This window comes from Mustela nigripes, chromosome X (assembly GCF_022355385.1).
Source record: "Mustela nigripes isolate SB6536 chromosome X, MUSNIG.SB6536, whole genome shotgun sequence".
Classification (NCBI taxonomy): Eukaryota; Metazoa; Chordata; class Mammalia; order Carnivora; family Mustelidae; genus Mustela; species Mustela nigripes.
The window spans coordinates 122,246,413-122,354,582 of record NC_081575.1 but is presented as its reverse complement, the minus strand read 5'-3'; the positions used below and the strand labels follow the sequence as shown (position 1 = coordinate 122,354,582).

Below are 108,170 nucleotides of genomic sequence, written 5' to 3'. Positions count from 1 at the left end.
TTTTTTTTTTTCTAAATTTTTTTTTTTTTTTTTTTTTTTTTTTTTTTGCATTCCCTATTCTTTCCTTTGCCTGTTTTTCTAGGGGGGTTCCATGTTTTTTTGTTGTTGTTGTTTTGTTTTCTTCCGATTCATTTGCAAGAGTCTATCTACATTCTAGATACGATTTCTCTTTCTTATATGTGGATGTTACAAATAATGTCTTCTACCCTTTCAACCACTCGTTAAACTTCTCCATGATGCCCTTGACACAAAGCCTTCATTTCAATGAAGAAGTAAAATTCCTCAGGATATTTGCTTTCAGGATCCTGTTTAAGACATCTACACCCACGCCAAGGTCAAAAGGATAGTCTGCCTCCTTTTACTTTATTTGATCATCCATACGTAGGTGTTTAATTCATCTAGAGGTCATCTTTGTATGCACTGAGAAGGTGGGGACCCTGTTGTGTCTTCTGTCATAGAGTGAACCAGTTTCTCCAACACCATCTTTCCAACAATTCTCCCCTTCCCTTACAAATGCACAAGGTCCTACTTTTCAAGCATCAAAAGGCCATATCAAGAAAGCACCAATTTGGGGTAACTCCTCTGTGTCCCATTTTTGTTTTGCTGCCCTCACCACCAATGCCTACCTGTTCTTGCTACTTTGGTATTTAGAAACTCCACCCTTGTGGGACAAATCCCCCATGATGGACTTGGCTTGTTTCAGATGTGGTTTGTTTGTTTTGTTTTTTTCCCCCATATCCTTTAAACTAGTTTAACAATTGCTCAAAAATATCAGTATCTTCCCCGGTAGTGCATCTGTATTATACATTCATTTGAAAAAGAATGTTCTCCGTCATGGTAGCTTGGGGTGCCCCAAAAGGACAGCATGAGATACAAGCCGTGTGTGGGCACACTATTGTGGGATGTGGTCCCATACAGCAGACTTGAAGAACAGAGGGGCAAAGCAAAAGAGGAAGGGCCAGCAGCGGGACGCTTCTCTGGTTTGCCCATCACCATGGCCGGGTCCCTTTGGGATAGAACATTCTAAAGAATGTAATGGCTTCTGCCATGGACTGTACACTTTTTGCCAAGTATGGCAGAAAATTAACTCCTTTTAAAGGCTCCCTGGCATCTTGCCCCACTCTATCCGGTTCCCTAGGCAATAGTCTGAATGTGGCACACACCACCCAACCTACAAGCAGGGAGCTGGGGAAGTTTTAGTTCCTTTCTCCTACAAACTCCGCACGTCACCAACCTCTGCACTTAACCACCGTGTATTCTGTGAGAGTTCCCGGAGTGTCCCTCTCTTCTCCAACAAGACATGCCTTCCTCCTCTACAGCACGCACGTCACAACTCAGCCGAAGTCACCCAAGTGCAGAGACGGGCCTATCCATTCTTACTTCTTGTTCTTCCCACATTCCTCTACAGACACTGAGGTTCTGGAAATGAGCTTCTGCTGGACCTCAACTGTTGCATTCTCATACAAAGAGGAGCGTTTCATACTCTTGTAGAATCACCTCCCACCCCCCCACACACACCATACATGAAATATGCATCATTACTAAACATGACTTGTTAATTTTTTAAATCACTCTGAAATCATACCACACCTTCCTCCAGTACACAAGCCTGGGGTGTGTCCTCTCCTCTTATACTATTTCAAAAGAGCACAAAGATGTATTCTTACTATAACCTTCCTCTCACCATAGAGGTTTAGAGTAGCTTGTTTTTTTAAGCATGGCCTTGGCCGCCATGGCATCAGCTAAGACCAGAAGAAGAACAGACAGAAGAAAAGCCAGAGTAGAAGGTAAAGCCCACTAAACTAGGGTGGGTGACCCCTCCCACATGGACAGCTCGTACGTCCTCCTCTGTAGGATTCACTGATTCTGCCTCTTCTGTCTTGTGTATACAACTGTCGCCAACACACGGCTCTCTGTGTCTCTAGCACCCTGAACCACCTGGTCACGTCTTAGTTCCTGTCACTTCCCTTCCTTCTTCCTACCTCCCTTCCTCCAGAACCCGCACTGGTGAGCCTTTTGACAACTCACTTCTGTTTTACAGCTCATGGCCCCACCTGCCACTAAAGTATTTCAAGTGAACATTCCCAAGTCCCATGTCCACTGGTCCTGAAAGATCGTAAATCTAAGGTAACCTGAAGAGGAATCTGTCCCATCATTACTGGTCCAAACTTCTTCTGTTGACGAAAGCCATGGTTGTGGATTGGAGCCACCCAATCCAGAGGTCTCCATGGTGACCATAAGACACATACTCTGGCTTGTACGCTCTCTTTTCTAGAATCTCAATAAAAACTCAGGTCCCCTCAATGCTCTGTAGATGCACACGTTTGTCTCAAGCAACATCTACCTCCCTGAAAGCAGGTATGCTCTTCTCTTGGTGGCCACGCTCAGATTAAATAGAGCCTTTTCCTTCTGGGTCACGGATGTACCAAATCAAAATGTCACGGCAAACGACAGGCCGTTGAATTTATTAATTCAAAATGCTTTCTTTGCCCAGAGAAATAAAGCCCACCTGTATAAATATGAGAAGGTCAGGTGATGGTGTTCCATCACCATCAACATCAATTCATATTTAAATCCATGGTGATGGCAGGACAAGGGTGAGAACCCGATGGACAGAGATATAATAAAAGAGTTATGAAATCACTCACAGTACCTTGTCTGGTAGCTACTCCATGTACGACCAGCAACATTTAGGGTTTCCTGTGGGCAGCGTGCTATGCTTGTTGAGAATGACCGGCCCTCGTAGACACAGAAGTCCGATGAATTTCTTCTTCCTTCCATGTTAAGACTTACTCTGCCAAATCTGGGATAAAAGCCAACCCCCCATATTTTTGCACTGTTAGCAAAAGGATGATTAGGACATCCCGGGTGGATTAACTTACAATGTCATGCTTCGGGGTATTTTATAGGATTTGTTAAGATTTGTTTTCCTTAAGTCGATCTTATTTAGACATTTTTTTCTGAGTAAAAGCATATGGAGATCACAGGACGATTGCCCATTTGTCCCAGACAATTTGCAGCAATACCCTTTGTGGAGGGCTGCTGCCGGTTTGGCTCCCAAGAATACGGGATGCCCGTGAGTACCAGTATATCCCAAACATTACGTGGGACATACTTATCCTTACCATGAATACACTAACCAGTTGAATCAGAATTTGGTGAGAATAATAAATGATTTCAAAGTATAAGTAAAAGTTTGGGGAACATGAGTTATTTTTACAGTTATTATAAGTATGTTCCATGTAAATTTGGGATATACTTACGCTTTAAAAATATTTATCATTTTCAAATAAAAGTAAATACATTTTTCAAATGAGTAACTTTTCAGAAATTTATTATTGTGTTATATTAGTCACCATTAAAATACATCACTAGTTTTTGATGTAGCGTTCCAAAATTCATTGTTTATGTGCAACACCCAGTGGTCCATGCAACACGTGGCCCTCCTTAATACGCACCACTGGGCTCACCCAACCTCCTCCCCTCCGCCCCAAAACCCTCAGTTTGTTTCTCAGAGTCCAAAGTCTTTCACGGTTCGTCTCCCCCTCCGATTTCCCCCAACTCACTTTTCTCTTCCTTCTCCTAATATCCTCTGATAGTAGAAGTATGCCCCATGCAAATGTGGGGCAGACTTCTACTTTAAAATTATTCATGATTTACCCAAAATCCAACTTGAAGTTGGGACATACTTTTACTTAAAAAAAAATTTAAAAATCATTCATGACTTATCCAATATTCAAATTTCACTGAGGCTCCTCTATTTTATCTGGCAAACCTACCTTTATGAGCAGAAACTACAGCTTTTCTTTTCATTTTTTTTTAAAGTGGCAGATGATACTGTAGTAACAACACGTTGGTGTTGGGAGAAACATTTAAATATTGTCCTTCTGATGCTCCTTGTGGACAAGGAGACATTACGTTGCCTTAACTGTATGCCACTGCCCATCAGGGGCAATTTGTTCCAGAGGTATCTTCACTGGAAGCCCATGCCCGTCGCCAAATGTGTGACCATCTCATGGTGCACTATGACGGTCAATCATTGTAATTCTCCAAGATGAAGCTGACAAAGAGAAAAGGAACAACAAAAAACTCTTAAGGCTGCAAATGGATGTCCCATGTATTTATACTTGGGTCAAGCCCTACACTCCTGACAACCTCATTTGCTAAGATCGCCCTGCCTTGTAATTCTCTGGCAGCTTTTGCCCAAGCTTGTCTGAGCTGGTCCCAGACAAGAGAAGGCTCAGAACACCACCATGTTCCATCACCAGAAGATACACTCATGGATCTCACAGAGGGGAGCTTAACAACAAACATGGTCCCACCCCCACCAATTCAAATTGGGGAACTGGCCTTTGATTCTCTGAGAGGGGACAGAAAGGGGCTCATCTGGTTCCCAGAGCCATCACGGAGGCATTTATGGAGGGGTGATTCTGTAAGAGTTGCCTACAGACATTGTTATGAAAAAAAAAAAAATTAAGCAGGGAACCAAAGTGTTGTATCTCCTCTACTATTCAGGAGTCTGCTATTTCTTATTGAATAAAGTTCTGTAAAGTTTGGCCTCTTCATGAGCATCCGAAGCTCATGGGTTTTGCAGAGCGGAGGCCACTTACTGGGGAGGGTTTAAACAGGCAAGGAGCCCTGTTGGACTCTGGACATTGTGGGAGCTCTGGATGCTGGGAGAAATTCTGGATTCTAGCTAGTTTGGTAGACCGGAGCTTGAGAGGAACGCAATCTGGAAAACATACCCGACAACACCCCTGAGTGGTTCCTGCAGAAGATGTGAGAGAGAGGGATTTGGAGACCACCTTGTCTCCATAACCCCGGTCAGCACTGCTACCCATTCACAGAGGAGACACATAGAAGGAACAAAAGTGGCCAGAGGTCAGCTTGACACCAGCCAGGAAAAAATAAAACATCTATCCGTTGGTTCCCAATGTCCTTTTTGGATCCAAACAGAAATTAAATTACTTTCCACGTCCTTCTGTGGTGGGTCAAGGAAATGTAATCAGATACTTCTAATAGGCTCTCAACAGAAATGGTGCAAATTGCTTTTGGCGTGAGAAGGGCCAGTTTCTGGAACCAGAACCGATGAGAAATCACAGATCCTTGAATAATGTAGGAGACACAAGGCTTATGTGTCTTTCTAGTCTTCACGTAACTGTGTGTGTGTGTGTGTGTGTGTGTGTGTGTGTGTGTGACTTGCTAAGCATATCACCATTAATGGAAGACATATGGACCTCAAAAGCACTGGGAAGCCACCATTAAGCTTAAGACATTATACATAATTATAGGATCTACCTATACCTACCTAGATGTTGAAATGATTTATTTCCATCATGCTGTCCCAGCAGCTGGGGCGGGGGAACCCCTTCCTCCCACTGGTCCTTTGGCGATGGCTAACACTTCCACCATGAACCACTGAGACCACTTCCGAGCGGTTCTCTGTGTGGACGACACACACACAGGGTGTGCTACCTAAACTCACAGCTCTGGTCTCTGTGATCTCCAGTCTTTCCTGTTTCCCACCCATCTGTGATCCCTGCACAGGGAAGAGAACGCCCCTGACAAATGTGTCGGACCTCATCATCATCGAGGACAAACCAAAGCCCTGGTGGTCACAGGACTGTCCAGAACGGAGTTCCGCCTATACTATGTGCAGCTCAGTATTATTCATCCCAAGTTGTGCAACTGGTTTCCTTGCTGGGAAGCATTCAACGGGACTGACTCACAAATAAAATGAAAAACGTGGACCCACTCCCCTAAAGCTACATGCACTCGCCTAGTGGGACACGGATATCCATTTGTGCATGTCGGGAAATATTAACTCCCGAGTCGAATTTTTTTTTTTTTTTTAAACACTTGATCATGGCTGCTGCCCTTTGTTGGAAGACGTATAGAACAGAATGCTCTAAATCTCGAACGCGTGTCAAGTTTTCCCTCCAGGCTCCGTGGCGTGGCCCCGATACTACAAAAGGAAGAACCCATCTTTTTTTTTTTTTTTTAAAGATTTTATTTATTTATTTAAGAGAGAGACAGTGAGAGAGAGCATGAGCGAGGAGAAGGTCAGAGGGAGAAGCAGACTCTCCATGGAGCTGGGAGCCTGATGTGGAACTCGATCCCAGAACTCCATGATCATGACCTGAGCCGAAGGCAGTCGTCCAACCCACTGAGCCACCCAGGCGTCCCAGAAGAACCCATCTTTTAAGCACATGCGTGAAGACTTGCCGTGCAACGGAAATAAAATTATTTTAATTTTAAAAGGCTCCACGTCCAACATGGGGCTTGAACTCGTGACCCCGAGATCAAGAGTCCCGTGTTCTACCGAATGAGCCAGCCGGGATGCCCCAACCTGAAATATATTTTACAAATAAAAGGCGCTTTCCACTCCTGGCACCTTTCTGGAGTACAACAAAACATAGGAGTCTGTGAGATGACACAGACACCAGCCTGTGACCCCAAAATAGACTCTGAAATGATGTGGCTTGAGGCGTTGATGAAATAACGAGCAGACTTCAGATGGGATAAGCCCTATTAGAAACAGAAACCACGAAACCACAGACAGACAATGGTCACTCTTCACCGTTTAATGAGCCAAAATGGAAAAGTGCACGTCTCCCCCCAAAACCGGTCATTACCTGGCTGGTAGAAAAACAGTGTTGTGTAATGCCCACGTGGGATGCAGAATTTTGCGGACGGAATGTTTGCGTACCTGTCATTTTCCAGTTGATCTGACATGAGGGGACTCCTGTACCTGTTTTTGAGGTGTGGAATGTGTTGTTCCCCGACAGTCCCCTTTGGCGTGTGTGATTGTAATGCCTCCCACATGTCGCACCTGACTCGCCGCGGGGTCACACAGCTGGCAGGAGTGGGGTATTCATTGCAAGTCTTTGGTCACGGAAGGTGTGACCTGCACATGTCAACAGTTATGACGTTTAGAGACGGAGCTGACATGATGTTGGCAATCGATGTACAGGGCACGAGAGGGTGTTCCACCAACGCCCCAGACACAGGGGTCTGCTCAGGTGGCCGTGCACACCAGTGGACGGTAGGGATATTAAACTTCAAAGCCCAAACAACAGAGCGGTAACTGAGAATCTGTTAAAAGGTGTCCCTGGTGACCGGCCTCAATTTCCCTCCACGGCCACCTGGTTCGTGTGTTCCAGACCCTTCTTACGGGCGCTGGTTTGCACAGATGGACATGTAGCTTCTACACAGGCACTCTCTGTGCTCCCAAAGCAGGCAAATCCCCTGGATTTGGGGAGTCACTTTTATTACAAAAATGTTTTTAAAAAAACAAAATGCAACATTCTAAAAAACTCCCCAATTTATTAATTTTATTACAAAAATGCTTTTAAAAAAACAAAATGCAACATTCTAAAAAACCCCAAATTTATTAATTTTATTACAAAAATTTAAAAAAAACAAAATGCAACATTCTAAAAAACCCCAAATTTACTAATTTTATTACAAAAATGTTTTTAAAAAAACAAAATGCAACATTCTAAAAAACCCCAAATTTATTAATTTTATTACAAAAATTTAAAAAAAAAACAAAATGCAACATTCTAAAAAAACCTCCAAGTTTACTAATTTTATTACAATTTTTTTAAAAAAGCAACATTCTAAAAAACCCCAAATTTACTAATATTATTACAAATTTTTTTTAAAAGAACAAAAGGCAACATTCTAAAAAACATAAAATGTACTAATTTTATTACAAAATTTAAAAAAAACGCAACATTCTAAAAAAACCCAAATTTACTAAATTTCCTAAAAAATTTTTTTAAACAAAAGGGGAGTCACTTTTTTACATGTCGATATGTTGTAGACATCTTCCCCTGACCCCAAATGAGGTTTTTCCTTTCTGTTTCTTTTTTTTTTCTTTTCTCTTCTTTTCTATTTCTTTCTTCCTTTCTTTCCTTTCTCTCTCTCTCTCTCTCTTTCTTTTTTATTATGACTATTGCTTCTTCCGTCTGTTGGACTCACTGTGGCTCATTTTCAAATCCAGCCCTAATTCGATGGTTATTTCCGATGCTGCTGTATTCTTGTCTCGGTGACTTGCTTACTACGTTTCATAGAAAAGAGTAAAAGAAACCCAAAGGTCTGAGAATCCCCTCACAGAGAAACTTCCACTGCCCTCTTGTTTTGAGGGATGGATGCCCACGGCAAGAAAACCCAGGCATGTGGACATGATCTTCTCGATGGAGCTTGCCTTGCAAATACAAACCAGGACGAAGAAAGAACCCATAGAAGGGACAGATTCCATAAATAAACATTTCACACACTTGAAAGCCATATGCAAAAAGGAGCTCTGAATCATAGGGAACAGACCTGAGGGTTGCTGGAAGGGAGGTGGGTAGGGGGCTGGGCACTGGGGGTCATATAAGACTGAAGAATCCCAGACCTGTACTTCTGAAACCAATATTTTATATGTTAAGTAACAGAACTAAAATTTAAGAAATTAGTTTAAAAACATGCAGAAAGTAACAGATAAGGGACGGTGAAGTTGGTTCAATTAAAAATGCCACTGTTTTTTATTAAAAACCACGAATTAAGCTGAAATCGTTTTTGTCTACAAAATGGGCAAAAAAAAAAAAAAATTCTTTGTACGGTGTACTATGCTATCAACATTCTGGGGAAAGCTTGAAGAAAATAGTCCGTGAAGGGGAATCAAAAGGAATATTTTCTGGAGGTTCATCAGCCCGTTTTGGCTCGAATTGGACGGGTATCTATAAGGAGGGCATTTGGAGGAGAAGGGGTGGGCATTTCTCTATTTTGTATTCATGTGCGAAGGTTTAAAGGTAAAATGCTGGAGGCAGGGGGATGGAGGAAGGGTGGGGAAGCCACATGGGGGTGCTTCAGAAGTGGGGAGACAGGGTGCATGCTGGCCCCACATTCCTCCATCTTCTCCTTGCAGGATGGACTGTCTATGCAATGGGGAAAGTACACAGACCCCAAAGGAAGCCCCGTGAGCTACCACATGCACCAGGATCAAGTAAGGAAGAGCAGATGACTTGTCCATGCTTCGATGTCCCTCCAACGGGACACTAATCCCAACCAGGACCTGTGCTCCTTCCTCCACTTTTACTTCCAGTGTTGACTTGTTCAAGCGCTCCAAAACAGAACCGTGCCCATTTGCATGATCGTGTGAGCCCAAACGGTTGGTACCCTGCAATCCATCATGGTGGGACTCAGTCTTTACACCATGGAAATGGGCGAAAACTGCAAATCTGGGCATTATTTTCCCAGGAGAGGAACTAGCTGACCAGCACACCATTGCAGGAGACCTAAACCCATCTGCAACCGAGTTTCAAGGAAAGCACATGGCGGTGTGGTGTCTGCAAGCCATAAACGGGGTTTCTCGGTGCGTATGGGATATGCTGGTGCTGGTGATGGGCGTGACAGGCGCGAAGAAGAATGTGCAGCGGAAATCTGGAAGGCCTCTAGGAAAAATTCCGAGCTACCAAGACGTCCTGAAAGTAAGCTAGTAGACCCGTAGCATAAACACAAATTGAGGAGACACATGCCTTCTGCTGCCAACTTCTACTTAGACACAAAGCAGACGGGTAAACCTGAAAATGGGAACATTTGCAATGCAGAAACTCAGCCCACTGCAACTTCCCTGTTCTTTACAACAACTGCCAAGAAGGATAATAATGTTTTGCAGAAGATCTGCTCATTTACTTTCTTTCTTTCTTTTCTTTACTTTTTTTTTTTTTAAAGAATTTATTTATTTATTTCATAAAGAGCAAGAGAGCACAGAGGGAAAGGGAGAAGCAGACTCCTCGCTGAGCAGGGAGCCCGATGCAAGACTCCATCCCAGGACCTGGGGATCAAGACCTGAGCCCAAATCAGAGGCTTAACTGACTACACCACCCAGGCGCCCCTCTGCTAATTTACTTTCAAATGCTATAGAAATACACTGGGTCCACACAGGCGAAGGAACCTCCCATTGCTACACACAGACTGTACTCCAACATAAAGTGGCCGCCAATAAAAAATGAAATTAATAAAAGTTTTATTTGGCATCCATAACCTAAAATAACAAGCAAGACCCTCGCGACGGGATCCGTGGCCAAGTTCAGAAGTGGAAGGAACGGTGAAGAGTGATTTATAATGATTTCTTTATAATGCTGGCTCCACAATGGGACTCCACTTGAGAGTACATATTTCAAGAAAAGAGAAGCTAACCATCGGGCTGGCAGACAGACTCACAGAAGCAAACACAGACTCGGACTCTGGAACAGTGGGAAGCTGGAATGTGGAAAACACAGAGTCTTTTACCAAAACAGGGAAAAGATGGACTGAGGGAAAAGCAGAGAAGAAGAGGCAGAGCAAAGGTCCTGGGGCAGGAGTTACCATGGGATGTTCTCAATGAGCAGAAGCCAGGGCATCTGGAACTGAACTGACAAGAGGGAGTCTTGTATGATGGAAAGCAGACTCAGGATGGCTTTGTGCATATTGTGAGGGTATTGTCTTTTGCTTGGAGGGCAGGAGAAGCCACTCCAGCATTGGGATCAGAAAGACACAGACAGGAATAGCTGTCATCACGAATGGAGACATGGCAGTGCAGAGCAGCTAACTTGCCCACCATCTTGGCTCCAGATAGATGTAGAATCTGGACTCAAACCCAGGTCTCTAATAGTCCAGGGTTCTTCCAATGACCCAGCCTGACTCCAGCTCACGACTCCCCCACATTGCTGTTGTACATACGTTCGGCTTTGGAGAAGATCTAACGCTGGTGACATTTAGAAGAAAAGTTCAAGACAGGATCATGGGGGGAAGTAGAACCCATCAGAAAATGCAAAATGGAGATGCCACATGGGCGTCTCCAACATCTCTTTTCTCTCCTACTGAGTTCTGCGCCCAGAGACACGTTCTGTCTATCTGTGCATTGGGGGCTCTCATTGTATGAACTGGTTTGCCATTTTCTCTACATGGTTTCTCCCATTCCACGCAACTGGAAGGCCGCACAAGCCAAGCTCACACTCTTGCTTTGGTGCATTGGCACCACCTGTCCTAGCTTTCACCGTGTGATGACTCGGGATCTCACCCTGGCACCAAGATCAATCTTGTCATCCACGTTGAAACAAAGCTTGTTTCTCTCATCGCTTTGCTGTGTGAGCGACCCTCAAATGCTCCCCAATGTCAAAATAGTCTTTAAGGCCATCGTTTTCCAAGAAATGCAGTCAAGAAATGGGCCTAACACCTGAAGAGATATTTCCCCAAAGAAGACAGGCAAGTGGTTCACAGACACATGGAAGAGAGCTCAACAAAGATACTGATAGTAGTGTGACTCTCTACGTGGTTAAGTAGGTCTTGTTTCCATGCTATGTTTAAGATGCAGGTGCACCGTTAAAATTTCCTAAATTACTCCTTAATAGTACAATATGTACAATATTAATTAAATACAATGCTATCTACATATTTTAATACTTAAAACAGTTTTTCAATAATTAACTTTAACTATTCAATATTACCAGTGTGAGGAGTGAACCATGTGCCGAGAGAAAGAAGGAAGGAAGAGAAAGAAATAAGAAAGATTGATTTTTAAAAGTGGGTTATCCACATATATCTTGCCTGGCTAGAAACTACATCTACTACTGTATTGGAACCCTACCAGGAGGTTTACTGATCATTACTTAAACAATGTTTTTTTTATTTTAATTTTTTGAAGAATTTTTGAAGATTTCTTTATTATTTCTTTATTATTTATTTATTTATTTATTTATTTATGTATTTTAGAGAAAGGGGAGAGGCAGAGGGAGTCAGAGCTTCCCAAGCAGACACCCCGCTGAGTACAGCGCCCAACACGGTGAGATCATGACCCGATCCGAAATCAGGAGTCAGACGCCCAACTCACTGAGCCACCCAGACGCCCCTCAAAGAATAGTTTCTCGAGGTCAGAAGCCAACTTTCAGTGAAGACCAAGGCACAGAAGAGAGGAATCACCAAAAGAAGGAAAATACACACGTGGGGTTCAGACACAAGGAGATGGATAGTATTTCGAGGTCCCCCATCCTGATAAGGACAGGCTGGATTCTTTGGCCGTAGAAGCCAAACCTCTATCTTCAAATAATAAGACAAACACCACAAGCACCTCTTTCTCCTTGGAAAAGAGAACACACCAGTGTCTCGAGAAGTCCAGTGCCTATGGGGTCCTCAAGGAGGATCAGGGAAGGTTAGTACTGAGGGGCTGGTGGCCCCATCACCAGTTGCCAAGGGCTGACAAAAATATCCCACCACCGTTAGGAAGGGAAATCCATCCAACTGGATTCCCAAAGCAGACTGTAAAACACAATGCAATATCCGATCACTATGGCAATTTTGACCCAAAGTTGTTGGGGGTGGGGGGGGGGGAGTACAAATTTACTGAGATTGGAGTAGGAACTACAGAAAAGAAAACATGACATAGTGACGGCCCATTAATACGGCCCTATAAAATAAATGCTCATGTACTGCACGGAGGGCTGGTGTGTGCCTGTGGGAAAGTGGGAATGAAGAAACAAAAATAAAAAAAGGATTCCAGTTTTCAAGTCACAGACATCATGGGAAAGATGTCAAACGGTTTCTTTTCGACCCCAGCTGGCTTTCAATCCTTCCTTAAATGAGTAATACTAAAGGCGCCTGGGTGGTTCGGTGGGTTAAAGCCTCTACCTTCAGCTTGGGTCATGGTCCCAGGGTCCTGGGATCGAGTCCCGCATCGGGCTCTCTGCTCAACGGGGAGCCTGCTTCCCTCTCTCTCTGACTGCTTTTCTGCCTACTTGTGATTTCTGCCTCTCAAATCAATCAATCAATCAATCAATCAAATCAGCAATACTGAGTTCCAATCTCACCCAGAAAAGTAACGAGATTCAAGGCAGGCAATGAGGGTCTGCACAAAACAACTGCTCTTCTAACACTACGCAAGATGCAAGAGTAGGTCACACATTCAATCCAGTGACTCCCCACTAGTACCGAAAATAATAACTTGAAATGAAATGCTGCTGCATTTAGACATTAATAAAGCCATATCTGAGAACACTCTTTGTACGTTATTCCTGTAATACGTTAGAAATGTCTTCTCAACTTTTGTCTCAGGTGTATCTGTGGGGGAGGGATTCTGGATAGTTCTGCCCAACATGTCACAGAGAGGGTTTGCAAATCACGGCTTGCAGGATCTGGTGTTAAGCCCCAATGATGTTTAAGATTATATTCTGTGGCTAAAATTTATTTCTTATAGTTTTTTTAAAAGATTTTATTTATTTATTTGACAGACACCGATCACAAGTAGGCAGAGAGGCAGGCAGAGAGAGAGGGGGAAGCAGGCTGCCCGCAAAGCAGAGAGTCCAATGCAGGGCTCAATCCCGGTACCCTGAGATCATGACCTGGGCTGAAGGCAGAGGCTTAACCCACTGACCCACTCAGGTGCCCCTAAAATTAAAAAAAAAAAAAGAAAAAAAGAAAAGAAAAGAAACAGCAAGTGTTGGCAACGATGGGGAAGAAGAAGAACCCTCGGGCACTGTTGGTGGGAATGCAGACTGGGGCAGCCATTCCAGAATGGAGGTTCCTCAAAAAGTTAAAAATAAAGTTACCATATAATCCAGTAATCCCACTACTGGAGATTTAACCAAAGAAAAGCACTAATTCAAAAAGATGTGTGCATGCCTATGTTTGCAGCAGCCAAGATGTAAGCTAAGAAGCAAACCAAGTATCCATTCATAGAGGAACGGATGAAGAAAATGCGATGTCTAAATACACGGGAATATTACTCAGCCCTAAAAAGGGATGAGGCGTTGCCCTTTCAGAGAACACGGATGGACCTAGAAATCCATTTCGCTTATGTTAACTGAAATAACTCAGAGAAGCACAAATACCATTTCACCCATATGTGGAATCTTAAACAAGTGAACAAAGACACAAACAAAAAGCAGAAAGAGACCCACAAATGCAGAGAACACCATGATGGTTACCAAAGAGGAAGGTGGGGAGGTGGATAAACTGAGAGAAGCGTGTGGGAGACACAGGCGCCCAGTTATGGAGTGAGTCACGGGGATGAAAGGCAAAGCGTAGGAAATGCAGTCAAAGGTATTGTGACAGCGTTGTATGGGGAAAGATGGCGGACACACAATGGTGAGGACAGCATTAACGTACAGAAAACCATACAGAATTACTATATGGTACACTTGAATGTAGTGTAACACTCTGTCGTCAACTAGACTCAACTTTTTACATTTTTTTTTTTTGAAGATTTCCATTTATTTATTGGAGAGAGTGAAAGCGAGAGAGATCACAGAGACAGAAGGAAAAGCAGAGTCCCCACTGATCAGAGAGCCTGAGGCAGGGCTCCATCCCAAGACCCTGAGATTATGACCCAACCTGAAGGCAGACACTTAACCAACTGAGGCAACCTGGCGTCCATCAAATAAATGTGAAAAAAAAAATACATCCAAAAGTGGCACAGATTTCCCAAATCTGAACCTCAGTGTCTGCTCCCCTTAAGACAAGGGACAGTGTAGAGTTCGGTAGGAGAGACAAAGGAACCAAGAGAAAGAAAACATGTCTAACCATCTGTTGACAGTGAAATGGGTATTTGGGAGCACTCTAATGGATCGGTCATCATGCCAAATTTCCCCATCCTGGCCTTTCAGACATCTGGGTCATTACTCATCCTCAAAACTCAGCATGGTGCAGAATGACCAAACAACTCACATCTCTGCCAGGCAGGTGACCTTTGTGCAGTTTTCACTTACTGGACTGACCTCACTTTTTAATCTTTGCCTTTTGTGGGGCACCCCCTGCCCTTTTTCTAAGGCACTGGTTTTAAGCAGCCTGCACACAAATTCTGATTCATTACGAAGATTTGTTTTTTGGCCAGTCGCTTTCCGAGACGTTGCTCCCAAGGGCGCCGTAAGAGCTGGTTTTGCACCGGGCTCAAAGCCAGATGCTTGTAACGAGACACTAAAGCCTGAGTCTTTTCTCCATGATGTCCTTGAGAACTAAGATTTATTTCGGGTGGAAGTCAAGACCCAGGCGGGCAGCTCCCTGCGTTGGCCAACTGTTGGCTGGGGGAGAGACTGAGAAACGGGTTGTTGTTGTTCAACGAGCACGACATCTGGGTTCTGCAAGGTGACTGTGTTTCAGAGATGTGTCGTCCCACACCTTGCCTACAGTTAGCTACACCGTAGAGTGCACTGAACATTTTGTTGAACGTAGATTTCATATTACGTGTCCTTTACCACCAAAACAAAAAAAGTTTATCTCCGCTTGTAACTTCACAGCTCATAAGATGGTTTCTTGCATGAACTTTTGGAAGGCAACTTGCCTGTTAATATAGACCTCAGATCAGCTGACTAAGCGGAGTTTAAGTAGATCATAGTTTTCTGCCCAAAGCAAAGCATCAAATCCCAAATTCTCCCATGAATACAGTCACCGTAGGTCTTCAGCATTTTGACTTTTATCCGGTGTCCGATGTTCTCATCAGAAGAACACAGAGAATCTGGTTCTTGGTTTAATGAGCATCTTGTTAGTTTTAGTGTGAAACATCGTCACATGGTTCGCTGGAATGAGCAGGAACCACAGGGTGCTGAAATCTGAGCTCTGTGATAGATGAACTGTGAGCTCTCAAATTTCTGGGGCTCCATTCTGCTACCTTTCAAGTGGGCAGACAGCCTATGCTTGGCGTTATTTTTAAATACTAGATGATAATGGAACTGCTGAATCCCATGAAAGCTCCATCTTTAGTACCTTGAGGAACCGCCACACCGTGCTTCACAGTGGCTGCACCAGCGTCCATGGCCACCAACAGCGCACGAGGGCTCCAGTCTCTCAGACATCCTCGCCAATGCTTATCTCTCATCTTCAATGACAACCAGTCTAACAAGGGTAACATGACATCTCACTGTGGTTTCAATTTGTCTTTCAAAAAGATCTGCACACTCCCATGTCCACAATACCACTATTTCCAACAGCTACGATATGGAAACAATGAATGAGTGGTTTAAACAAAAAAAAAATGTTACATCCACTCAAATCTTTTCCTTAAGGTTTTGGGGACAAGGTTATCTGATCCCTTGAATGAAAATGCAAAATGACCATGGCTTCCAGGGAAGTGAGACCTGCATAAAAATAATGTGTGGTTTAGAAAAGAAAAAAAATAAATACAAGGAAAAAGAAAAAACCCTATGAGGGTATCCAAAAACATCAAGAACATGTTCCCTGGATAATCTCTATCCATCCTTCAAGAACCTTCTGGCTTTCCTCCAAAATGTATATGCACATACACACGCACATACACACACATCACTCCCTCTCCCAAAGCAGAATGTCACCATGTGAGCACCTACTCTACAGGAATTCTGGAACAGTCCCTGCCCAGGTTTGGAACCAGATCCCAAGTTGCCTTGCTTGTCCCCGTAAGATTCCTTCTTGCAAGGGATTTCCAGGAGGAGAACTGGACAAGCTTGGTCGCCAGGTTAACAGGCTCCGGTGGGACCCTCAGTCTGCTGGGATGTTCTGCTACCCGGCTCTAGCAGGTGCTGTCAGTGTTACCGATGGCAGGGGTTGACCTGAGTGATGAGGCAGGGTGGTTTTAGCCAGCAGAAGGTGACTTGGAAAGCTGAGGGTCGAGCTATGTGAGTAAAGACAATACGCAATCAAATAACTTATTTATTTATAACGATGAAGATGGCACATTTTTAACAAGCTGCAAAAGTGATGTGCAAATTCATCCTCTGGCACGGGATTAGAACCTGGTAAAGTGTGGCCTGGGCAACAGATCCGGCCCCTGAACTGTGCTTTTGTTTTAATAAAACTTTATTGGAACACAGCCTATTTGTTTATATACTGTCTAGGGAAGCTTTTGTGCTCCTGACAGACACAGTGTATCCAGCAATATTGAAATATCTACCATCCTGCCCTTTGCAGAAAGAAATACAGTAATACTGTATCATATACTTGAAACTTGCCCAGAAGAAAGAATTTAAAAGTTCTTGTCACAAGAAAAATAAGTTCACAACCATGTGTGGTGATGGATATTAACTACACTGGTGGTGTTGACCATTCTGCAATTTATAGAGATAAAATCATTATGTGGTTCACCCGAAACTCATACCATAGGTCAATGATACCTCAATAAAAAAATTAAAAATTAACAAGAGACAATGCTGACTCCTTGAACTCATTGAACACAGACAAACTTGTCCCATAACCAAAGGAGCAGACCATAATCAGGCGTCTTAAAAGATACAAAGTTTTATTAAACAAACCTGGAATGAATAGTATTATTACATAAATTAGGCAGCAGTAAAATTTTCCTAGGGTATATATACAAATCACAGTGATTTTCATTGTGCAAGAATTGAAAGAATTAGCAACAGACTTTTTTTTTTTTTTTTTTTTTTTTTCCCACATGAGAAGCTGGGATGACCCCACAGGGATCCCAGTGCTGGCTCGCCGGGGCTCACCGCACCCGCAAAGGCACTCCGTCTCGTGTCTGCGGCATCCCACGGCCAACCCGGGGCCCCCCGGCCAGGCTGCCCATAGCACGGCGCAAGGAAGAAGGAAGCTATGACCGTTCTGCAGAGCTGAAGACCCATCTCAGAGGACAAGATGCCCTGAGTGTCAAAAGGCTTGAAATCCCATCTGCTAACAAACACATAATGACTTTTAAATTAAGACAGGTGTCCACCACGGAAAAGTCAAGGAAAGCACAACAGAATGCATCACAACACAATAATTTATAGGAAAGCATGACCGAGCGTTTCCCTGTTACTACGAAGGACCGTTAAGCCCACGGGGTCTGCAAAGTCAACTTGATAGGGAAACATGATACTTGGAGAAAACACGTCTCCCACATCCTTCGCCACCAAGACATACACACACGCGCACGCACATACCCCAAACTACCCAAATACATGATTAACACAACAGTTCATGTGCTTATCTTCTTGTTTTTGGTAAGTGGACTTCGTCCACTGGAAGTGAAGTGAAGAGAAGGCCTTCTCACCTCCATAAGACATAGGGACACACAGTATAGGTACACAGGACTTGCCCAACGCAGATAAAAACCCATAGTCTCGGTGGATGGGCCTCCAGAAAAAGAGCAACTTCGGCATCATCTTCTCAGTCTCCACCACGGAGCCCTCAGGGGCTTCTGTGAATGTATTCATTTTGGGGTATAAAATCTATTGCTTGGGGGAAAAATCCAACCAAGTATTTTTTCCTGCACTACAGTAACCAAGTGGCTAGAATGAGAATTTTGATGTGGTCTTGGGATTTGATGCAGTCTGAAGCCCTCCCCGGGGTTGGGTAGCTCTCGGTGCCTGGAGACTGGAGGGCACTGGGGTCTTTTTAGTTGATGGCACAGAGCCCTATTTTCACAGTTAAAATGGTCCAAAATCTAGAGGCAGCTGAAGTCATACAAAGAAATGGCAAACGCATCGCACGTCACAGGACTGTCTAGTGGTACTGGTGTTTCTGTCGTTGGTACCAAGGGAGTTCTTAGGCAGAGAGCACAGAATGAAACAGTGCCCTGTACCAGACGGACAGGTGGGTGGGCAGGAATGGGACGAGGAGTGTGAAGCCATCACAAGGACATGAGCTCGGCACATGAGTCTTCTTGCCGGGCTTTCTTTTGACCCACCATCATGTCAACAGCAGAAATCACAAAGTGCCCATCGCCACAGCAGATACGTTTACGCCAAGCAAGTTTCTCGCATGTGTTCTGCAAGAAATGAAAAGTTGGCTGGCCCCAACGTAAGATCTGCTGGATGGCCAGCTGTGACTCAATTTCCTTCTGAGCTTTACAGTTGTGTGTTCAAGCAGGCTGGTGATAGTCCCCTTAGAAAAACAGCAACCGCCCCAACACATTTCTTTGCAAAACACGCGTTTCCTGAGGAATTATTTATTTTTTTATGGTATCTGTATTTAAGAAAATATTGCCAACTCATAAAATTGCATAGAACGAAAAGGAGTTTATCTTTTTTTTTTCTTTTCTGATGCAGATTTTGCGAGTAGTTCCATGACATTTCTTCTTGTGACTTTTGCACGCAGATATCCGATCAGATACCTGAAATTTTCAGAGAGCCCCCGCCGAGCAGACTACTTTTCAAGGATATACCATGAGTGTCCCATGTGTTTGGGACTCATTTTGATTAAATCAGTCTTTGCATTACGTCACCCTGCTTAATTTAACAGTCCAGCCACGGGCCGTTAACACATGGCGTGTGCCACCTTGAATATTGAAATGGCAAGACTGAGTTTAACACCATCTGGTATTCTTGGAATTCCTTTTAGTTTTTAATTTGTTTTGCATGGCTCACGGCCGATGACCATGTTTTTAAAGAACCATGTGATCCGTGCATTCCAATGTTGGCGTGTGTGCATGTGTGTGTATGTGTGTGCATATCTGTCCAATATTAAGGCATCTCATTTCATGCTTTCTTCAGGCTATTTTCACATCCTATATTAATTCCGGGACAGTGAGAACTAAACCTGAAAACATGCATAAGGGTCAAAGTGTCTAATACAATGCTTTATCACGTTCAAGAAAGGTGTTTCATTTATTTTTATTTTTTTAAGCACAGGGCTCCAAAATAATAATTTATTTTTATAAGTCAGGGGACGTGAGATATTTGCTTTCCCCACGTGGGTGCACCATCCCTTTGCCGATTTAGGCTTGTAACAGTCGATGAGGAGGCAGTTAATTGTCAGCGTCAGACTTGTAACAGCCCATGATGAGACACTTTGTGCTGAAAGCGATGCCCATTCTGGCTCCCTACTTAATGCAAACCAGCACGGGGTTTGCTCAGTCCAGACTGAAAACACTGTTTCTGTTGGGATATCCTTACAGCTCGCCCTTTAAAAATAATTTTCCTTTGAGTTACTCATTGCAAACCATTTATTTTACTAAATCTTGGAGTTACCCTGACCTTACTCATTGGATTTGTATTTGAAGAGCAGGTGATGTATGAGAAAGGGGGAAATATGGCGTGGCTTTGATTTCAGGGTCTTTTAAAGCTCGGGTGGGTGCACATGTTCTTCAATCCACCTTGCAGCACACAGAACCCCAGCCTTCTGACTTGTGAGTGGGATCTGGCCAAATCTGGTAGGCGACTATGTAGCCTTTGACATTCTGCTGCTCAACGAAATGTAGGACTTTCCCACACGGCGGCTCTCCACGTCTACATATGTGATCACAGAGGAGAGGTACAAATGGTTACACGGACAGAAAAGGTCTTTCCAGGCACAGCACTGGAGAATAATAATGTCTACGACAGCCAAGAATCCACAAGGAGACTGGAGAACACATGAGCTGGAGAAGCCTTGAGAGGGTGCCCATATTTGCCTCTTCCCCGCACCCATTTCAGGAACACATCGCCCAGGGCAGGTGCTGCTCCCACAGCCAGTACCCAAGGAGGTGGACTTTTTTGGGCTAACCATGGGAAGAAAGGAAGGGTAGAGACAGGGTCTTGGGAGTTCTATGTGGATGTCCCTCTGTGGTCACAAAGGCTCTGGCACCTACTAGTTAAGTGCACAGACATCCCTGCAGAAGGTCATGGTTGAGCCCTATGAGCAGACACAATGCAGATGTGAGCAACTCTGTTTGTCCAGCTGAGTCACGGCCAGCAGAGAGACAAGGCAATGCATCACAGAGAGTACAGACGCCCAGGGCCTCTTTGCATGCCTCGTTTTCTGGAAAGACCCACACCTAGCCATACTCCCACTGGAGCCCATTCTGCACCCACCCTGCATTAAGTCAATCCCAAGGGGAAAGCATGGGCAGGGTGCTCTCTTCATGGTACTTTCACAATCAGGTCCAAACAGGAAAAGACAAAATCTCACCCACTAATAAGTCTGTACAAGCCCATCCTGCCTACGAGACAAGAGTGTGCTGGACACACCCAAACAGAAGAACCAAGAGGGATTAATTTCTACTACATTGAACACGGACACCCTATAGCTCATTTGCATCTTACACTTCCCACAATGGAAGTTAAAATAAAAACACGCTTGCATGAAAGTCACCTGTGCAACTGAGCCAATGTGGAAAGTCACTTGTTAGCTCTGCATCTGGCTGGACATAGAGCTCAAATGGGATATTATCAGGTAGACACCTGCCACTTCCCCCATCACCACCACAATGGACTACGGAATTTCCGGATGTGATGCAGGAAATTTCTGGACGGCATTCCATGCCTTGAACAACGTTCATGGCCACTGGTATTCTCAGACTCAAACTCAAATGGACGCATCCTTGTCTTCCCTTCTGGTTTCAAGACCTAAAGTCACCAGACAGGAAGCATGAAAGATACGGGACATGGACCACCACAACAGGTTTCCTCACAAGCTACAAAACCACAGGCTCTGCCCAAGTATGAAGATGAACATCACGGTGCAATTCCTGTGCACCAGTCCCACGGTCTTTTTACACACGCACACACGCATGCAGCACACACACACACACGCACGCGCCATGTGTGGTTATAACCAAACACGTTCAGTTCAAACTCATAAAGTTAAGTCTACGAGGAAAACCAAGACATCACAGTAGGGTCATCACACGGAGAGATAAGATAAAAATCTACAACCAAACAATTTTCCGAAAGGTCCTACTGTGCAGTAGATTTCCAGTTGCTTAATGATGCTTAATTTCCAGTTGCTTAAATAATGCCAGATCCGTGACTTTGTACGGATATGCAGTCTCTTTATGTACATCCGGACTTCTAGAATACGGAAATGTCCTTATCCCATGGACGCGACCCTTCTTCACAGCGGATGTGCAGCTCTTTGTTCCCAGCAAGTTCAAATCATCCTAGTTGAGACACAAATTAAAAAAGGGCTTTGTTCGTTTTCAGAATAACTGGGTAAGTTTTATAATAATCATACTAACAACTCAAAAATAACTCCATAATACACAAGAACAAACATTCCTTTGCAATTCTTCTTGCAAAGATCCACAAGCATGAATTCTATGAATGTTTATTAATAAAATCAGTAAGCTGTGGGATGCCCGGGTGGCTTAGTCAGTTAAGCATCTGAGTCTTGGTTTCAGCTCAGGTCCTGCTCTCAGGGTCGTGAGATTGAGCCCCATGTTTGGCTCTGCTCAGCGTGGAGTCTGCTTGATTCTCCTCCCTCTGCCCCTCCTGCCAATGCTATCTCTAAGTATATAAGTCTTTAAAAAAAAAAAAAAAAGGCTAAGCAGTATTTTAACGGTGAATCTCAAATAGGATATGATGGCTTCACACATAGAATTATCCATGTTCATCTACGCAAAGAGAGGACAGTGATTCCACAAGCAAAACCAGGTCTTGTCTCAATGTGTTCACAGCAGAACTTTCCAGCTAGAGAGAAAATATCTCAAGTCAAACGCTAAAGTCAAATAAAAACCCAAATGGAAGGTCTCTCCCTGCCAGGCGTCCTAACTGTCCCCTCCATGAGCTAAAGAGATGGGAGACTTTACTTTCCAAAGGTGAGTGGGTTAGTCATACAGCTGTTAAGTGGCTCTGGAGAGTGGGCATTAAGCTGAGCTTGGGCATCATCAATGGGAGACCATTTTGCTTCACGAAGAAATAACCTTCCCTCACGGATGGTCACGCCTGTTTACTCGGCACTGAAAACGCCGGATCTGCCCCATCCTTTGTGCAAAATTGGGGAAAGAGAGTCAAATGTTAAGATATCTAGCTGCTCCAGCAAGAGACCAAAATCCAAGGTTGTGGAATAAACACAAAGTCATGTGATCATGACATGATTTCTTGATTTCCCCAGGTTCATCGAGAAGGTCATCAAACAGCGTCCCCACCACTGGCCGAAGTCCATCAAGGATGACTCCAGGCACACAAAAAAATGCCATTTATGCGTATATTCCCCAGGATATGCCCTGCCTTGAGAAAGTTATTCCTGTTTCCAGAATCTGTTAAAAACCTATCTGGGGCTGCTGGGGTTAACAACTGCCAACCATGAATAGAAAACTATCCCCCAAGTACACGATAGACCCCATCAGATGTCAGATTTGTGTCTCCTTAAGTAAATTTAACAGTATCCCTGTTACAAAAAGGTTGCAGTCCTCTGGCTTATCAACTAAGTGTCGTGCACTAGAAAACATAGCACGTCTTCCATCAAGATGGAAGATGGATCACGCCTTCCATTTAAGGACGACTGGATAAAAATCATTCACAAAATATTACAGGCAAATCGTTCAAAATTGAAGCAAATGAACAGAAGAGAAAGCAAAACCCCAATTTAGAAACACCTCCTACCTTTAAAACTCATTAACTGGCCTTCACGAGCTTTGCAGAAGCTGTTAAAGCTAAAGAGAATCTTTTTTAAGAGAACCTCAGGAGAATGGTCATGACGTGCTGAAAACACTAAAACCCATCAAGCAGACATGTTCCCTTCTCATCCACAGGGACACCTGTCTTCTCTCTCACTGAATTTTTGTTTCACATTTTAACATTGAGGCAGGTTTCTCCTCAGGATCTGCATGGCAAGACCAGCAGAGAGTAGAGGTCTCTGGTACACAACGTGTCCCTCCTTGCAAGGGTTCTAGAACAGTGTCAACTTGGATGTTGTATTGACCAGTTATTTCTCCCATTCTGCATAAGTACTGTTGGGGGAATAAACAGAGCCCCAAAAAAGAACCAAGGAAAGTCAAGGAGGAGACCTCTCATTGGTTGTATCTTGCTTCTCTTCCTGCCATTTTTCTTGCCTGCATGTCATGAGAAGAAAAAACCAAGTGCTATACATCACCAAGCTCCTCACAGATCTGGGAGTAACTGAAAGGTCTTCACTACCCATGTTCAAAAGATCCTTCAAAGCCATCACTTCCACACAGAGTCACAGACCTTAAAGGTTCCAAGAAATGACTCAAAAATCCATTCTTTTAATGGTCAAATGGAGTTTAGCCAATTCCATCGAGGTGTTCACTGCCGTCAACAGTTTTTAGAGAAAGGGGGTCTAAAAAAAACCCTTCCGAAAATATTTAGTTGGTATCTGGGAGGAAGCTGGTCTGGAACTCAGGGTTTCTAGAACACAAGGACTCAGGGATTTAATTTTTTTTTTTTTTTTTTTTTTACCAAAGGGGCTGTGCCTTGGGATGTGCAGGTACACACAGATTTCACAGGGGTCTTAGCTGGATATGGATTCTGCCCCAACAGGAGTGTCTGGGGAGTGGGACATTGGAGGCAACGCTGTCTCTGGGCCACACCACATGTCTTGTGTAACAAACCCTGGGCATTGACTAAGCTGATGCTAGAAGGACTCCATCTAGCTCTGCCTCACTGCTCAAGTCCCCGGGGACAAGGGAAGCCCTGCTTGGCCAACGCCAACATCCCCTTGATAGGGGGACACACCATCTTCACTGATGCATAATTAGTATATCTAAAGATACACCTTCCAGATGAGGATTCCCATCCTCAGAAATTCTTGAAGACTTCCAAATCTTTTGGCGACACTGGAGGGGCCGTGTTCCAGTCATTCTCGGGGTACGCTTCAAAGTTCGAGGTATCACCCTCACCGCATAGCTTCGGCACGATGGGAGGCTAAGTGACCAGGGGGAAACACAGAGGCAAAGTCAAGAGGAAACATTAGGCACCTGGATGGGACGTGCATCCCTTTTTGTCTACAACTTAACATATCAACAGACATGACTTGGGAAAACACAGAAAAACCAAAGTTGGCCTTGCATTATTTATGAACATGGAAAGTTCTGAACCAGAAATACTGTGAGTAAGGTGTCCACCAATGGTGCATTATGAGGAACAAAGGGAGAAAAGATGGTAGCCAGCCCTTGCTTCTTAAATTTGAGACTGGAGAACCACCCAGATTCCTTGTTCACGCAGATCCCCAGGCCTGCCCAGGTCTGAGTGATACTGAAGTAGCTGGTCCAGTGGCCAGAATTTGGAAAATCCCAGAAAGAAGTCAACAAGAGCAGGCTCCACTGATAGTATCACCAATGCCAAGCCTCAATCCAGCATCAAGAAAATGAGGTCACTGGCACTGAAAAGGTCAACCAAAGGTTCCCGTAGAGAGCCAGTCAGTAAATATTTTTGGTCTCGCAGGCAGAGGAATTTCTTTGCTTAATGCTCAGCTCTGCCCTGGTGGGGGAAAATCAGCCACAGACGACATGTAAATGAATGCAGGTGGCTGTGTGCTAATAATAAAACTTTATTTATAAAAATAATGGGCTTTGGGAGGAAATAGAGCAAGAGAATAACACTCAGTAATGCACATCTTCTAATACTGATTTGGTTTTTGAATGATGAAAATATGTTGTTTATTTAATTTTAACAAATTAGTCACTGAATACATTAAAACACTTAAAAACAGTTCATGGAGACACTGGTGGTCTGGGCTGAACCCTACATTCTGGGTTGGGGGCCAGGCATCAGCATTTTTAAAGTCCAGGCATCAGCATTTTTAAAGTCCTTCCATTGACTCTAAAAGTCCAAGGTTGAGAATGTCAATATTGAATATTCCTGTCAAAAATACATTTCAGGGGCATCTGGGTGGCTCCACTGTTAAGCAACTGCCTTTGGCTCGGGTCATGATCCTGGGATCCTGAGGTCAAGCCCCACATCGGGCTCCCTGCTCAGCTGGGAGCCTGCTTTTCCCTCTCCCACTCCCCCTGCTTGTAGTCCCTCTCTCACTATGTCTCTGTCAATAGATAAATAAAATCCTTAAAATATTTTTTAAAATTAAAAAAAAAAGAAAAGAAAAAAATACATTTCGATTCTCGGTCAAGTGTCCAGCTGTAGATTTTGGCTCAGGACACGATCTCAAGGCAGTGAGCTCAAGTCCCCCAGCAGCTCTAGGAGTCAGGCTAAGATTTTCCCTCCCCCTCTGTCCCCCCTCACATGTGTATGCTCTCTTTCTTCCTCTAAAATAAATAATTTTAAAAAAAATGTGTGTGCGTGTGTGCTATGTGTGTATGCACATGTATATATTCAGTTCAAAGAAAGGTGACCTAGAAAATACTACCACCGTCACTGTATAATATCCATAAATGTTGGACAAACATGTGATCTGTGTTACAACATTTATCATTCCCAATTAGAAATTGGTGGGATAGGACTCATCCTAGTCATAGTTCAAGTGAGGGACAAAGCCAGGTCTCAAAAAACCCAATTGTAAAATGTGGGGTCTTAACCCGTTACCTCTACGTGTCTCTGTAGCAGTAAGATTTTCACTGAAAAGGGATCTTGGCTTATTAATGATTTGAGCTGATCAGCTGTAGTATACAAATAAATAATGTATCAGCTATAAGTAAACAAGTCATAATCAGACTCTGCCCCTTGCTGAGGACAGGTAACAATTCCGAGCCAACAGTTACCCTCATACATATGTTGTACCTTCAGTTTCCTTTGTGGGACCGCCTCCCAATCCACCGTTCGAAACCACCGGTGTCGCTTTACGTCATCCGCTCCATTCTTCAAAAGAAACAGGCACCGTCAGTAGACAGAATTTTGACAGGACAGGGAAGAAAACAGTCCAGAGAATCTCTACTTAGTAGAGAATTAAAAAGTAAAATTAAATGTAAAAAGTGTGCTATGTTTTGAGTCATTGTCCCTGGACTGTGACCTAGGAGGGAAAATATATACATAAAGGTGTTGTGTTCTGTTCACTTTCATTCAGAGTAGAAAGAAATCCTGTCAGGACCAGTCTGGACTACACACAGAAGTAGGACTTTGGCTCAGGCTCCTGAGATACAAGACAGACAGAAGGACATTTCTGAGTCTGCCGCCTGTTTTTATCCCAATGGTTTTCTTCAGAATTTAGCATCTTCATCATACAGACCTAGATGGTGTGATCATACAGACTAAATGGTGTCATTGGCTCAATACTGCAATGCTAGTAAGTCACATGACTAGGGCTCAAACCCGTCATGTCCACATCAGATATCTTAACAGCTACGCAGCGGGACTTTCCAATTACACTATCCATGTTTGTGTAATAGTAATGGTTTCTTATGATCTGTCTGCTTCACTCTCAAGGCTAACACCAATGGCCAACTTGCAGATGTCAATGGCATCATGGTCTTTGAAAATCCTAACCCTAACCTAAACCTAACCCTAACCCTAACCCCAACCTCATCGCCTACCCTATCCCTAACCCTAATCCCTCCCAGGTGTTGAGCCTTTGACCCTACCCATCTCATTCCTTTTTATGGCCCTTGGAGCAACTTTTTTAATTCACTAAATGTCGGGAATTGTTAAGACAGAAACACATGAATTATGTGACATAGGAAGAAGCCAGTAGATCTGAACATAACATAAAGTTTGTGAAATGTCACCTGGTACCTATGCAGAATAACTTATTTGGACATAGAGTCTTGGCACATCTGATTAAGTGAAGGATCTGAGAAGAGCTCATCCCGAATCAGGGTGGCCCTAAATCCAATGGCAGGTGTCTTTGCAAGAGACAGAGTAGGCGAGACACAGACACAGAGGAGAAGCCACATGAAGACAAAGACACAGATGGGAGGGATGTGGCCACAAGCCCAGGGATGCTTGGAACCCCAGAATCTGGAAGAAGCAGGGAGGACCCTCCCCTCGGAGCCTCTGGAGGGAGCTCCCTTCCCCACCTGGATCTCAGTGGTCCTGCCCCGCCTGGATCTCAGTGGTCCGGCCCTGCCTGGATCTCAGACTCTGCTCCTTTGTTACAGCAGCCACTGGACACAAATATACCCACATCAACAGATGGTCCTGAGAGCTTGGTGTGAATCAAGCCTCACGCACAGGTCTACTGTGTCTCCCAAGACTACGGCAGACAAGACCAAGGTATGGACCCATGATTAAGTTCCTCCATGGATATCCAGAACCAGAAATAGCTGAGAAGATGTTCCCAGATTCTCTTAGACTCAGTGGTGCCACAACAGAACCAAAATGAGCATATAAGATATTATACCATTTACACAATCATCTCTTAAATATATTCCCCTCCACATGAAAAGTTTGTGAAAACCACACAGGAGGTACACTTTCTCAAATGATTAATTCCCACACAGACATGCATGTCCACGGTTATGGCACTATTCAGAAGAGCTAAAAGGCAGAAAACAACCCAACTGTCCCTCAGCGGAGGGATGAGTACACACAGCGGGGTCCATCCATGAATGGAGTGTGATTTGTCCTTAGGAACAAAGCACTGACACCTGCTAGCATCTCCCTGAAAACATGGGAGGAGCCGGACACAATACATCACTTATGCTGTGATTCATTTACAGGAGAGCCCAGAACAGGGAAATTGAAATGGCAGGATGGATGAAAGGATTGAGTAACAACAGCACAGGGTATGGGGTTTCTTTCCGAGAAGGAGGAAACGTTCTTCGACACTGACTTTGGGGATGGTTCCCCAACTCTGCAAACATAGTAGACGGTGCTGCACTGCACACTCAGAATGGGGAGGCATGTATGGTACGTGAGTTCTAGGTCCATCACGTTATTTGAAACGTCGAAATAACTAAGGAAAATACCGACATCTTGGAGGTGACGGTTGAGTCATTTACGCGTCTGGAGGGAAGAAGAGATGCAGTAGAGACCCAGGCGGATTTCGCATGCCCAGACACCCACATCTGAACTTCAGCCAACAATTAAACACGATCACTGTCTCTATAAATAGAAACGTATGTATGGTGCCACGTGATGGGAGTGTCTCGTGCGTAAGACGTAGGAAAACAAACACTGACCTTCATGTTTCCAAGGCGTCGGGTTCTGTCAACGACCAGCAATTTCCTAATGAGGTCTCTACATGCGGGAAGGAGACAAAAAGAAGATGCATCTTGATACGGACCCAAGCAAACACGGCCGGTCAAGGGCGATAAAATCCGCCCACCACATCATGCCGTGGAGGGAGGATCCATTTCCATTTTGCCTCCACATTTTCTCACAATTTGTTTCTTCACCGATGTGAGTTTCACTTAAAATGTACCTGTTGAGTCTGTCCTTGCCCAAGAGAAGACACCGGCTTTTACCAAAATGAATGGCCACGGTTTGCCCTAAAGAGCTACTTATTTATGGGATTCTGGTTGTATGTTACCTGCTCTCCCATAACACACAGACTTCTGGGAGTTTCTTAAACGCTGCTTCCCCACCCACTTCAGAATACAGGGCCATTACGATCTGATAGTTTATGTCAAGACATTCCGAAGACAGGCTAGCTCTAGAAATGCAAGGTAAGGAAATAAAATTTGTGCTTGTGTGTGTCTCTGCACATAACACATAGAATACATTATGGACAGTAATATCTAGAGACTTCAAATATAAATTGAAATACCCCAGACAAATCAAAAGACCTACGGTCCAGCTTCAAAAAACCCATGACACAACTTGGCAAAACTGAAAGGAACCTTGTGCCCTGGGTTAAGGAGCACACCCCCAGACTCACGCCACAGACTCTGGAATCCCAAGGCCTGTGGCAATATATGGGAAGGTCCAGGGTCCCAAGATCCCCAAATGCCTTATTTAGAACCCCAATAAAAAAAAAATTAAAAATAAAATATAGGGGCGCCTGGGTGGCTCAGTGGGTTAAGCCGCTGCCTTCGGCTCAGGTCATGATCTCGGGGTCCTGGGATCGAGTCCCACATCGGGCTCTCTGCTCAGCAGGGAGCCTGCTTCCTTCTCTCTCTCTCTGCCTGCCTCTCAGTGTACTTGTAATTTCTCTCTGTCAAATAAATAAATAAAAATCTTTAAAAATAAAATATAAAATTGAAGACTTACAGAACAGCACAGTCCCAAAAGCAAGGGGTACGGATATAAAGGGGCTGTCCAATACGGCAAAGCCGTGTAGGAACTCTGGAGCTGCCTGCAATCCTGGGACAGGCTCTGTGGCAAACCCTTGATTCTATCCTGCCTGGCTTCTCTCTGACCACTCTGAGACAGGAAGAAACACTGGGAAGGTGTTTGGACTACCACGTTGGCAACACGCCCCAGAGCTCTGATGTCCTTTCAGCTGCCTAAGATCCTACAAGGAATCTTAGTGACAATCCAAAGACACATGTGCCCAGGCAGGAAGGTAACACAGTCAAATGCCGAGGTTGTATGAACCAACAACAACAGAAGGCCTTGAGAACTTGAAAGTAAAAATCCGACCGTCATGGCACCCAATGGCAGTGGTTTGGATACGCAAGACTCATTAGGGTCCTGCTTCTCATCCAACTTGGGAAGATCTAGATAATAATGGGAAGAAGTGAAGTTCTTCTCAACCACCATCTGCAATCAGCAACTGCACCAAAGGATCCCAGGTTCCTGCTCTGGCTGAGCCCCCATGCTGGGGACACAGGGGTCCCAGGCAAGAGAGAAGAGGAGCCTGCTCAACGAGGAGCATTCTAGAGCAAAGGACAGCAGGGCAGACCCTGATGGGTCTCTCTCAGAATAGACTACAAGGAAAAGAGGCATAGGGAGTTAAGACACCAAATGTAGATTAAACTTAATATTTGTTGTAGTCCCTTTTTTTCCATGGGACAGTATAAACGTAAAATGTTCATGACCAACCTGAGCCCTTCCCACCAATGAAGGAAGAAATGACCTACGATTTTATGTGTTGTCCGTTCTCTGGGGAAACCAAGAACCAGCCAGCTTTTGGAAGAGTTTACGTCATTGCTTGCAAGAGGAAGGGAATATATCCCCCAAGGTTTTGCCCAGCCTAAGACCGTCAGAGGGTTCCACAAGGGCTGACTTGGAGAATGCAAGAGACAGTCCACACTCTATTGATGGGGAGCAACAGCAAAGCCACAGCTGTATACCTCAGCATGGACTCTGCCAGTGTGCATCCACACAAGACAATGGATACCCACACCCCTTAGGAATGTCAATGGTCTACGGTCACCACCAACCAGCTGATCGGCCAATGGGCGTGAGTAGATTTCAATCAAAGGCAACCACTGGCAAATGTTGGCATAACCATGTGACATAATGTCACTCAAGTCTAATGGGAGTTGGACCCGGGGGGAGAAGCTCTATGTAGTATTTTCCATTTCTTTCTAGAGAAAAGAAAGTTCTGACGGCTCAATCTCCCTTCGTGCCTCACTGTCTTACCATTCAGAGTGCCCGCCTTCTAGATGACTATTTTTCACGGAATCTAGTTTTCTTGCTTATCTTCTAAAACTTGCCTGGTGTGTCAAACACACCACCACCTCTGAGGCCCAACCAGCCTGGGAAAACACTGTCTTCTACTTGGAAAGAGAGCCTCTGTGGGAGAGTGAGATGACCTTCACCAGTGAGAAAAGCGACTGGCAGCTGTCCCAGTGTCATGAAATCAGTTTTCTCTGTACTCCCTGCCCATGGCTACTTAAAAAAAAAATAGCAGAAAGAGAGAAAAGTTTAGTTCTTGACTAAACTCACTTAACTACCTTGTGACCAGCCAGGCTTGGTTCACTTGGGAAATGCAGAGAAAGAACTACAAGTCACGATACAAAAATGTCTCCTAGGTGACCAGATGGACGAAGGTAACTAGAATGCCACAAGTGGTCTGAGATTTTTAAAAACTTCAGTTTTCTCCCCGCCGTCACCAGAAATTGAATGACCTGCACACCCAAAGTCACCAACACTGAAGCTGTAGAGAAGTCCTCCTAGAAGAGGTTCATCAGCCTTAATATCAGCATGAAAAAGGAATTTAAGAATGAAAGTAATTTAAGCAGGAGGAAAAAGAGACAGTCTGCTAAAGCCATCAATAGTCCTGCCAACGGCAAAACCAGCTAGAGGAGGTGAAGGGCTTTTGGTCCAATACCCCAATGGTTCTCCTACTCGCGGTGATTCACAAATGCCTGTATTGGCTAATTGTAAATGTCATTTCTCTCAAGGCCCATAAAATCTGACCAAGAGTCATGAAAAGGTTAAGTATCATGACAGCAGAATGACGACCACCTTTTCCTGTCTGGTGGAAAAGCGGACTGTCCAGAGGACACGGAGCACAGCCTGGTAAGAACACAGTATGTCGTCCTGCTCAGCGGATGCGTGCTCTGTGATTTCTTGTCTGTGACTTTAAAAATAAACACCCCTCCCCGCCCCGCCCCGACGAGGAGGGGAACGGTTTACTTACTTTACACTGAAATCCAAATGTCTGGGGAAATCTATTTTGCCTGCAAGGATTTTTTGATAAATGCCAAACGGGTTGTCATCGAAAAACGGAGGGAACCTGTAAGAAAAATAAACAGCTATTTTTAGCGGAGAGCAGGCACACAAAAAAAAAATCTGTGCTTTGTAGCGAACCGTGTTTCTAGAAGCTCGACGCAGTCAGGACGTTCACGAGGTCACCCCCCATCAGAGCAGGAGGGAAGTTCTTTGCACTCTTCAAACATAGGGTACTATGTGGCACGCAGTAGGTGCTCAATAAATGTGAGCAGGGCAAATGGAGGAGGACGTGTAACACTGTGTCCTATTCTTTTCTCTTTGGTCCAGGTAGACCGTACGTCTGTAAGCAGCCAGCATCTGAACCTCCATATTAGATGAATTCCCGTAGGTCACACGTACGGAGCTGGACGAGAGCAAGGCTGGTTCCTAACGTGTACTCTGGGCCACAAAGATGTAGCGCATCACAGCCGGCAGTCTGTTTTTATAAATAAAGTTTTATTGGCAACGAGGGCCTGCTCACTCACTTAAGTCTTACCATCTATGGCATAGTTATCAGAAGGAAAGACTGTCGTCCTAGCAAAGAAACCCACAGACATGTCTTCTCTAATACCTTGAAACAGGAGGGAAAAAATCTGAAATAAGTAACACAAGAACATACTGAAAAGGGCAAAGAGCTAGAAAAATCAAAGAAAACACAGAAGTTAATAAACATGGGCCAGATACCCACCCATATGCCCAAGGCACAAGCTGTACTTCTGGTATCTGCTCAGAATGCGGAAGGCAAAGACCCTTAACTCTTATCCACTGGTAACTGCATCCTTTAGAAGGAGAACATCTAATTCCCTGAAAGAACCACTGGCCATAGCTTATAAAATGGCATTTTCAGGGGTGCCTCGGGGGCTCAGTGGATTAAAGCCTCTGGCTTCGGCGCAGGTCGTGAAGTCAGGGTCCTGGGATCGAGCCCCGCATCGGGCTCTCTGCTCAACGGAGAGCCTGCTTCCTCCTCTCTCTCTGCCTGCCTCTCTGCCTACTTGTGATCTCTGTCTGTCAAATAAATAAATAAAATCTTTTTTAAAAAATGGCGTTTTCAAGGGGTGGCTCAGTTTACAGGTGTCCCTGTGAGAGACAGAAGAGGAAAGACAAACATAGGAGAAGCCACATGAGGACGGGGGCAGAGAAGGGAGGGACATGGGCATAAATTCAGCGACTCCTGGACTTCTTCCAGAAGCTGGAAGGAGCAGGAGGACCCTTCTTGGAGCCTCTGGAGGGAGCACAACCCTGTCCTACCTGGATCTCAGAGGTCTGACCCCACCTGGATCTCAGAGGTCCGACCCCACCTGGATCTCAGGGGTCCTGCCCTGCCGGGATCTCAGAGTTCTGGTCTCCAGAGCTGGAGGAGGATGAATTCCTATGCTTTTAAGACACCTCGTCTCTGGTCATTTGTTGCAGCTGCCCCAGGACACTCCTACGGATACTTCCTGGATCTCTTGGCTTCTAAGTTTTCAGCGACACCCATTTCTTTGTTCTCTTTACGCAGGCATCACTTCTGGATGAAGAAAGACTCGGCACCTGTTTGGAAATGGGACTGCGGGTGCCATTTTGGTTTATGGTGGACCCTAAATCCAATGATACGGTCTTTACAAGCAACAGAAGGAGAGATTCAGAGAGGAGAAGCCACGTGGGGACAGAGGCAGAGACAACGAGGGACGCGGCCATCAGCCCAGGGATTCCTGGAGCCCCAGAAGCTGGAAGAGGCAAGAAGGACCCTCCTTGGAGGCTGGGGACGGAGCCTGACTCTGCCCCGCCTGGATCTCAGCAGCCCTGCCTCACCTGGATCTCAGACTTCCGGTCTTCAGAGGTGGGAGAGGGTGGATTTCCGTTGTAAGCCACCATGTGTTTAGCCATTTGTCCTGCCCAGGACCGATATACAGAAGAGACCCATTAACTCTGCATTTACGTTACAGAGAAGTGAAAAACTGGAATACTGTAGAATATAAAGTTCCACAAAAGGACATTAAGGGGAAAGCTGAGGAAGAAGAGGGAGCTGAATAAGAATAATGGAAGACACTGGGTCAACGTGAACGTGTAGCCATGCATGACAAAGGCGTGGAAAAGCTTTTTTTTCTTTGTGACATTTTAGCTATTCATGGAGACGCTCTGGAGAGAGCAGAGGCCCCGTGCTGGGAAGGCCACAGCAGAATCTCTGAGCCGCTGGTTGTTTGGGTTCCGTTACTCCAACTACTTTGGCCACTGTTGGCTTCTAGAGTTACGAGCTTCTCCATCCTGAGACACTGCCCAGGCCAGGCTCGGAGGAAAGGTCTATATGCCCCCGCCGACTACGCCTTCCAGTTCATAGCTCCCGAGTCGGCTGTTTCTGGTCGGCCAGATGCTCTAACAATGGTTAGAGGGGTCGGACTGCTTTCTTGGGTGGCAGCCCTGTCTCAGGATTTCATCAGGGCTAAGGCACACATTGACAAACGGCCCGTTAAACACCAGGAGAAAACGTGTCCTACATACCTAACAGCCTTTATTGGACAATCCTTAAACAAAGTGTTCTCAGGAAGCAGGCATTACGGGTCTGTATCATGGGGAAGGTATGTTAGCCGTGGTTTAACGAGCGGGAAAAAATGGTAATAAATGAGCAGTACCAGATCTTGCCCAAAGGAAGAAGCAGAGAGAACAGGGATCTGAGAATGAGCCGTGCCCCAGGCATGTGGAAAGTACCCTAAGAAATCTTCAAATTTGTCTTTTATCCAACAGAATCCTTCCAGTTCTCCAACAAGCACCGAGCGCTCGTTACGTAAGTGAGCTAAAGAGATCAACGGAGCCAGCGGCGTGCCGAAGGACGACTTGCCCGTGGGCACGTAGGAAGGTCAAGAGTTTCCTCTCCCAGCATCACGCCAACTTGGCTGCTGTTTCAATCCTCATGATGACTTGGACATAACTGCTTGACCCACCCACACCTTCCAGGAGAATGGATTGTCCAGAAAGAGGCGCCCTAGCGGTGGTCAAGGCGGGCAATTTGGACACGGACTCAAGACAAAAGAAGGAAGAGTTTCTGGACAGAACACAGAATGGGGACGTGCTACTGGTTCACTGTTTTTGACGTCTTCCTCGAAGACCCCCTGCTGTGGTACGTGCCTAGAAAACATAGAGCCTGCGTCGTTCACCAAAAGGGACAAGCACAAAGAGCCAGGCTGTGCAAGGATGGACGGCAGAGTGTAGGGTAGGAATGAGTCCCAGGGACACCTTGTCTTAAGTATGGCGGCCATGATTCTCCATGTGGGGTCCCACGGAACCCTGGGGTTCCACGGGTCTCGTTCATGAGCTCTGGGAGGGCTTTCCCCTCCCTCCCAGAATGCAGCTCTGAATGTGGATGCATTTTCTTCATGCACCTCCAGCAACCGTGGCCTGATTGTGTGTGTGTGTGTGTGTGTGTGTGTGTGTGCGTGCGCACGCGGGATACTTCCACCTGCCACCAGGGAAACATGGGCAGGAGTGGAAGCAGCTGGAGGGGACAGTGAGGAAAATTCAGAGGTGGTCCAGGGGAAGGTTGAAGGTTGAGTCTGACAGAACTGCAGAGGGAACCACGAGGGACTGGCGCATCTTGTGGTATGTGCACGGACTTGTGTCCCGCAAGAAATCCCTCCGGAAAGCCTTGACCCCTTCCAATGAGGAATGGGTAAATGTTAATACATTCAGCGTTTTGGCTGGGATGGGGGGTTTTAACGATTCATCATCAATTATTCTAGTCAGAGCCTCATAATGTATTAGATCTTACTTCATTACTTTCTGTTCTACACCTTATATTGTAGCGTATTATATTACAAATACACGATGAGACTATTAGGAACATTCTACTTCTACTATTCTAATAGAGCATATTCTAATATTTGAATGAACTATACTATAATATTCTAATCATTCCAATAAGTATTTTTACATAATAATCCTAATATATTTACTCTAATACATCCCAATATTATATTCTAATTTTATTCGATTTTAATTCTATTTTAATTCCAATACTTTCCTTATATTCCATCAATATTGTTTTCCAAACAATTAGTAAACAAACTGTGTTTACTAACAATAGCTCACAGTAGTATATTCTCTATGTAGAAGATATCCTACTTGAATGTACGGTTGGAATATGGAAAAAACAGAGCTCAAGAATTTCATCTATGAAGCTCTGGCCACCGGGGGTTCATTTATCATTAAACAATGCTGACCTCTAGTGGTCAGTAATATGAAGGAAGGGAGATGGGTTGCAGAGCGTCTGAGGGGGAATCTGACGAAGACGGGCACATCCACATTCCCAACCGTTGTTATGGTCTGGATGGATGGGCTCCGTGTGTGATTCATGCTAACCTTCTGCTCAGCTTGGGACTTCACGGGCTGGGGGTGTCTGTCAAGAAATTCAGTTGTGTGTGATTTGCTGGACACATCTGGGTGAACAGAACAGATGATGGATGGATGGATAGATTGATGGATAGGAAGGACAGACAGATAAACAGATGACAGACACATAGACACACAGACAGACGGATGGATGGATGGATGGATGGATGGACAGATGGATAGACAGGGAGTATGGATGGATGGACAGGCAGAAGGATGGATTGATGGATGGATGGATGGATGGATGGATGGATGGATGATGGATGGACAGACAGAGATGATGGATGGATGGATGGATGGATGATGGATGGACAGATGATGGATGGATGGATGACAGAGAGCAGATGGACAGATGGATGGATGGACAGACAGAGATGATGGATGGATGGATGGATGGTTGGATGGATGAATGGTTGGATGGATGGTTGGATAGATGGATGGATGGATGGATGGATGGATGGATGGATGGATGGATGGGCAGAGAGGATGGATGGATGGATGACAGAGAGCAGATGGACAGACGGATGGATGGCTAGACAGGCAGACAGAATAGACAAGTGATGGATGGACGGACGGATTGGTAGATGGACAAATGGAGAGACAGACAAATGGACAGATAGATGTGATACAGAGGGGTGACAAGAGATGACAGACACATAGATGATAACAGATAGATAGATGAGTAGATAGTTGATAAACAAATAATAGAGAAATACAGGTTTTCACAAGACTCCACTCTGGCCATACCCTCAGTGCAGAAATACACCTCTTTCTATCATTCTTTCCAACTGAAAGGGAAGGTTTCCAGGCAAAAAGCTCTGGTCTTGCCCTGCAGGGAATCAGACGTGGAAGTCAGATGGGCTTTGGGTTCAACTGGGGGTAAACTCTGAGCACGTGCTAAGCACCCCAGCAGGAAACTGGCCTGAAGGAGGAGGACACAGGACAGGGCAGGGAGGGCGGAAGGAGGCAGAGGGGCCGTACGTCCAAGGGCCCCCAACCACTGTCTTGGCACCTCGTAGACCAGCTGGCTGTGAGCTGCATCATCAGAGAAGAGCCCTTCCTCCGTGGAACCCGGAGGAATCCCCATATCTAGGATCTCTAAGCAGGGGATGCATGCTTTACATTTCTGGTAGAGGAACATCACACCTGCCTCGTGCCTCAGCCAAGCTGGACTCCTCAATCACGGTGATACCGTGATGCCCATTCAACACCTCTGCTGTCCAGATGTGGGGAAAGCAGAACCTTGCTAGCCTCAAGTACGGGCACACGCTCTCCTTTCCGGCATGTGACTCATTCATAACGTCCTAAACCATATGTAATTTATGTATCTTTATCAACACGTACAGTCATTACCTGAGCTCTCTGCCTTGCTCCAAAAGAGCCCATGCAGAAGACTTAATATTATAGTCATGGGAGGCAGGGACATTTAGACAGGAGAAAGGTTCCAAATGCTGGGGCTTCCCGTGTGTCCCCCACTGCTGTGCTGGCACGGGGAAGCCAGCACGGGAAGACACCACGAGCATCTGCCACCAAAAGCACTAGATGTCCAGCAGCAGGGGAGGAAAGCACTAGAGAGGACATGCTGACCCTCCTACTCACCCGGAGTGCATCTCAAAGATCAGGATGCCGAGTGCCCACCAGTCCACGGCTCTCCCGTGGCCTTTGCTCTGGATGACTTCAGGAGCCAGATACTCAGGCGTTCCACAAAGGGTCCACGTCCTGAGGACAGAGAACGGCATAATGGAGACTTAGGAGTGCCGGGTGACTGCGTGTATCTCAGAAGGACTGAATGTGACAATGACAATGGTGATTATACGATGCCCTATGCCCACCCCGTGGACACACCGTGCTGGACAGAGATGCCACCGTTGTCTAAGAGGACTTGTTCCCTTACAAACACTCATTAACCCACACATAACCGAAGGAACATCCTTGGTGTCCCAACCTCATGTGGTGGCTGTCACTTACCGTGGTTTACTCAAACACCGAAATGCCACGGTACCTGTTTTCCCATGAAATGATATGGGGAAAAAGTCAAGAATTCACTCACTACACCGTCATGAACCTACACGTCTGCTCCATCAACGAGCTAGTGCTCGCCTCCAGAGGAAAGGCAAACCCACCGCTAATGGCCCTTTCCACCTGCTCCCAAAAACCTATGAAGTGTTTTCAACATTTCTGTGGGTTCAAGGTCATTTTCACCTCACCAGTGGCTTCTAGAAATCCTTAGGTTAAGGAACACTGGTATATTTAGGATTTAAACAGGATAGGGGGCTTTTTGAAAGGACTGTCTCTGCAGAAGGGCAGATACTTGCCAAAAATTTAGCTTCTAGCCTCACCTCGGGGACTGTGGGCTAGAAAAAAAGGGATGCTGACCCCTCCCACCACCACCAAAACTGGACCCAGCCCAGACAGTGCAGCTTCTCCTGGTCAGGTGTGTTGGGTTTTACTCTGGTCACCGCTCCCCTGTGCGGTCTCAGATCTCTCTTTTCCCCAAAAGGTAAAAATGGAGCTCCTTTCCTCTTGTCCTTACAAGAGAATTCTCCTTATACTTAAAAAGAGGCACTATGTTTCATTAAAACATAGATGTGTCACAGGTGTGTCACCTTTCTGCCGAGATCTCTAAATTTTGTGCTCTATGGAAAACACAAGACCGACTGTCTTCATTTTCTCCCAGTTCACATGCCTCAGCATGGAGGTGAACCAGAACTCACCTGTAAAAAAGACTTTTTTTTTAAAAAAAAAGGTAAAATTCTGAGTATCATATAAATAAGCCCTGAGATGTAACGAACGGCATGTTGACTGTCTAATAAGACCTGTTTCACATCTGAAATTTACCAAGAAGACAGAACTTATGTGGGTTCCCACCACCGCAAAAAAGTGGTAACCAGGTGAGATGATCAGATGTGATTACAACCTCGAGTGTGGTAATCCCTTTACAATCGGTATTAAATCACACTAGGTACCTTTCGAAAAACCATATTGTATAATGTCAATATGTACAATTTGCCGATCATACCTCATTAAAGATGGAGGAGGAAAAAAAGAGATGAGGACATGGACACACACAGAGGGAAGACCACTGGTGACCCAGGGACGGTGCCTACAGTCTAGGAACCACATGAGGTGACCTGAAACCAGGACAGAGGCTCAGAATAGACCCTTTTCTTGGGAGCCAATGTGGGACCACGGCTCTGCAGACACCTTCATTCCAGAACTCCCAACTTCTAGAACCGCGGGAGAGTACCGTTGACCGAAGCCCATCAGTCGGGGAGCTGTAATGGCAGCCCCGGGGAAGGAACGCATTCCCCACCACACTGTCCACGCACACACTTTACCCTCCCTCCAAAGCACCTGCGGGCTTGTCCCCGCACGCTCTATCTGGCACACTGTGTTGTCTGATGGCGGGGAAAGGCAGACATTGGAAAATACCACTTCGGAGCTCAAGATGGCCGAACTGATTTCCACGTCTGTTTCTGAACAGCTGACCAGCCCTCGCCCTGTAAGACTCTGACAGATGAGAGCCCGTCTCTAAAGTGGGCAGTGGTGGCTCGGGAAGAGGAAGGTATGGGGCTTCCGCATTTATGGAGTTCAGGTCCTCCTTGTGCCTTTGCTCCTTGGTAGACAGGAAGAAAAGAGTCCAAAATGGAAACCATGTAATGCCCATTGGGATGGGACCCATAAGGGCCAGCGAAGATGTGGGGAACAGGGATCCCCCAGGCAAACTGGTGCAGCCACTGTGGAGAACAGTATGGCGGGCGCCTGCGAATTGAAACCCAGCATCGTCATACAATCCGTGACGCCTTCCAGTGTACACCCGAAGGAAACAAAGGCAAGAATGTTGAAGACATACTTGCCCACCCATGTTCAGACCAGCGTGACTCATCACGGTGGCCCAAAGGCAGGTGCCAACCAAGCGCCCATCAGTGGATGAATGGATCAAGAAGACGGGGTCCAGTCACACCACGGAATGTGATTCAGCCTCAAAAAGCCATGACACAGACCCCTGCTAACAACGTGGATGAACCTGGAGGACATGCTGCTGAGCGACCTCAGCCAGACTCAGAAAGACAAATATTGTACGATGTCATGTGTACGGGGTCCCCAGAGCAGGGAAATGCACAGACAGAAAGGAGATGGTGGTGCCAGGGGCTAGGGGAGGGGATAGGGAGTAAGTATTTCTTGGGGACAGAGCTTCACCAGGGAAGGGTGCAAAATTGTGCAGAGGGATGGCGGGAATGTTGCAGGATACCACAAATGCATCTGATTGCACTGAACTGTGTCCTTCAAAATGGGGAAGACGGTCAACTTTATCCTAAGTACAATCTGCAACGATCTTTATTAAAAAGTGCAGAGGCAGAAGAGGCCAGGCAGAGCAGGGTGTCCTCCAAGGAGGGAAGATGCAAAGACAAGTGTCTGATGAACAAAGTCAAGGGAAGGGAAGCAGGACCTCGGCAGAGGCAGGACAAAGGCTGGGTTTGGAGAGGGCGTAGGAATCTGTCACCCTAGAGAGACGGCTGTGTCCGGTTGGCACTCCCCTGCCACGGAGAATGTTGCGAGGGTTCTCCACTTAGTGACTGAGACCTTGAGCTCGAGGGCAGACATGCGCCCTTTATGCCAATGTATGGGGTAGGTCCTTCATGCTGGACTCCCAGGCTGGTGGCACGCCCAAGGCTGCCTGAAGCTAGCTGGAAATCGAGCTCTGGGCTCATGTTAAGAGCAGGTTGAGGTGGCCGCAGGTTATTATATATGCATCAGGTACAGCGTCTCCCCTTGCATCTGGAAAGGTGCGTTTCTTTCTGGCTCCGTCCTAGCATAAGAGGCACCGGGGGAAGGCTTGTGGAACCTTCTAGCTTCTGAGCTTCCCTACATAGCCCAAGACTTGTCCAGAGGAAGGCCCTCCTGCAAACGGCCCCGGTGCATCATGGGTGTACACAGAGGCATAAACATCTAGAGAGCTTCGGACGGCGGTCAACATGGAAAGATAAGACAAAGAGCCCTGTTGTTATTCAGAGGCCGCGGGTCCAGGCTGTGAATTATCCATGTCCCCAGTCTAGAGAGCAGGCAAGGTTACACCTGATGTTCTCAGTGCTCACTGTTATCAGTTCCACCGTGGCAGGGGTGGGAGACTGTGTTAACGAAAGAAAGAGCGGATTCTCTGCAAGGTATGTGTGTCGAACTGCTCGTGTGTTCTTAACTTTTTATCGGTCTGCCAGGGCATCTATACAGGGGCAAACCCTGTTCCCCCAAAAGTCCTCAATGCCACAGCCTGTGAATGTGATCTTATTTGGAAATAGGGTCTTGCAGATGTAATCAAGTTAAGATGAAGTCACATTGGACCATGATGAACTAACTCAGTAAGTGGTGTGCTTGTGAGAAGAGGGAGAGACAGAGAGATCTCTCTGAGATCCCTACCCCACAGTGAGCGGGCAGTCATCTAAAAACCAGCAAGAGTCCTCACCAGCAACCAAGCTGCCCAGCACCCTGAGCTTGGACTGCCAGCCTCCAGAACTGTGACAAATCAATTTCCTATAAGGTAGTCAATCCTTTCAGATTAGGACCCCACTCTCTTGACCTCGTTTAACCGTAATTACCTCCTAAAAGCCCTATCTCCAAATACAGTGGCCTTGGGAGGGTTAAAGGTTTCATACATGAATTCTGGAGGGACATCATTCAGTCCATAGCAATGATGGTGATAGTGATGGTAGTGATGATGGTGTAGGTGGTGATGATGGTGGTGGTGGTGATGATGATGGTTTAGGCGGTGATGGTGGTGGTGGAGATAATCATGGTATAGGCAGTGATGGCAGTGGTGATGGGGATGATGGTGGTGGTAAAGGTGGTGACGAAGGTGATACTAATCATGGGGATGATACAGTTAGAAGCACCTTATGTCTACTCAATGCTTAGTATGTGCCAGGGAGCTGCTGGAAGGATTTCTTTCCAATTAGCGGATCCACCCATTCTTAGCAACAATCCTACAAAGTGGGAACAATGCACACCTCCCAGATGAGCAAAGCAAGGCATACAGAGGTGCGAGACACCTGGGTGGCTCAGTGGTTAAGCAACTGCTTTTGGCTCCGGTCATAATCCCTGCATCAGGCTCCTGGCTCAGCAGGGAGTCTGCTTCTCTCTCTGCCTGTCTCTCCCCCCACGTGTACTCTCTCTGTGTGTCTCTCTCTGACAAACAAATAATATTTAAAAAAAAAAAAAAGACAAACAGAGGCAGTTATATGCCTGACCTGAGTAGCCCAACAGTATCGCGGCCCTAGTGCAGCAAGTATCCCCACAGCTCCCCTCTTCATTCTTCATCCCTGCTCTGATGTGATGCTCCCATTACATCAGAAAGAAATCGGAGCTGGCAGTCACAAGGTACCATCACCCGGCAGTTGTGGGAATGTGGGCAAGTCATCTTCCCCTCAGCGCTTCTGTTTTCTCATCCATACGATGAAGACGTGGGGTGGATAAGCTCTAAAATAGTGTGTATGTGTGTATGTGCATGCACGCTCGTATGAGAGAAGCAGACAGTCTGACCAATTCTGAGCATGTCCCACCCCTGCTGCGTCTACGTAGCATCTGGGAGTAAACTGGTGGTTTCTGACACCGGTGCGAGGGGAGGCAGGAACACCATGAGGCAGCACGAGCAGAAAGGCAGGGCTCAGGACAGTATGGGGACATGGCCCTGGATCCATCTATCCTGCCTTCAGGCTCTACACTTTGACAACACAAGGTAGCTCATATATGTGAACTCACACACTACATGGCCTTTTGTGTCCAGCTTATTTCACTTGTGGTAACTGCTTTCCAGGTTCACGGATCTTGTGGCTTTGTTACTTTTCGTGCCTGCATAACCATCCGTGGGATGAATATACCTTCTGGTTGGTTTTAACCAGCTCACACAACAAACGGTCTAGTTTGGGGGTTGCAGTCCAAACTGTGTCTGGAAATGGCCAGATGGTGAATATATTGAGCAGATGATATATTTTTACTGCACAGAGACTATAACGGTATTAAGAGGTATGCACTGGGACACCTGGGTGGCTCGGTCCATTGGGCATCTGCCTTTGGCTCAGGTCATGATCCCAGGGTCCTGGGAACAAGTCCCGAATCGGGCTCCCTGCTCAGCCAGGAGTGAGCTCCTCTCTCTCCCTCTGCTGCTCCCCCTGCTTTTGTGCTTTCTCTCCCTCTCTCCCTCTAACATATAAATAAATAAAATCTTTAATAAATAAATAAATATAAAAGGCATACACTGCTGTCTACAGGAGCCAAACCATGTCAAGAGCCCAGATGTCCATCAACAGATGAATAAAGAAGATGTGGTGAGTGTGTATGTGTGTGTATTTATATATGCATATGTGTGTATATATATATATATATAATATGTATATATTATACATATATAACCATACACACACACCTACACACAATGGAATTATTACTCAGCCATCAGAAAGAATGAAATCTCACCATTTGCAACAACGTGGATGGAACTAGAGGGTATTGTGCTGATCGAAATAAGTCAATCAGAAAAAGATGATTATCATATGGTTTTACTCATAGGTGGAATTTAAGAAACAAAACAGATGAACGCAGAGGAAGGAAGGAAAAATAAAGTAAGGCCAAATCAGAGAGGGAGACAAACCATGAAGAGACTCTAGGGCACAAACCGAGAGGGTTGCTGGAGGGAAGGGGGTGGGGGGAGGGGCTGTATCTGGGGAACAGGCATGAAGGAAGGCACGTGATGTGATGAGCCCTGGGTGTTAGATGCGACTGATGAATCGCTAAACTCGACATCTGAAACTAATAATACACTCTATGCTAACTAATTTAATTTAAATAAAGTAATTTTTTTTAAATGGCATGGTCTGCCAAGGGATGCTGTCTTGTTCTATTTACTCCCAAGCCCCTCATTTACTTTACAAATAAAGTATTATTGGCACACAGCCACATTCATCTGTTTACATATTATCTCTAGCCATCTGTCTCGGCAGAGCTCACAGAACCCTGCTCCTGCAGCATGAGGACTGCTGTAGACAAGACGTAAACAAACTGTGTGAGTGTGTGCTAATAAAACTTTATTTACAAAACACAAGTGGTGGGCCAGATCCCATGACCTGTTCTTTGCTGAGCCCTGGGGCAGAGGAATGAATGAGGGGGAGAGAAAGGGTTGGATTTCAAAGCCTGGCTCTCATCTAACACTCAATCTTTTATAGGTTTGGTTTTTGTTTTCATGAAACAAAGTCCCTCACCAGTTCCACGACTTAACTTGGGCTCGGTTCTCTGGCTGGTTTCCTAACAAAGGGATTAAAACATCGGAACCCACATCTTGGGTTGGAACATTTCAACTGCAGGGGTGCATACCAAGGTCAGCTATGTGCAGTACTGTAAGGACTTGCTTCTGTGATAAATGTCGTGGGTAGGGAGGGTTTCCAGGTAAGCAAAGAGGTACAAGAATAATTCATAAAAACTAAGTAAAAACCCATGGCCTTAAATACAACTGCTGAAGTCTGGACTCATCGTTTGCTTTTCTCTTGAAAATTTAAAAAAATAAGAAATGTGGTTTTTAATTCTGTCCCCCAGGAATTCTTAGAAGCAATGAAACCCCCACAGTGAGGAGCACCTCTTGTGGGGTCTTTAAATACTATTTCCCACCAACAGTGCCCAGAGTTCCTTAAAGAAGTGGTGTCTCCAGGACAGAGGAGATGCACATACAGCAACCCGGGGCTTCCTCTAGTCAATGAAAGCGAGTAAGTTGTCAAAGCCAATGGGATGCTGGCAAAAGGGTCCAGGGGCTCCTGTTGTTGCCTTTTTAATCAAAGCAAAATTCGCAGAACATAAAATGTGCCATTTTATTAACTTTTTGAAGTTTGTTTTTTTTTTTTTTTTTTTACTAATCTCTACAACCAATGTGGGCTCGGACTCATGATTCCTGAGACCAAGAGCCGTGACTGATTGGAAGAGTACTCTTCTAAGTCAGCCAGGCACCCCCAAAATTTGCCATTTTAAAGCAAGCCATTTGGGGGCATTTGGTGCATTCAGAATGTTGCACAACCACAACCTGTCTAGATCGTTCAAAAACCTTTTCATTGACCCAAAAGGAGAGTCAGCCATTATGGGGTCACTCCCTATTAAGAGGAGGGCAATTTAAACATGGAGGGGAAAAAAAAAATTACTTTGAATTAAAAACTCATGCGATTGTGTGTTTTCTGAGTGGTAACAGTATTTTTAAAAAAATGCAATCGCCCCATTTGAGGTCACTAAGGGCCAAGGTCATTACTCCGGAAACCCTTAAATAAGCTGAATGAATGCAGGACAGCCTCCCTGCTCTCATGAAGGGCAGTGTTGGAAGGTCACCCAGTGAGTGATGAGGGGAAGGGGCTCTTTATAGACAACTTCCACCTGAGAAATGCAAAAGGACTAGCCAAGAGACAGCATCAGCATTTTGTCATTTCTTTCAGAATGGGGGCACAAGCAGTGCCCCTGGTGGAACCTAAGATAAGACCACAGATCACCCGGTGATGCTGACAGAGTGGACAGTGGGAAGGGAGGGTGGGCAGGGAACAACCCTTGGACCCACATACAAAAGGACAAGCACCTACTATATGCTTCTTGCTATCAGGCAAAAGGAACAACAAGAAACCCATCACCGTCTGTTTCTCAAAAGCCAAAAAGAAAGGAAGGAACAGAAGGAAGGATCCAATGAGTTTGAATTTAATCTAGTTCAAAGATCTAACCACTAGCTCACAAGAAACACCGAGGACAGAGGAACAAGGCAAAGCACACCATGAAGAAGCAACCCACCCAATCTAGATCACGGGGCTTCCTATGGGGCTCAACTCCAGTTATTTCACAAATAAATGGCATTGGTCCAGTGGGAAAGCTGAAATGGTAGTTAATGGATTTAATGGAGCTTGGAGACAAACCGGCCAAATGCAACGTAGACACCTTGCTTAAATCTTTGTTTATGGGGAAAAAAAAGACACTTTTGAGATTTGGGGGAAATCTGAGTATTGACTGGATGTTAGATGATCTTAAGGAATTTTTTTCTCATATTCTGTAAGATGCAATCATGGCACTGATGTTATTATTACTTCTTTAAATCATTATCCATGAGAGCACGGTGGGCACTTGCTTTAAAGTAATACCAAGGATGGAAATTTGGGAGACATAAAGAGTCAGGTAAGGTGCCAGAGCTTTGATGTCTACTGAATCTGGGTGATGAGCACACAGGATTTCAGGTAAACTATCCTCTGCTTTTGTGGATGTTTGAGAACATTAAGTAACAGTCGTCAAAGATGGGGTGCAATGTTGTTTATCCCTGGCGAGAGGCCAGGTATGAGAATCTAAAGGATAGCATTCAATGTCTCATTTAAATTAAAAAAAAAAAAAACAACAGAATAACTAAATTAAATGTATTGCTGCTTTTGTTTTAATCATTTTAGAAAATGAAAAATAACCCCAGTGTGTCCCTTACTCTGTTATGCAGGCTAGGTGCACAATAGCACGTGTGTGTGCCAAATACTTCTGTACAAGAAAAGAAGCAGTCACTGTAATTAAACAAGAGTTCCACAAGATTATGTTGGATGAGGAAAAATCCATCCGTTATCCAGAACCTAGGGAAAACATGACATTTGGAGTTACCATGAGGAAATGAGTATGATTGGTAGAGGGAAGAATACAGAATTTTAAGGTGTTTAACCACATTGTGTGCCCTGCTGTTTAAAAAAAAATGTGCTTTTCTCAATTATGTCAATTATGTGTTCAAAAATATTACTGGAGATGAAGCTCTGTTTGGTTCCATATGTTTTCTGGGGACGTTTTCTTTCCATGTTTATGGAAATGTCATGTCAGTTGTTGGAATCCTGAACTGGACAGGAGGCCGGGCATACGTACCCACGGGCATCACGTCACCTGCACTGGCCCAGAACGGAGAGACCTCATCAAGCAAACCAAGAAAAATACACAAAAAGAAAGAGGGAATTGTTTTTGCAACTGACAAAACGGTGAAAAAATGAAGTTCTTTCTAAAAGTAATAGGTCAAAAATTAAAACAAAAAATTTTTAAAAAGCAAGATATCAACATGCTAATGGGGCCTCTTTTCCAAAGTTTAACATCTTTTTTTTTTTTTTTTTTAAAGATTCCACATATTTATTTGAGAGACACAGAGAGAGTACAAGCAAGGGCAGAAGCAGAAGGAGAAGCAGACTCCTCACTGAACAGGGAGCCCAATGCAGAACTTGATTCCGGGACCCTGGGTTTATGACCTGAGCAGACATTTCACCGACTGAGCCACCCAGATGTCCCAAAGTTCAACGTCTTAAGTTCATTAATTGTTTGATGCTTTGTACAAACTCACCATCATGCACTGCATCTTAAATCCACATACCAGATTTACTGCAGAGGAACACAGATCCCCAAACTTATCCTCATGTGAATTTGTGAAATATTTTACATCTGGTGGGTTTGAATCAGACTTTCAAACTGAAAGGACTTAAAAAAAAAAAAAAAAAGACGTACCATATTCCATGTGCTGCCAATAGGGGGCAGCCTCGACATTATAAACCCATTATTCTGTGTTAATAAGGTCTTCCTTCCTAAGGTCATGGAAAACCACTTCATTTTTACGTGCTTTATTCTTAGAAAGGGTAATAGATGACATCCTATAGGTCAAAACCAGACTGAATTTAACTGCCTCACAAAGCATCCCTAGGACGGCCGCTTTCTTAAAAACCATCAGAGACATGAGTCACTTTGTGTAAAACTGCTCACCCACACAATCAAGTTTCTCATTAATGCAGACGTTTCCATAATACGAGAAATGCAATTATCACCTTGGCCAAGCGCATGTCATCAAAAAAACAAATTTATTTTTTTTAGTTTTTATTTTTAAGTAATCCCCATACCCAGTGTGGGGCTCGAACTCATGTTCCTGAGACCAAGCCCTAAGCTGAGATCAACAGTTGGATGCTTGGAGCGCCTAGGTGGCCTAGTGGGTTAAGTGTCTGGTTTCAGCTCAGGTCAAGATCTCAGGGTCCTGGGATGGAGACCCCATCGGGCTCCCAGCTCAGTGGTGAACCTGCTTTTCCCTCTCCCTCTGCCCTGGCTTCTGTTCCCTCTCTCGCTGTGCCTGTCAAATAAATAAAATCTTAAAAAAAAATAAAAATAAAAAGAGTTGGTTGCTTAGCCCATGAGTCACCCGGGAATCTGCACTTAATTTAAAATTACATTTAAAACCCAATACTTGTTGCAGTTACGGAGAAAGCTTCCGGTATTTTCGGAGAGCCTGGGCATGTGAGTCTTGTTTTTCCGGCTGTAGATATTATGGACATGCAAATAAGATGAAGTATTTCTGATGAAATTATTGGACCCTAATAGGGATGCACCATACAGATAAAATGCACAAGGGATTTCAAGCACTTAGCAACAGAAATTCATGTAAATCCTCTCAATTTTCGTAGGAATTATATGCGGAAATACTTGTATCGTACCTATGCTGAATGAGGTAGGCTATGTTATTAAATGTCTCCTTTCGTTTCTCAAGATCTTATTTTGAGGTCAGCTGTATGCCCAACGTGGGACTCAAACTCCCAACCCCGTGATGAAGACGTGCACACTCTACCGACTGAGCCCCCCACGTGCCCTGACATATTTACTTTTTTTTTTAAAGATTTTATTTATTTATTTGACAGAGAGAAATTACAAGTACACAGAGAGGCAGGCAGAGAGAGAGGGAAGCAGGCTCCCTGCTGAGCAGAGAGCCCGATGCGGGACTCGATCCCAGGACCCTGAGATCATGACCTGAGCTGAAGGCAGCGGCTTAACCCATTGAGCCACCCAGACTCCCCAGGAAGAAGTTTTTATAAAGCATAAAGCATGGGGCACCTGGGTGGCTTAGTTGGTTAAGCACCTGCCATTGGCTCAAGTCCCCATCCATGGGTCCTGGGATTAAGCCCTGATTTGGACTCTCTACTCAGCGAAGAATCTGTTTCCCTCTCTCAATCTTCCCCTTCCTCTCCTGCTCTCTGTCTTCCTCTCTGCCTTGCTCTCTGCCTCTAACAAAAAAAAAAAAACAAAAAAAAAACCCCCAAAAAAAAACTTTAAAAATACATAAATAAATAAATAAGACATGAGGATTCAGAAGGGGCAAGCAGACAGCAGGACAAAATGTTGGAAGCTATCCCAGGAGCTGGATCCCCAAAAATGGAACAATCCAACCCAAGTGCTGGAAGGGGTCTTCTGCTGAGAGTGGAAATGGGTTAGGAGGAGAGGGGAGAGAGCTCCTTGATGCAGTGTAAGCAGGTATTTAATTCTGATAAAAAGAGGAAGTCATCTGAGCGACAGCACCACACACCCGCCAACGGCGATGATCAAAAAGGCAAGACAAGACTGGTGACGGCGAGGACGTGGAGAAAAAGGGAACACTCGTGACGTTGGCGGGAATGCCAACTGGGGCAGTCAAAAATGCAGGCCACGGCTTGGAGGGTCCTCAAGAGGCTGAAAAGGGAAGGACCCTACGACCAGCAACGGCACAAGTGGGTACTGACGTGAAGAAAATGCAAACAGTATCATAAAGACATCTGGCCCCCCCGTGCTCACCACAGTGTTACCGACAGCAGCCAGGCCCTGGCAGAAACCCACGTGTCCACTGACACATGAGCGGAGAAAGGAAACGAGGTCTACACGGACCAAGGGCTATTATTTGTGCTTGGAAAAGGACATCCCACCATTTGCAACCATGTGGAAGGACCACCATGCCATTATGCTGAGGTAGATAAGTTGGGCGTCCAACACAAGTGAACGTCCCCATGGAACCCCAACACAAGAGGGAATGGAGGAAAAATGGCGGCTTACTTGTCAACCAGCTTCTTGGCGAAGCCGAAGTCGGTGAGCTTGATGTGCCCCTCGCGGTCCAGCAGGATGTTCTCGGGCTTCAGGTCCCTGTAGACGATCTCCCGGGAGTGCAGGTACTCGATGGCACAGACGATCTCCGCGGAGTAGAAGAGCCCCGTGCTGCTGGAGAAGCGGCCTCGGTTGCGCAGGTAGCTGAAGAGCTCACCCCCGGGCACGAACTCCATGAGCATGTAGAGGAAGCGGTCGTCGTGGCACGTCCAGAACCTGCGGGGGAACAGCAGCAGCATGGGAGTGAGCCCCACAGGCATTAATGATGTCCTCCACACGGGCCAGGGTGTCCACGCTGAGCTCTGGACGCTAAAGTATGCAAGCAAGCGGATGTTAAAATCTGCTAGAGATAGAGGTTAATAGACAGCAGCAAGAAAACCAAGAGGGCTCCTGGGGGACTCGGTTGGTGAAGGGTCTGCCTTGGGCTCAGGCCATGATCTCAGCGTCCTGGGATGGAGCCTGCTTCTCCCTTGGCCCCTCCCATGGGCTTGGGTTTGCACTCTCTCTCAAATAAAGAAAATCTTAAAAAAAAAAAAATCTCAGCCCATAGGCTGAATCGTTCACCCCAAGATGATGCGTGGAAGCCCTACTCTGTAGGACTTCAGAATGGGAACATACAAGGGGATAAGGTCTTTGAAGAGGGGACGGAGGTAAAATGAGGTCAGCAGGGTGGGCTCTGATGCCACAGGACTGGGGTCCTTATAAAAAGAGGAGATGGACAGACATGCACAGATAGATGACCCTGTGAAGACACAAGGCGAACACAGGGTCTACATGCCTCGAAGGAAAGTCTCAGGAGGAACCAGCCCTCGGACGCACCTGGAACGCAGACTCCCAGCCTCCAAGACTACAGGAGATAAATGTGTGTTGTTCAAGCCCCTCAGTCTGTGGGATTTGTTCGGTAGCAAGAAAATTCATGCACACCTTAGGGAATCACCCCTGGTTCGGCAACCCAACCCTGTCATCGAGACTGGAAATATCCAGTATATGAACAGACCGCCACCCAAACACCGGCCTGGGTAATGTCCCAGAGAGTCAGGAGAGGCGATTTGCCCTTGCAAAGACACTCAGAGCTCTGTTACAGTCAGGAGAAGCGGTGGGGGGGGGGGGGGGGGGTGGGGGGGCGGGGGGGGGGGGGGGGGGGGCAGTGTGACAGAGACACCAGGTCCTGTCTGCTTTTGAGAAGTCTTGGCCAAAGGAAACAGTAAAAAACACATTGCAGGAAGGCCAGCGGTGATGGAGGAGGAATACTTTCTCATACAGGAGAGCTGGGGAGAAGAGAAACGAGGTCTGCTACTACGCTCTGTGTTATGGAGAGGACGTAGGTGTCCCCCAGTAAAAGCCGCCCCATGGGATGGGGGACGCACAGGACGCTAACCATGGCCATGCTAGTGTGTCTATACTGTAAGGCTCCTGCTGGTGTCTTCTGGGATCAGGACATTAGGGTTCTTCCCTGCAGAGTTGACTCCCCATAAGCTTTCACCAAAAAATACAATTATGCCCAGAGAACCAGCCATCCCTGTAGGAAGATGGTCATGGCACCTGCTCTACCAGAGGGTCTCACCTGCCGGGATGGGCCATTCGAATAAAATAAAGTAAAATGGGGTGGGGGGAGAGGGACAGCTTGCCACGACATGACTATTAACTGGAAGGGAAACCATAAAGGGGTAAGCCTATCCAGTGATCAAGAGGCATGTCAGGTAAGGGTAAGTAATAAAAACATGACGAACAAGAGGAAAAAAATCCCCACCACAGAAATGAAAAACTCTGCTCCGCTCAAGGAAATCAGTTAAAAAAAGGATGTTTGGTTTGCTAATCACGGTGTTTCCATGTATCAGCAAAACACCGGTCAGATGTGCAAGAGGCTTTCATGAAATGCACGTGGAACTCATTCGGGGTTGCTGTTTGGGAAGACACGTACCCACCAATGGGCTTTTTGCACAAACATCATCGTCTCTCCAACCTACTAAGCAGCCGGAGGTCCCTGTTTTCGGTTACCGAAGGCTTTGCATCTGTGTCCTGCTTCCCCTTCTTGCTTCTGGCAGCTCCAAACGCTCAAGATTTGCGGTCTGGAGGCATGAACGGATACAGGAAGCAGGAACGCTGCTTTGGGGGTTTTGGTTGCTACTGCCACTTCCTGGACAAATCTTTCACAGTTACACAGCCTCTGTGACCAGCCACAGGCTTCCGACCATTTCAAGCCCAGAGGGGTGTTTCCTTTCTGCCCCAGGCTCAGCTTATTAATTAGTAGGGCAAGACCGTTTCCTTCCCGCAACGCTTCCATATAAATGCCCGGTACTTCAAAAGCATACGGTGGCCATACTCTGCTCTCCTGGGGGAGCTTGGAATCCAACAAGGACTTCACCACTCTGGTGGGGAATTATGTTCTAGGGTCCAGATAGCACGGGGGTGGTGAACTTATAGAATGAACCTTTCTGGAGGCTGGGGAACGTTCTAGATTACTGCTGAACAGGAGGAGTGCCAAATTGAGCTAGAACTGCCCAGAAAAGGCCTGGTGTTCCAGAATTTGGGGGCAGCATGGAGCCCTGGAAATGACCCCCAATGGTCAAAACTAAGTCAAAGAACTACCGTCTTCTGCAGTTTTGTCGAATTTCACTGGAAAGGTAGGAAAATATGCAGAATCCTGCAGAATCCACTCAAATACATTAGGTACATGCATGTGCTCACACACACACACACACACACACACGCACACTCACAAATTAGTATGCACCCATTTTCTGGATATATTCTACAGCCACTCCTACTGATCCACAGCCCAAATAATAATCTACTCTGATCCTTTCTCAACGCTTGAGAACAATGCATCAGCCATGTTGGAATGCAACCTAATTTCACCCTTCCACGGCATGGGAGATAACTCACCATGGGGGAGATGACAATGGGCCAGGGGAGTGGGGATTAATCAACCAAGTGGAATGCGTCAATCCCCAAGACAGGATGGGTGGAGATCAGGAGATTCGGGCAGAAGGAGTGGGGCTGATGATCTTGGAGTCCATCAACTGGGCTCCAGGGGAGTTGCATCTCATCCACCGGTAGGTTTATTTATACAAAAATTGGGACCTGGTGTCTATCATTCTGCTCCCAATTCCAAGATGCATTGTTGTTCTTTTCCCCACACCACCGAGCAATTCTATGACACTAGCTGTGTGTCCTACACTTCGACTCCATTCTGGCGCTGTCTACACCTGGAGACAGCAGGAGATCTCACAGGGGGAAGGGTGCACCCTTCAATACTCCCCCAGCACACACAATTCTGATGCCAATCGCAGTCCAGGTCCTGTGTGTCTGGTAGAGCTGCTATAGGTTAGAGGTTCCAAACTCTCCTCCTTGGGTCCCAATAATCTGGCAAAGGGGCTCCTAGAGCTCAGAAAAACATGTTCCTCACTGGGTCATGGGTTTACTATACAGAGATAAAACTTGGGAAAAGCCAGATGGTGGAGACGCAGAGCACCAGGTGTTGGGAAGGTTGAGAACTAGCCATCTGGTCTTCTCCAAGTGATCCACTCCCCCCAAATCTCCCCAAGCTCCCCATCCTGGAAGCTCCCAAACACTGTACTTCTGTGGTTTCAAGGAAGCTTCAGGATTAAATGACCGCCCACTGGGGATTAACTCAGCCTCTAGCCCCTCCGCCCCTCTGCAAAAGGACCAAGAATTCTAACCCTCCAATTATAGGATTGGTTCCCAGGCAACCAGCCCCTGCCTCTAGGGTGTTTCCCAAAGTCACTTCTTCACATAACAAAAACCACCTTTGTCACTCTTATCACCGAGGAAATTCCAAGGGTTTTAAGAGCTCAGTGGCAGGGACAAAGACCAAATGTCTACAATCAGATTATCACAGTGACAAAAATCACAGACAAATGACTGAGTGGGGAGAACTAGCCCTATAGACATTTGTAGCCCATTTGTTGCACAAATTTCTCAATAAAATCCAACAAAGTACCAACAACAACCCAAAAAAGGGCACTCTATCTTAAGTGGACAGCCAATCCTACCTACACACATCACAGTCCAGCGCAATCCATCTCCAGTATCCTTGAGAAGTAACAGCTTTCAAATAAACGTACTCCATGAAGACTCAAAAACAGACTGTGGGGAAAAAATAAATGTGTGGGGGCCCAAGCTCCCCTCCCTGTCTTTCCTCAAGTCCAATAAATATCTTAAAGGGGGGAAAAAAATTCCACAGGCATCTTTTCCTCATATTTGCATGAATTAGACTTCTCTTATATGGAGAGAATGGTTAACATTGGGCATTATGAGTAAGAACCAAAATATTTTAGGAGATGCTGACATTACTATTCCAAAAACATTGACAAGCATTAGGTCATCACTTGGGGCTTGTGGGAAGGGAGGAGGAGTCCGGGTGGCACTACATGAATTCAAATCTGGTTTTAGAAATTGAGAAACAGTACTAAGGGCATCAGCCAAAGCAGTGGTTAATTCATTCCCATTGCTTGTAGGACTTGGCCCCTTGTATGGAGTCTGTAAACAACAAAACTCAAGGGCAAAAAGACATAAGCAGGTTTGTCACCAGTGGTATGAGAGAAAGAGGCATTTGTGGATCTAAAGTTTGGTATATATTAAGAGTCTTGCATGAGCACTGTGGATCAACAACTCCTGAAACACAACTCTATTCACCTCCACATTCAACTTGCTCTTTGTTTCATTTACTGGGTAATTTCTTTTTTTTTTTTTTAAGATTTTATAGATCCAAAAGAGAGAGAGAGATCACAAGCAGTAGGCAGCAGGTAGAGGGAGAAGCAAACACCCCACTGAGCAGGGAACCCAACATGGGACTCAAACCCAGGACCCTGGGATCATAACCTAAGCCGAAGGCAGACGCTTCATGGACTGAGCCACCCAGGCACCCTTACTGGGTAAATTCTGACCAAGGACCTCATTGTGCGTCAGGCAACAATCTGGATACAGAGCAATGGAAAGGGCAGGTCTAGTGTTGACGGTCTTGAGCCGTGCAGGCTAACTGGGGAGCTGAGTGTAAATAGGAAACACAGGATGGCAGGAGGGAGTCAAGAGTGGGTGGAAGGAGGGACCCGCAGGCAGGATGAACCTCTGGCAAAAGAGACTATCCAATGGACATCCAAAAAGCCTGGAAACTGAGGCACAAGGACAACACTGGGACAACTCTGTGCCAAAGAGCTTGAATTCTATCGTATGCACACAGGGAACCTCCCTCTCCCATGGGATTTGACTGCAGAGAATTGCCCAGGTCAACAGTTACACCAAAAGGAAGCCTTAGCCTAGGATCTGGAGTGGACGCTCAGGAGAAAGAAAGGGATATGGGTGAGCTGTAGTAGTAGCTCATTCACACTACACTGTGTATAGTAGCTTCTGTGAAGATGCTACTGAACTGGACAGATCTGGATGGATGTGGTGATGTGATTTACAACAGGAAAGGGCAGGATCCCAGGCTGGAGTGTCCATGGAGGCAAAGAAAAGAGGATCCAAAATGGTGCCCGGAGGGCTGGAAGGGCCATTTGGGGAAACCAAAAGGAAGTACTGATTGGGGATAGGAGGCCAGGAGCAAAGTCAACAATTCATGTTTGGACAGAGGGACTCTCAATTGTCTGGGAGGCATCTGAGCAGGGCAGGCTGGGAATAAGGAGGACTCAAACATCCAGCTCAGGGGGAAGCTGGGATGGAAGAAAGAGCATGGCTTGGCTGGAATCGTTAAGTACAAAATCCAGAGCAAAGGGGTCATGTGGGGATTTCTGGAGCACATGCACACCCACATACACACCTGTCCCGATGGAAACGTCCCAAATGTGTTCTCCCAAAACCCCCCACAAGGGATCCCCACAAAGGTAAGATAGAAATAGAGGGAAGGGTGTGTATAATATACTGCGATAATGCCCAAACCCAGTGTGTGTGTTTGTGTGTGCACATGCACTTGAAGGACACAAAAGATCCATATCAGACTGCCCATGGGATGACCTGGTGATGAGGGAGGGTGGGAAGCAGATAGGAAAGCCCTGCGCATGGCAACCTGAAGAAAAGAAAACCCGAAAAGAGAAAATCTTAAATCTCTCTACCAAGAGGAAGGAGATAGAATTAGAAACTGAAAATGCATTCAAGCAGTTAAAGCAGGGACTGGAACAGACACGTGTACACAGCAGGTTCCTAGCAGCATTATTTATGAGCCAGAATGTGGAAGCCATCCAAGTGTTCCTGGATGGATGGATGGTTGGTTGGATGGATGGATGGATGGATGGATGGATGGGTGGATGGATGGGTGGATGGATGGATGGATGGATGGGTGGATGAGCTGGTGTATAGGTGGATGACTGGATGGATGTATGGAGGGGTAGGTGGGTGGATGGAGGGATGGGTGGATAAACAGCATGAGGTCCATGAACAGAATAGAATATGACTCAGCCTTGAAAAGCACGTTTCCTGCACCAGCTATGACGTGGATGGACCTTGAGACCATGGTGGCGAGTAACAGGAGCCAGACACAAAAGGACACATCCTACCTGATTCCGTGTATATGGGGTCCCTAGTGGAGTCCCATCCATAGAGACAGAGAGATGGTGGGGCCAGGGACTGGAAGACAGGGACGGGGAGTGACTGCTTCATGGAGGCAGAGGTTCAGTTTGGAAAGATGGAAAGTTCTGGAGATGACAGGGGGGATGCAATAGCGTGAATGTGCTCGATGCCACTGAGCTGTGCACTTAAAGATAGGTAAAGTGGCCAACTTCATGTTTAGGTGCATTTTACAGCAATGAGAAATTAAAATTTTTAAGTATATTCAAGAGTAGATGTGAACCTATGAAGAGCAAAAAAAAAAAAAAAAAAAAAAAATAGGCTGTAGTTTACAGTGACAAGGAACACACAGGACGTTCTGACTCTGGGCCCCCAGCCTGTCCCTGACCTCAGCTCAGAGCAGCGCCTTCCGCTGTTAACACTGACTACAGTGTTCTATGTGCAAAGTCTGTGGCAGGGCTCCTACCTGAAGGTGTTAACCGACCCAAAAGCCAAGCCTCGTTCCTTTAAAGAGTCTATCGTAATGGCTTGTGATGCTGCAGAGGACTTCTGCCCTTATATAAGATGAGGAGACACCTCCCGTGGATGTCACCCTATCTGTTCTTGCTCACCTCTCTGTGCAACCTGAGGCTCTGGAAAGTTTCTTCTACTTTCTGACCTGTCACCATGGCAACCAGATCTGCCCCAAGGTACCTTTGGCTTGCTCCATCCCCCATTCCAGGGTGTCCTCTGGCTCCTGACCTCAAGGGTCCCCTGCCTACAACCAGTGGTTCTGATGGCCCCTAGCTGGTGGCTGTGCACCACTCTCTCCAGAGATAGCTACCTCTTGCCCCTCTGTAAACAGGCTCCACTTCACCCCCCACCCAGGCTGCTGAGAGTATGCCATACCCAGTATATTACTGGGCCATGTGGGGACAGCGTGTCCTCCTCCTCATGCTTCTGGAAACCCCCGCCCCCGGCAAGTGCACAGGAGCCCAGCAAATGCACCTGGGCACACATGTTCCCACCTGTACCCCCACAGCATGCAGACTGCCCTGTTTCCCATCCGCTTTTCCCCACTGCTCACTGGCACAGATGCTGCCCTTCCAGCCACTCCCAGAACCTCCAAAACTCAAAGACACATTGTCAGCATTTTTAAGCTTCAAATGGACAGAAGTGCATAGAGAGTCAGAACAGGGTCTTCTTTCCCCTGTGACTACATGGGCAACAAAGGAACAGCTTTGCCAACTACCTGACTCCAGACTAAGAGACACGGAGAGCAGACCCAAGCTGGTGGACATGGAGAGATCGTTGCTTTAGGCAACATCAGCCCTAGCCTGGCTCTGCTCATATGCAAGGTGGTGTACCAGGTTAGGGAACGTGATGGGGTCCACAGGCTGGTCACCACAGACGCAGTGATGGAAATCCTGGCTCAGCGGCTGGGTCCAGGAACGGAGAGTGGGTCCCCATGCATGCCCACTTACTGTCTTGCATCTCTGTCTTCAGCACTGGCTTTTTCAGCTGGCACAGCTCTGTCCCCCCAATGGATTGCTGGAGGTGCTCAGAGCTATGTGGATGGTCAAAATTGGGAAAGGACAGAAGTCCTGGCATCTAAGGGTGGAGACCAGGGATGCTACTCAGCGTCCTACAATGCCTGGGACGCCCCACGTCACAGAGACATCCACCCCCAAATGTCAGGTGCACCCAGGCTGAGAAATCTGGAAGCAGCAACTTCCATCAGGTAAAGTCTGAGCGCTGGAACCCATGGTAAGAAGAGGTAAAGGTGGCCGGAACCATGCAGGCATGCGAATCATTCTTCCCATCCTGATGGAGATCACATCAGCACGACAAGCAGGCTTCCAGAATAGCCCTGGTGAAGCATAATCACCATCCACGACTGTCATTACCTGCACCAGAAGCCTGACTGATTCCGCCCTACGGCAGGCAGCACAGCTCACCCGGAGCACACCAAGAGGTCCTACGCCAAATGTTGCTGCTCGGCGGCCAGCGATACTGGTCCCACATCTTTGCGGCTCAGAAAGAGGGGCCACCGCCCCCATCCACCAAGACCCAAGGTAAAGTCACTGGGCTCTGCTTTGAAAGCCTATCAACTGGTCACACCGTGGGCAGGGCGGTGGGGGACACCTTAGCAAAAGACGCAAGGCGCCCGTTTCCTGAAGAGCCGTCACCACATGGGAACAGCTGCTTGCAAGCAAGGCCATCTCCATCTCCAGAGTTTGCAAGCACACATGCAAACACTGAAAGAGAACAAGCTGCTGGTCAAGAAACACTCTCGTACGTCCTTCAGAATGATGGGAACAACCAGTCACAAGCATCCAGGAGACACGTGGTTATTTTCTCATCTTGGAAAAACAAACAAAAACCAACCTGGCATGGTTAGGAGAAAGGAGAAATAAGAGAGGACTGAGATGGGGGGAGGGACTGGAAGCAGACACACAGCGGGACACGGGAGGAGGTCAGACAGAGGTGTAGGGGGTTGCAAGTTAGTTCCTGGGACAGATGGACCTGTCCTTGACCTCCTGCAGCCCCTCTGAGTCCATGGGGACCAACCAACCCACGGTGCAGAGGGTTCGATAAAGACTGTGGCATCAACATAGTTGACCACGAGATGTCCAAGACAAGGCAGTGAGAAGAATAAGCCCTTGTCACCTAGAGGTACAGGAAAGGGGGCATGAAGAACACCAACCAGGGAGGGAAGATGGAGGAGCTGCCCTCCCGGAGGACAGAAGAGGGTAAAACTCCCCAGTCCTGCGAAAGTGTAAGCAAAGGCTTGGGAATCCACACGGACTTCCATGGGAACACGGTCCCTGGAGGCCAGAGATGGGAGGCTCGTGCAACAGGGTTTCTCGCCACAGTGTTGCTCAAGATCTGGACACTGCGGTTGTAGGTTATGTGTCCTACTTCCTTATCCAGTCTGGGTGAGCAGCCCCCGACCCGTCCGCTACAGTGGGCACTTCAAGTGCCCGATGAGGGAACGGCTCTGCTCTTCTACTCAAGCTTTCTTGCTTTTGCCCTTTGTGATGGCTACTTGAGTGGATCATTTCCAAGAGGCCCTGGTGCCCAGACATGTGATCTAACAGGAATCTTGATGTTGCTGTGTAGACAATTTTTTTTTTCGTGGTGTGATTAACATGTACTGTCAGCAGACATTAGGAGAAATACATGACTCTCCATAAGATGGGTCGGCCTCATCTAATCAGCTGACAGCTTTACGAGGAAAAAAGTGTCAGTGCCTGGGCAGCTCAGTCGGTTGAGTGTCTGCCTTCGGCTCAGGTCATGATCCCAGGGTGCTAGTATCAAGCCCCGAGTCAGACTCCCTGCTCAGTGGGGAGTCTGCTTCTTCAACTCCCTCTTCCTCCCTCCCCAACTTGTGCTCTGTTGCTCCCTGTGTCAATAAATAAAATATTTTTTAAAAAGAACAACAACAAAAAAATATGAGGTTTCCCACTGAAGAGGGTATTCTGCTTCTGGATCTGACGGCTATATAAAAATTGTGCCTGAGTCAGCAGCTTCCAAGGTGGCTCTGCCGAGTTCAGATTCAAGACATAAACATCAACTCTTACCTTTGTTTCAAATCACTTGGCCAATCCCATGGATTTCAGACTTGGCAGCCCCTACAATCACGGGAGTCTGCTCCCAAAACTCCATCTCTTTGCTCTCCTTGTCTGGAGTGTGGTGGGTACTGTACCCAGGGTGTTTCCTCCCCATCCCTGCACTCGGCATCCTTGAGCTGGCACACCTGCCATGTGCTGACACGTTTCTGTGCAGACAGTGAGATCTGAACTCTGTGGCTTTAGGTTCTACCAGGAGACAGGCAAGCAGGACACATGCTCACAAGAGAGACGGAGGAGGAGGGTCTGGGGAAGGTTCCTCTCTACATGTACATGGCATGCTACTGGCCTGAGTTGGAGGAGTGCGGATAGGCTGTTTACGCTCCTACATTACACAGAGCAGCCCACCACAGAGAATGATCTCGTTCCCTGATGTCAATGGTGCCAAGGCAGAAAACCCTATTCTGGAGTCAAACAACTTTAGGACACCAGCAATTTCTATGCCCCCAAAAGGGCAAAGAGCAGACCCCAAGCCTCTGTCCCACAGAAATCTGGATTTTGCACCCCAGAAAGTAAGTTACTCAGCTCTTCTAAAATTATCGCCATGGGCTGAGCTGGCCTTTGGAACGACTTTATCCCCAAACATAACTTATTCTCAAATGTGCATTTAATGAATCCCCTGACATCTTCTCAAAAATACTAGAGGAGCGGTTCTCATACTGAGCTCGGACAATGCCGCCGGCGGACTTGCCAAGTCACTCAACCCCAACTTCAAAGCCCAAATAACCAGCTTGATACCCAGAATCAGCAGCATTCCACGTGGCCTCAAGAAATGCAAGCAAAACCTGCTCCATGTTTTCAGACAGTCTGGGATGCAGGATGTCGGGTGAAGTGACCTCCATTCACAAGACAACCTGTGCAGCTGGGGGACTAAATACATTCTTCATGGATGGTCTTTCCCCACTAGTACGTGTCCCTCATCACATGGACCTGGACACTCTGTGGCTCCCATCCATAAACGTGGATCCCATCCATAGCATGATCTCCGTGCTATGTTCAGAGAATTTCCAGAGTCTGATTTCACTAGCTCAACTCATACCCAGTGTGTAGACACACCTGATGTCACTCCAGTGAGAACACACAGAAAAAAGCAAGCACTAGAGGAATATCGTAATATGATCCACGTGCTCTGAGAGGTCTACTCTTGGCAAGTCACTAAGTAGGTGTTATAGCTGAATTATATCCCCTCTCTCCAAATTCACATGTTGAAGCCCTAACTCCAGGACCTCAGAATGGGACCATATTTGGATATGGGGTCTTTAAAGAGGGGATTAAGGTATAATGAGGTCAGAAGGGTACACCAAGATCCCATAGGACTCTCCCATTGCCTCTTCCCCTCCTTGTGCTGTCCCTCTCTCAAATAAAAAAAAATAAATAAATAAAATCTTAAAATCTTCTTAAAGAAAAGAAGAAAAAGAAGAGGGGAAGACAAAACATGCACAGAGGGATGACCATGTAGGGACACAATGAGAACACGGGGTCTACACACCCAGGAGAGAGGCATCAGGGGGAATCTGCCTCAGTTCTGCCTGGATCTCATACTCCCAGCCTCCAGGACAATGGGAAATAAATGTGTGTTGTTTAGGTGCCCTACTCCATGGTATTGAGTTATGGTAGCCCAAGTGGACTGATACTTTCATTTTCCATAATTTTCACGTAACGGTCACCTGGAAATGTTTATCACTTCACATCACTTTACATCTTCAAAGGATCTGTTGTTGATAATAATTTCTCCAGAATCTGAGCATTTCAGGACTGAGCAGACACGACAACGTGCCTCATTTTGTGCAGTATCTCAGTACTGTTGGGGAGAAACCAAAAATGGATCAGGATTGGTAGACAAATTTTTAAATGACGTCCTACCACATTCTGCCAATGAGGATAACCCTTCTGAGAAGACTAGTGAATTGTTCCTCAAATTCCATGTTCATTTAATGATGAGGAGACATTCCTATTCCTCAACCACACCCTTCACTAAACTTGACATATAAGAAGACGACATTTGACTGTGACCTGCACTCCAGTTTTGCAATCACAAAGCCCATCCAGAGTCCATCATGTGTCAACATATGGTCGTTGTGTCTTCTCAACCATGAAGTGGTTGGCTTGAGACTCCCTGTCTTGGGAAGGAAGACCTAGACACGTGACCGCAATCTGGCAATATCATAACGGAGCCCAGGTCTCCAGAAGATATTTATTTAAAACCCTAGCGAGCTAATGATCCTCCCTAGAATCACTACTTCAGTTCCTCCAAGAGACATAACTAGACGCTTTCCTTAATTCCAGAAGAAGATCTAACGCACTCGTTTTTATAATGGCTGTTCCACCGTGGACCGGACGGGAGAATTCACACGTGGTGAGTGAGCAACGCTGAGTCCCCGAATCGCTGGCTATTTCTGTTTCCAGGACTTGAAACCCTGAGATGCACCTGACCCCTCTTTATCAGCACAAGATCACCCACAGCTCCATAAAAGGAAAGTAAAACAAAACAAAACAAAAATTCAGCCTATTTGTTTCTCCTCCTCATTAAACATGCAACACAGTAGGGACTCTGGGCAACACGCTGCTTTGGTCTTGGAGGATGGGAAGCTGGGGCAGCTGTGCATTTACAGACGTCCTTCTCAGAGTCTGCATACACGGGAGATGTTCCAGAGCTGTAACCAAGAGCTGTCTCTGTGTGAGGACAGGTGTATCAGAGAAGAAAGATAGGAGTTGGTCCAATGGGAGGGATGCTTGGTGGGGAGACACACAGAAAGGAGGCACTGCAGGGGAGGGGTGGCCTGCCAGAGGCAGGGAATGACCACAAGGATGGCACCTGCCTCCTTCTGCAGGTGGCACTTCCCCCCTACTGCAGGTGGCTTTCCGAGATGGGACCACGGGTAGCAGGGTGGAGGGAAAGAGATAGCAAGCAGAAGGTAAACCCAGAGGTCAGTCCATGATGAGCCCTAAGTGGCTCGGGTCAGATTCCGGGGTCACTATTCCCCGTGGATCTGTAGGTACCAATGAAGGTCACCAGACAGACATCTGGGGAGGATCACCATGGCTGGAAGATGAAGAATGCCTTGGAAGGAAGGAAGAAAGGATGCTAGGGCAAAACCAGGTGAGAGGCCAGTATTGGACATCAGGGCAGAGACAGGGGGCCCCAGCTCAAGCAGGGGCTGTGGGTTGGGAATGAGAAGGAACAAGAAGAACATGGTGGAGGGGAAACATGGACCCTGGTTGGAAGGCACCCACAATGTGGATGGGGAAAAAGAGAGCCCTATCTGGGCCTCCCATCTCTGGCACCTGGGTGCAGAATCGTCTTATCCTGTATTAGGAAACAGGGTGGGAGAACAGAGATTTATTTGTTTAGTGCAGGGAACCCTCAACTGGGCACATCTGTGGTGTGTCCAAATGGAGATACAGTCGTCCTCGAGAAACCCAAGGAGTGACCTGCATGAATGAGGCTGAACTGGTGATGGTGACCCAGAAGGGGATGAGGGGAATGGAGTGTCTGGTGGGACCACCCACACTCCTACTGCTCACCCAGAATGGGAGCAAGGCCCAGGCAGAGGCTCTGGTCCCAGACAGCCAGAGGGCCAGCTGTGACCTCACTTCACACACCCACCCCCGACCCGGCATCTCAGAGAGGGAGAGGACCCAGAGAAGGCAGTGGAGGGGGTGGGGGAGACTCACAGCTTGACCAGGAAGGGGTGGCTGACTTCCTTCAGCACCGACTTCTCGTTGTGTACATGTTGCTCCTGCTTTAGGCGGATGACGTCGGGGATGCTCATGACCTTCAGAGCAAAGAAATGCTTGGCTGTCTTGTCCTTGACCAGCTGCACCCGTCCAAATGTCCCGGTGCCTGGAGGGGGAGACAGCACACCAGGCTGCATCAGGACCTTAAGAGAATCCATCAGCTTTTGCAGCTCCCAACCGTGGTATATGGCAGGTGAGAGTATTTCCAAGAAGCTCCATTCTGGAACTTTCAGGTGAGGGCATGTACGACACACACGTCAACAAAGACATATCAAAGGCAGGTTAACAAAGATCTGCCTTGGAAATGTTCTTGAATTAGAGGGAAAGCTGGCCATCCCCTCTACATATGGGCCACTGTGGAGACTATGTGCATAAGCACACACTCATACAGGACAGGTGGGATGCAGAAGTGTGGTAAAGGTGTGTTGTGGCATTTCTCTTTGGGATTTCTTGATTAAGGCAAAGGTATTAGGCACGTGATGCTCATGAAGAAGGCTCTTGAACACGTTAATTAATGCCTGCTCAAAGCACTTGGTCTTTATTTTAGAATTTGCTAAGGACTGGAAAATGGGATAGATATCAACATGATAGGGGAAAAGATGGCTACTTGGGTAGGATATAAAGAGAGAGAGGGCTGAGATTGCAGTGAAATTTTAAAATACAACTATGCAAGGAAATCTGACACTCGTTTGTACCCTGGTGGGACATTTCCAACCCAAATGCACCTTCTTTCTCCACCGTCAAGCTGTCCTGTTCCTCTGTGCCTCAGTGTGGGGCATGGTGTCCACCCGTCAAACCGGTGGGCAACCACTTAATGCAAACATGAGATCAAAGATCCAAAGGAATTCTTTCTGTGACTAGAGCAAAGGTAAAGTAGAGGGGCAGAAAAATGTAAATTGGTACGTGTGAACGTTGGGTTCCATGGTGCCCAGTGAGCTTATCCATGTCGGCTGGGTTTTCCATCACCGTGTGTCTAAGCAATGAGGCACGGGAAGGGGTCTTTCTGGGGAAGAAAGTCTGGGGAACGGTGAACAAGAAGGCTCTCTGGTTGGAAAAATGGCAATTAACCTAAGAGGGAGAAAGGAAGAAAGATCTGTGGGGAAGACAAAGGACTCTCTCCTCCCTCCCAACACAACCACACAGCGGCAGACATCCTTTCTTCTTGCACAGGGTTAGGACCTACGTACGGTAACATGAGCAAGAGCACAGAGTCACACTCAAGCAAAAACATTTTGTTTTAGCGTTTTCTATAAATGAGCATTGCCAGGCTGTGAAATATATCTCCTTGCCTCCTTGGTGGCGGGGAGGGGCGGGGCCCACGATGAGTAACCTTGGCTTTTAGGCAGAGTTTCCGATCATGAATATTTTACCCTAGGAGGAGCAGAGAGGGAGCGGTGAAAACCCAGGAAAGCAAGTGTTGTGTAAGGAGCAGCGAATGATGAGGCGTGTGCTCATTGGAAGGTCACTGGGAAGTGAACACAGAATTGAAACAGGGTAAGGCAGTCACATGGGGTAAGATGCTGTGGAATGGAGTCCCAAATGGGAGGTGGGGTGGGGCGGGCTATGGGGGGGTAGGCTGTAAAGAGAATGAACCGGCAGAGCTTAGAGGTCTTTAGGAAGACACTGAGGTTTCTGTTGGGCTAGGTGCACATAGCTGGGGACACCAGCATCTGCTGAAAGATTTGCCCTTTGTTTGATCTGTGAACTGGGGCAAACACATGAATCCTTGGGCTTCTACGGTCCCTCTCTCCAACAGGACAGAGCATAGTGCAACCTGTAAGTCCTGCCATGTTGTCTCATTTTTATGGTAGAAAGAAGACCATGTGGCTTCCCCCTCCTTTCTCTCTCTGGTACCATTCCTCCTGATCACCTTTCTCACCACCCCCGGGGAAGGAGCCCCTTCATCACTGGGTTTGCATTTATTGGATCATATTTTGCGTTTTCAGCCCTAGTGTCTGACCTGCATCTGGACGTTCCCTGTGCCTACGTGAAAGACAACACCAACTATGACTCAGATTTTTCCACAGCAACGTGGAAACAACGAAGCTGGAGGCAACATCTTTCAAACTCTGTCTGAGCAGGGTCAGCTGAAAGCACACAGAACTCCAAACGGGTTACTAATGCACTCAGGCAGCTGGAGCCTGAGCTACCCTGGGGGATGCAGGAGTCCCTGGACGCCACAGTCAGGTGACCAGACCACACAGGATAGGAGTCTCGTTCAAGGTGGATGAAACTAGCACTCTACAATTTTCAGCTCGGCCAGCTTAAATGCACAGAACACAAGACAACATTAATGGTGTTGGTTGTAAGGCATAAAGGTGGTGGAAAGAAAATGGGCAGAGATTTCTCCACTTGGTGTTGGGAGCCTCACCAGTATATACCTCCAGGTCTCAATAACTCCCTTCAGAAAGTAGAAAAGTCCATTTTTTTAGCTTTGTTGCAGGTAAGGATGGCCACAGGATCTGCCTCTGCCCCGTAAGATACACAATGGAATAGCAGTCAGCCATTAGAAAGAAAGAAAGAAAGATTCCTACCATTTGCAATAACATGGATGGACCTTGAGGACACTATGCTGAGTGAAATAAGTCAAAGGCAAAGAGAGAATGATCTCACTTATATGTGGATTCTAAAAAAGAAAAAAAAAAAACTCATAGAAAAGAGTTCAGATTTGGAGTTATTGGAAGTGGGGTACAGGAGTAGAGACATTGGATAAAGATGGTCAAAAGGTGCAAAGTTCCAACTGTAAGATAACTAAGTCCCGGGACATTACCATACAACCTGATGACCACAGTTAACACTGCTATAGGATATATGTCAAAGCTGCTAAGAGAGTAACCTAGAAGTCCTCACAATAAGAAAAATAACTTTCTTTAGCTACATGAGGAGATGGATGTTAACTACATTGAGGTAATCATTTCAAAATATGTATTTGTCTACTCATTATGCTGTTACACCTTACACTCACACAGTGCTGTCGATAATATCTCAATAAAACTGGAAAGAAAAAGTCTTTACGCCCAACAGGCTTTAAATAAAATAACACATGCAAAGCCCACCACACGGCATCTCAGTGGAGGTAATAAATGAATCTTCCATCAGCATAAAATGAAGTCAGCTTTGTAAATGTTCTGTGTGATGGCGGTTATGTAACTCTATGCATTTGTCAACAAGTCATCAATGGAGACACTTAAAATGCATGAATTTTGTTGTGTGTATATTATATCAAGAACATTAATCGTCCCCCCACCAAAAAAATTTAGGGTGATATAGGTTTTTTTAAATAAGCTCCATTAAACATAACTGGCATTTATTTCTATTCCTTATTCTTTGGGGTAGGAGATGCCGACATCTATCAACCATTGACTGAATGACAGAACATACCCTATGGGAAAAGGATCCTACACCGGACTATGGGGACTGGAGACAAATCTCCTGCTACAGGGCAAAAGAGAGAAGGGCTGATATTCCCACTTCCACATTATCATAATTCCAAAGTCTGACATGTGCAAAACACTTCCGAAGAAGTTTCCGCAAACATGCAGCTGAAGAAATGTCATCTGAAAAGAGATGTTATGGTGTTGCTCACCTTCTGAGGCAGATTCTCTACACCACATCTGTAATATTGGGGAACGGAAGTCCACCTGGGATATCAACTCACCATACAGTACCCATGGCTCTGGGAGGACCAACTAGGACCAACAAGAACTAGAAATGCCCAGGGTGTGAGAAGTGCTCTTACTTAGAGAATCATGGGAAAAACATTACTGTAAGTTTAGCCACGATAAAAATGCTCCAGTCAACACACCAACTTCCAAAATATCAGAGACCACCATTTTGTGTGTGTGGGGGGGGGGGGTCCATGTTGGGATTGGACTGTAACTTGGGGCAGTAGGCTCACGTTTTCCATACCCGTGTGATTAATCCCTGGGCACATGTTAGTTGGATAAATGTGCGGATGACTGAATTCATGGATATGCCAACGGAGGAAACCATTTAATGGAAGGAGCAGCAGAATATCTCTTGCCTAAACCAATGGAGGTCCTTTTGCAAAAGTGGGCAAAGTCAGAGGAACCCACATAGATAGAGAAGCAGGAGAGAGGAGGAGGTTAGATCCCAGGGTGGCATCTCGGTCCTATGTTCCTGTACGGCATAAACACCTTTCGCCCTAAATACCTCAGATTTCACAAAGAATGCACCATAGAGCATTTAAAGCATCTCCATATATTTGTAAAAAGAAAAAAAAAATATATCTCCACTGTAATCCAAGTAAGGTCCAGACAGGTGTTAATGGGATCAAGAGAAGCCAGTTCCTAGTTTCATGGACACTCTTTGATTATGGAAGATATTACCTCTGGGAGTGAGGGCACATGGGGACTCTCCCATCTTGTAGTTTACAACATCTTGTGATTCTTAAATTATGAATAGTCATATATTTTACTTAAACAGTTTTAGAAAAAGTCATCTCGATCATTATACCCTAGATGGGAACCCTAGGTTGTCATCTTCGAAAAGCCCTATTACATGGCACCAGGGTGGCTCAGTCCATTAAGCACCCAACTTTTGGTTTCAGCTCAAGTCTTGATCTCAGGGTGGTGAGGTCTCACCCCACATCAGGCTCTGGGCTTAGCACGCAGTCTGCTTAGGATTCTTTCTCTGTCTCCCTCTGCCCTTCTCCTCACTCATGCACACTATCTAAAAATAAATAAATTGAATCTTAAAAAAAAAAAAAAAAGGAAAGAAAGTAACCCTATCACCTAAGGCCACAGATGCAGGATCTGACTACAGATATTTTGCAAAAGGAATCCATAAAGTCTCTTGCTCCAAGAACATCTGTTCAGTCTGATTAGCTGGAAGTCCAGTGACTGGAGCAGGTCACCTGCCGCCTTCTCTCTTATCTGAGTGGACCTTCCTTTGCTACCATAAAAACAAAGAAACAAACAAAAAAAAAATTAGGAGGGACAACATCCCGAGCCAGCTGCTAAGAATCTTTCCCTCCTGGATAGTTCCTTTTAGGTTACTTTTTTTTTTTTTTTTTTTTTCCCACCACACATTTAGTCTACTGCTAAATTTAGTTCAATGATTTCACTGTTTTTTGACAGCAGTGAAAAGAAGCATTTCCTGTAGTTTCCTATAAAAGACTCCTCGTGATGTTCTTCCCGCTGTCCCTGTAAGTTTTTAAGCAAGTGCCACTAATTGATGAGTCCATCCTAGCCTGTGGCTCTGAGCCTGACTGCTGGTAACTGCAGAAATGAAGAAATGAGAATGAAATGAAATTCTGTCCCCCCTAACACTCCCAGAGACAGAACCATGCGTCTTGCTGGCCTCCCTTCAAGCAGAGTTCCCCCACAGATGGGCGCCCCATGAGTTCTTCCACTATAAACATAAAACTAACTACAAGCGGGACATGCTCTCAGTTCCCAAGGAGCTCATAATCAAACAGACACACAAGAACCACAACACAGCACAGGTCCAAAAGAGCATTCAAACTGAGCACAGGAGTTAAAATACCTAACCCACGACCTCGCTGTTTACACACTGTGGAAAAGAACAAGAGGAGAATAAGGAAAAGGTAGCAATTGATCCCAACGAAAGAGCCCCTGGCAGCCAGCCCGGACAGGTCAGAGTGAACCACCACCAGCTGCAATCACATAAAAGTATTCACATGTACACAAATAATTACAAAGGCATTTCTATTTAAACAAAGACAAAGACAGAGGTGCCTGGGTGGTTGAGTCGGTTAAGCGTCTGACTCCTGATTTCAGCTCAGGTCGTGATCTCAGGGTCATGAGTTCAAGCCCTACACTGGGCTCCATGCTGGGTGTGGTGCCTGCTTAAAAAAAAAAAAAAAAAAAGAAAGAAAGAAAGAAGAAAAAGTAAACACAAAGACAGACATGGATACTGGGTTTGATTTGAATGTGCCTGTATTCAGGACTCCTTCCTCCTCCGCAAAGGCACAGTCAAAATTAAATGCCACTTCATTTATTTATTTAATCTGGCTATGACTATAGGGCTTTATTCTGTGCCATGGAATGGACTCTGACTGGGTTACAGAGAAACTGTGTTCCCTGATCCCAGGGTAAGAAGAGTCACAGAAGGCGTTAAAGATGGAGAGATGCACAGTCCTGTGACAGATAAAGGGTGGATGGATGGATGGATGGATGGACACATGGATGGATGGATGGATGGATGGATGGATGAATGGTTGGATGGATGGATGGATGGATGGTTGGATGGATGGATGGTTGGATGGATGATGGATAGTTAGATGGATAGTTAGATGGATGGATGGATGGATGGATGGATGGATGGTGGTGGATGGATGGATGGACAGATGGATGGATGGACAGACAGACGAATACATGGGTGGGTGGGTGGATGGATGGACGGAGACATTGAGTGATTGAAAAGATATATGAGACAGATAATGGATGGACAGAAGCATGGAGGAGAAGATAATAGAAGCTCCTAGATCAGCACAGACAGACACACAGATCACAGGCAGATGATTGACAGACAGTTGATATAAGTAAGAGAGAGGAGATCAATAATGGATGGATGGGGTGGATGGACGCAGAGACAAAAAGATTAGACAGCTAGTCGATAAAGAGAGATATAGACAAATTAACAGGTGGTTGATACATACATTGATAGATGAGGGAGAACAACAATGAGATAGGTAAGAGATGGGTGAACGGACAGATGGACAGAATGACACCAGCTTATAAACAGACAGACAGATACTAATTCACTTTTTAAGCATATTCCCCAAACAGAAAAGAAAACTTCACCAAAACCCACTTGGCATTAACACTTAACTTCCTGCTTCACATAATAATAGGCCACACAAGGTTGGGACACTCAAAACTACGCAAGAGCTTCAAGCACAGAGAGAAAAAAACAAGAAACCAGCACAAGACCGAGCCCGTGTCCGCCCCCCATCCTGGAAGAGCCTACACCCAGCACGCCATGCGTGAGTAGAACAGTAACACGCGGACGACGGCACTTAAACACACCAGCTGCGACTGCTAGGAAGGGAAGTGAGAGTCGCTCCTGACACGCGGGAGGGACGGCACAGCCATGTCTGAGTTAAAGACCCATGTAGGTCTCACCATCACCCGCATCCTGCATAGTTACATAATATGCAGTGTCCCCTCAATCAGGACGCTCCGTGCACTATCCAACGGGCATCCCAGATGCTAAGGAAACAGGGCAGGCACCTTCCACGGGAGGGAAGGAGGGTGCAGGAGACCCTGCGCCGCTGAAATGGGGGGGGTGGTCAACAGGCCAACGGCGGATGGGAAATCTACAGGACAGCTTCCCAGCAGGGCTGCAGAGACGTGGGAAGGAAATGTTGGGGTGCATGCTTTCCCTACGCATACTGCAGAGAAGCACGCTTCAAAGGCGGTGTCTCCAGGAGTGAACAGAGCACCCCTCACCTCCCTGCCCATTGCTTGGCCAGCCACTGTGCCCTGCCCTGCATTTCCAGGGAACACGTTCCTTCCTTCTCCTTCAACTTGGTGTGGTACATTAAGGTACAGAGGGTGACAGAGGGAGTCTACAGCGAGCAGTACTGACCACAACCCTTCCCGGGTGGCACCCCCCAAGAAGCTACTGAAGGGTCTGGACCGTGCTTCAGATCCAAAGACTGTCTGAGGATGGGACACCCCTGTTCTCCTCCCCTGCCGTGGCCCAAGATGCACTAACAGTACATGACTTGGTGGGAAAATGACACATTCATTGAGCAGGTGCTTGATGTGGTCTGAAGGAATTTAGCAAGACTGGTACCCAGCAGGAAGGCTCTCGGACTCCATGAGTGACCCAGACAGCTGACCCTTCAGGAACACGAGGATTAGCTATGCCGACCCCTATGCAGCCAAACAATGCATGCAACTTCTGACTGCCGTAAAACGCAACTACTGATAGCCCATGGTTGACCAGAAGCCTACCTCAGGACAGCTGACTCCCACACAACGTGCATGTTCTATGCATTATTTACTGTACTTTTACAATAAAGTGAACTACAGAAAAGAAAATGTGATTAATAAAATGCTACGGGAAATACATTTACAGTACTGTACTGCATTTATTGTTAAAAAAATTAGAATAAAATAAAAATCATATATAAGTGACCCCTCCCAGTTCAAACCCACGGTGTTAAGAGTTCACTACTATAACACAATGCATGAATTTATCACTGCAAAACTCTCCTGTTTTGTTTTTGTTTTGACTTTTTTTTGAAGGGGGTATTTCCCCCTCCTGGTAATCTCAGAAAAGGTTATAAGCTATAATATATGAAATAGCATCTAACACATGCAATCTTCCTTCAAAAACCCACTTTTTAAAATTCTTGTTGGGGGCACCAGGGTGGCTCAATGGGTTAAGCAACTGCCTTCACCTCAGGTCATGCTCTCAGAGTCTTGGGATCAAGCCCCACATCGAGCTCTCTGCTCAGCCTACCTCCCCATCTCTCTCTGCCTGCCTCTCTGCCTACTTGTGATCTCTGTCAAATAAATAAATAAATCTTTAAAAAAAATCTTAAAAAAAAAAAAAAAAAGAATCTGCCTTCGGCTCTGGTCATGATCTCAGGGTCTTGGGATCAAGCCCCACATTGGGCTCCCTGATCAGTAGGGAGTCTGCTTCTCCCTCTCCCTCTGCTGCTCTGCCTGCTTGTGCTCTCTCTCTCTCGCTCGCTCATTCTGTCAAGTAAATAAATAAAATCTTTAAAAAATAAATAAAAATAAAATTCTGCTGTACACAACTATAATCAGACTTCTGTTTTTGGGGGACAAGGTCCTTGAAAAAAAATGTGTGCTAATTCTGTGACTGAACTTAAAACACAGAACTGGACACTTTGAAAGGGTGAAACATATGGCCTGTGAATTGTACCTCAATAAGCAAAATTTACAGAAGAGGTTTTGGATAATCTCATGAAGATTCTTTTTTTTTTTTTTTTTAAACTTAGATTTATTTCAAATATCAGGTGAAAAGACTGGACTAATTCATCTCAACTCTGGGTGGGAGGTGGGTTGTGTGAATTTAGACAGCTTTGTGGTTTTTTTTTTTGTTTTTTTTTTAAACGAGTAACTCCCTCAGAATTTTGCTGAGTCAACTGACATTCGATTTCACACTGTCCTATTTCAAAAGATAAAAATAGAACAGCCATTTTGAAAGCACAATTCTACAAGTTATTTACTAAATTATCCTCTCCCCTATCAGAGATACAGAACGGATAATCAGGAAGGAAACACACACACACACACACACACACAGAGGAAGTTTCCACCCGCCCCCAAAAAGAGGAAATGTCCCACAAGGGAAATGCCTGGAATTCCTGGCTCGGCTGTGGTGTTCCTATAAGCACGGTATCTGCAGCTTTGAGCTCTGAATGTCACTTGGGTGAATCTTCACCAAGAAGAACAAAGGTGGGTCTTCACACGTTCCCAATTTAAAAGCTAGGCAGCCCTAGATGCAGCCCAACGCTGGTTCCAGGATGGGATGGAATGTCATAGTCACCCCTGAAATGCTCCAAAATGTACTACAGCCCTTTAGATCAGGGTTTCTCAACCTCAGCACTGTGGACATTTGGGACTGCATGACTCTCCGGGCGGGGCGTCAGCATCTCTGGTCTCCACCCACCATATGCCTGGAGCAACCCTACACCCAGCTGTATCAAACAAAATTGTCCCCTGACCTTGTCAGGTGTCCACGGAGGAGCAGAAACACCACTCGTTGAAAACCACTGCCAAGTGATTGCTAGAGGATAATTACACAGCCAGATAGAGGACTGATAGATGATAGAGGATAGACAGATAATGGATGGACAGATGGGTGGACAGATGGGTGGATGGATGATGGACAGATGGATAAAAGGATCAATGATGGATAAATGGATGGATGGATGAATGGATGGACAGACAGATAGATGGACGGATGGACAGACGGATGGATGGACAGATGGAAGATGGACAGATGGATAAATGAATCAATGGTGGAAGGACGGATGGATGGACAGACAGATGGATGAATGGATGGACAGATGGATGATGGTCGGATGGATAACTGGATCAATAATGGATAATTGGATGGATGGATGGATGGACAGATATACAGATGGATGGATGAATGGATGGACGACCGATAGACTAATGGAGGAGGGGATGGATGGACGGACAGACAAATCAGACAGAATCTCTCTCACTAAGGCAGCTTCCTCCATTTGATGCCCACATCTCAGCCCCCCAAACTGCAGCTGAGACACGGCAAAGTGTCCAGTAGGGGTAGAATTGTCCCCCATTAAGACCCACTGCCCAGTAGAACTTGCCACGGGGCAGGAAGCTTCTCCATCCTGCTGTCTGCTGCCAGTAGGCACGCACTGAAGGGGGCTCCTGAGGATCTGAAATACTGACTGGTTAATGAGACAATACTCTTACCGTGTTCCATGGGGCTAACGGCTGCCATATTAGACAGCTTTAAAGTTCTACCATTGGGCTCACGCTCAGTTCCTGTTATCAAGGGTTAACTACCAGGTTAGAAATATTTAGAAAACTCCACTGTTGACCACAAATGAGTTAGGCAGTCCCTGGGGTGAAAATATTCATCCCAAGGGTATAACCTCGCTTTCTGAACAAAGATCCAGTCAACACAATAAGGTCCGGCATTTTCCCCCACCATTGGTCTGACTGTGTGCCAGGTGTTCAACACGACTGCAAAGCAGCAAGGAGCAACTTAAGTCTGGTTTCCACGTTCACTGGGGTTAGTTACAATCAGGCCAGAAAGATGGACAGTAACCATCAATTGTAATAGCTGTGACAACACTGATGAGCTCATTTGGGTTTAATGAGCTTGCTCAGGTTTGATGACTCCATACGACAGGTGTGTAGAGGAAGAAACAAATGGACCTTATATTAATGTAAGGGTCAGAAAAGACTTTTTTTTTTTTTAAGGATTTTATTTATTTGAGAGAGAATGTGTCTGAGAGAGACCATGAGCTCAGGGAAGGGTAGAGGGAGAGCAAACTCCCCACTGAGCAGAGAGCATGATGCTGGGCTCAATCCCAGGACCCTGGGATCACGCTGTGAGCTGAAGGCAGAGGGTTATCCAACTAAGCCCCCCGGGCACCCAAGACTTTTCCTTTTGAGGAAGTTTCGAATGGAAACTGGAGAGTGGAGCAGACTGAAGACTACGTTGGAGGGTCACTGGGAAGAAGTAAAGGGAAGGAGGCGGGAGCTACACAGAGCACTGGAATTTCGGAGGAGCACTAGAGAGCACAGCAAGAGAAGGGAGGGACTGTGAAACCCCTTGAGTGAGCTCTTCATGCCAAGGGCAGCAGGAAATCACCCAATGACAGGAAGTGCTTGTGGGGGTGGCTTTGGGTTCTGTGTGCTTTTGTTTTGTTTTAAAGATGTCCTTGTCATGATAGAAGCCACTGAGAGGAAGAGCCAGGGCAGTGTGGGGGCTGTGATACCAATCAGGACAGAGGCTAGAGCCAAGGGTGAAGAGCAGGGGTGACGGGGAGATGCAGAGCCAAGATGGCGGCGGTGGAGGGGGGTGGTGGGCAGCAGAGGGAGGGTGGACAAGACTCCAGGGGATGGTGTCAGCATGAGAAGCTGCGGTCATCTACCAGAAGCCTTGGCAGGTGTTCAGGGATCTGCTGAGTGGTTTGGTTTGGGGGAAGAAGGTCCACAATTCCACATGGCACCATCCTGTGGACATGTCAAGGATGAAGGGTGTCGTGGGCTGAATTGTGTCCACCCAGAGAGGCAGGTCCATGTCCTGACCCCTAGTACATGCGAATGTGGTGTTATTTGGAAACAGGGTCTTTGCAGATGGAATGAAGTTGAAGATTTCCAGAAGAGGTCATTCTGCTTTAGGATGGCCCTAAATCCAATGATAAGGGTAAGACACAGAAGAGCAGGGACACAGATACAGAGAAGAAGCCACATGAAGATGGAGGCAGAGATGGAAACACGTGGCCACCAGCCCAGAAGTGCCTGGAGCCCCAGAAGCTGGAAGAGGCAGGAAGGACCCTCCCTGCAGACCTGAGGAGGAACATGGCCCTCCCCACCTGGATCTCAGACTCTGGTCTCCAGAGCTGGGGGCGCATAAATGTCTGTTCTTGTAAGCCACCAGGTTTGCAGGGATTTGTCAGAACAGCCCCAGGAATGTACAACAATGGGCTTCCTGGTTTTGGGGAGACGTGGACTCCCAACAGATACTGCTTCAGAGACATGCCCCCCATGCTCACTCAAGAGAAAGGTGTAGATCAGAGCTGTGCCTCTGGCAGCCAACACCTCCATGGTGAGTAGACATGAAGCAATCAGGACCAAGACACCCTTTGATCTGGGGGAATTTACTGTTTTAATTATTTAAACTTTCCGCAATCCCATTCACAATGGTTTCTCTTTCGCTGTTACATCCTATTTTCGCTGATGGGAACAGTATCTTCTCCAACTTCCCTGAAAACAGGACTCTAAAAAGGTCTCCTGTGTTCCTCTTTTTGTTTTCATCAGTCTTCTCTTAGGTGCCCTGAATTATCTGCGTTTCCTCGGATCACATGTCTTTACTTATCTCGATGCCTCACACAGGGTAACCTCCTGATAAACACCGGGTTTGCGGTCTCTTCCCACTGAAGAAGAAGACGGACACCAGGAAGAGTGACTCAGAAAGTTTCCATGTGTGAGGGAGGCTGGGGGTGCGGAGAGCAAAAGCATTAGGAGAACTTGGTCCTGGAGCGCCTCACAAGCTGTGTGCTTCCTCGCCACTTGTGTTTACCCGAAACCCTACTCAGCCCTGAACATCTGCTATCAGATCCCAGTTCCTTCTTGGCACCTTGATTACAACCCTGAACACAATGACCTTTTCTCAGTTATCAGTATTAGTAAGCTTCTTGGAAATGTGAACTACACCCTATCTTTTAATGTCCCCCAAATAAACTCTGCAGTTCCTTGCCCAGGGGACATGCTAATTATCACTTTCAGAACAGCCTAAATGATGCCTTTGCAAAGATAACCCAAACCTACATCACGATGGGGACACCCAGAGTTCCTAAGAAGCAATGCAATTGGTAGCATTCGATTCTGAACCAAGCGACCCGTTCCCTTCGGTGGCGCAAGATGAAAAACGAGAATTCAAGCCACATAATTGGGGCACAGTGAGGCGTTTCATTCCCTGAAGGCTCTCTGGACATAAGATTCCGCATCAGTCAGTCCCTGTTGGTGGTCCGTCAAGAACCCCTTAGACTGGGGCACTGGTTTAAAACAAGAGTTTTCAAGCTCCCCGATCTCAAGATTCTTTGGCAAAGACCTTCAGAAACAGATCGGGGACTGTAACCCATGTCTGCTTGCTTGTGGGTGTCGCTCTCTGGAGATAGTAACCATATCAGCAAGCAAAGCAGAAATGTCTAAAACACAAGAGCAGCAAGGATGATAGTCTTCTGATGGTCACAGGTGATACCGTCCCAAGGTCGGGGAGCCTCCGGAAACAGCCACACGCCCAGGCAAGAGAGAGAGAAAGAGAGAAAAAGATGAAAAATATCTTCATGGTACCATGAAAGGACCCTGGACTCATGGAGTCACCAGAAGGCTCTCCACACCCCACCTGGAGAACCACTTTGGTCTTGGTGATGAGCTCATAGTAGCGAGCCATCATGCAACCAACGAGTTCACTCAAGAGGTGTTCAATGAACTGCAAATGCAGGGAAGACATGCCGTATACGAAATCCGGGCATCCTGAAAGTCTTGACCAAAGAACATGTTCTTGGAGAAATCACAGCCAGATGTAGAAAGTCTTCCATTCACTGCTGCTAAGGGTTCCCACTTCAAGCCACAGCCTCTAGGATCAAAGGCACTCCTGGACAACATGATGAGACTCTGCTTGCCCCCAACCATCTCCCTCCAACCTTCCTTCCCCATCTCCAGGGATATCCAGTTCCCATAGCTCAATCCTGCTTCCCCAATGACTACGGGGCTCCCACATCATCCCCCAGGAGGCTTCAGGAGGGAAGGGGCCTGAGGGTCCAAGACAGACACCGGAAACTATTCCCCAGCCGAGTCCCTACATTAGGGTAACAATCAATCCATCTTCACCTTCTCAAGAGGCAGGTGAGCCAGGTAGACGGCAAGCACGTTGGGATCCCATCGTGAACCAAGAAACCGAGGGAAGGGTCCGTCTGCTACATCCCGGGCCTGACTCTCGCCCGGCAGGGGCAGGAGCCACAGACCACGATTTTGACCTAAGGCACATTCCCATGCGAACCCCATCATGGCAGGGCAGTGAAAGTCAGACCCGTTTCGAACAACTACACACCACCCCTTTGGGACTTGAAGATCAATGCCAGAAAAAATAAATTAAGGAGCCTGGGACCCCAACTGCAGTGTGTGGCATTGTTTCTGGAACATTCCAGAGGAACAATGGAAGCCTGAAGCAGAACATGATCCCATGACCCTGGGATCACGACCTGAGCCGAAGGCAGTCGCTTCGCCGACGGAGCCCCCCGAGGCGCCCCCAGATTTTCTTTTCCAAGAAACACAAGCCCCCGGATCTCAGAGCCGCTGTCCTGAAATGCGGCGCGTTCCGGGGACAAGCTTCTGTATCCCTTGGCTGCCAACCTGTGTTTTTCCGACACCGTAGAAAGAAAAGTCAGGGAAAGGGCGAGCACATCCGGAAGCAGAAGAAAGACCAAACACCAAAGAAGAAATCCGTGCAATGAAGAACAGGAAATCGACAGAAGAAGAAGAAGGAAAAAAAAAAAAAAATCAAAGAGAGGAAACTCTAGTTCTTGGAAAAGATCCACACAATGGACCCTCCGGTATCTGTCACCAAAATAAAATACGGAATTGTGCACAAACGGAGCAAAGAAAACTCTTCCTAAGTCCAATCACCCGACAAGAACGACGCCCGAGCGTCCAGGACGTAGGGAGTCATTCCTGATCTCATTTTCCTACACGCGTTGCTTTTTTCTGAAGGTGGAAAGACCGTGGGATCCAGCCCCGGAGAAGAGGACAATCTGGGCAGACTGGCTGCTCCATGCCCTTCCTGGATTGTGCCATCTCTGCAGAACGATTTCCTCCTCGGGAGTTGTCCCCAAACGTCCCGGCTGGCTCCGTAGGGTCAACGGGGACCGCCCAGGGACACGCCTCCAACGTGAGCACTCCCGCCCCGCACAGCCTGCCCGCTTCTGGCTACCCTCCCAGCTCAGATCCCCGGGCCCCCCCCCCCCCCCCCCCCCCCCCCACCCCCCCGGGCATGACAAAGACCTTCTTTCTCCGGAGCCCTGGCTGTTACCCAGACACACCCAGCCCCACATCTGCCCCGGCCCTTTGTTCTGTAGAGTGGCTCCCAGGATAATGATCCAGCGGGATGAAATCATCCACCAAATTAATTGTCAACCACTTCAGAAGAACTCCCTGGAGGCTGCCCGGGGAACCTCCTCCAAGAGCTGCTTCATCGGAGCAAACTGCAAACCAACCACCTCAACACAGGGTCTCTTGTGCCTGCCCAGGACACGGGCTCTCGTGATGCTGGGTGTGCCTGCCTGGTGGGACCGCGTGCATTTCCGCAGGGAGTCTGTGGGACAGTAGTCTTCTTCGGTGACCTCCTGGAGAAACCAGTAGGGATTTCCAAGTGGGGAAAGGGATGAACGAAGGTCAATACGAAACACACCACGCCCAAGGTGCATGAGTCCTTCAAACGTGGAACTGTCCACTTAGGCAGAGTCCCAGGGCGCCCAGGCCATAGCCTGGGCAGGCTGTCTGCACCGAGCAGGTTGGGAAGGTGTAAACAGATGTTGATGGGGTCCAGTGGACTCCTGAGCTGAGCTAAGGGACTGGAAGGACTACCCCGATGCATCCTACAGAAAACTCCTACATGGGGACCTGGGATGCTGAGGGCTGTAGCAGGCTCCCACCCTGAAATATCTCCACTTGGCCTCCTTGGGGAGCACGGGGAGCAAGAGCGAGCCATGGAACACACACGCACTTCCATCCTTGACACAGGACGCTCTGCTGGGGCGAGCCTTGGACACTCAGGATCCATCCATGGACAGATCACTGAACAACTTCAAGTGCACTGGTATCAATGTACTATCACGTTGTGTGTCATTCAGATGTCGTCCAAAGAACACTAACATACCATCCCGGTCCACCCCGCCCAGCGTACAACTGGAGACCCCTACCCGCAAGAAGCAAGGGGAACCTCCTGGAATTAGCTGCCTAGAAGCTCTCATTGTGTTGGTTTTATTATCCTCGCATGAGCTCACTCAGAACAAAGAACTGGCCAACTTTACCAAACTTGGTGCCTGGTTCAGAGCCCCTCATCTGACCATGCATCTGGGGCCGGGCACAAGCTTCTGGAAGGTAAGGCTGTCTCATCCCAGCTTTGGGCCATCCCATCGCCGGGGCTCTTTGTCACATGAGAACGGGTTGGGCGTGCCCAGCGAAGGGGACGAGTCCCAGGGGAGGGGCGCAATGAGTCCTTGTCAGGGTCCAGTCAGGTACAGGAGGGGACAGGTGTAAACTGGTGGGTTAACCCAATGAATCCATTGTCTTCCCACCTCTCTCTGTCTCTGTCTTTGTCTCTGTCTCTCTCTCTCTCACACATACACACAACTTAGAGCCACACGCATAGCTAATCAGAGCCAGCATCTCTCCTCCTAATGGAAGCATTTTACTGTTAATGTGGTTTGTCCGTTGGCGGAAGTCAGCGCAGATGGACAGGGCACAGTGGCCTCCACCCAACCCACTCCACCCAACTCCACTCCACCCAACCCCACTCTCTGAAGCCCACTCTTAGAAGCCATTTCTAAGGCGAGCACATGACAGGAGGTAAACAGAATAACACCCCCTGCCCTGAAAAAGGCATCAACATCCTAATCCCCAGATCCTGTGCCTACGAGAGTTTAAGGGAGAACTGAGTTTCCAGGTGTTCCTTACAGATGCTAACTAGTTGACCTAAAATAGGGAGACATCCTCAGTGATGCGGGTGAGTCCTTCCAAGTGTTATGAGAGAGGAAGGGGAGAAAGACCAGAGACAGAGACACAGCATCGTGAGAAGATCTGACCCAACTCAGCTGGTCTGAGCAGATGGATGAAGGCATCATAAGCCAAAGAAGGACTACAGCATCTAGAAGCTATAAGAAGCAGGAAAATGGACTCTCCCCCAGAGTTTCTGGAAGGGAACACAGCCCCGCTGTCCCTTGATATGAACCCACTAACACCCACCACCCTAACCTGCAGAGCTGTGAGACTGAAAAAATATGTGGTGTTTCAAGCCACTAGGCATGGGGTCATTTGTTGGGAGCAGCTGCAGAAGAGCAATACGGGGAGAAGGTCCATGAGCGAGATTACAGAAGGAGAACAAGGGAAGAGGACCTTGCAGTGGGGCTGCCCCTGGGACCCTGCCCTGTGTCCCAATTCCCTAACCCCAGAGCTATCACACAGCAGTGTCCTGTGCAGGGGTGGGTAGAGGGTGATGGCTCTCAGCAGCCTCAGGACAAGCCTGGCCAGAGACTGCAGGTGCACTGAACGGAAGAAGCTCCAAATCCAGGCAAATGTCACCAGCACCCATGCCTGAAATGATGAACCTCCACTATGCTTGGGAATGGATGGTCATCACGATGATGATGATGATGATGATGATGACCGCAATCGTGATGCCTGCTTTAGTGAGCCGTGCTTACTTCCTGGTTAATGCACAGAGGACAGGAGACACAGGTGCTCCAGGCTGAAGGTCCACACTCCTCATCAAACGATGGAATAAAACACAACACAAACCTGACCAGGTACGTGGACAAGGACCACCTCCACCACAGAGGGTCTGAGCCCTTCATGGACGCCACCTCAAGGACTGTGTGGGGCACATGGTGGGATGGAGAGCCAGGTCTGCAGGCATCATGAAACCATGCTCCATTTAGGGAACACCGAGATCAGAGCCAAAGAGGCCACGAGGCAGGGTTTCTGTCCCAATCACCCAATCCAAGAAGCTGAGCACCAACCCCATGCACTGGGTTGGTTCTCGACTGCCCAGACCCCTCCTCCTCAGCAAGAATGGGGGGAGCAGCCCCCAGGAGCAAAAGAATAAAAAAGGCAGGTCATGAAACAGGGATGAGCTACAGACCCAGAAAAAAAGCTTCAAGGGCACCAGTCTCTCCAGAAGTAACTTCTACATGGGTGCGGGGTTTCAGTTTGGGCGGATGGAGAAGTGTTGGAGGCCGGCAAGTCTAGGACTTCCAGCCTCCAGGACTGGGAGAGAGAGAATAAATGTCTATTGTGGAAGCCGTCCCATCTCTGGTACTTTGTTTCTCTAAGCAAACTCATAAGAAGATAAACACAATGTAGTCTTATCCATTCCATGTGTGATGGTCACACAAAAGTGTGACTTGTTTAATGCCACTGAGGTGTACACTCAAAATTGGTTAGAATGGTGAATTCCACATGGTATCATTAACATTAAAAAATTTGTATATAAAAAAAAAAAAAAGAAAGAATTAGAAAGTTGGTGAGGCCACCTGACCATCCAGAGTGGTCACCCAAGGTGACTTCCCAACACACAGAGGGACCCGGTTGCATACACCCAGTCACACAGACATCACAGCAGATGGGCTGGAGGGTTGCCATTCTCAATGGAGCATGAAGGAGATTCACACAGCGCCCCAGGAAAGCCACCAGAACATGGGGCATTCAGGCAGCAGGACCTACACACACCAACCTTGGGAATGAGCAACACCTCTCATCTGAAAGGGCTCTCCCTTTTCAAGGAAGAAAGAATGCCCACCAGCCATGCAGTGGTCTGGGAAAGGTGCTACTTGAATGAACAAAGAACCTTTTGAGTTGATGGGTTCTGGGGGGCATCGCTTAAATGGAAGACCCAACACCTTTCTGGGACGGTTATAAGTGACCGGAGAGAAAGAACGAGTGATGATGGGTGGGTGTGGATGCACGCCACGATGCGAAGGACAGGTGCTGCCGAGAAGGGCAGAGAGAGGGTCTTCACTCTACTACCAGAGTCTTCTAGCCTTCTCTTATGAATGGATCCTGCTTTCGGCCCTGTAAGCTGATGAGCCAAATCCACCTGGGGTGACACTACCCTATCCCATTATGGGACCCCCAAGAGGACACAGTATCTCTGATGCAAAGTTTCACAGGTGGAATGGGCTGAACTTTGTCCCTCCCACACAGAAAATTTTTATTTATGTCCCAATCTCCATGACCTCAGAATGCGTCTATCTTTGGAGACAGGGCCTTTAAAAGTGATTAAGGTAAAAGGAGGTCATTGAGGTGTGTGGCCGGATCCCGCAGGTGTGCCTCATAAGAAGAGAAGATTAAGACATAGAGCTCCTGGGTGGCTCAGTGGGTTAAGTCACTGCCTTCGGCTCAGGTCATGATCTCAGGGTCCTGGGATCGAGTCCCGCATCGGGCTCTCTGCTCAGCAGGGAGCCTGCTTCCTCCTCTCTCTCTCTCTCTCTCTCTGCCTGCCTCTCTGCCTACTTGTGATCTCTCTCTGTCAAATAAATTAAAAAAAAAAAAAAAAAAGACTTAGACATGCACAGAGGGAAGACTACGCAAGGACACAGGGAGAAGACGGAGTCTACACACAAGGTAGAGAGGCGTCAGGAGGAACCAGCCCTGGCCGCGCCTGGATCTTGACTTCCAGCCTCCAGGACTGGGAGAGAGAGAATAAATGTCTATTGTAGAAGCTGTCCCATCTCTGGTACTTTGTTTCTCTAAGCAAACTCACAAAAAGAGAAACAAAATGTACTCTTATCCATTCCATGAAATATTAGTCACGAGAAAGAATGAACTATACTGACCCATACTAACTGTACGGACTAAACTCAAAAATACCACTGGAAATGAAAGAAACCAGTTAAAAAAAGGCTCCACACTGTATGATTCCATGCTTATGAAATGTCCAGAATGGGCAAATCCACAGAGACAGAAAGTAGACTGGTGGGAGCCACGGGCAAGGGGAATAGGGAGTGACTGCTTAGTAGTGGGTAGAGGGTGTTCTTTTGGGGCTGATGGACGTGTTTACGAAGTAGATGGAAGGGATGACCCACACTGTAGATGTGGTAAATGCACCTGAGATGTTCACTGTAAAACAATTTGGTGTTCTGTGGATTTCAAAGAAAAGTTTCACGAGTGTCAGAAGTGGCGATGATGGCAGACATAATACTGAAGATAGGAGAAAAGTGGTAGGATGTGGACAGGAGTTGAAGGGAAGGTGGTGATCGTGGTGATAATGACAACGATGATGAGGCTGGTGACGATGGTGATGGTGGTCATGACGGCCATGATGATGATGATGGTGCTGGTGAGAAAGATGGTAGAAAGTGGTAGGATGTGGGTAGGTGCTGACTGGAAGGTGTGATGAATGAAGGTGGTGATGATGAGGAGTTTGATGGTGATGGTGACAGTGGTCATGATGATGGTGATGATGGTTGAGATGATCAATATGGTGGAGAAGGTAGAACGTCAGCAGGTGGAAGGGGGAGGCACTGATAAAGGTGATGGTGATGATACAGAGATCTTCTCTCCCCAACACGCTCCATCCAGAACCCTCCCCCAATGTGGCCCAATGGCAGTGCCAGTTTTCTAATTATTTCACCCACAAAATATATTTCACCCAAAAACCATGGAGTTACCCATGATTCTTCTCTAAGTCACTATTACAGACTGAATGTTGGTGTCCAACCACCCCCAACCCCAACAAAAATTCATGCCTTGAAGGCCTAAATCGCAATGTATTTAGAGATGAACCTCCAAGAAGTAACAAAGGAGAAACAAGGTCATCAGGGTGGGGCCTTCATCCTACAGACCATGTGTAAGTGTCCTTATAAGAGACACCACCCACACCCTTCTCCTCGCACACGCAGCCAGGAAAACCCACGTGAGGACACACACTACAGGTCCCACAGAGAAGCTCTGCACCTTCACGTCTCTGCTTGTCCCGTCCCACATGGGCCACAGTAACCCTCTGAGAGCTTCAAGAACATGCCCGGTGGGCTCTGAGGTCGCCCTGTAGCTCCAAAGCACACTGCAGAGAACAGCAGCAGCACCACCACTGAAACTTGTTAGAAATGCTGAGTTTCAGGCGCCCTCCATCTTGGGGTATCAGAAGATCTATTGCGTGGGGCCAGCCACCTGCTCCAGGGGATTCTGCTGCCGCTCAAGGTGAAGAACCAGCCTCTGTGCCCATGGTCTTCCCAGGGTGTCCCCACGGCTAAGCCTCCTCACCTTCCAGGATTTGAGCAAACCTCTCATGCTGGAAAAGGCAGACCGCAGGACCTCCCATGCAGGGCAGTGTGCCCCTACCCCTCCTCTGCACACTGCTTCTCCAATCCTGGTGCCACTGATCTGTTCTCCCCCACACTTCAGACGGGGACTTCCAATAAACCACCAAATGCAGGTGTCACTGCCCACCGCTCTCAGGATAACATAAACTCAACAAGCAGGGCCCCCTGTGTTGAGCTCCCTATGACCTGCGCCATCCAGGGTCCAGCGTGAGCAGGGATAGCTACCATCCTGAGGAGCCTGGACCCAGGGACTTCCCAACATGGGGAACTTTCAGGCTTTCCAAGAAGGTCCCTGCCCAATACGGACATGCCAACTGGCCTATGTAAGAGGGAATAAATAAACAGCTCCTGGGCCATTGCCCTCAGCACACAGGCCATGCTGAACACCACAATACAACCCAACAGCTCTGCAGCAGGGTGCTATGATGTCACCATGAGCCACATGCTCCCGGGAGAAGGGACAATCCCTGCCCTAGACATGGAGCCAGCAAACAGCCCCAGAGAGTCTCTGTCCCCACTCGGCTGCCTCACTGAAGCAGGGCAAGAGACATGGGCGCCATGGGAGAGGAGGAGGACACAGGGCAGGGGACTGCTGGGCCACCAACAGTTACCAGATGGTGCAAACAGAGAAGGGTGGCAGAAACCCCCTGAGGCAGCGGCCAGCTCCCCTCGTGGACATCCTTGTGAGATCACGGGAGATGACTGGCCCCGTCTATCATCACGACATCATCAGCCTGGGTTACCCAGTACTTTCCTCCCCGTCCCTGCAAGAAGCAGCACATACAGAGTCCCCAAGAAAAAAAAAGAAAAGAAAAGATGAGTCTCCAAAGGGTGGTGAAGGTCGTGACACTGTGGTCTTGAAAAAACCTTGGGGGAAATACAGAGAGAGCCCCACGATGTCCTTCCCAGAGACTGAAAGTGGTTTTCAGAGAAATCGTAACACGTTAATCTCTCAGAAAAGAACACTGTGGTCAGAAGTGTCCTCACTGCTGAACCCAGGCAGCATGTGCTGCCTCTGCCCATTTCTCCCAGTGACAAAGACACCCTCCCAGGGTGTCCCCAGCTGAAGAGGAACTCACCCAGGAAAGGGATCTGAGACCATCAGCCATGTCCCCACCCATGTGGGTAATGCAAGCAGGGACAAGGAGGGTTGTCCTAGACAGACATGGAGAGTGGGGTGTCCTCCCCCTGGGAATTCCAGGATGAGATGAAGGAAGTGTGGTGCTGGGGCAGCCACCTGTACCCCAAAGGTAGAAGTTCAGGAGAAGGAAGTCAGGACAACACATAACGAGGAGTAAAAGAGAGTATTATGAACCAAATGTTTGTGCACCAACTCCAACCCCCAGTTTCCCATGATGAATCACTAGCTCCCAATATAACACTATTTATATCTGCAAGCAGGTTCCGAGGCGTAATTAAGATCAGATGAGAATGGGGTCCCTTATGATGACCTTATTTCCCTTACAGCAGACGCCAGGAAGCTTGCATCCCCTGCCTCCCTTCCACACAGCAAGGTGGTGGCCATCTACAAGCTAGGGGGAGCCCTCACCAGAAACCATCCACACTCTGGCATCCTGACCTCAGTTTCTGGCCTCCAGAGCTGTGAAAGCTAAAGTTGGGTCGTTATAAGCCACCTGGTGGACGGTACTTTGTCACAGCAGCCCAAGGTCAGACGTGATTCAAGATGGCGCCCCTTGGTGTCTGGCCATGTGGGAAAGCCGCGGATCTTAAAACGAGTGACAAGATGAAGTAGACAGGGGACGCCTGGGTGGCTCAGTTGGTTGGATGACTGCCTTCGGCTCAGGTCATAATCCTGGAGTCCCGGGATCGAGTCCCACATCGGACTCCCAGCTCCATGGGGAGTCTGCTTCTCTCCCTGACCTTCTCCTCATTCATGCTCTCTCTCACTGTCTCTCTCTCAAGTAAATAAATAAAATCTTAAAAAAAAAAAAAAAAAAAAGATGAAGTAGACAGTACATGTGGGAGTCACCTGACTGCTCTCTGGGGAGGGAGAGGATGGCTACAAGGGAGCAGCAGAGGCAGACGGTGAGCAAGTCCCTGGCTCTGTTGCATCTAGTTTTGGGGATGACCTTCCTCAAGCAGCGGGTTACGGATGCCCCGTCTTCTGAGATGGACACGTGGCTCTCTGAACACCATCGCTTGGATTAGGTCACCCATGTAAGCCATCGTCCAGCTTGGAGCTAGATGGTGTGCCCCTCCAAGGATCTGGGGAAACCAGTGCACGGACCTAAGGCACCATGGTCTAAAGCAGCCTAGAAGTCAGCTCTGCGATCCTCTCTGGCAGGGGTACTCATTTTTTAATTGTCTTGGGGCTGCCACCACGTGGTGGCTTAAAACAATGAGAATTCATGCCCTCCTAGTTCTGGAGACCAGATGTGTGAGATCCAGGCAGGGACAGGACCACTGAGATCTAGATGGGGTAGGACCACTGAGATCCAGGTGGGACAGGACCACTGAGATCTAGATGGGGTAGGACCACTGAGATCCAGGTGGGACAGGACCACTGAGATCCAGATGGGGCAGGACCACTGAGATCTAGATGGGGTAGGACCACTGAGATCCAGATGGGGTAGGACCACTGAGATCCAGATGGGGTAGGACCACTGAGATCTAGATGGGGTAGGACCACTGAGATCCAGGTGGGGCAGGACCACTGAGATCAAGGTGGGCGCGGCTACTGACAGGTGGGACAGGGTCATGCTCCTTTCTGAGGCTCCAGGAGAGGGTCCTTCCTCATTCTTCCAGGTTCTGGAGCTCCAGGCGTCCCTGGACTAGTGGTCGCATCCCTTCCATCCCTTCCTCCCTCCTCACATGGCTTCTCCTCTGCGTCTGTGTCTCCTCCTATGTTTCTTATAAGGACCCCAGTCATTGCATTTAAGACCACCCTAGTACAATGGACTTCATCACGGTCCTTAACTAACTGTACCTGCAAAGAGCCTACTTCTAAATAAGGGTCCCCTTGCAGTTCTGAGGGGAGGACATGGATTTGGGATGGGGGTGGGACTTGATTCACCCCAGGACAGCGGAGGTTGTGTGCCTGTGTTTGCTCATCATGGGCTCACTCCCGCTGCCCATTTCTTATTCCCAGTTTGTCTTCATCTGGTCTCATGGGTGCATTTTTCTCTCCCACTTGAGCGGGGAAATTTGGGCTCTGCATCTCGCCATGTTCTCCTCCCACTGGACCCTCACCCCCTTGGAGAAGACAAGGGGGAAAAAAAGAGGTAACAGAATCAAGCACGGAGAACCAGAAAGTCCATGGAGACAGAGCACAGACTCCTGGTCACCGGGGGCCGGGGGAAGGGGGCTGAGGAGGGACAGCTCACGGGGACGGGGGTCTCGTCTGGGGACAAGAACGTCTTGGAAGCAGACCGACGTGCTGGTCGTGCAACTTTCTCAATGTACGAAACGCAGCTGGATGGCTCCCTGGGAAAAGGGTTCACTTTATGTTAAAATTTATGAATTTTATGCCTGTTTTTAAAAAAATGAAGGGGAACAACGTGTAGGACTTCTGCCCTTGGGGATACTCTTTTCTAACAGTTTGTCTAATTTTAGAAAACCCTCATGAAGGAAGGTCTCCTTCGTCTTAAGGAAACACAACCCGCCGAGGGCTGTTATGTCCAACGGTAACAGGGGAGGAGAACGCACCACGCTGTGCCGAGCGCATCATTTCTGTCCTCGATTTGGGGGGGTGTCAGCTGACAGATAAAGGTACGAGATAAAACTTTTGCACGGCGCACGATCTGTGCCCTCTGAGCACGACGGTACCAACGCCGACCTCCTCCTCCTCACGCCGGGTCCCCAACGACGTCCCCGCGGAGGGAAGCTTCATGAAGCCTGCACGAGACGGACGCTGGGCTCGGACTCCGGAAAGCCCCGGGAGTCTATAATTATTTCCAAACCTGTGATTCTGTTTTCATAGCACGTTGTCTGTCACCACGGGAATCAAGCAAGCGTCCTCGTGGGAACCTGAAGTGCGGAGACCCGGGCTTGCACGCCACGCACGTCCCGTCCGGGCGGCCGCCTGGCTGCTCCCACTCCGGTTTCTCAAGCTTGGAAATCACGGTGGGGCCCAGACACGCCCCAAGGTTGCCTCCCTGCTCGCCAGATGTCGCAGCAGCACGAGCTGAGATTTCTTCCCGGCTCTCCAGATTTCTGGGCAATCAGCTGGTCTGAAATGCCCATAGTCCCAGCGTCCTGCTCTCCACCTACCTGCAGGGGACATTCATCCTTTTGGGTCCAGAGCTGAGGATACGGGAACTGTCTAAGAGCCTCGGTGGGCGTGCCCAACGAACTCGGACAGAACCCAGGGCATCCTACCCACACGGACAGACCCACAGACCCACACCGTGTGTCTGCGAGTGTGACTCAGCATTTCTGCCCCTCGGGGAGCCGCCTGTCCGGGCCCACCTCGCAGGCAGGCGTGAGGCATGGAAATCACAGGACCCACACGTGGGTCAGGAAAAGAGCAAAACACTCGGACGAAATGTGTACGGCGAGGACAGAGCTCGGCAGCCTCCTGACTCCTTCCGAATAGAAGGTTCCAAGATGCCGCTGAAGGAAAGCAAAGAGAGGTCTGGGGCGTCGCTGTGTTGTGGGTTTGCTGTGCGTGGGGGCTGGGTTCCCGTCCCGGTGGGACGCGTTCCTCAACTGGAAAAGTGCATACAAACGGCACAGGACCACGCAGGACCCGCGGTGCCTGATGGGCACAGGGGGACAGCGAGGAGGCGAGGTTGTAGCGGCTCGGGCAGAGCTCAGCCTGGCCCCTCTGTGGGACCCACCGCGCGTCAGGACGGGACCTCCAGCTGGTGGGTCTGTATGCGAGACACAGAGGCCAAACCTGAAGGAATCCCCAGCTGCCCCGAGCCGTCCCCATCCTGTGTCCATCACACCCGGGGGGAACCACAGAAGTTATCTTCAGAGAAGAAGCGCCCTCTTCACGAAGAGGCAAGGGCCTGTGGAAGAAATCACCCTCCCGTGCACACCCCTCTCAGTCCCCAGAGGCGGCCACGTTCTATTTTTAAGGACAAGAAGACTGGCTGGCTGCCCTGTGCCCACTAGGTAGGGCTCCCAGGGCCCCACGGGACCGACGGCACCAGAACAGGTCGCGGCAACAGCCCACGAGCCTGCCCACATGCTGCGGGCTACCCTGTCCTCCAGCCCTGGCATCACTGACAAGCCCCGCGCATGTGCCCAGACGAAATGCGATTGTTGGCGCTGGGTGCCGAGGCCCGGAGAGTCCGTGCTCCACCAACTTTCCATTGTTGTCTCTATTTCCACCGACGGCCGGTGTGACCGCCCGGGCTGGGTTTCTGTCCTACGCTGCAGCCCTGCAAAACACAGCCCGCTTTCCCATCAGTGCCAGCTTCCCCCTGGGGCGGGGGCACAGGGAGGGAGGGAGGGACGGACAGACAGACGGAAGGAGGTAAACAGCGAGAGACGCAGAGAGGCACACGGCAGAGAAGGTGCCCGCCAACCCCTCCTTCCCGAATCAGCTTCCCTGGAGACCCGTCCCCCAGTGTGGCCGTGCCTGTCCGTCTCTAATTAAACTCTGAGGCCGTGACCTTGAGCCCTAGCTTCCTGACGCCCTGGCCAGCTTCCTCCTTTTCACAAGACGGGCAGGGGACCCCGGAAAAGCCCCTGAACACCCCCAGCCCCTTGGTGACCTGTGGCTTGCCGCCTTCTCCATGCAGGTCTCCTACAAGAAACCCATCTCCCAAGCCCCGGGAGCAACAAAGAGTGGCTAAGAAGCCACAGCGGCCTGTGCGCACCCTTCGCACCCAGCCCCAGCCCGGAGGGGGGATCTTCTAGCCCAGTCAGGGCGGCCCCAGGATCTACCAGCGCCTTTCCCCGCACAGGACAAAAGGAAATCAGCGTCTGCCCCGGAATGCCAACTTTGGGATCAACAAGATAAAAAGCAGGCGCGGGGAGGGGGGCACGGGTAATCCGTCCTCAACGCCCACCCCACGCCCGCCCCCGTTCCGCCCCAGGACACCTGTCCTCCGTCCGCCAAGTCCCGGGTAAGGTCCCAAGTCTGCGCCGGAGCATCCCGCCGCTGGGCACAGGGAGGCTGGCCGGAGTTCCATAGCTGCCTCTGGGCGCCGCCTGTGTCCCTAGGGGCCCCTGGCTGGGAGGGCGGGCGAGGTCCCCCATAGGAGATGACCCCTAGCAAGTTTTGTGACGTCGCGTGGCACAGATACCAGGGTGTTTGGGGAAGGAGGAAAGGACTTGTAAGTCCGGACACTCCTGGCGCGCGGGGCAGGGCACGGACACTCGGGGAGGCCCGCGGGAGCTCGTAGGGAGCCACCCTCCAACTCTGGGAGCGCCCGAGGGTCCAAGGGCGCCCCGCCAGCCCTCGCGGAGACCCCGAGCGGACGGGACCGGGCAGGGCCGGCTGAGGGAGGCGGCCCGGCGACGGCACACCGGCCCTTTGTCTGACGCCATCGTCCCGGGCGGCGCCAAGCGACCCTGCGGGCTGGGTCCCCGCGCGCGCTACTCACCCACGGTGGCCAGCGTGTCGAAGTCCTGCAGGCGGTAGGCTGGCGGCTCGGGCGAGGGCGCCTCGGGGCTGGGGCAGAGCGCGGGCGCCCCGTCGGGGGTCTCCCCGCGGCTCTCCTGAGGCTCGGAGTCCGTCGAGGCCCCCTTGGCCGCCTTGGCCAGCCCGGGCGCCTCCATGGGGGCGCGCTCCAGTCCGCGGCGCGGGGCCGGGCCGGGGAGCGCGGAGGTCCGGGCTTCCCGAGTCGCAGCCTCGGAGGGCGGCGCGGCGGCGGCGGCATCAGCGGCGCCCACCCATGCGCGTCCCCCGCCTCCCGGTCCGCGGCCCGGCGCGACAGGCGGAGCGGCGGGGACAATGGCGGGGCGCGGGGCGGCGCTCACTGCAGCAGCAGCAGCAGCAGCTGGTGGGAGTAGCCCGCGGCCTCGGGGGGCGGGCCCGGGGGCCCGGGCGGCGGCGGCGGGGGCGGGGGCGGCGGCGCGGCCGAGGCTGGGGGCGCGGCGGCCCGGGCTGGCTGGGGCGAGGCGGGGTCCCGGCCGCGGGCGCCCGACTCCCTGTTCATTCCTGGGGGCCCGCGCCGGCCGCCACCCGCGCGGGCGCTGCGTGCGCGCTGGTCGGGGGCCGGGCGGAAGCGGCCTGGGCGGGGCCGCGCGCTCTCCAACCCGCCCCGGAGCCCGCCCGGGTTCGGCCCGCCCACGGGAGGGCCGTTCAGGTCCCTGCGCTCCGCCCCCGCCGCGCCCCAGTCCGGGATCCGAGAGGTGGCCGCGCCCGCTGCGCCGCGGGAGGCGTCCCCGGGGGCTGAGATCCCCAGCCGAGCTCCCCCGGGGGACGCGCGGACGGCTCGCCGCGCCCCAGCCCGGAAGGGTGGGAGGCGGGCCGCGCTGGGGGGACCGCGAGGGCGTGGCTGCAACAAAAGTAAAGTTAAAAAATCAAACTGAACCCGAGCGAAAGGCGCTTGGGGCGCTCGAGCGGGCGGCCGCTCGGTGCCCGCGCGTCCCCGAGGGCGGCTGCCGGGTCTAGCGAATAAAAACCCGGCCCGTGTCAGCTTCGCGGTTTCTCGGGGGGACCATGGTGATGCAAAATGCGAGCTGGCGGGCGGGGGGGCTGGCGCGTAAGGGCGCCGGGCTCCCCACTGTCCCCGCTCATTTCTGGGCACATTCCTAAGAATCCATGATTATATCCAAAGTACCTTTCTTTTAAAACAAAAACAAGGAGACCCAGGTTTCAGAGCTAGGACGAGCCCTACCGCTTTGTCCCCCTCGTACCCGCCCCCCAAAAAACCACGCAGCGCACGCAGCTTGGTGGGTCGATGTTTGAAACACACCTGGCACCACTTTGGAAAAGAAACGCAGGGTGCCCCGAATGCGTTTGTATTTGAGACGGACACAGAGTCCCCCGCCCCCCCCAACACCCCCCCGCAGTGTAAGTATGTCCCGGGCCTCATTTGGATGTACTGAGCGCAGTAAACGACACGGGCGTCTCTGAAACTGGAATGTAACTGGTCGTCCTGTCCTTCATCGGGCCACTCTGTCCCGGGGCATCCGGTTCAAACGCGGCCCAGAAAGGGCAGTCCCCAGCTGCGGCCCCGAGGACGCGCACTTTGAGCTGCCCCGAAGGAGACCATACCGCCCCCCACCTGGTTTGGAGGCATCTCAATCATTCCGCCCTTGGAGGGGGTTGTCCTGGGGTCGGGGACGGGGCGTTCTTAGGGACACCAGGCCCTGTCTGCCAGGCTCGGCCAACTGGGAGGGGGCCACAGGAAATCAGATGCGGTCTCTGGGTGTGCCTTGCCGGCCTCTGGCTGTCAGCTTGGGCCCAACCCTCATCTGCACATTGTGGGTGGCATTTTCCCCGGGCATGAGGCCTGCTGTCTTTGCTTGTTGCCAAATCTTGAGCTGGAATTCAAAAAATGCATGCCCTGAGCAGGCCCCGCGCACTGGGTTGGAACCAGGAGGCCCTCTGGCCACCAGGCCCTGCTGAGCGATTCAGGGGACCCAGGACGGGCCTCCGGGGCAGGTCCCCATGTCCCTGGCTACTGTGATTGATGCTCCTGGGTGACTAGGGTTGGTGGTCAAGGCTAGGTCAGTTAGGGACATGCTTTTCCCTTCCAGCTGCACCCGGGCAGAAAAGGATTCCAGACCAAGTTTCGGAATTGCACTCTGGGTTGCAGAGTTGGTGTGACTCCTTCCTCTCCTGCCCGTGAGACTGGCCAAAGACCCACATCTTCCTATAAATATCCTGGGCAGGTTTTGCAACATGTTGCTGTACAAAGCGGCTTTCATGTGGAGGGGTCATAAAAATTCTTCAGAAACCACAGCCCAGGACTCGGGAGACGACACAGAGCAACCCCGGTAGGTTAGGTGCTGTGGGGTCATTACTGCATTTAGGCAGCCGCCTTCCCTCGGGGTGCACGCAGGATGTGCTGAGCTCGGGAATGCGGAAAGAAGAGTCCCTGCGTCCACCCGGAGGGGACCAGAAGCTCAGCCCCCTCACCTGTGCAGGTGTCCATGAGCTCCAGAGAAAGAAAGCTGTGGTCGGTTAAGGAAGCTGGAATATGCATGTATTCCTCATTTGGGACAAATGTTTATGTGTTTGTATATATGCATGTGTGTGTGTGTTGTATGCACAAATACATATGTACATACAACATGTAAATACATACATACGTAAATACAAACACATGCATATATAAAAATATATATTATATGTAGATGCATGTATATAGATACATATATAGAAGTATATATTATATATAGATACATATATATTGGGTAAAGAGTATACTGTTCCCTTCTCAGGCTTTACTATGTATACAAATTACATTATATATCATAGACATTATGTTCTACTGTATCCTAGAATATCTACTCTAATATATTTTATTCTCTATATTCTAAAAGACATGTGCACCTGCCTTCACAGACTTTGCAACATAGAGATACATAAAATGCTACATATTATATATATTGTGGCATTCTATAATATACTCTAATGTATTCTATTATATATTTTATTTTGTTTTATTATAAATTCTAACTTGCAGGGGCACCTGGGTGGCCCAGTGGGTTAACGCCTCTGCCTTTGGCTCAGGTCATGATCCCAGGGTCCTGGGATCGAGCCTGCATTGGGTTTTCTGCTCACCGGGGAGGCTGCTTCCTCCTCTTTCTCTGCCTGCCTCTCTGCCTACTTGTGATCTCTGTCAAATAAGTAAATAAAATCTTTTAATAAGTAAATAAATAAATTCTAACTTGCATATCCTAAAAGACATGTTCAGCTGCCTTCAGACTTTACAATGTATGCATATATTAGACGTATATGATAGAGTATATTCTAACATTCTATAATGCATATTCCAATACATTTCATTATAAATTGTAAAGCATGTATCCTAAAAAACATATTCAGCTGTGTTTACAGACGTTACAATTTTTAAGTTTATATTTATAAACTTATATTATGTGCGTATTATATATATTATATTAATATTCTATAGAGTGTATGGTTATAATTATAAATATATTATAAACTTATATTATGGAAAAGTATACACATATATATTTTTTTAAGATTTTATTTATTTATGAGAGACAGTACAAGCATGGGGAGGAGAGGAGGAACGAGGAAGCAGTCTCCCCGCTGAGCAGGGAGGCAGACGCGGGACTCCATCCTAAGACCTTGGGATCATGACCTGAGCCGAAGGCAGATTGCTTAACCGACCCACGCGTCCCTGTGTATTTTGAGTTCGGTATATCTGTGTATTGCCACTCAGTCAGATAAACCCATACTTTGGATACATATGTGATGGTTTCAGTATTTGTTAAAAGAGGCCTTCCCAGGGCTTCTGGAAAGCGATCCTACAAAACAGTACAGCCGTGCATTGAATCTGGACTCAGCCACGGATGGGAGTTGTTGTTTTTTGTTGTTGTTTTTTGCTTGTTTGCTTTTTTTATCATGGATGCCAAGAGACCTGTCTGCTTAGGATTTGGTCTTTGGAGGCAGGCAGAAAATTTCGGCAGGATTAGGGTTTTAGACTCCGCTCCTTAGCTCTGCCCCTAAGGCAGACAAGGGCCTCCACCAGGTGCCCCCTGTGCCATAGGAATAGAACAGAGTGGCTTTCCATGGTTGGTATATCTGCTCCCGTTTCTCAGACCTGCTGTTGCAAGGGCAGTTAATGGGGCTTGGATGTTCTGGTCGATCGCCAATGAATGTTTTCTCAGCAAGAAGGGATCCCAAGTTGGGGCAGCACTGACTGTTCTAGCTGTGCAGGCTTTTGGTTCTCATTTCGTCCTGCAGGTCAGCCCTGCGGGGGGTCTGCGTGGGAACTCACAGTAACCTACTTTGTGGGTTACGTTCTGTGACAATGCTGGGCCCTTGGGCCTCCGCAGAGGCAGCCAGGCCCATCGTGAGTCATCAGAGGTGATGAAACTTCTTTTACAATTATATGCGTAGCCACAGGAATCCAAGCCTCGCTCCAGTGTGAGCCCTGCCGAGCCACCCCAGTGCGGATGGATCGGCCTGTGTGGGCACCCAAGTGCCCTATTTTCATGCAAATGGAACTCATTTTCCAAACTGCTTCAACCTCATTTATCTTACAGATGCCCTCATCCACCCCCTCCCAAAAAAGATCCCAATAAAGACTCCAACCCATGTGTTCAAACCAGGTGAAGCTGACTTCAAAATGCCCTGTCCAGGGAGGCAAAGGCCGTCTTCACCATGAAAACACCACACAGGGTTCCCTGGGTGGCCAGGTCATGGATTCCAGATGGGCTCCGAGCAATTAAGTCATTGCAGGGTGGAAACATGAGTCCTCAAATAATTGCAGATTTCAGCAACATTAGTGAGTCATGAATCGATAAAATCAAGCAGAACCCTGAGGCGCTCCGTCTCTCCAGATTAAAGTTTGAAAATCAGGACACATCCCGAAGGCCGAAGGATGGGCTTTTTCATGCATGGAGCCCTGACTTCCAAGGAATCAAGAGTCTGACAAAGTAACAAGAGAAAAATTGTCTCCAACCGAGCTGTGTGTTTCTCCAGCCATTATAAAGGATACATTAGTTTCAAATTGTTACCTTGTTTGGGATTAAATGCTACTTAGATGCTCTCCTTGTTTGGTCTCTAAAAATACCTGGAGGGCATCAGGAGAAGAGAAAATTAAAATTCCAGGAATATTAGGTGTCGAGAGGAGGTAAAATCCAAACAACGAAACCAGAAGAAAATCTCGGGGTCAGCTTTCAAATCCCTGCGTGGTTCTGGAAGGACATTCTAAACTCGTCAGAAATAGAACCACAAGGGCAAATAGATGAACAGATCCAAAATTCAAAACTGTGAGAAAGTTATGGAAATATAAGCAAAGTTAAAATACATTGATGGGAAGCATTCATGGTATATAAAACCAAATGGATATCTGGCCAAAGGGCATTAATGCCCTTCCCAGAAAAGTCATACTGAGGGTCATTGACGTAGGGAGAAAGAAAAATGTTGCTAATAAGTAACAATCAAAATGTATCGAAGAACAAAAGTGGTGGCTGTTTGTTTTAAATCCAGCTAACTTTAGAAAGATGAGCTAGTGTGCAGGGAAGAGAGAATTCTTACACGCTTTTGGTGGTTATGTCCGTTCGGGGAAGTATTACCGTCTTAGAAGCCATCACGCATTTCGCTCTCTTCCTTTTATGTCTGTGAATTTGTTTTTCAAGATTAAATTTTGGAGAATAGCAACGGCTTTGTGGTCAAGGTTAGCCCTGGTTAGGGGCTGAATAGCGTCCCCCAAAATTTGCAGGTTGAGGCCTCCCCAGGACCTTGGAATGGGACTGTATTCAGAGATGGGCTCTTTAAAGGGGATTAAGGTAAGACGAGGGCAGCGGGATGGGCCCTGAACCCATGGAACTGGGATCCTTAGAAGAAGAAGGTATGAGGACACAGACACGCCCAGAGGGACGACCACATGTGGACACAAGGAGATCACGGGGTCTCCACGGCAAGGAGAGAGGCCTCAGAAGGAAAGAGCATCAGTTCCACCTGGACCTCAGACTTCTAGCCTCCAGGACAGTGAGAGAGTGAATGCGTGTCTACTGAGCACTATTATGGTGACCCTCTCAAGCCGGGAACGTGTCAAAAAGGTTGTACGTGGATTTTGAGAATCTTCCCCACGTTTTTTTTCAGGGTTTCCGCATTTTCCTATAGTGAGGAAGCCGACTTCAGAACACAAGAAATGATATCGTAGGAGATCCAGATGGAGAGGTCTGGAAACTGGTTTCCGGGACGTGACAGATTGGACTGAGAGTGATGTCAGGTCTTGCTAGGAAGCCACAGTAGTGTGTTTCACCCTCATTTCCAGGGCAGAGGAACAGAGAACATCTATGGGGTCTTATCTGCAAACCAGATTTATTTAGTCATACCAGACTACATACCAGACTTATCAGGGCGAGATTCGTAAGGAGGAAACTTGATGCATCGTGAAGGACACAATGGAGGTGTGCGCAAAGCCGGACTCATGCCCTGACCTTGGAAGAAAGAACTTGGCTGGTGGGATTCCTCAGGAATGGGTCAGCACCAGCCCACCAAAGGTCATGTCCCAGCCTGACCCCAAGGGGGTGAACAGTTGATGTAAAAGAACCAGCATCACAGCCCAGATTCCAAAATTCTGAGAAAGGGGACTTGTCACAACACGGGAACTCGGGTTTCCCGCGACAGGGCCCAGACTTCAGAAATGGTTTGGTTATTGCGGCAGAAAAGACCGCTTTCCCCTCTCCCTCTGAGGCTCCTCCTGCTTGTGCACGGGCTCTCTCTCCCTCTGAAAGAAATAAAATCTTTTAAAAAATAAAAATTAGACAATAAAATATATTAATGTATACTCTACATAATTTATAAAAAAATATATACACCATTTGGGGAGAGGGAAAGTTTTCTAAGAAACCATAAAGGAAAAAAATATATATGTTTTTATATAGACATATGTGTGTCTATATACATTGTATAGAAATGTATATAAACATATATATAAATATGCAAACCTAATATGTATTAAGCCACCTGTACACAAGCTTGCCTGTATATATAGACTTACCTGTGCATTTATGATCATTTAAAGCACGCATAATTTACAAGTACGTAAGGTAATTTTAATTTTTTATTTTTTTTAAGATTTCATATATTTATTTATTTGACAGAGAGCACAAGCAGGGGAGCAGCAGGCAGAGGGAGAGGGAGAAGCAGACTTTCCTCTGAGCAGGGAATCTGACTCGGGACTCGATCCCAGGACCTGGGATCATGACCTAAGCCCAAGGCAGATGCTTTGCTGACTGAGCCACCCAGGTGCCCCCAGAAGCTAATTTTAAAGGCAAATGTTAGCGTGCAAAGTATCTATGTAGGCTTTGTGCCCTGGGTGTTGGCTGTCGGCTGTCGTGTTGGGGCTGGTGTTCCTATTATGCTCCGTGGGAGGGCTGTCGTCAGGGCTTGAGTCTGTGCACCCAAGCCGGTCCTCAGGGTAGGGCGATGGGGCTGTCTGGTGTGCCAACCCCTGAGAAAAGTCACTCACTGTCTCCCACTGGAGTCAGGCAGCTTCGCTCAAAGCTGGGTGTCCAGTCCCCCCACGTGATGGGAGCCCTACACAGTACCCCACGTTGGCTGGCTTTCCAGGCAACATACACCGCAGCACCCTGAAAAGGAGAGTCTGAGTGCATGTAGATGCTGTAGAGGATTATCAGGAAGGGACCGTCCCCGTGGTCACATGCACCTGCTTGATGTGGCTGCATTTGGGGAACCGTGCCCCGACCTATGAAGGCATTTGGGGAAGACGGCTCTTTGCACCCGAGCTTGAAACAGCACAGGCTGCCAGCACTGCATAGCCGTGAAGCCGGGGTGTGGTGGAGACCCTACCAAGTGCCAGGCACTCAGGATGTGAGCATTTGGATGAAACCGGGGTGAGCAGACCGAGATCCCCATCTCCTGGGGCTCAGATCCCACTGGGGGGGTCAAAGGATGATGAGCCCAGGCAGTCGGCGGAGGATGTGACCTGCTGGCTGGAGAGAGAGAAATAGCCAAGCGGGAGGGGCGCGTTGGGATCGCCGTAATTATCTGTTTTCCTGCTATGCGTGTAATTACATGGGTATAAGTATGCATTAACCCGTTGTGCATACCATATACGTGTGCGTGCAGAGATGTACATGATTGGCCTATGCAAATGGCCATGTCTGGGCATATCTACTAGGTCGGGGGGAGGGGGTGAGATTTGAACCCGAATGAGGGAGGAAGCCGGTGAGCCCGTGTCAAGGGAGGGGACAGGGGACAGGGTGTCCTGAGCCAAGCAAGCCCAGCTGCCCGGGGTGTGGCCCTAGCCGCCCTTAGGATGACTTTGCCTCTTCCTCCAGGCAGGTCCCCAGGTTGAGCAAATAAACATGCAGGATGAGGGGCGCCCGGCGGGCTCCGTCGGTGGACCGTGAGACTCCTGATCTCGGGGTTGAGGCCCAACCCCACCCTGGCTGTGGAGATACGAGTACTTAAAAATAAAATCTTTACCAAAAAAAAAAAAAAAAACGCAGGATGCCCAGTGAAATTTGAATTTCAGATAAACAATGTCTGTGTGCATTTATATATACAAATATATATACTATAAGAGTAGTATATATATAGAAATTGATATAATATATATCACTATAAAATATGTCCCCATATAGTGTTTGGGACACACTTAGGCAAATGCCAAGGTGAATTGGAATTTCAGATAAACAATGTATATATAAATATGTATAATATACATATAGTACACATATAGTATATTTTAATATATACTGTAATATATTATAAAAAACATATGATATACTAATATGAATAATTTAATACATGCATAGTAGTATAAAATATGTATATGTGTATATATTAGTAAAATATATGTGTATATATTAGTATAAATTAGTATGAAATAGTATAAATATGTATATATGTGTGCATATTTGTATAAAAATTATAAATTTTCGTTCATTTATTTATTTATATTTTTTATTTTTATTTTATTTATTAATTATTATTTTATTATTTTTATGTATATTTATATACATATAAATATGTATATATGTGTGTATATTTGTATAAAATTTATAAATTTTAATTTATAATATAAACTTATAAACTTATAATTTTTATACAAATATGCACACATATATACATATTTATACTAATTTTGTTATCTGTATATTTGTATATGGTATATATAATGTGTGTATATTTGTATAAAAATTTATACAAATTTATACAAATCTATACAAATTTTTATACAAATATACACACATATATACATATTTATATTAACTTATTTATATATATATATTTGTACAGAATATGTAAGTGTGTATATATTAGTATAAAATATGTCCCCATGTAATATTTGGAACATACTGAGGCTAAACACCAAGATAAATTTGAATTTCAGATAATGTATATATAATATATAAATATGCCTAGAGTGAATATATATATATATATTTAATATATACATATTAGTATAAAGTGTATATGAAATGTTGGAAAACCCCACAGGGCATGGGCTCCAGCAGAAAACCCCTGATGCCTGTTTTGGGCCGGGCAGCAGCTCAGACCCCCAGACGCAAACACGTTTCCTATTTCCTCGAGGGGTTCTGCAGAGGCCCGAGAGCCCCACGGGGAGGCTTCTGGGGTTCTGCAGAGGCAAATAGTGGTGGCACCAGAAATGAACGAGGGGTCGGGCAATGGGAAGGCTCTGCACGATGCCCTCTTGCTGGGTCCATGAGTTGTGGCAAACCCAGAGGCTGTGCACCTGCAGACTGGACCCTGCTGGACGCTGTGGGCTCGGGGTGTGGATGTGCTGATCCTGGTCCAGTACCGGGAAGGCATGTACCCAGGAGTGACAGGTATTTGTAGGAGGGGAAACGGGGTGTAGGGCCAGGCGGACGTGGGACGCGTCGGCAGGTGGTGTCGTGTGCTTCTGTGAACCCGAAATGGCTCCAGGCAATGGCGTCCATTAAGTCGACAAAATAAACAGTAAACTGGGGCATGCCCTTCCAAGAGACTATATCATCGCCCTAAAAGAATGATAAAGGAAGGGGATCTGTGCACGTGTATTTGTGGGAAAGATCTCAGAGTAATGTGGATAAGGAGCACCTTACTTTGTAGGATGTAGTCATGTGACGGGAAACCAGATGCCATTCTGGGGGCTTGGGAGCCCTCTCCGCAGACCATCCGGAAGGGAGCCCAGAGACACATGGCTTTGCAACGAGGAGGGTGAATCGATTCACGGTGATGGGAAGGATGACATTACGTGGCTTGTGTTCGGTTTGACTTCCTGGACAGGAGATGTTCCTTGATATCAGGGGTTAAATTATGTTAATAGAAAAAATACAATAGGATGCAATAAAATAAAACTAAACTAAAACAGAACTAAATAAAACAAACCAAAGGTAAGTAAAACAAGACAAAATAAAGCTAAATGAAATGAAATATTACAAAATAGAGCAAAACAAAACAAAATTAAAAAAAGTAAAATAAAGCAAAGAAAACAAAATAAAATAAAAACAAAAAAGCAAAAAGTAAGATAAAGCGAAGAAAATAAAGCAAAAGAAAACAATAAAATAAAAACAAAAAAAATAAAATAAGGAAAGGAAACAAAAGAAAACAAAATACATCAGTAAAATAAAATAAAACAAAACAAAACAGAATAAAATAAAATAAAGTAGAATATGTTAATTATGTTGGCTGCCAGGACTATGAAGGTCATGTGTTGGCCCCTCTGTGGCCATCACCAAGACATGCTAAAGGTCATATGGTCAATGGGGACTCAGGCAGGTGATGTAGGAACACAGAATCTTCGGTGGAAAAGCAGCTCAGAGGGCCTCCCACCCTGGTAACTGGGACAGACACCTGGTTAGCTGTGAGCTGGGCAGTTAGAGAGACGGGACCAGGGTCCCCAACAAGGAAATATGGAGTCAGGACAGTTGAGGTCAAACAGTGCTGACCTTCTGCTTGGCAACCTCTGCAGAAGTGACTTCTGCAAAGTGTCCTAAAATAAGACAATGAACCATAAGAGCATGGGTCAGTGTCATGGGCATGGGACAGTTAAGACCTAAGCCCCCAGATATGAGCCAAAAAAAAAAAAAAAAAAAAAAAAAGACCATCAGCATGTGGACATGAACCTCACAGGTAGACAGATTCATAATGCAAGCCCTGATTGGCATGACTCAGCACACCATGATTGTTTAAGAAAGTTCTGCACAAGAGCTCATAAAAACCCCCTAAACTTGGAAACTTCAAGGTCAACCAACCAGCGTCCACCTTCGTCTCTGGGAGCTTTGCACCTTTGCTCAATAAACGTTGCTTGGTGGCCCACCACTCTCCGTTTGGTCTACCTCTTTCCACTTCAAAGTGTCGTGAGCAAGAACCCGGGCGCTCGGGGGACACAAATCCTGAAACAACCTGTTTCCCCAGAGAGATGGTCTCTGGGTCATGGTGCCCAACAGAGCCAACAGCACATCCCGGCAAGAATTTCTCCTACAGTTCAGTCCATATTTACAGAGTTGATGGAGGCCAAACATGAAGGGAAAACGAAATCCAGAAACAAAGTCTCTGAGAAAACTGTGTATCCCTACGTTGGATGGAGGGAAAGATCTCCCCACTCCAATTGATTGTGGCTTCATGGGTATAATTAGAGCAACCCACGTGGGGCTAAAAATGATGGGCTATGAATCTCTCATGCCACTAATTACTGTTTATTTATTTTTGAATTTGTAAGAACAGTTCTCACCGTCCGATGCCTTGAGATACGTAAGGGAGAGCAAAAAGAAGCCGTGCCGGTGATGTATGCCTAAAGAACGTTCTTGGCTGGTTTTAGAGTTCGTACCCAGCTTTGCTCTTGGGCAAGAGTGCAAAGGAGGAAACACTGGGTTTCTGCTAGATGGGATCTGGGGCTGAGTGATCTAGGGACACAGAGGTCTCCTGGCATCCTCTGATGTGTGGACGTTTGTTGCTTCATGCTGGAGTTGCGATGACTCGGTTGAAGCGGGCCAGTCAGAGCTTCTTCAGGACTGCAGAAATGTAACTCTTGAGATGCCCATTGGGGGCCGAATTCCCCCAGACATTGGTCTGAGAAGAGAGAATGGAACATGCATGATTTTGTTTTGAGAGCCTGCAGGAAGAGTTCAGTTGTCCCAGATGAAGGAGGTGGTCCAATAGCCCAATGACCCCCAAAGTAGGGCAATCTCCATGCCCAGCAAGGACACCCTTCCAACAGCATGCACGTGGTTGCATGAGGTAACTTGTGTATGTCACCATTCCTACAAGGGTCCAGACTAAGCTCTCCATGGGAGGCTGAGACCCTGAGCACATCTTGGAAGATGCCCCCGTGTCTGAAATATTGTTCTACTCTGAAGGCTACAGAGAGAAGGTCCTTGGGAAGAAGATACAGAAGTGGTTTGCTTTGTTTTCTGTTGAGGTGTAGTTGTGCCCCATAGTGAGGCCAGCAGTATGACACCCAAGAAGTCCCGTTCAGAACAGCTTTAGGTGATATGGTCATAGTTCTGGGTAGAGGCAGACATGACTGAAGAACAGAGAAAGCCCACACAGCTTGAGGAAAAAGACCATCTGTAGCTCAAACCTGGAATCAGACTCAGATATGGAACCCAAAGGGTGCTTCCTGCACCCGTTGGCTGGGTTTACTCGAGGCCACCAGCACTCCCAACAAGATGCTGCATGAACAGAATAAACAGCAGCTCTTGGTAAAAGATGAGTGTCGGGTATCATTTGTTTGGCATTCTGCTGAGTGTGTTGGAAGAAAGATGATGTAAGCGTTGCAGATAAGCTTGGGTAAATACAAAGATAAAAGACCTTCATGGGTTAGGGACATGCTGTGGTGTGAAATCCATCCTTGAAGAATACAGACCTCAAAACACTTTTAGGAATGAATTTAGGGTGCTGTGCAGAGATATGTGGAACCAAAATTCAGTATACACTGTGTGGTAGGGCTTTAGCTGTTAAAAGTGCGGGTCTCTGTGGATTGGTCCAGAAGAAGTGAAAAGACACTCAGATTTCCCAAAGATGGACAAGAATATTTGGTGCAGTGAGCTGCAGAGTTTCGGGGAAACTCACCTGTCAATGGATCCACCCTTCCATGGGGGGACAGGAGACCTTTTTCATGCAGAGCACGCAGCCATCTCAACAGGGGAGGAGTAGCTCTAAGAAGCAGGATTGGAAAATGCATCTGGAAGGTCTACAGTTCCAAAGATGTCACCATGAGGGAATCTGAAGGTATCTGGACAAATCTGAATTCCCGGGACAGGGATTCACCAATCCTTGGCCAAAGTGTTGAGATTCCGCTATATTTTGCTGCAAGGCCATTGGACATAAGTAAGGTCTGGGTCTCGTGTCTCATGGACCATGTACTTGGTTGAAGGGTGACACACCCCTAGCCTACTCCCAGTGCCCCAAAAGATGTGCCCACCTGGGAAGTGGTCATAGGACCTTACTTGGAAAAGAGGGTCTTTGTAGATGTTGGAATGAGATCATGGTGGATTAACCAGGTGGGGCCTAAAGGCAGTGATGCATGTCCTTATAGGGGGGAAAATGGGAGATGCACACAGAGGAAGAGACTGTGGAGGAGAAGACAGAAGGAACCTGTCCACACCTTGACTTTGGACTTCTGGCCTCCAGAACTAGGAGAGAGAATGAATTCCCTGTGTTTAAGCCCCTGGCTCGTGGTGTTCTGTTTCAGCAGCCCTAGCAAACAAAAACATGGGGTCAGGGTACGTCCATCTGAACTTCCAGGGGAAGGCATGTAGACCCCTTCTTAATGAGGAGCAGCAGGATAAGTGTGTGTCCTGGGACATGACAGGTCCTCTCTAAGAAATAGGGCCAGCTGTTCTGTCTTTCACATTCCCTTTTCCAGGGGACAGTGGAGAGACGGGTCTGGGTTCCTTTGCAGTACTCTGACTCTGCCCCAAACTGTGTTCAGTCAGTGAATCCATGTAAAGTTTGCACAAGGGAAGCAAGAAGAACTTTCGCTTCACCCACTTTCCCGAACGTCACCTCCCAGACTTCTGAAAGCCACCGACGCCCGGACTTCTGCCAACCAGTAGCCAACCCCACCCCTAACACTTCCTGCTTAGGACTGCAGACAAAGCCAGATGCATGTTCGGCCCGACCTTGATGTGTAAACAAGGCGTGGTTTGAGGTTTCGGGGTTGGGGAGGGGATTCATTGTGTGTAGGCTTTACAAACACAGTTTTAAAGAAAATGCATTCGCTTATTGAAAATGTCATTAAAAGTTGTCTAGGGACTTCCCATGTTGTTTCTCACGTTGGGTCGGTAGTAGATTAGCTTATTATCAATGCATGTTTACTGCATCTTGCTGAATAGTTCCTCCCTAATCTTTGCCCCAGGGTCCCTCATCCTTGACATTAGTGACATTTGCTGTAGGGGCTGACCTGCACGTTGTAGGGTTTGAGCATCATCTTCCATGTCCGCTCAGCAGATACCAATACCATCTCCCTACCCAGCCCATTGTAACAACCAAAAAATGTCTCCACCTTACCCAGTGGGCTCTGGATGGAAAGGATATTATTTCTGGTTGAGGACCCATCTTAGCACCATTTGTAAATTCAACACAGATCATACTCGTAATTTATATGGGTGGGTGAGTATATATGTGTTTGGATAGATAGATAGGTGATAGATAGATATAGATAGATGATAGGTAGATGAGAGAGAGAGAGAGATGGTAGACAGATATGATAGAAATAGATACCTAGACAGGGAGATACAGATAAATGTATGGAGGGAGGGATGGATGGATGAATGGATGGATAGATGATACATGATTGATAGGTAGATGACAAGTAAATAGATAAGATAGATAATGGGTCGATGGAAAATTCTAATCTAATTATATAGTAGGCATAACCTCATAGATAGTCTCAAATTTATTATTATTATTTTTTTAATTTGGCCACCATTTCCATTGAAAGAAAACACCCCTCGGGTTGATTGCCCTCCATTTAATCTTAAAAGAAATAATAATCTTAGGACGTTAGCAAGTAGCCAGTTATCCGTCCTATGGCAGAATTCCCAATCAAGCAATTTACAGTTCAAGTGTGTAGTTGGTAACTCAGACCAGCTCCATGAAGAAAACCCCATTCTGGGAAGGTGAGATTACATTTGCATAGAAAATAGGATAGCGAGAAGTCCAATGCAGACATCACAGTGATGAGAAGAAAAAAAAAATCATGTCACATTTGCAACATGCTCTTAAGCATAAGGAGCTCTTTTTTGAAATTTTCAGGTATTTTTGTTTACCTATCCATGCACATAGCATGATTACAACATTGCATCTATGTGAATTTCTTGCATTTGTGTGATGTTTTTAGAGAAGTTGCAGAAACTTTGGGGGCTGATTCTTTTATAATCTGTGTATGATCTATTCCTCTATGATCTCAAGCTCATATCAATAATTCCTTAAAATGTCCCTAGAGTCATGCAGAAACTAAAAACACATCTTTAAAAGGAATCCCCAAATGCGGCTTTTCTCCAGGAAAAGCAGGTAGAAAACCTCAAACGTCCTCTTTCCAACCTAAGCATTTGCTGCAAATATATGTTGCCTCCATGGTGAAACTAGTTTGTGTAAATGAACACCTTAACATTAAGTGGAAGCAAGATAATAATAGGCTTTAGACTGTTTCGATGTTGAGGCTGAGATTGTGTGCTTAGCATTTAGAAACATGTGACCTGATCACCCTGTTGCACCCATGGACACATCCATGTTCTTCAGTGTGTGTGTGTGTGTGTGTGTGTGTGTGTGTGTTTATAAACTGAGGACCACTGTCTTAGCACAATGTATTATTTATATTCAACGCATCATAGGTACAATTTACATGTGTGGGTATGTGTATATATGTTTGCATAGATGATAGGTAGATAAATAGATGTAGGGGTGGATGGATGATGGATCAATAGATAGGTATGTAGATGATAGGTAGATATGATGGACAGATAGCCATGATGGATGGATGGATGGATGGATGGATGGATGGAGAGGCTACTGGATGGATGGATGGATGGATGGATGGATGGATGGATGGATAGTTTAGTGAATGGATGGGTTAGTGGACAGATAGGTTAGTGGATGGATGGATGGATGGATGG

At 47.4% G+C, this 108,170-nt stretch overlaps 1 protein-coding gene across 1 annotated transcript; it reads right to left on the bottom strand.

The window, feature by feature from the left end:
* Positions 1-17,216: 17,216 nt before the first annotated feature.
* Positions 17,217-96,417, bottom strand: PRKX (protein kinase cAMP-dependent X-linked catalytic subunit). The gene is made up of 11 exons (XM_059385310.1): positions 96,344-96,417; positions 92,605-92,897; positions 92,024-92,530; positions 64,154-64,322; positions 50,298-50,561; positions 38,046-38,165; positions 32,014-32,109; positions 28,664-28,721; positions 26,328-26,405; positions 24,370-24,518; positions 17,217-21,793 (listed from the first exon to the last, which is right to left on the bottom strand). Exons 1-10 carry the CDS (start codon positions 96,415-96,417, stop codon positions 24,393-24,395), a joined length of 1,785 nt encoding a protein of 594 aa, XP_059241293.1. The 3' UTR covers positions 17,217-21,793; positions 24,370-24,392.
* Positions 96,418-108,170: the final 11,753 nt, after the last annotated feature.

Excerpts from the sequence above, each read along its gene's own strand:
- PRKX (XM_059385310.1), bottom strand. The coding sequence starts at position 96,417 with ATGGGCCTGGCTGCCTCTGCGGAGGCCCAAGGGCCCAGCATTGTCACA. Across the intron at positions 92,531-92,604 it reads CGCACGCAGCGCCCGCGCGG|CCAGCCCGGGCCGCCGCGCC; the intron begins GTGGCGGCCGGC and ends GCCTCGCCCCAG. Across the intron at positions 28,722-32,013 it reads CATTTGGATTTCAGTGTAAA|AGACCTCATTAGGAAATTGC; the intron begins GTAAGTAAACCG and ends TCCCGCATGTAG.